The sequence below is a fragment of the Hoplias malabaricus genome, chromosome 18, assembly GCF_029633855.1.
Source record: "Hoplias malabaricus isolate fHopMal1 chromosome 18, fHopMal1.hap1, whole genome shotgun sequence".
In the NCBI taxonomy this organism is placed as follows: domain Eukaryota; kingdom Metazoa; phylum Chordata; class Actinopteri; order Characiformes; family Erythrinidae; genus Hoplias; species Hoplias malabaricus.
This window is the reverse complement of record NC_089817.1, coordinates 18651968-18772245: the sequence shown is the minus strand read 5'-3', so window position 1 is coordinate 18772245 and position 120278 is coordinate 18651968. Positions and strand designations below refer to the sequence as shown.

Below are 120278 nucleotides of genomic sequence, written 5' to 3'. Positions count from 1 at the left end.
CATAATCATAGTACAACACCTGATTATGTCACTCACTATGTGTCATTTAAAAGTAAAGACCCTTTGTGTTGTCCCATCTCTGTAAATTTAATTCCAAATGTATATAATTATTAAAAGGAAACCAATTGTTTGCACAGAATAATTTCACTTCATAATGATAGTACAACAACTGATTATGTCACTCACTTAATATCAAGTCATTCTGATGTGTCATTTCAAAATAAAGGCCCTTTGTGTTGTCCCATCTCTGTAATTTTAATTCCAAATTCATATAATTAATAAAAGAAGACAAAAAATGTAAAATGTTCTATTAGTATGCAGTTTAAGCAAAAACGGGCTATATGTTTAAATATTAGGAAAGGGGAAATTCTATGAGAGCTATTCAACAATGTTCATATGCGTGATATTCGGCACACGCGGCGTCCCAAAGCCAAATAACACGCTTTGCTGCAGTTGAGTCGTGAACAACGTCAGTGCACTGAGTTGTCACTAAACAAACCCATTAGCCAATGGGAAGGCAACACTGAGAAAACCCGCCCACGCGAGAGGTTTGTGCCAAAAATGCTTGCAAAACCCAGCCCCCGAGTACATATCTCTGCAGGCCGGAGGCCCGCAAGTGGGCGGAAACCAGCAAGCGGCAGGGGCGTACGCAGCAAGTGGGTAGAAACCAGCAAGTGGGGGATCTAGATGTTTTGTGGGAATGCGCATGTAGGAAATGCAGCCTTTGTGATTTGAAAAAAGGGCATAATTTATCTCCAACAGAACTAGGTACCCTCTACTAGTTATAGTTTAAAACATTAGGTTTCAGTGAAAACGAAATACATAGCACTTCTGATATTTTAATTAGATATTTTTGGTAATCTGATTATGGGGTGAACTGCAAACTTATGAAATCCATTAGGTCTCTCATGTCTACAATCATTATTTTAATTTGATTACAGAATTATAGGACTGTATTATTTGTTTTTTACTCAGCACAGTATTGGATTATAATCAGTTTAAATGTGTAAACCCTTAAGTAACACTTATGGCCCACTATTCAAATAAATATTTAAAGCAGCTCCTTTCCATTAATGGACATGGGAGAAATGGTGCTAATAATTTGCAAATAATCATAATATTCAGCAAACCTACCAGGAGCACTCAGTCATAGTGGGTGTATATGACAATAGAGTCAGTGCAGCTAGAAGTGAGGTGAACTTAATAAGATGGAAATTCACTGTAATGTAGTTATTGTTTAATTAATTCCAAGATAGTGGTGCAACCTTTCAGGAAATTTGACTCAATTAAGAATATAAACAGACATTCAGAGAAGTTCACTGTACTTCATCAAGTTCCTTTGCGTGGTTTTAAATGATTCTTTATAGAAGTATGTCCTTGTTATAGAGTATTATGTATTACTCTTTGCGTTCAGATGATCACATATGCTTTGATTTTGCATCAGAACCAGGTCCTGAAACCCGCTACTCACAAAATTAGTTGAATCAAGTTTGTTTGAACAGGTGGAATAGGATCAGAATTGGATAACACTGGCTTAGACTGTCAGAAAACCTCCCTTTATTATTACCTGGATTGTGCATGTGAATTTGTAGAAGGACTATCATTCATTCATTCATTGTCTGAAACTGCTTATCTAATTCAACTCCTCACAGACTGTCACATGGAGTGTGGCTCAAACCCACAACCTGGAGCTGTGTGACTGCAACACTACCTGCCGCACTACCGTGCCGCCCAAAGGGCTATCAATTTATTTTTATATAGTTAATTTATTCAGTTTAATTTATTTCAGAAATACACCATATGTACACATCTTTGAGGACAAATTTGTAATGAATGTATTCTAAGTTGCTCCCATTACTAACAAAGATGTGCAGACGTGCACACACTGCCTTTCTAATCCCTGTAGAGAAACACTGACAATAGAACTGGATTCTCTGGAGTAGAGAAACATGAACCTAATGCCAGGTGAGGAATATATAACACTCCAGCACTGAGCTGTGCTGATGAACCCATATGTACTGTCATGTCTGTTAGGAAGTGAGTAGTATCAAATCAAATCAAATTTATTTATATAGCGCTTTTCACAACTGATGTTGTCACAAAGCAGCTTCACAGAATTCCAGTAAGACAAGATTTGACATGAAATGTAAAGACAAATGTAAAACCCTCAAGTGAGCAAGCCAGGGGCGACAGTGGCAAGGAAAAACTCCCCCAGCTGAGGAAGAAACCTTGGGAGGAACCAAGGCTCACAAGGGGTGACCCATCCTCCTCTGGTCAATCTACTGGTGATAATAGTTAGTAGTCCGTGAGAACTTCAGTGTAGGGACAGCTTCAAGGCACTTGGTGGTTGCTGGAGCGTGGGCAGCTGGTCTGAAGCGTGGAGGAGGATCTCGACAGTCATCCATCAGTGTCCAGACAGTCAGGTGGGCAGTCATTTACTCGGAAAGATGTAAAGGGATGGAATTAGTTTTGAACTGTTTTGTGTTTGTAAAGTAGAAAATATGAAAATTTCCAGAGTGTGGCTAATGACTCCGGCAGATCTGACTATGACAGCTTTAACTAAAAGGAGAGAACCAGGAGGACACACAGACACAGGAGCATCCTGAAACACTGGCATCCCTCCGCTCCACCGTCAACAAACCTGAGTGATCGCGAGAAGCGGCGGGACGACAGCACCAGCGTCTCAGTTTACTATAATTCCCTGAGTAGTAGCCTATATGTAAGTAAACATTATCATTCTCAGTACATGTGGTCTCAGTTAAATGGTTATTCTCTTTATTTATTGCAGGAATTTCACATATTAATCCAACCACAAACAAGTCTGTAAATCACATAACGCTGAAAATGTACTCCATATAATGTACTCAATGTTTGCAAGGTATAATATTAACACTGAAAACAAAAGAGTTATTACATGGTCACCAGGCACACAGCTGTACTACAAAATACACAATGATCTAACACAACGTCCCAAGGAACTCACTGACATTCTCTTAAACTTCCAAACAATGCTCAAACAGAGCAATTTGAGCTGCATTAGTTACGGAAATGTGTTAGAAGAAAGAAAATAACTAGGATACCTATTTTGTGCAGGGCATTTTACACAAAGCAGGACAAAGCAGGTTTCTAAAAGTATCAAACTATACACACTGTCTGAACTGTGGTGTATAAGCTGCCCTGCAGTCTAGTATCTGTGCCTTAAAAATTGAGGTGAGGGGCCAGCTACAGTCCAGTTTACATGCCTTAAAAATTCTGCGGTGAGGGGCATGGCGTAACCACAAACATCGCATTGACCCTGAGACACTGCTCATCAACACAAGCTTTTAGAAACAGCTCCATATCAGCCCTGTTTTTAAAAACAGCCTCTGGTTCTTTAGCCTCTGGGTCGTCTTCAGAGCCTTTACGACAACTACATATCTCGAAGCCAGCGACGTGCTTGAGTCATGCTTAAAATGTTCTTCTGCGCTCACTTGGAGCTGTACGGCCCACTTGGAGTCGTACCACACACTTGGAGCTGTACCACCCACTTGGAGCTGCCTCCGGCCTGCAGAGATACCCTTCTCAAACTCAGGGACGCACATAACTCAAAGTGCTCGCACACAGAACTCGTGCAGCCGCACACAAAACTGACAGAGCATAAGCAGAACTCAGAGTTCATGCACAAACGTCATGGAGCACAAACGTCAGAGCTGGATATTTTGTTTGCAAGTTATAAGTTTTATGTTTGAGATTTTTTTTTTTTTTTGTGCGATTCTTTTTGGCTCAAATCTGATTCCATAGGAGGGGCGCCAGTCCTTTGCAGGGCGAATGTCAATATTATACAAATAATTTTATTTTTTAATGCATTATAAATTGGAGTTGGTTATGGCGACCTTTACAGCGACATTTATAATAGACAGCTATTGACACTACCATGTAGCTGACTTTCTACACTGTATCCTCGTGTTTTCCTGCTCTGCTCACTTTTTGTCTCAGGGTTATTAACTAACAATATTCATTTAGCTCAGGTGGGAAAACCAAACTAGAGCAGTAAGGATTTCTCTGTTTAAAAAATTAAGCTTGTGCAGTTGTAGAAGAGCTGAATATTCCTCATGGATACTGTTAAAGTTATCTGGCTAAATGAGTAATCCTGTTTTGTTAAATACCCACAGGGCTTGGAGTTATGTAAAATTAGTGACATATATTTTGGCTGTTAAAAGTTAATACTGACTGTGTGTTGACCAGTAAAACATCAGAGAATTCTTGAACTACAAGCTATTTATTTAACATTGTTAAATTGTTTATATAACATATTTTACAAGCCAATCTAAGAAATAAGGAATAGGTATAATAATAGGTATTTTCCTTAAAATTACACCTTCAAAAACACAGTGACGTTGCTACTACAGGCTCTGTACTAATTATTGATTGCAGCAACGCCTGGTATGGACCTGCTCATTGAAGGATGAAAGGGGCCAAAAAAGTATCCAAAGCATCCTATGGACTGCAGTCAACAAAGGGCTGCTGTATGGTCAGTGAAGTTGAGAAAATCGACAGAAATATTGTGGTCATAATATTGTCATATGACTGTGTATTCTAATATGTAATAGAAACAGCTCTGGCTGACACTGTATCAAAATTAATCTACTGGGACAGATGAAAACAATATCTCAAACAAAAAATCTATTACAAATATTCAGTACCAAAATTTTCTTTAAAATATATTTGGGACCAACACAGCATGTTCTAATAAAAATATATGTGTAACCAGAATTCCAGCACTCGCAATTTTCCCATCTGGAATGGGAAAGATAATTTAGTCTTTCAGAATATTAATCCTTAACAAATTCCAAAGTCTCCTGCCCTTCACTGCATCAAAGGATATTTCTGTATAACAGATAACAATCTAAAGGTTTTGGCACAGAGTATTAATGTAGATTAATGGGACCCCCCTGAATTTTTTTTTTTTTGGTCTAGGCTTGCTGTTTTTGCTGTAATCAATATTTTGAAATTTACCTGCCAAACATATTTTCTCTGATGTGCAGGCAGTTTCAATAAGTAAAAAAGAGAAGACAAAAAAATGGAATTAAAATAGTTAATCTACATGCCAGAATTAAGCAGGGGTGCCTTTTCATGCAGATGGACTGCCTTAAAAAGCACCCCATCATAACTCTCTTTCTGTACACACAAATAAGGTTTGTTTTTGTCAGTACACCTATAGGATCAATGTAAAATACCTGTATAAGTTTCATGGTTATAACAGTAATGTAGCCAGAATTAGGAGGGGGTGCCTTTTCAGGCAGGTGGACTGCCTTAAAAAGCACCCCATCATAACTTTTTTTCTGTACACACAAATATGGTTTGTTTTTGTCAGTACACCTATAGGATCAATGTAAAATACCTGTATAAGTTTCATGGTTATAACAGTAATGTAGCCAGAATTAAGAGGGGGTGCCTTTTCAGGCAGGTGGACTGCCTTAAAAAGCATCCCCCTCTAACTCTCTTTCTGTACACACAAATATGGTTTGTTTTTGTCAGTACACCTATGGGATCAATGTAAAATACCTGTATAAGTTTCATGGCAAAAACAGAAATGTAGCCAGAATTAAAATTGGGTACATTTCTTTCTAATTCAACTATTAATATTGCAGTAATGTTCAGGCAGTGGCAGCATGTGTATATTTTCATGGATATAACATTTAGCAAGTACAGTAATGAAGTGGTAATTTTATTTACAATTCGCTGCTTTTGTCCTATATTCCTATTTATTTCCAGTGTTTAAATATTCCATAAAAATTGCGACAGGATATGTAGGAGTTTCATTGTGGTCAGAAAATGAACGTACACGTTTGTTTTAGAATAAGTCGAAGCTGACTTCAGAAAAAGCAGTGGTGCATGTAGATTATATCATTTTATTATTTACAAGCGACCTTTTCTTTTTAACATCTAAATATCTAGAGTGTTTCTACTGGGGAAAAGGCGATTTATTTTTATTTTGACGGAAATGAACATGATATTTTGCCCGTTTTGTCATAAAACGCCGATTAACCTCCCTTAGGACTAAATATACCGGGGATGCATCTCGCGGCGGGGGTGCTGAATTCGGCACAACACCGGCACAGGAGCCTCTGTGACATACTTCCGGTATTAGTGTGACGGGACAAGGGGACAGCAGAGTAACATCTCGGCTACAGCTGGCTCTCCCAGGTCGTAACATCTACTATGTAGTTATAACTACTTTTTTATTTTGGTGGTGCAATGAACACTGTAGGAAACCTGAATGATTGCATTTTTTCCCTTTTTTGTTTGGACCATATTAATATTAAAGACGTATTCTAACATAAAAATGTGATTTTTTTATGTTGTAGAACTCAAAACACCTTTAATATGAAGCAGATGAAATCACTTTGGAACACATAAATTAAAGTCAAGCTTAACAAATATTACAAGAACAAATTGTAAAAATTGTACAATTGAAAGAATAAAAGAGAAAACATTCATATAAAACACTTTTTTGTACAGATTTTTTGATTATATGATCTTGCAGCTTCGTATTTAATGTTCATAAATCTTTTGCTTTGTCCTGATTTGTGTATTTGTGATAGACTACACCCAGTGTGGTGAAGAAGTTTCCCATAAACAGCACAAGAAATGTAGACGCACACATAAGAACCTGTGAAAAAGAAAAATAACAATAAAACCTCTTTCTATTAATGGTCAATAAAGAAACAATCAGTCAGTGACTCGTGTTCACATTATAAAATGAACTTTAATTCTGTACTAAACCCATTTTTAAAATGGTCTTATGCAATAGGGGATCAACTCCATGGAATATAAATTAAATAATTCAGGGACCAAAAAAATTATTTCCTTATTCATTGCACACCAGTTGCGGTTTATCAAAACAATGTAAAATATTAAATATCACTTTCACAAATGTTATTAATTTTTGGTGACATTACTTCTTTAAATGAACATTATTTCAAGCAATATAAATCCAAACATCATGTGCTTGATGTAACACTGTTATTGTTTTCATCTGTATATCCACTTGCTCACCTGCCACTCTTTCCATTCTGGCAGCTGGGCCATTTGGAAAAGTGTGATTCCGTTGTAAAGTTGCCAGAACTACAAGTGAACATAACAGAATATTAAAACTCATAAACTTTAAAAAAAAAAAAGTATTTTATTTATATAACACAGTGACAGAGGGTAATTTCAAGACTGTTCAAGCCAAAGGTGAATATGAGTATATTTAGAACAAAAGGAAATATGCTCAATTTTATACGCATGTAGTGTTTAACTCTCCATTTGGCTCATAAGGAATGTTCCTAAAGTTAACTTGAGATCAACACTTTTTTTTCTTAGTTCACTGGTCTAATGTAATACCAAGATTCACCCTTACATACCAATTAAAATGTATATTAAAAAGTGTGATGACTTCAACAGACTTAAAATTTGTTATGAATAGACATTACATTACAATGTAACACTCAATAGAACCACAACTCTTTTTCTTCATCCCCAAAATGCTCAGCTAGATAGTATGGCCAAAATATTAAGCCCTGCTCTTTAAAATGTCTTTGAAATAAAAGTTATTTAAAAAGCTGTGTGCAATACTAATATTCTCAGTCAATCTGAAGAACCAATTTATGATTTCAAGAACCCTTTAATCATGTACAGCACCAGTAAAATGTTTGGACATGCCCACTAAGGGAGGATTTCCTTTTTTCTGGGCCATTTTCCACATATTGTGAATGTACAGTACCAGTAAAAAAAGTTTGAACATATTCTCATTTAATGGTTTTTCTTTGTTTTTAAATTTTCTAGTAATATTAGTACAGTGGAACCTCTACCTACAAACTTGATCCGTTCCGTGACCCGGTTCGTAAGTAGAAAAGTTCGTTTCTCGAGTCAATTTTCCCCATGTAAAATAATGGAAAAGCAATTAATGCATTCCAGCCCAACCTGAAAGTCACCCTTTTTGCACTGATATATGTTTACAAAACTCTCAAATTAGTAAAAAAAAAAAAAAATACATGTAGCATTACTAAAAATAAAAAAGAAATACAGTGGTAACAGTAATAAAAAAGAAATAAAAAAGTTTTAAGTGGTTACACATCGCTACCTTGAAGACGTGAAGACTGGTTGGAGGAGTAACACAGGCACTGGCTGTATGACAGGAGGTGGGGGGTGGGTGGAATTACGGCGAGTAGGTGGGTGAATGTGGGGAGACGAAGCGTAGATACGGCTTAACTTAGCACGAATTTCGATGTCTGCTATTTACACTAATGCTAAATTGCTAAAGCTACAATTTGCTAATCTTAAAAGCTCACTCAAGTCTGGGCGCGCTGGGAGACTCGCCTATTGGTGTCAGTGGCCATTTCCAGCCGCCGGCTTGGCGGAGGCTCGGGTTCCTTACTAGAATCGTGGTTCGTTGGTGGAGGCAAAAAATATTCAAATGCCCGGTTCATATCTTGGAACGTTCGTTAGTATAGGCATTCGTTAGTAGAGGTTCCACTGTATTTTATTTTGACTGGTAATGTAAAAGTTTCTTTATAGAAGCATTTTCATTACTAAAGAACTCTTTTAAGTGTATAGAGTATTCAAATTCATAAAGTGAGTCAACATAGAGTGAAACTTGCATTTTCTGTGGTATATTTCTGTCACACTGGTTACTGCTGTGGTAGTAAACAGCTATGTCCTGTCTGCTCTTCTGCTGTGACTGATAGCAGTTCACATTAGCATGTTGTAGCTTTAAGGTATTGTTAGTCAGCATTAGTCAGGATCACTTTATCTGGTTCAAATACTCTCTGCCATGATAACCCTCCTGTACATGGAACACAGATTATGAATTGAGTACTACAATGTTAAAATGACTTAAAATGCCTATCCCTACATGTGACTGACACTCAATACTTACTTGTTCAGGAGAATATCAGCCAACTCTGCATCTGTCTTGTGGTCCTGCTGGGCTCTAAGCTATCTCAAGCTTTCAAATGCACCATCTCTAATCAAGGAGCTTTTTAAGATACTGAGGCTTTTTAGGTCCAGTACTATTTAACATTATCTCTTTTTGCTTGCCAGCTTCCATGAGTGCTGCACTCTGTGTTTGTCTGCTATTGTGTTTCCTACCTGGCAACCTGGGGTAAGGAAAGAGTACTGGAAATTGGGCAGTGGGTGGTCTCCCAGGCCAAAGCACAAACAGAGTTCCACTTTGGAACTGACACTCCTCAAAGAAAAGCATTCTGGCTGTAGCATTGCAGTCAGAGATAACATGCTTAAATTTAGCATGTTTCCTTAACCTGACACACCCTCGTCAATGTAAATATATCATAGAATTAATACAGATTTTTCCATTGTGCTCCAGTAACAGCCGTTCAACTCTTCTGGTAATTCTGGAAAACATTACTGTCAGGATGTGCCATCATTCAGCCATGAGAGCATCTTGAATTATTAAGTCTTGATCACAAACACCACTTCAATTCATCATATCCTAAATGTATGCTGGGGGTCTCTATACACCTCCAGTGTGTGCTTGGAATTAGATCGTCTAGACTCATGTGCAGTTGCTCTAGGCTTCTCCACAAAGGGCATCCATAGCCTAATAGTTAAGACAATTGGCATGGGAACTGGAAAGCTGCTGGTTCGATCCCCATGTCCAGCAAGAAACTGGGAGTAGGGCTAGTGAAAGAACAGCACCATCTTCCTCCTTGCCATTGAACAAAAATCTCTAATTTTAAAGAGTGTGTACATACATCTGGATACATGGTGTAGCTTAGACACTTTCCCTGATATTGTGTTTGAATCTAGTCAACACTATTAATGGCATGTAGCTAAATGCATTTTTAACCACAGGTGAACTTTCATTTTTAATTTACGATGACTTCATTTATTAAGCATAACAAGAAGGACAAAACATTGTGATACTCACATGGCCAAAGAAAAGAAAAGGCAACAGAAAAGTCAGCCCCCTCCACATCCAGGACTGAAAACCCTCTGAGGACAAACCGTGGTCATATTTTGTCAGTGCAAAACAATGATCTTTGACAATGTAGTTTATCACTAACAATACTGTTATTTCTACTGTTTACATGGCATGTCTATTATCAACTGAGATTTATTGTAGCAGTAAGAAACAAAAACATTCATAATAACTGTTTCTCACCAACTGTGAGGTCCATGTTGTGTCTCTCTCCCAGAGCACGAAGCCGGTAAAGACAACCACTCTGGTAGTAGTACTGAAGAAACTGGACAAAATCTGGATAAAAGGTGTCAAAAACATGTACAGGGTCAATCAAAATTATTCAAAACCCATTGCAAATTTGGTTTATTAGCAAAAAAGTACAAACTTTCAGATGTTTGACAAAAAACAAGCAGACAAGAAAAACTTCTATAGCATAATATAAATAATATCTCAAAATCCAATACAAAATGCCACTTTTTTGACTACTGCACAAAAAGTTTTTTTCTCTTTTATAAGAGAACAAATGTGAAATCAAATGTTGTCTCAAGTATACCTCATGCAACTAATCAAGGGCTTCATTAATTACATAGATTTAAAAAAAGGAGTTTTTTAACTGTAACCTTTGATTGCATATAAGAAATATGAATCATTGCACACCACAAAAAAAGCTAAAGTATAAAAAGACAGCAAAGACTGAATGTTCCTAGAGATACGAGTGGTAGCCGAGCAGAGGCAGGTTTCAAAAACTCTTGAGTGACTGCAAAAACCTGCAGCATAATTTGGTGGCAGCATACACTGTGATTTCACTTTGAACAGTTGGTCTCCATGCTCAAACTCCAAGATTAAAAATGTTCTGATCCAAAAGCACAAGAATTTTCAGCAACAATATGTTCAAAACCATATGAATAAGCCACAAATGTTTTGAGTTTTTGACTGAAAAATGAAACTGGAAGTTTTCAGGGTTATGAATCTGGATCAGTGGTTTGTTTTGAGGAGGAAGAAAGAAGCATATTTTGAAAAGAACATCCTGCTAAAAGTTAAGCATTGCAGTGGTTCACTGGAAATCTGCAGCCTGTGGAGGGCATGATGGATTCAATAGCCCTGTCCCAAAACCTAGTGAGCTGCCTAGGTAGGCACTGACACTGTAGACAGCTGTTTAAGTGGACAGTGATCTGACAGAGGTCTGTCTTCATACGGCAGATGCGCTATGCGCTGCGCTGTGGCTTGTTCCCACGCCAGTGGCGAGAGACACCTCAGAGTTTCAGCGTGGTGGATTCTAATCTTCCCGTTTTTATCACAATTTTAATTATTTTTTATCTTAATTTCATATTGATTCTATATATTATTCTGATTCTCTTAAACTTTGTTTTAGGTCATTGTGAACTCTTTCAGAGTTGTTTGTCTATTTTCTACCAGTGTATCATCAGTTTATAACCTTGATGCTTGGGGGAAAGATTGTTCATGGAACAATTGAGGGTGATAACATTTTGTGTATCATTTTGTGTCAGTTTTTCCAACTGACAGTGGGAGAGAGTAACCAAGTCACGACTAAGAAACATCTTGTCACCACACCTATCTCTGTGGATGCCTCGCTTCCTCCCTCACTTCACGCCACATTACCACTTAAGTCTGTGACTTACTCTGGGGGCTTCAATTCCCATGGTTCAGCGGGCAGTCACATGACTCCATCAACCAATGGGAACCCTTTGGTGTGCTCCAGGTCACCTTAGTTTTGAATCACAGCTGTTTTATATCTATACATAATTATTCAGTTAGTATTGTTACGCTGCGCTGTGTATGTGTGTGTTTTCTCTCTCTCTCACTATCTCTGTAAATTTATAGGTTCTGCAATCTGTTCCAGTCTATGTTTGTTCACCCGTCTAGAGTTCATTCCATGTTCCAGTTCGTGTGTTTGTTCACCGTCCAGAGTCCGGTCCACCATCCAGTCCACCATCCAGTCCATGTGTTGTGTCTGTCACCATTTCCGTCTACGTCATCCCGGCGGGAATCATAAATACGTCTCTGTGTACACTGTTAGGAAGCTTTGTTTTGTGCTGTGATTTGTATTGTGTATCTTGAATTCTGTTTGCCTGGTTTTGACTTTGATCCATTCCTATTTCGACTACGAGTTTGTGTTTGCCCCTTTTTGATTAACTGATGCTAGATCTATCTTTTGTAAATTATTGTAACACTGTGTATATATTTCACCAGAGTAGGGTTGGCTGCCGTTTGTTTTGGGAGTGGGTTTTGTGTGTGTTTTTGTGGATAGACAGGGAGGAAGGTAAGGTGTTGTCTTTTGTTTCCTTTTGTTTACACTTAGGTAAGTTAGAGTTGTTTGTGGGTCAGTTAGGAGGGGTGTTTGTTTGTTGTTTTTGTCGGCTAAAGGCCATCCTGAAGTTCACTGGTGTTTGGTTTCATTGTACATATCACATTTACAATATAAACCAGGCTTTGGCATTTCCCATTTGCGAAGTATTGCTAACCGTTCTGTTACATGCTGAGCGTATCTTGTTTGTGAATCTCATGTATGACCCATTCTTACGTTTCTCTTGACTCTGTCATTTGGATTCGGACTGCTAGTGTTTGGTGCTTTGTGTTTCTGACCTCTGCCTGTTCATTACAATTCTCTAGACTTCCCCTTTTGGTTGTGACTGCTCTCTTCTTACGATGTGTTTTGTACTTTAACTTCTGTGAAGTAAACCTGTTCCTGCTGAAAACCCACAAACGTCTATTCTGTTTACATATCCTGACACATCTATTTAAACTTTTCCATCTCAACTTCCAAATTGAAACTTCCTTACTCTCTTCATACGCACATGACTCTGTATAAATCATTCTTTACAACCTCAACCAACACCTCAAGCCAACACAGCTGAAAGCTTATGGATTTTGTTAACGAACCTAATTGGCAATGGGGGTTGAATAAGTTTGCTTGCAACTGCATTTTCAGAGATATTCTGCAAACGTTTGATTGTGCATTAGAAACAGACTAGAATATAGTTCTCTTACTTATATACATGGAGTAGGACAGGAACTGATTCCTAAACATCTGGTAGAGTTCTCCTTCAGGCCTAGAAAACACAGGAAAGCAACTGATTAACAAACTCAGTTAAAAGCATTAATTAATGATACTAAAATACTATGTTTGCTGACATAAAAGTCATGGCTGAAAATGTCATCAATTGTTTCATAGTTTTAGAAATGAAAAAAATGGGCTAGAAATGCACTACAAAACGTACAGTCCTGCAAATAGGTGATTACACTAAATGTGTTATCAACAAATTGCTACTTTATTATGTCTACATTTTTGTCTTTGATTTTTCACAATCTCTATAAAAGAACAGATACTGTCCTTACCAAGTCAGCATTACCCCAGAGAGGAAAGTTGAGACATAATGTTGAAACACCCACCACCCTTTGATCCTGAAACAACATGCAATGGCTTATAACTATATTGTACAGAGGTCAAGATTACAGAATAGAAAACTAAATGTTATAACTGCTTCACAGTTCAGGCAAATGTAACTTTTCATGCCTACTTCATACAGTTTATGACATTTAAAAAGCAAAAACATCAAAATGTATCTTCGGCATACAAAGAGAAAGCTATGAGTAATACAAAATAATAAGCAACAATAATGAAGCAAATATCCTATATTTAACCTTATGCTATCTTAATAACATTCTTATTACTCACTTTGAGCCATTATTAATGAGGATGCTCTCCCTTATCGTCAAGGTGCAGTAATACCAAACTAACAGGAAATTGAAAAGTGCATCTACCACTCTGCCAAAGAAAAAAACCTTAAATTAACTTTGTACATAATGAACAAGATACAACTAATAGTGTTTATAATGGAATAAAACTGTAAAAAACACAGGATACATATAAAACTATATGAAAAAGCATATATCTCATTAATACCCTGCAGACGGGACTGATTATACCTGTAACTGACTATGAACCGGCATGTGAAGGAGAAAAGTAGAAGTATCACAGTGAGGTAGAGCTTAAATTTCTCATACTCATCTTTGTAGGCAAATCTGAAAACAAATATGTTCACAATATTGGTTCAGTCATTCCTTAAAATAAATCACTAAATTCACACAATTCTACATGGTTTACATCTGATACTTACTTTGACTGTTTGTTAAGCAGTGTAACATTCACATTTCCAAGAACTAGGCTGAGATATAACCTAGAACAAAGAATGAGAGAAAGCGTTATTCAGTATCAAAGAATTTGCCAAGGGGAGTATTAATCAAAACACGATTTCTGACTTTACCCAGAATATTTAAACACAATGTCAAGTTTGTTTAATATTAAAAGAATTGAAGAACACTGGGCTTAAAATATGTAACAAATTTGGAAACCCCACTTTGTGGAACAGTCCTCAAAGCTCACATTCCCTATTTAAATGATGTTTTTTTAAATACAGCTCATTGCTAGTACAGAAACTAGAGTTTAAAAAAAATTGACACACATACATCTGCCTTGCATAAGCACAGCTGACAGTCCATCAACACTGTGTATGCTATGTTATGTATACCCATTTTTCTTTGGAAGGAAAGACTCCATCTCAAAAAAAACATTTGGCCTTTCTTTGATGGATTCCTGGATCCTTTCTATTGTGTTTAGATTCTCTGGGCTCCCATTCCGTCTGCATCTAAACAACAACAACAACAGCAACAATAATATTAATATATGTTTTTCACATACACGTGTGTCTGACATGCCCAGAAATCAAGAGTTTAAGGTTTCAAGTGGTACAAAAAGTATTGTGCCAACACTCAACTCCTCAAGTGAATCAGAAAGGTCCTTCAGCTTTTTCTTCTGTCGTGAAATAGATGCTGAACAACTACCCTGCAGTTTTGAAACTTCCTCTAGTTTTTGTTTGTATAGACGATGTGTCTCCTTAAAGGAAGAAACAGTTTAAAATAAAGTTACCACACACTGACAAATCAATATGTACTAAGATTATTTAGGCTAGTTGAGACTTATGAGAATATTTAATCTAAATGAAAAGGACAGAGATAATGTCTTATACGTTACATATTGTTATTATATTATTATTCGCTTTCTAAAGAAAACCTGCATCTTAACCATAGTAACTTTATAGGGGGCGGGGGAAAATGTTGCAGTGGTCACAAGTTACTGTAAAAAGGTTTTAAAAGTAATTCTGGAGCACTTCTATTGGTCCATTCATCTTCTTCTTTTTCACACAACGTGAAAGTCAGCCATTATATTAATATGATGAAGTAAGCCAAATATCGACAAAAATAGAGATACATGTTTTCTTTGGACAATAATGCATTATAACACTGCTGTTACTAATATTGTTCATCTAAGCTTTGTTACACGGCTAATCAACAAGCACCATTTTGAACCATTCAGAACTAGTTAGCATGTTAGCACGAGATGTACTAACAGACTAAATGACTATCAAAAACTAACAGATATTATGCTAAAATTTCGTAAACATTTCACCTCATTTGAACCAACTTTATCATATATATTTGGTAAATGAGACAGATATTTTAACACCGGTCACTGTATTCGGCTAGCCAGCCCACAAACTAAGGCGGAGTCTCGAATGCCTCCCTGCTCCTTAAAAAGTGCACTAAGTCACAATTCTCTGAATTTAAATTCTGCCTTGAACAAACAGATAGTGTCCCGTGTAGAATTGCTCTCACGTATCTGCACCTAAAAAGGCTTTCCGTAAGATATAATGCTTTGTTTGGGTGCAGTGTTTTATCCCTGTAAGGTGCACTCTGTAGGGCGTACGTACGTAGCTATGTATTTGAGACACGGACTGAAGCGATGATCATACAAGTAACAGTAGTGTTTAAACCCGAGTTCTTACCAGAACCTGTTGATAGTCCTTCTCCAGATCTTCCCATTCCTGTAAACACTCGCTCGCAGAAGTGGGAGCGAACATCATAGCCTCTCCCTCTCTATGTTATTGTGTGAATTTAAGAAATAACGGTCCTCTCGCTTCCTCCTTGTATTGTGTATTGTGACATGAAGTAAGAAGCGGTGCCAGCCTCCACTTGGAAAAGCTTGGTCAAGCCAGCCCCCACTTAGATTTGGTGGAACGTCGTATTCTGAACATTACGGTAATAGCGTGCAGAGGAACAAATTTCTAAATAAAAGCCAAAAGTCAATGACAGGAAATGTATGTAATAATAAATAATTTTCTAAACAAATAATAAATGGATAAACAACAAATATTTGCTATTTTGTGGAAATGATGAAGATTTTAGGACATGACTCTCAAGTCACTCTGATGTGCCATTTAAAAAAAAGGCCCTTTGTGTAGTCCTATGTCTGTAAATTTATTTCCAAATTTAAATAATTATTAAAAAGAAACCTTTAGTTTGCACAGAACAATTTCACTTCATAATCATAGTACAACACCTGATTATGTCACTCAATTAATATAAAGTCATTCTGATGTGTCATTTCAAAATAAAGGCCCTTTGAATTGTCCCATTTCTGTAAATTTAATTTCAAATGTAAATAATTATTAAAAAGAAACCTTTAGTTTGCACAGAACAATTTCACTTCATAATCATAGTACCACACCTGATTATGTCACTCAATTAATATGAAGTCATTCTGATGTATCATTCCAAAATAAAGGCCCTTTGAATTGTCCCATGTCTGTAAAATTAATTTCAAATTTAAATAATTATTAAAAGGAAACCTTTAGTTTGCACAGAACAATTTGACTTCATAATCATAGTACAACACCTGATTATGTCACTCACTTCATATGAAGTCATTCTGATGTGTCATTTCAAAATAAAAGCTCTTTGAATTGTCCCATTTCTGTAAATTTATTTCCAAAATTTAGATCATTATTAAAAAGAAACCTTTAGATTGCACAGAACAATTTCACTTCATAGTCATAGTACAACAACTGATTATGTCACTCATGTAATATGAAGTCATTCTGATGTGTCATTTCATAATAAAGGCCCTTTGAATTGTCCCATTTCTGTAAATTTATTTCCAAATTTAAATAATTATTAAAAGGAAACCTTTAGTTTGCACAGAACAATTTCACTTCATAATCATAGTACAACACCTGATTATGTTGCTCATTAAATATCAAGTCATTCTGATGTGTCATTTCAAAATAAAAGCTTTTTGAATTGTCCCATTTCTGTAAATTTAATTTCAAATGTAAATAATTATTAAAAAGAAACCTTTAGTTTGCACAGAACAATTTCACTTCATAATCATAGTACCACACCTGATTATGTCACTCAATTAATATGAAGTCATTCTGATGTATCATTCCAAAATAAAGGCCCTTTGAATTGTCCCATGTCTGTAAAATTAATTTCAAATTTAAATAATTATTAAAAGGAAACCTTTAGTTTGCACAGAACAATTTCACTTCATAATCATAGTACAACACCTGATTATGTCCCTCATTAAATATAAAGTCATTCTGATGTGTCATTTCAAAATAAAAGCTCTTTGAATTGTCCCATTTCTGTAAATTTAATTTCAAATGTAAATAATTATTAAAAAGAAACCTTTAGTTTGCACAGAACAACTTCACTTCATAATCATAGTACCACACCTGATTATGTCACTCACTTCATATGAAGTCATTCTGATGTGTCATTTCAAAATAAAAGCCCATTGAATTGTCCCATATCTGTAAATTTAATTCCACATTTAAATAATTATTAAAAGGAAACCTTTAGTTTGCACAGAACAATTTCACTTCATAATCATAGTACCACACCTGATTATGTCACTCACTTCATATGAAGTCATTCTGATGTGTCATTTCAAAATAAAAGCTCTTTGAATTGTCCCATTTCTGTAAATTTAATTCCAAAATTTAGATCATTATTAAAAAGAAACCTTTAGTTTGCACAGAACAATTTCACTTCATAGTCATAGTACAACACCTGATTATGTCACTCATGTAATATGAAGTCATTCTGATGTGTCATTTCAAAATTAAGGCCCTTTGAATTGTCCCATTTCTGTAAATTAATTTCCAAATTTAAATAATTATTAAAAAGAAACCTTTAGTTTGCACAGAAAAATTTCACTTCATAATCATAGTACCACATCTGATTATGTCACTCACTGAATATCAAGTCACTCTGATGTGTCATTTCATAATAAAGGCCCTTTGAATTGTCCCATTTCTGTAAATTTATTTCCAAATTTAAATAATTATTAAAAGGAAACCTTTAGTTTGCACAGAACAATTTCACTTCATAATCATAGTACTACACCTGATTATGTCACTCATGTAATATGAAGTCATTCTGATGTGTCATTTCATAATAAAGGCCCTTTGAATTGTCCCATTTCTGTAAATTTATTTCCAAATTTAAATAATTATTAAAAAGAAACCTTTAGTTTGCACAGAACAATTTCACTTCATAATCATAGTACCACACCTGATTATGTCACTCATGTAATATGAAGTCATTCTGATGTGTCATTTCAAAATAAAGGCCCTTTGAATTGTCCCATTTCTGTAAATATATTTCCAAATTTAAATAATTATTAAAAGGAAACCTTTAGTTTGCACAGATTAATTTCACTTCATAATCATAGTACCACACCTGATTATGTCACTCACTTCATATGAAGTCATTCTGATGTGTCATTTTAAAATAAAAGCTCTTTGAATTGTCCAATTTCTGTAAATTTAATTCCAAATTTATATCATTATTAAATGTGAACCATTAGTTTGCACAGAACAATTTCACTTCATAATCATAGTACCACACCTGATTATGTCACTCACTGAATATGAAGTCATTCTGGTGTGCCATTTTAAAAATGAACTATTGTAAATGATCACATTTCAGCTATATTCACTCCGGATGTTGGAATTGTTATTAAAAGGAATCCTCCAGTTTGCACACACCACTTTCCTTTATAATGAAAGTACACCCCCTAAATATATGTCTCTCACTTAATATCAAGTCATTCTTGTGTGCCATTTCAGATTAGGACCACTGTAATCAATCAGATTTAAATTATATTCACTGTAGATGTTGAGATTGTTAATAAAAGGAATCCTCCAGTTTGTAAACACTACTTTCACTTCATAATGATAGTACAGCACATGCAAGCATCAATCATTTAATGTCATACTATTGTAGTGTGTCTAATTTGTTCATCCACTCATTACATCCAGATCACATTACTGATATAATGCACGACGCGGTTCCTCAGCGCCTTCAAGAGTAGTCGACTCATGTACCGAGTGATTACTCCAGTGTGAATCGAAGGAACTGGCGTTAGAAGCGTGCTGGAGTCACCCCTTCGCTGGTGGATTACCCCTTCAGGTCCGGGGAATTTTTTTGGGGGGGGTTAAGGGTGGGGGCTGTTAGCCTCCGACTTCAGGACAAGGGAAGTGAGGCTAACAGGGGCGCACCTCTGGGGGATCCATGGTTAAAGAAATCCCTCAAGAGTTCGCCCATCAGACCCCCTAAACCCTTAACAGTTCCAGTACAGGATGTCGTTGCAGGGCCCCCTGCCTCCGTGGCGTCGTCGCAGGGCCCCCTGCCTCCGTGGACGTCGTCGCAGGGCCCCCTGTCTCCGTGGACGTCGTCGCAGGGCCTCCTGCCTCCGTGGACGTCGTCGCAGGGCCTCCTGCCTCCGTGGACGTCGTCGCAGGCCCTCCTGTCTCTGTGGACGTCGTCGCAGGGCCTCTTGTCTCCATGGACGTCGTCGCAGGGCCCTCTGCTCTCAAGGACGTCGCTGCACTCCCTCCTGATCTCCAGGAGAAGCTTGCAAGCCTCTTGGCACGTCTGGAGGTCTCCATGAAGGCGGCACCCGCCGCTCCTGTCTCCGTGAAGGCGGCACCAGCCGCTCCTGTCTCTGTGAAGGCGGCACCAGCCGCTCCTGTCTCCGTGAAGGTGGCACCAGCCGCTCCTGGACCCGTGACTGTGGCTCCGGCCGCTTCTGCACCCGTGACTGTGGCTCCGGCCGCTTCTGCACCCGTGACTGTGGCTCCGGCCGCTTCTCCACCCGTGACTATGGCTCTGGTCGCTTCAGGTCCTGTCCCCATAATCGTTTGTATGTAGTATTTAAGTTCCCTTGTGTCACTTCCTGTTATCGGTCATTTGTTTTGCTCTTTCCCAGTCAAGTCATGTCGTTTTGTTTTGTGTTGTTAACTTCCTAGTCAAGACGTTTCGTTTAGTTTCCCAGTCATGTTGTTTCTTCCTTTTTCATAGTCATATGGTGTTGTTTCTCTCCCACTTCAAGTCAGGTTGTTTTTGTTTCCTAGTCGTTTCATTTTGATTCCAAAGTCATGTCGGTTTGTGTAATTCTCATTTGTAGTCATGTCATTTTTTTTTTCTCCCCAAGCCTTGTCATTTCTTTCCTCTAAGTATTGTTGTTTCGCCTCCAGTGTATCTGTGTCTTGTTTCTTAGTTTGGTCTGTCTCTGTTGTTTTCCTCAATTCATTTCATATGTCTAGTTGTTTCCGTAGTTGCCAGTCTTTGTTTTGTTGTATCTTTTGTTTCATTAAAATTACTGTGTTTTAGCAAGTGCGTCTGCCTCCTGCAGAAGCGGCCGGAGCCACAGTCACGGGTCCAGGAGCGGCTGGTGCCGCCTTCACAGAGACAGGAGCGGCTGGTGCCGCCTTCACGGAGACAGGAGCGACGGGTGCCGCCTTCATGGAGACCTCCAGACGTGCCAAGAGGCTTGCAAGCTTCTCCTGGAGATCAGGAGGGAGTGCAGCGACGTCCTTGGGAGCAGAGGGCCCTGCGACGACGTCCACGGAGACAAGAGGCCCTGCGACGATGTCCACTGAGACAGGAGGCCCTGCGATGACGTCCACGGAGGCAGGAGGCCCTGCGACGACGTCCACGGAGGCAGGGGGCCCTGCGACGACGTCCACGGAGGCAGGGGGCCCTGCGACGACGTCCACGGAGGCAGGGGGCCCTGCGATGACGCCACGGAGGCAGGGGGCCCTGCGACGATGCCACGGAGGCAGGGGGCCCTGCAACGACGTCCACGGAGGCAAGGGGCCCTGCAACGACGTCCTGTATTGGAACTGTTAAGGGTTTAGGGGTCTGATGGGCGAACTCTTGAGGGATTTCTTTAACCATGGATCCCCCAGAGGTGCGCCCCTGTTAGCCTCACTTCCCTTGTCCTGAAGTTGGAGGCTAACACCCTTAACCCCCCCCCAAAAAAATTCCCCGGACCTGAAGGGGTAATCCACCAGCGAGGGGGTGACTCCAGCACGCTTCTAACGCCAGTTCCTTCGATTCACACTGGAGTAATCATTCGGTACATGAGTCGACTACTCTTGAAGGCGCTGAGGAACCGCGTCGTGCATTATATCAGTAATGTGATCTGGATGTAATGAGTGGATGAACAAATTAGACACACTACAATAGTATGACATTAAATGATTGATGCTTGCATGTGCTGTACTATCATTATGAAGTGAAAGTATTGTTTACAAACTGGAGAATTCCTTTTATTAACAATCTCAACATCTACAGTGAATATAATTTAAATCTGATTGATTACAGTGGTCCTAATCTGAAATGGCACACAAGAATGACTTGATATTAAGTGAGAGACATATATTTAGGGGGTGTACTTTCATTATAAAGTGATAGTGGTGTGTGCAAACTGGAGGATTCCTTTTAATAACAATTCCAACATCCGGAGTGAATATAGCTGAAATGTGATCATTTACAATAGTTCTTTTTTAAAATGGCACACCAGAATGACTTCATATTCAGTGAGTGACATAATCAGGTGTGGTACTATGATTATGAAGTGAAATTGTTCTGTGCAAACTAATGGTTCACATTTAATAATGATATAAATTTGGAATTAAATTTACAGAAATGGGACAATTCAAAGAGCTTTTATTTTGAAATGACACATCAGAATGACTTCATATGAAGTGAGTGACATAATCAGGTGTGGTACTATGATTATGAAGTGAAATTGTTCTGTGCAAACTAAAGGTTTCTTTTTAATAATTATTTACATTTGAAATTAAATTTACAGAAATGGGACAATTCAAAGGGCCTTTATTTTGAAATGACACATCAGAATGACTTTATATTAATTGAGTGACATAATCAGGTGTTGTACTATGATTATGAAGTGAAATTGTTCTGTGCAAACTAAAGGTTTCTTTTTAATAATTATTTAAATTTGGAAATAAATTTACAGACATAGGACTACACAAAGGGCCTTTTTTTAAAATGGCACATCAGAGTGACTTGAGAGTCATGTCCTAAAATCTTCATCATTTCCACAAAATAGCAAATATTTGTTGTTTATCCATTTATTATTTGTTTAGAAAATTATTTATTATTACATACATTTCCTGTCATTGACTTTTGGCTTTTATTTAGAAATTTGTTCCTCTGCACGCTATTACCGTAATGTTCAGAATACGACGTTCCACCAAATCTAAGTGGGGGCTGGCTTGACCAAGCTTTTCCAAGTGGAGGCTGGCTTGACTTCAGTAGCTTACTGCAGAGGCGTTTCTCTGGAATGTCACGCAGCATCCGAGAGACATCGTCAAGTACCAGCCTTCGCTGCGTCACACGTTCAGAATTTCCACAGCGTGTTATAAACATTTTAAAAAAGTCAATTGTGGACAGTCGTATGGGCTAAATTAATCTGGCCTACTAAGAATCTTTGCTTTGTGCAGTCACCCAGAAAGTGAAAGGGCCCACCTCCAAAAGTGTTTTTGTTAGGGTTGGGGGTGTTTAATGTTTAAAATTTTCTTGAACCTAATTTTGGTCAGTCTGCAGTATATTCCTATCACTATTTAAATGCCCGTTCTGGCCATTGATTAAATTCCTAAATGTATTTGTGCCATAGCAAATCTGGGTAAGGGCAACAGCTCTAATCATATAAATAATAATAATAATTGACACGAATCTCATGTCAATGGTGATCCATGCTTGTTGGATTGAGTACCCTGCAATTAATGTGGATGTACACATGAATTGATGCCTACCATGATGAAAATTCATACCTCTTTTACTGCCCAAACCTAACTCTTAAATTAGCTCTAAGCTCCAAACATTTAGAAATTACAGCACAGAGGATAACCTCTTCTCAAACAAAGCCAGAGGTATGGGGTTTGGGTGAGCAGGGAAATCAACAATAGACTTCAAGGAAAGACTTGAATAGATTTGCACTGTACTATTTTCAAAAGATAATACATTAATTAGATTTATAAGGACATTGGGAACAAGCAATATGGCAAAAAAAATTACATGACACAAAGACATAATTCAAAATGTTTTTATTTGAAAAGACAAAATGTAACATTATCTACAATGCCTTAAAATGTATTTATAACCCTGAAACATTTTCACATTTTTTCACATTACACACGTAAAATGTATTTTATTGAGATGTTATGTGATAGATCAACATAGAGTAGCAAGTAATTGTGAAGTGAAAAGAAAGTTATACATTCATACATTGTCTGTAGCCGCTTATCCACTTCAGGGTCATGGTAGGAAACACACCCACACATTCACACAAATCTATGGAAACTTTTTTTAAAGTAGCCAATAAACCACCTATACAGGCGTGTGTTTTTGGACGGTGGGAGGAAACTGGAGCACACAGAGGAAACCCACGAGGACACAGGGAGAACACACAAAATTACTCACAGACATTCACCCAGAGTGAATGTCTGTGAATGCCTCAGATGATTGTTAGAGAACATTAGTGATCAAACATCCATCCATCCATTATCTGTAACCGCTTATCCAATTTAGGGTTGCGGGGGGTCCAGAGCCTACCTGGAATCATCGGGCGCAAGGCGGGAATACACCCTGGAGGGGATGCCAGTCCTTCACAGGGCAACACAGACATACACACATTCACTCACACACTCACACCTACGGACACTTTCGAGTCGCCAATCCACCTGCAACGTGTGTTTTTGGACTGTGGGAGGAAACCGGAGCACCCAGAGGAAACCCACGTGGACACGGGGAGAACACACCAACTCCTCACAGACAGTCACCCGGAGCGGGAACCGAACTCACAACCTCCAGGCCCCTGGAGCTGTGTGACTGCGACACTACCTGCTGCGCCACCGTGCCGCCCCTAGTGATCAAACAGCATCATGAAAACCAAGGAACACAACAGACAGGGATAAAGGAGAAATTATGGATAAGCAGGTTATATTAACATCTCATGACTATTAACATCTCATGAAGCACTGTTCAATCCATCATCTGAAAATGGAAGGAGTATGGCACAACTTCAAACCTACCAAGACAAGGCCATCCACCTAAACTGACAGCAGGGAGAGTACTAATCAGAGGAGTCAAGAGGTCATTGGTCAATCTAAAGGAACTGCAGAGATCCACAGCTCAGGTGGGAGAATCTGTCCAGGGGATAGCTATTATTTGGAAGAGTGGCAAGAAGAAAGACATTTTCAAAAGTCCAGTTTGCCACAAGCCATATAGGGGACATAGCAAATATGTGGAAGACATTGCTCTGGTTAGACGAGACCAAAGTTAAACGTTTTGGCCTAAATGCAAAACGTTATGCGTGGTGGAAAACCCTGCACCTATCATCACCCTAAGCACACCATCCCAACCATGAAACATGGTGATGACAGCATCATGCTGTAGCGATGCTTTTCTTCAGCAGGTACAGGGAAGCTGGTCTGAGTTTACGGGAAGATGGATGGAGCTAAATACAGGGCAATACTGGAGGAACATCTGTTAGAGGCAGCAGACAACTTGAGACTGGGGTAGAGACATACCTTCCAGAAGGACAACAACCCTAAACATACAGCCTGAGCTACAATGGAATGGTTTAGAGTAAAGCATATTCATGTGTTAGAATGGCGAAGACAAATTCCAGACCTAAATCTTAACAGAATCTGTGGAAAGACATGAAAATTGCTGTTCACAGACGCTCTCCATCCAATCTGACTCAGCGTGAGCTATTTTGCAAAAATGAATGGGCAAAAGTTTCAGCCTCTAGGTGTACAAAGCTGGTAAGATGTACTCCAAAAGACTTGCAGCTGGAATTGCAGTGAAAGTTGGTCCTACAAATTATTGACTCAGGGGGGCTGAATACAATGTATCATTTTCTTTTCACTTCACAATTACTAGCTGATTTGTGTTGGTCTATAACATAAAATCCCAATAAAATAATGTTAAAATAACGTTAAAACATGGAAATGTTCAATGTGAAAAAATACTGTTTCAAGGCACTGAACACATTAAACCTGCTTCGAACACACAAACAGACTAGCAAATGGCAAGGAAACATCTGAATTTTATAAAAAGTGTTTTTTGATTTCATTAGTGATCTTTACTTTTAACTCAATTACTCATCACCCAAACAACAAATTTGAGTTACATTGAAATTTATGCCAGATGTTCTTATTCAGAGCAACTTACAATTTTAGTTATGTTAAAAATGAAAATAATGTAGCATTAAGAGCTTTGCTCATAAAATCATGTTGATATGGCAAAGTGTTCCTGTCCAAACTTCAGAGAAAAAGACAATACCTAATCTGCAGTTACCTACAGAAGCCAAGTGTGAATGCTAATCCTTATTTATAACCCATTTAATTATATTTAATATGCAAAGATTCTTTCTACACTGGGTTAAACTAGCACTCAAATAACAATGGAGCTTCTCATCTTTAACTCTGTTCTATTTATTCTACAATTATTAAAAATATCACAAATAAAATATGCATTATATTATAATATTTGTCACCAAAACTCAAAACCATTTATCTCTGAAAACATGTAGATTTAAATCATATAGATTGTTTTAATTTACAATAGGTATCTGGGCTCTAAATTGTCAGTAATTGTCTTCCCCAGAACACAATGCTCCCAGGTCGAGAGTTGCTGCACAAAACCACGATTGGGCCTCATGTTAGCTTTACATTTTTGGACATGGTCCCATGCATCCTAAATATGAATCACAAGGAAGGACATTCATGTTAGCACTGGTGATGTAACAGTTGATGACAAAAGAGATGAGGATGCATGTGCAAAGTTTTATTTCACAAACTAAGCTAAGACTAGAACAAAACAGAAATTAAAACAACCACTAAAGCTCTCCATAGACAAAGACAATGCTGAACACAAGCACAAAATAATATAGGGGATATAAACACATACAAGACCTATGAATGATAGGTGAGCACATTAAACACCAAGGAAACAAAGTACAAACAGGTGACATTTGAGATTAAGGAAGGGGCAGGGCAAAAGGTGAACCAACGAATGAACTGAAAACACAAGGAAGCATCTGAAGGGTGGAGTCAGAAAAAAACACACATAACATATACAAAAACAAAGAACAGATAGTGACAGCTAACAATAGATAAAGGAATTTTATCCTTCATCTTGAATCTTGCATTTTAAATAATGAATTGTGCTTAATATAAAGTTTTAAAAATGTAAACCTGAATTTTAAAAAAATTGCATTTTTTTTTCATTATTTGGACAATGAAAACATGGTGGCTTAGAGAAAATTATGAAATATTATTAGAAATGCTGTTATCTTTCAGATCTTTCATTGAGATCACAAAATAAGTTGCTGTCACATTCCCATTGTGGCTTTCTGTCTCATTTCCGTTTTGAGAAGTTGAATTCTGTCACAGTATTGGCTCAATGAGCCAGAAAGTCACATTCCAACTTGAAGAAAGAGGCATGAAAAAACAACAGTAAATATATGGTGTTACCTTCAATGTGTATTGTAGGTGGTACATAAGGAAGGTCATGGCCATTGCACTGCAGCGACTAACACCATGAGTTGAGAAAATGAATGCAGCAGATCCAGCATTAAGATGAGAAGCTGGGATATAAAACACACACCATATCCTCAAACAAAATTAGGGGTGGATTTTGTGTAAAAAAAAAAAAAAAAAAAAAAAAAAAGCATAATGGCTTCATACATACCCAAGAATATACAGACTCTCTCAAAATAATCAGATAAATCAGCATCCATAGAATCATCCACTAGGATATGCAGGACTGTGAAGTTCTTCTCCTCTAACCTAGATTGTAAAACATTTTATTTTAACCTGTTTCAAAACTTAGAAAAAGCTTAACAGACACTTAAAAAAGGAAGAGAAGATGAACTCACATTTTACTACTGATTTCTTTAGAAACGTTGACCAGTGAAGTCAGTTTCAGGTCTTTGAGGATCTGAGCATTTGTTGCTTGTCTGAAATCACCCATATAGAGCTGGCAAGGCAAGATTTCCACTGGATAGGTCTTCAGGCTCTCCAGCTCCTGAGAGAGGGAGGCAGTTAATAGTAAAATTACAAAAGTACTTATTTAGGTATATACACAAACAAGGTGCTAACATACAGGTGCATCTCAGTAAATTAGAATATCAACAAAAAATAAATTTATTTCAGTAATTCAATTCAAAAAGGGAATATCATATAATATATAAATTAATTACACCGCGACCCTGAAATGGAAAAGCGGAAAAGAAGATGGGATTATGATAAATTAATTACAAACAGAATGTTCTATTTCAAGTTTTTATTTATTTTAATGTTGATGATTATGGCTTACAGCCAATGAAAACCCAAAAGTCATCATCTCAGAAAATTAGAATAATCAAACCAAAACACCTGCAAATGTTTCCTAAGCCTTTATAATGGTCCCTTAGTCTGGTTCAGTAGGCTACACCATCATGGGGAAGACTGCCGACTTGACAGATGTCCCGAAGACAGTCAATGACACCCTCCTGCTGTATCCAAGCATATTAATGGAAAGTTGAGTGGAAGGAAAAAGGTGCACAAGCAACAGGGATAACAGCAGCCTTGAAAGTATTGTCAAGAAAAGGCCGCTCTAAAATTTGGAGGAGATTAAACAAGGAGTGGACTGCTGCTGGACTGTGCATCAACAGTACAGCAACTTAAAACCCATAGAGAACAGAGAATATTTTCAAGAGGAAGACACCAGACCCAACATTGCAGACAAGTTGAAGGCCACTATCAAAGCAACCTGGGCCTCCATAACACCTCAGCAGTGCTACAGGCTGATCGCCTCCATGCCACGCCACATAAATGCAGTAATTCATGCAAAAGGAGCCCCAACCAAGTATTAAGTGCATATACTGTACATACTTTTCCACAGCCCAACAATTCTGTATTAAAAATTATTTTTAAACTGGTCATATATAATATTCTAATTGTCTGACATAATGACTTTTGGGTTTTCATTGGCTGTAAGCCATAATCATCAACATTAAAAGAAATAAACACTTGAAAATGATCACTCTGTTTGTAATGAATCTATATAATATGAGTTTTACTTTTTGAATTGAATTACTGAAATAATTAATTTTGATGACATTTTAATTTGTTGAGATGCACCTGTATCTTACATGCAAGAACTCGAACAAATAGTATACATTTACTCTGATTGTGTACATAATCTTCTGAGTTCTGAAGAAAGGGTAGATTGCAGAAATCCTCTCATAACCCCATGTAAGTATTTGAACTGGATATTGACTTTCTTTGCAGAAGCTATCAGCACAGTCTATGGCTGGTCCTGTGGAAGCATAATGCTTTAAATATAGTCCAGCAATTATGCAATTACTTGCTCATAGACTAGAATCTGGGTTTACCAGAACAGTTTTAGCATAATACTGACCAGAATCTAGTAGGGAACTGGTATTGCTGTCATATACAATGATATATCTGAAGCTCTCAATTTCCATATCAGGGGGGCTGATGAATTTTCCTTGTGAATCCTAAATGTAAATGCAGAATATCAATTAAAAGAGCAGTTAGTCATGCTTATTCTTCATGTCATAAAATATATTATACAGACAGTTTCCGGACTGGATTTTCAGAGGTTCTGAACAAAATATATTTTAAACATGGAGGCACCATGAAAGGGAGCTGATCTATGGAGCATAAAGTGGTTAATTCTTGGATTTTAGTGCTATTTGATTCTACATCTTATATGAACTCCTATTTAGAGAAAAAGATCAAATGCAATAATCATTTTCATTAATTGTTTAGCTACATTTCCGTGTTAAATGTGACTTGCTCTTTGAACAAAATATGAATAACAGGCATACAGCATGCATTTGAAATGTTTTCTCTCAAAATAAAAACTGAGAACATAAAACATACCCACTTAGCATTTCTGGCAGTTATGATGTGACTGCAGAAATATGGTTCTTCAGGACGTGCATCTGAAAAAAATCCCATACAAAAGAGTTTACTTCATGCAACATGCAACTAAAGCTATTTCAATATGTTAGAAAAGTATATCAATTGCAAATGCATTCAATCTCAGAAAAAAACATATGGTGCAGGTACATGGTTGTTATTTAAGGTACAAACAGTTTAAATGTACATATAAAGGTACAACAATTGTTTTAGAGTCCAGTTGTGTTCCCTAAAGGTACATGCAATTCTCACTACTCCGGTAAAGTTGGTTTCATATTCACATATTCAGATTTCTTTCTTCAATAGCTCTCAAACGGTGCATGCAAATGACTTAATACTTGCAAAGTATTGTTTTTGGGATGCAAGACAAGCAACTACAACTCAGTTTATGTCAGAAATGTTTGCCATTTAAAAAACACGAAATAAATTGTTTTCTATGGGCTGCCGCCATCTCCGCGAGAGCTAAGGGACCGTTTACAAACTACACTACACAGTAAAAACGAAGGTGACGAACCTCACACATGATGTATACTACATCTGTTATTTTGGTAAATTTAACCATTGCTGGCCCGTGGTGATGAGTTTTTGAAAATAAATTTCAATAGCTTTTGAACCTTTGATGATATTGTTTCAAAACAAGTTTTATTTGAACAAGTGCCACCCACATGACATACTACACCTGTTATTTTGGTAAATTTAACCCTTACTGGCTTGTGGTGATACATTTTTCATTATAAATTTCAATAGCTTTTGAACCTTTGGTGATATTGTTTCAAAACTAATTGTATTTGATTAAATGCAACCCACATACCAAAATAACAGGTGTAGTATCTTCAATTTAACCATTACTGGCCCATGGTGATACATTTTTCATTACAAATTTCAATAGCTTTTGAACCTTTGATGATATGGTTTCTAAACAAGTTTTATTTGAACAAGTGCAACCCACATGACATACTACACCTCTTATTTTGGTCAATTTAACCATTACTGGCCCGTGGTGATACATTTTTCATTATAAATTTCAATAGCTTTTGAACCTTTGGTGATATTGTTTCAATACAAGTTGTATTTGATCAAGTGCCACCCACATGACATACTACACCTCTTATTTTGGCAAATTTAACTATTGCTGGCCTGTGGTGATACATGTTTCATTACAAATTTCAATAGGTTTTAAACCTTTGATGATATTGTTTCTAAACAAGTTGTATTTGATAAAGTGCAACCCACATGACATACTACACCTTTTATTTTGGTCAATTTAACCATTGCTGGCCCATGGTGATGGGTTTTTGAAAATAAATTTCAATAGCTATTTAACCTTTTATGATATTGTTTCTAAACCAGTTGTATTTGAACAAGTGCCACCCACATGACATACTACACCTCTTATATTGGTCAATTTAACAATTAATGGCCCATGATGATGCATTTTTGAGAATACATTTCAATAGCTTTTGAATGTTTAATGAAATTGCTCAAAAAGAACATGTAAAAAAAGAACATTTAGAGAAAGCTGGAGCAGACATTCCCAGAAACAGAGACTACCTTATGTAATGCATAACATGAGATGTGTTGCTACTTGTCTTGGACAATGTCCTAGATCCACAATGGCCCTTTACAGACAAACAGTCTCTGTTTCTGGGAATGTCTGCTCCAGCTTTCTTTAAATGTATCCTGTGGATACACCAACGTTTTGCATACACCTACTGTATGTACACCTCTGGCAAAAGTTATGTCTCTCATGAGTCAGACAACTTAATTTTTTCATTGAAAGTAATTTTTTTGGATTATAACTATTGCTGTTGTTTTGTGTGTATATACTTACATTCTGCAAAATATTGACAGTTGGTCGATAAAAATATTTTAAAACCTGTTAAAAAAGCTGCTCAAATTATTGCCTACCCCACCATTACTTCATTCAAACAGCTACATGTTCTTTTTGACCAATTTCATTAAACATTCAAAAGCTATTGAAATGTATTCTCAAAAATGCATCATCATGGGCCATTAATTGTTAAATTGACCAAAATAAGAGGTGTAGTATGTCATGTGGGTGGCACTTGTTCAAATACAACTGGTTTAGAAACAATATCATAAAAGGTTAAAAAGCTATTGAATTTTATTTTCAAAAACCCATCACCATGGGCCAGCAATGGTTAAATTGACCAAAATAAGAGGTGTAGTATGTCATGTGGGTTGCACTTTATCAAATACAACTTGTTTAGAAACAATATCATCAAAGGTTCAAAACCTATTGAAATTTGTAATGAAACATGTATCACCACAGGCCAGCAATGGTTAAATTTGCCCAAATAAGAGGTGTAGTATGTCATGTGGGTTGCACTTTATCAAATACAACTGGTTTAGAAACAATATCATAAAACCTTCAAAAGCTATTGAAATTTTTAATGAAAAATGTATCACCACGGGCCAGCAATGGTTAAAGTTGCCAAAATAAGAGGTGTAGTACATCATGTGGGTAGCACTTGATCAAATACAACTGGTTTAGAAAAAATATCATAAAAGGTTCAAAAGCTATTGAAATTTGTAATGATAAATGTATCACCACGGGCCAGCAATGGTTAAATTTGCCAAAATAACAGGTGTAGTATGTCATGTGGGTGTCACTTGATCAAATACAACTTGTTTAGAAACAATATCATCAAAGGTTCAAAAGCTATTGAAATTTGTAATGAAAAATGTATCACCACGGGCCAGCAATGGTTAAATTTGCCAAAATAAGAGTTGTAGTATGTCATGTGGGTGGCACTTGATCAAATACAACTGGTTTTGAAACAATATCATAAAACCTTCAAAAGCTATTTAAATTAATAATGAAAAATGTATCACCACGGGCCAGCAATGGTAAAATTTGCCAAAATAAGAGGTGTAGTATGTCATGTGGGTGGCACTTGATCAAATACAACTTGTTTAGAAACAATATCATGAAAGGTTCAAAAGCTATTGAAATTTGTAATGAAAAATGTATCACCACGGGCCAGCAATGGTTAAATTTGCCAAAATAAGAGGTGTAGTATGTCATGTGGGTGGCACTTGATCAAATACAACTTGTTTTGAAACAATATCATCAAAGGTTCAAAAGCTATTGAAATTTATAATGAAAAATGTATCACCACGGGCCAGTAAGGGTTAAATTTGCCAAAATAACAGGTGTAGTATGTCATGTGGGTGGCACTTGATCAAATACAATTAGTTTTGAAACAATATCATCAAAGGTTCAAAAGCTATTGAAATTTATAATGATAAATGTATCACCACGGGCCAGTAAGGGTTAAATTGACCAAAATAACAGGTGTAGTACGTCATGTGGGTGGCACTTGATCAAATACAATTTGTTTAGAAACCATATCATCAAAGGTTCAAAAGCTATTGAAATTTATGATGAAATATTTATCACCACGGGCCAGTAAGGATTAAATTTACCAAAATAACAGGTGTAGTACGTCATGTGGGTGGCACTTGATCAAATAAAACTTGTTTTGAAACAATATCATCAAAGGTTTAAAAGCTATTGAAATTTATAATGATAAATGTATCACCACGGGCCAGTAAGGGTTAAATTTACCAAAATAAGAGATGTAGTACGTCATGTGGGTGGCACTTGATCAAATAAAACTTGTTTTGAAACAATATCATCAAAGGTTCAAAAGCTATTGAACTTTATAATGATAAATGTATCACCACGGGCCAGTAAGGGTTAAATTTACCAAAATAAGAGGTGTAGTACGTCATGTGGGTGGCACTTGATCAAATAAAAATTGTTTTGAAACAATATCATCAAAGGTTCAAAAGCTATTGAAATTTATAATGAAAAATGTATCACCACGGGCCAGCAATGGTTAAATTTGCCAAAATAAGAGGTGTAGTACGTCATGTGGGTGGCATTTTATCAAATACAACTTGTTTTGAAAAAATATCATCAAAGGTTCAAAAGCTATTGAAATTTATAATGAAAAATGTATCACCACGGGCCAGTAAGGGTTAAATTTACCAAAATAACAGGTGTAGTATGTCATGTGGGTGGCACTTGATCAAATACAATTAGTTTTGAAACAATATCATCAAAGGTTCAAAAGCTATTGAAATTTATAATGAGAAATGTATCACCACGGGCCAGCAATGGTTAAATTTACCAAAATAAGAGGTGTAGTACGTCATGTGGGTGGCACTTGATCAAATAAAACTTGTTTTGAAACAATATCATAAAAGGTTCAAAAGCTATTGAAATTTGTAATGAAAAATGTATCACCACGGGCCAGAAATAGTTAAATTTGCCAAAATAACAGGTGTAGTACGTCATGTGGGTGGCACTTGATCAAATAAAACTTGTTTTGAAACAATATCATAAAAGGTTCAAAAGCTATTGAAATTTATAATGAGAAATGTATCACCACGGGCCAGCAATGGTTAAATTTACCAAAATAAGAGGTGTAGTACGTCATGTGGGTGGCACTTGATCAAATAAAACTTGTTTTGAAACAATATCATAAAAGGTTCAAAAGCTATTGAAATTTATAATGAGAAATGTATCACCACGGGCCAGCAATGGTTAAATTTACCAAAATAAGAGGTGTAGTACGTCATGTGGGTTGCACTTGATCAAATACAACTTGTTTAGAAACAATATCATCAAAGGTTCAAAATCTATTGAAATTTATAATGAAAAATTTATCACCACACGCCAGCAATGGTTAAATTTGACAAAATAAGAGGTGTAGTATGTCATGTGGGTGGCACTTTATCAAATATAATTTGTTTAAAAACAATATCATCAAAGGTTCAAAAGCTATTGAAATTTATAATGAAAAATGTATCACCACGGGCCAGTAATGGTTAAATTTATCAAGGTAGGAGATGGAACATACATCAGTGAGGTTCGTCACCTTCGTTTTTACTGTGTAGTGTAGTTTGTAAACGGTCCCTTAACTCTCGCGGAGATGGCGGCTTCCCATAGAAAACAATATATTTCGTGTTTTTTAAATGGCAAACATTTCTGACATAAACTGAGTTGTTGACTGATGGCAGCATAAGCAGTAAGCACTGATATTGCCATCTTTTATTTCAGACACTGAAATATCGCCATATAGCGAAGCAATACATTTGGACAATTAAGTATTTAAACACGTGTTTTGGATAAGTCAGCTCTATATGTTCTAAATATTACCTTAAAATAAGTTGACAGAAGGAATCAAGGGTCATAATAAAACAGATCCTGTTATAATTCCTGGCCCACTTCCAGTAAGCCTAGAGTGGCCCAAGAAGTGCTTTCTGTCTGACACAGAGAGGCAAATTTCATGTACTATGTAATGTAATCATTCTATGAGGCAAGTAAGCAATAAAAATGAGGGATGTGGGCAAAGATAAATAGGTTTCTGGGATGGGTGGGGGTGGTTAAGTGAGATTTTTGTGAATGGAGGATTTGAATCGATTCTCTTCATACCTGTAACTCGTATTCGACTCGAACATTATCACCATCATAGTTTACTCCGTTGCTACAGTAACAGTAAAGGACGTATGGGTTGGCTGATCGAGCCCTCTGGGCGGACACAGAGCTGTCGACCGCCGAAGTTGTAGCGTTAGTAACCAATTAGAGAGACGCAATCAGTCACCTGAGTGTAAAACGGCCACTGATTGGCTGAAGGATGTTTCCGAAGTGTTTTTGAAAATGTGGTGAAAGAAAATAGAACGATGGCTGGATTCGGGGTAAGAATTGAGTTTACTTTTCTGTATAATGAAAAAAGAAACAGCAGAAGTTTGCTTTCAATATTCCCCCCAAAAATTCTCACATATTGAAAAGTAATTTGTCAGCGTAGTCTTCCTTACTATCCGATGAGCCTTCTGAACTAAACTTACTAAATAATTGATGATTGTGTCTGCGGGCTGTGCACAGTACAGAAGGAATCAGGCGGAAGTTATGACAAAATATGTTTCGTTTATTTTCAACGTAAATTAATAATTTCGTAATTCAATGCAAATATTTAATTGATGCACTGCTTGTGCAAAATGACCGAGTATTGCACGTGTATTGAAACACAGAGAATAAACAGAATCGTCCAGAAGCGCCGGAAAAAGAATGGCAGCAGTCGGCGATGGGCCATAAAGAACAAGAAGACATTGACTCCAACATCTGTTGGTCAGGCAGGTCCATCAGGCGTACAGTGGTGAGTAGAGTTTAACATCAGCAAAACAAAAAATCAGACAGAAGAATAACTAGCATATATTCACTGTCAGCAAAAACCTCTAAACCATGATTCTGCACAAGGAAATACCCTTTTATGTTTTAGTGTAAGTTAATGAAATGCCATTTATTTAGGAACATTAATCAACACATGGCTTTTAATTTTTTTTGACACATTGATAATCGCTGTTAATGGTTGCTAATTATATTTAAAGAAAATAAAGACGCAATAAAGATGCAAGATGATGCTCAGATAGAGATAAAAATAAGGCTGTGTCATTAAAAAATCATTCTGCATTCCTCACTGCACTGGGACTTTATTCAACACCAGATATCATAAACAATTATTAATTCTCACTTCTCTTATTTAAGACTTATTATATATAAGACCTGTAAGCAGAGCAGCCCAGAGTTAAATTAAACTCCAAAATGTGAAATAGTGATCAAAAAACTGATTGGCTATGACTAAAATGTTAACATACAGAATTCTAACTTTAAAGCCATCCCATTGTACACAATGAAGTGTACATAGCTTTAAAATCAATGTCACACAGACCCAGCGTGACCATGACCAGAATGTATCAGTTACAGATGTTAAATAAATAAATGTTTCATTGATTAACTCCCACACACAGAAATACAGGAACATAGTTGGTGTATAGTTTTGTGTGTTTGACTGGCGTAGCAGTTCATTTCTACAGATTCTGTATAAAATGTATGTATAGCATGTACATACGTTACTGGGCTTTTTTTTACTTATGGAAGAGGTGTTGAGAATCCATGTCAGGTCCAGCTAGGTGAACTTCAAGGAAAATGGTGCTTGTTTCAATTTTCACAGAGGGTCCATTGATATTAAGTGGAGAGTGAATAGACTGAACTCTCCTGAAGTCGACAAAAATCTCCTTTGTTTTGTACGCATTCTGAGGCAATTTGTTGACTTTGTACATGTTAGGCACTGCTCCTCCTTTCTGTACACTGATTTTTTGTTCCAGCTGATGAGACTGACCAAAGTCATGTTGTCAGTGAACATGATGTTGTGATTTGAACCCACAGTGTGAACAGCTAAGGACTGAGTACAGAACCCTGTGGGGTCCTGGTACTCAGAGTGGTGATGCTGGAGGTGCTGCTCTCCATCCAGACTCTCTGAGGTCCTCCAGATCCAGTTACAGAAGGAGGTGTTCAGGCCTAGTATTCTCAGCTTGTCAGTCAGGTGCTAAACTGACGTTTATGAACAGCATTCTGGGTTAGGCGGTATAGTACCAGATAAATGTTTTTAAAATGTGGACGGGATCTCAAAATGAGGGCAGTATTTATGACTTGTGTGTGTGTTGTGTCAAATTTTTTGTTCTGTGTCTTTAAGAACATAGCAAAATAATTTTATGCATTTAAGTGAGACACAGGGAGGAGGCGCTGTAGGAACTCATTGACTGGAGATGTGACGGTGGAGAAAAACAAGCCCAGTAGCCCAACACAGTTGTGAGTTTAGTGCTGAGCTTGGGTTAAGAGAGGAAGAAGGATGAAAAATACTCAGAAGACCCTTCACTCGACTTGTGCTCAGTGGTATTATCCTATAAGGTGTGTTTTGAGTCTCAGTTCACTGGACAATTATTTGCTGTGGTGTACTAAACCAAGTGCCTTTTAGCTGGCCAGCTCTGTTTATAAACAGTGTAAAACCATCTCAGTTCGCTTATGCCATGTTCCAGTGATTTCGGAAACTGGGAAATACCATTTTTCCAACTTTTAAAATGGACCCAAATGGCACACAAAGTCATATCTACCACTGGTAAACTCTGGATTCTAGATGATAGACGAGTTTACAAGATGTGATATATATCGCAAACTTGTAACTCTTCCCATGGAGAAAATGACAAATATGCGTCTGCAGTGTTTTCTGTGAATAAAAGTCAAATATGATCAGATTTGTTATTATTCAAAAGGCATTTAGTTTTTATTTAATGATAAATCACTTTTTGGGGGCATGTTGTGTACAGTGGGTGGCTCTTCAGCCAAGCACCCAAACAGATATAAGGCTCAGCGCAGCTCAACAGGGCATCACCCACCCCCACTCTTACTTTCCTTTTTATTTTATTTTATATTTGAATCAATTAATTTATAAATAATTTATGCAGAAATATAACTAAAATAGCAATTATATTCTGTATATTGTCACTTTCCTATGAAAGAAATATATCACTGGAATTTCATCACTGTGTGGCTTCCAGACCACGTCCAAAAACAGGGGTGGAACTTGCATTCCAAAATTCAGGCAAATACAGCTAAAACTCACAAATGCTTATGAAAATTCATGTGGTTGATTCCTATAGAGGCTGGAAGATATGATAACATGGTGCAACTGCATGCCTAGAAGGCACTATAACAACTAAAAGAATGTCACACAACACAGGACTGTCCAATTGACATGACAATTGACATTGGTATGCAGTTACTGAGTGATGTCCTGAATCAGATTCTATGACGATAATGTCATAGTCGAAAAAACATGACTGCCATCGGCCAGTTCAATTTTAGCAGCTGTTTAACAACCATAACAAGGTCCAATCATGAAACATGAATGGTAAATCAATGGGGGTACCTTCTAAGTACATAAATATTTAGTTATGATAGGCACTAGGGTTTGCAATTCACATTTTCAAATGGATCAAATGAAATATTTCTGCAAAAGATAAGTGTATAAGCAAGCAGTTTGATTCACTGTATACTCTGCACAGTGTCTCACAACTTCGCAATTGCATGTTTTGTCAAACATCTCATAGTATTTTCTCAATGCTTAATTGTGTGATAATGATTCTTTTTTGATCCAGTCCACGAAAAATTAGTCTTGTTGCAATCTGGAGGTAAATAATTATCAAAAAATCATTGACATGTAGGCACACTGTGATCACAACATATTAATGAATCGAAATAAGCGTAGCTTTATACATTCTGTCAGACGTAACTTAAACAGTAAAGCCCAATAGAAACAAACTTGAAAGACATACGTAGGGCCTTACTGTGAAGCAGCAAATCCAATATGACCAAAATGCACCCACAGGGGACACATTGTTTGCATTTCTAAGCAGAATGCCTATAACTTTTCAGCAGCCAACACAATAATTATTAAATCTCTTGCGGTCAAATAAAATATTACATTAATGTGACAGTAGTAAGGACACCCAGATGGTGCTACATCATTAATTTTTATTTTATATGTAAGATAATGGTTGATCTCTTACTAGTCAATTATCCTTTTGACATGCTTATGAAAAAGTTACATTTTGAAAAATAATATATTACTTTTTATTTTAATTTACAACATTTGAACAGAGAAGCTGTCGTTACCAATGGAACACTCCACAATTATTACTTAATAATATTTTTACCAGGGCGGCACGGTGGCGCAGCAGGTAGTGTCACAGTCACACAGCTCCAGGGAACTGGAGTTGGTGGGTTTGATTCCCGCTCTGTGCGACTGTGAGGAGTGTGGTGTGTTCTCCCTGTGTCTGCGTGGGTTTCCTCCGGGTGACTGTCTGTGAGGAGTGTGGTGTATTCTCCCTGTGTCTGTGCGGGTTTCCTCCGGGTGACTGTCTGTGAGGAGTGTGGTGTGTTCTCCCTGTGTCCACATGGGTTTCCTCCAGATGCTCTGGTTTCCTCCCACAGTCCAAAAACACACGTTGGTAGGTGGATTGGCGACTCAAAAGTGTCCGTAGGGGTGTGTGTGTGTGTGTGTGTTGCCCTGTGAAGGACTGGCGCCCCCTCCAGGGTGTATTCCTGCCTTGTGCCCAATGATTCCAGGTAGGCTCTGGACCCACTGTGACCCTGAACTGGATAAGGGTTACAGACAATAAATGAATGAATATTTTTAGCATGACTTCTGTTGAAAGATGAGTAGGTAAAAGTTGCTTTTTTGGAACTACACATTTTTTATTGGACCGCAATGATATTAGAGTACAACAAAAGCCAAGAACAGTTATTTCAGTGCTGAATGTGAAGTGACAGATTTTTAATTTTTTTGTCTTTTTTTTGTTGTTTTTTTCTGCTTATCTCTGCATACAGCAAAGTGAATTCAAATGACTCAAGCAAAATAGTGCCTTTCGCTGAAACCAAAGAAAATGATGGTGATCTGCTGTCAACAAGACGCAGAGGCTGGTTTAATGCCGTTGGAAGGACTTTGGTACAGTGCCAGCACATAATCAGTCAGGTAACAATAAACAAGCAGGTGCCAAGACACAAAAACCACAATGTTTTTAAATACATTATATAATAATAATACATTCCTCATTGTCTTATTTTCAAGGTCTGGGGTGGACTTTGGAATGGTTTTGTTTTCCTGAAAACGTATTCACAGAGATTAGAGAGTCTTCACCAGAAAGTGGAAGACCTTCAACAGGAATTACGTCTGATGCATGAAAATGTACTGATTCATAGACTCTGAGTGGTTGTGGGTTATTTGTGTTGTGATTTTGGATATTGTAATACACAAACTCATACTGTATTTTTTTATGTGTTATTTTAAGATGACTAAAGGGCACAAAAATTACTGCTGCCACTGTGTAACCTCAAGTGGTGGATCCATCAAAGAATATCTTCAGCAGAGCTCTGTTGATCCCTTAACTACTCTTTCTCCTCCACCACCACCTCTGCCCCCTCCTCCTCCTCCCCCCCCTCCCCCTCCACCACCACCATCCAAGAGGACTCCACAGAAACTGTCTCTAATTCCCTCCAAAAAAAACGTTCTCTCTGCATTGCAGGTAGTATCCCTCAACCCAAAGGTTGTCTTCTTTCAATTTATATTTCAAAACTGGTTTTGTACCCTCATTTAAGGTGTTGCTGTTGTGTTTCACAAAATATGATCAGCACAATTTACACATTTCCTACATTCTAATATCCTTCATACTAATGCCCATAACAAGAAGACTGTGGTCCTGTAATAGGGATCCGTTAAAGCCTACCATCATTTGGAGGTTACATTTTCAGATTAAGTCGTGTGTTTGTCTGTTATCCTTTAATGTAGTTAATATGACAGTTGATAAATTGTTTGCTATTGAAAAAGAATTTTAAACCTTTATATTATTTATTCTCTGCTGTACCCGTTTAGAAGAAAATAGAGCAACGTGTAGCTGTGACACTCCAGGACCTACAAGCGGTGCAGTTGAGAAAAGTACACATCAACCGTAAAGTCCAGGTAAATAAGCATTCCTGTTTTGTTTTTGTTGTCATTCCATACAATATGTAAGAGAGTATGAGAGTGACAGCATACATTTGCAGGTCTCTCCTGGGCAGAGAAAAATGCCCTTAGTCACATTGACAGATCTGCAGAAAGTCCGTTTGAAACGCACACAGTGCAGTCTCCCATCACCACTGAGGCCTAGACTTACCAAGTAAGTAGACCATTATCATTTAAAACACGTTGAGACGAATCTGCAGAGAAACTAATTGAAAAATGGATTTCTGTCTGTCCAGTATAGTTCTAGAGAATTGGAGAGTCTTTGCCAAGGTTTACCATGACATTTTTGTTGGTATTCCATTTGTAATTTTATGAACCTGTAATTCATCAGGAGAGTTGTCAGTCAAGAATGAGGCAATCCTTTCTTTGTCTCTCTGTACAGGACACCATTCAAAAGCCCCACGAAGATACGTGTTCAACTAAAAAAAGTTAATGTTGACCGGTAATTACATCTGCATTTAAGGAATTATGAGAACTAAAAACATACATAATTGTGAATGAGAGCTTTACAGACATTTTTTTTTCTCAGTACTCCAGGTGGCACACCACAGTGCAATAAAGAGAATGTAGAGGACATATTCATAAGTGCAATTAAAGGTCAAGCTTTGCAAAACAAGCCCCAGGTCTGAATATTGCACTGTGAGTTTATTGAAAGTACAAGATGAGCAAACTATTGTTTGCTGACATTAACTGTTTGTGTTTTCATTTATACAGATTACTTTGCCTGCAGTATCTTAACCACTGAACCCTGGGAGAGTGACATGAGGAAACTGACCATGTGAATGTTTCATTTGTCATCATGCAGTATATAAAAGTAACTTGAAAATGAATCAATCTCACAAAGCCAGTATTAATCCAAAAATATTTCATTTAATTTGTATCTTTGTGTTACATATTGGAGTTTGCACAGTGTTCTAGATCATCACATTTATCCTGTTATGGACCCTATCCAAGACTTGTAATAATGTTTACATTATTAAATATCATTCAGAATATTGTCTAAAACCACTTGTTTCTCACAACTTTGGACCTAAATATGACATTTTATGTGGTTGTAAGATATTCCCTTAAATAAATGTATTATTAAATACTAAACATTTGCTTATTTTTGATGATACATAACATTAGTGAGGTCAGATATTGATGAATAATTTGCCACATATACCACTCCAACTCCTCAAACACATACTGGGTGCAGCAGGTCCCTCAAGAGAATACAGATCCACTGCATTACAGTCCATGACTGAGGTTCTATGATTAAGCCCATGTTACTAGACTGCATTAGACCCAATTTATTAGGGCAATTTTGTCATGCCCCACTAAAATTACAGCTGTAAAAAGTCCACTTAATTCCAGATTGCTGACCAAAAATATGGGACATGCTGGACAAATTTAAAACAGGCACCAACATTTTTCCAATATCTTAATCAACTCATCCTTGCAGTCAGAGAAAGTTTATAAAAAAATTTGCGTGGAGTAATGTACATTCATAAATATATTAATGGTCAGCAACACAGCAGACAATGTAAATATAGCTCATAGCTGTAGATATGTTTTTATCATTCATTCATTGTCTGTTATCACTTATCCTCTTGAGGGTTGTGGTGGGTCTTTAGCCTACATGGAACAAGTAGTGTCACAATTCAAGGGAAATGGGATTGTGGATTTGACCCTGCTATGGGTGACCAAGAGGAGTTTGGTGTATTCTTCCCGGTCCGTGTGGGTTTCCTCCGGGTGCTCCAGGTCCAAAAACACATTGGTATATGGCTATTCAAATGTGTCCATAGGTGTGTGTGTTTGTAGCCCTCTGAAGGACTGGCACTGCCTACAGGATGTGTTACTGCCTCGTGGCCAGTGTTTCCGGGTAGGCTCTGGACCCACTGCTTTTATTATCCTCTCAGCTTGATTGCATCTTTTTTTTTTTTTTTTTTTTTGGTGCACCTATGGGTGACATTATTATAATAATTAACTGTAAAAAAAAATATATATATATATATATATACACATATACATTCAATAAAAATAACAGCTGTAAACCATAATTACACAATTATATTACTTTTTTTATTATTATTATTTTGAACTTCTATATTTGAAGTAAGCTATTCCGCACAGGAATCGGAAGATGACGTCGGTGTGACGTTGGCGGATGTTGGACTCTGCTGTTTTGTTTGAGATTGGAGGTGATGGCGGCTATGCGGCTGAGCACTGAGTTATTCTCTCAGTTACTGCAGGACGCCGGCTGTAAAGATGAAGGAGTGTGTGTGCTAGGCGTGTTCGGGAAGAGCGCTCTGCCGGCCACCTCCGCTAAGGAGTCCCTCATTAACGTCCTGGCCGATAAACATGTGTTCGCTCTGTTCGGCGCGGAGGACTGCGGGGGGACTGAGGGTGCAGGGGGCTCCATTAAAATGTATTACAGCCAGGAGAGCAGGGTCCTGTATCTGTTGCTCTCCTCCGTATTCGACAACCGCCAGCTGCTGTGTGCCTGCGAGGCTCTAACCGCGGGCCTCGGCCACTCTGAGTCCCACGACTTCTGGAAGAGTGCAGAAAAGGAGCACTGTCTCCAGTTACTTTTCCTCTTCTCCCTGTGCCATGTTCTGCTCCTGGTCCACCCCACCTGCTCCTTTGATGTCACGTATGACCGCTTGTTTCGAGCTCTGGATGCCCTGCGCCAAAAAGCCCTGCCCCTGCTGCGAGGGGCAATAAAAGACTGCCCAGTGTCCAAGGAGTGGAAGATGAACTGTAGACCATGTCCCCCTCGTCTTCTGTTTGTGTTCCAGATGAACGGGGCACTGCGGGTTAACAGTCTAAGTGGAAACGGCAATGATGGCCAAGGGGGAGACAAGCCGAAGAAACACTCCCCGAGGAGGCGCCTCCAACACGCCCTGGAGGATCAGATCTATCGCATTTTTCGTAAAAGCAGAGTCCTCACGAACCAGAGCAGCAACTGTCTCTTCACTGTACCAGCCAACCAGGCTTTTGTGTATGTGGTCCCAGGTCCAGAGGAAGACCCCATCAGTTCCCTGCTCGGCCATCTGCGGACAAACTGTGCCTTGAGGGAAAACGATGCTGGAACACCTGCACCTGAGCCCAGGCGGTACCAGCAAATGCGCCACTCCAACCGCCAGCCCTCCTTCAATGTGGAAAATAGTAGTCTCTCTTCCTTAGGGGGTCAGCTTGTGGACTGCACCTTGAAGGAGTTCCTGTGGCAGCATGTAGAGCTTGTCTTGAGCAAGAAAGGCTTTGATGACAGTGTGGGACGGAATCCACAGCCGTCTCACTTTGAACTGCCCACTTACTCTAAATGGGCTCACGTTGCCCACATGCTGTACCAAGTCATGATAGAGAACAGTGAAGGTGAGATGGCAGAGCTTTCCCTCAAAGTGCAGGGTCAGCTTAAAGTACTTGAAGGTTTTCTGGATGCAGATGCCAAATTTTCAGAAAACAGGTGCCAGAAAGCCCTGCCACTGGCTCACAGTGCATACCAATCAAATCTCCCCCATAACTACACAACCACAGTACATAAGAACCAGCTGGCTCAAGCTCTTAGGGTCTACAGTCAGCACGCCAGAGGTGTGGCCTTCCAGCGATATGCCTTACAGCTCCATGAAGACTGTTACAAGTTCTGGAGTAATGGACATCAGCTCTGTGAAGAGCGCAGCCTCACAGACCAGCACTGTGTGCACAAATTTCATCTCCTGCCTAAGCCAGGTAATCACTACTGCAGTGAGCTTCAGAGGGAATTTTGCACATTTCTGAACATTTCAGCTTAATTCTGTCAGAGTGATCAGGGATGTGCTATCATTGCAATACTGAAAGCAGTTTGAAATAGCAGTTTTTTCACAGTTGTCTTGCAGGTTTTATGGGGTGATATTTAAATGGCAACACTTCGATGTAGGTGATTTGTAGATGGCTATTTAACATATATATAAGCCTTTAATGGCACGTGAAACATCTGTAAAGCCTTATTTCAACAAACTGCACAATAAGCCTTGTTATTGTATGCTAAATTTGTCCAAAGTGTTTTCTTTTGATGGCTGTTATGCATTTTGACACTCTGTACCATCAATTGATTTAAAAATATATACATATGGCAAACACTTTCAGTTAAGGTCAACAAAGTTCTTCACCAATTTTTTATGGCGTATCTGCTTTTTCAATACACAAGCTAGCATGTTTTCTTGGGATTTGGAAACTGGGCTGGCAATATTCTTTATTGTGGATATGCACTGATTCAGATCTTTACGTTTATATAAGGAGTTATCAGAAACAGCTGAAAGGTCTAGTCAGTGGTTGTGGAAAAGGAGAGCACATATTACTTGGGGAAATGCACTGCAGAGAGGCTAATGTGATTATCGGTGATGTAGCATGTAAAGTTCACCGTGCAACTGGTGGCGCTGAGCATGCATTAACAGTGCCAGTGGGGCTAGGTACAGCCTTAGTCACCAAGGAGTCCAGGGTGGATTTACGGTTATTGATGGTAAAGGGTAAGGTAGGATTGTATAGCTGGCATGGAGGGTGGTGGGTCCAGGACACCAGACTTCACTTTTGAGCCTTCTGGAGGTGTTGTGGGCTTAATTCAGCAAAACACCAATAAGAGAAGGTGCCTACCTGATGTGAAGAGCTAGTGGTACGGTGGGTGGTTTGGGTACTCATGGGCCAGGCCCAATAAGTAATCGTTGTTAAGGATAGCTGGTTGCTGATCGGATCATAAATGGCCACAGCAACCTTAGTGTTGAGGTGTAGGATTCAACAGGAATTTGGTGGCTGGAGGTAGGAAGAGAGTGTGGTGGGCCCTATGTGAAGCTCTAATGGATTGGCATAGGATATTTTACATCTTATCTTGTGTATGATTGTTATAATGCACACATGGTATTTTTAAGCAAATACATTTTAATTAAACAGAATTATGAAATCTCTGACACATGAAAATATTAGGTCACATACCACCACTGATATAAGTAGCAAAGTTTGAGAGCCATTGCTCTAGAATATAAGAGAAGGCTCAAATTCCTCAAACAGTATCGCCAGAGGGCTGGATGGTCACATACATGCAGTAGTGGTTTTTGCACCAGGATTTCCCTGAATATCCAGAAACTTTTCATCACATTATTAAATGAAAGTGTTTAAAGAACTAAATCCTAATACGAAATAAGGTTATATAATGATTGATATATAAGTTTTCACTTTTGTATGCCCATCTCCTAACATTTTATTTTCATTTTTAGGATGCCCCCAGCTCTGGAAATTGGAACTGTATATTCATATATGGGTTTTTGCTATTTTAAAAATATTGTAAAATAACTTGTCAGTAGAATTACCCTTTATGAGTTAAAAAATAAAATAAGTTGTACATTAAACAAAATCTCTTAAGATTATCCAGTATACTCCACTGACTGACTTTAGCTGAAATATCCAGTGTACTACCAGTTATTTCACATATATTTGTGCAGTAGTTATTATAAGACTAATATTGTATTTTAACACTGTTAAATATTAAATATTAAATTCTAAATATGAATGTATAATATAAATTATACACGATGCGACTTTATTTATGCAGGTGAGAAGCTTGACATGGACCACAATCCTCCTATTCTCTATCATAACAGCAGAGGGCGCTCTACAAGTTCCTGTAACTGTGGAAGGAAGCAAGCCCCTCGTGAAGACCCTTTTGATATTCAGGCTGCCAACTATGACTTCTATCAGGTTGGTATACATTATTAGAAAGTGACTCTATTAGATCCTTCCAACAATACCCCAACAAAGCTTTTAATAGGCTTTTAATTAAAGAAAACAAATGCCCATATGTCTTGTTTCACTTGTATGGTACTCTGAAGTCACAAATTATTTTACATAGACTTTTCCAAACTTTCAAATTTGCAACAGACTCTTTAAAACTGATAAACCGTGATTCAGCTGGTTACTTATAAATATTTTGTATAATTTGCACAGTAAGATGATAAGGTTAATGTGTGTATAGTGAAAGGAAGTTTCAGTCTTCCATATGAGGCTTTTTGGTATATAAGTTTAGGTTAAGGTTAATCATTTTATTTCTCAGTAATATGCATTGTTTTGGTATGTTAACATGCAAGACTACTACAATATTATGGAGTTAACTAGTGCTGTTCTGTTGTTTGATGTGAAGTTCTTTGTTTGAAGTTCTTTTAAACAGAAACAGCAGAAATTGTTTGGTGTTTTCTGTTGTGTTCATTCTGCTCCCTGACACAGGTGAGATATTGTCTCTCCCGACTCAGGATTCACAAATCTGTATGTACATGTTTGCAAATTGGGACACGTGAAATCCTTGCTTTATTTCTTTGCAACAATAATCTTTTTTATTTGTAAATTACGTTGTATGTGTTAGAAAGTTGTGTTTTGTATTTGTTGCAAATAGTATTCTATTTACAGAATATGTTGTTTATTTGCTACATTTTGGCACTACATTAAGTCCATACAATAGGTTTATTAGAACAGGTGTATAAATGTCTTCCTTCAATGTAAAAAAAAAAAAGAAAAAAAAAAGACAATATCATATTTGCAAGATTTTCTTACAACACAATGACATTACTTTTTAACTTCCACACTGTCATTCAGATGCTTGAGGAGAAGTGCTGTGGTAAGCTGGAAAGGATAAACTTCCCTGTGTTTCAAGCGAGCACACCAGACCCAGCCCCTGCATGCGAAGAGGCGAGCAGATCCACAGAAGTGGCTACATCTGCGGAGGGAGAACGTCTCAAAGAGAAAGAAACTGTTACCCATACACCAGGAGACAGCACTGGTCTGAGCCTGGCCTTGAGCTTGGGACAGTCCACAGATAGCCTCGGCCCCTACGGCGATGGTGCAGAGGGCCATGAGAAGAGGCCGAGTGTGGACAGACAGGCTTCCACTGTGGAGTATCTCCCTGGCATGCTCCACTCTGGCTGCCCCAAGGGACTGCTGCCCAAATTCTCTAGCTGGTCTCTGGTCAAACTGGGTTCAGCTAAATCTTACAACAGCATCACAGGCTTAGAGCAGCCTGGTTTTCTTCCTGGTTCAGCTTTTCTCTTGCCGTGGGATGTGGTCATTCGAAGCCGCTCAGAGGATGATCCAGGTTCTATTGAGGCACTGGATGGTGGACCCTCATCGTGGCCAGCACCCAACAAAGCACCAGCTGGGAAACGGGGCTGTGGCAGTGGATTAGGACGTGGTCGTAGGCGAGATGATGTTGCACGAGCCTATGTAGGATTTGAGTATGAGGACAGTAGGGGCCGCCGTTTTCTTAGCTCTGGACCAGATAAAGTAGTAAAAGTTCTCGGACAAGGAGGGGCAAAAGAGCCAGCTACTCGTGCTCTGAACTCGGACATGCCTCTTTACATCCTGTCTCCTGCCCAAGGCAGAGGAATAAAGCCTCATTATGCTCAGCTGGCTCGTCTGTACATAGTGGTACCCGATGCCCCAATTGAGATTACACTTAGCCCGCAGGTAATGTGGATCACCATAAGTTGTTTTATTTGTTATATACAGCCTCATTAGGTAGACTTAATTGTAGGTGCACTTTTAGGTTATATAATTACTGGCTGAATCTAATAGGTTCAGTGCTTGCTGGGTATTGAAATAATTTTCTCACTTCCCCTCCTACCTTTTCTTCAGTACAAAAGCTGGCTCTTTTAGAACACGAGAACTTACAGATAATTAATGAATATTTGTATAGATTTTCTCTTGACTTTAAAAAGTTTTTCAGACTTACGTAACTCATTTGTTCACTTAATGTTTCCCTAATGACATCACACAATAACTCTTTCTGACACCTTTGGTTTGTATAACTTAGGCTTTTTTTCCATTCAGTCAATCACTTCTTGTTTTATATTTTTTATATTTCTTTTATATTTTTTCCTATATATATTCCTTCTTTCTGTTTTTCAGATATGTCTAGTATATATCTAATGTGTTTTCTTGGATTAAGGATATTAACAGATAGATTTTTACTAACTTCCAACCTGGAATTAAAATGGATTATTTGAGGATTTACATCATTTCATTTACAGAACATGCCTACAACTTTGAACATTTGATTATCTTTTTATTATGAAGCAAACAACAAATAGGACAAAATAACAGAAAACTAAAATGTGCATAATTATTCAATCCCAGTAAAGTCAGTACTTAGTAGAGCCACCTTTTATGGCAATTACAGCTGCAAGTTGTTTTATGAGCTTGCCCCTGGGATTTTTGCCAATTCCTCAAGGCAAAACTGCTCTAGCTCCTTCAAGTTTGATGGTTTCAAACTAGTGAATAGCAATCTTCAAGTCTGACCACAGATTCTCAGTTGGATTAAGGTCTGGTCCAATACATTTACACATTTCTTCTTAAACCACTCTAGTGTTGCTTTAGCAGTATGTATTGGGTCATTGTCCTATTGGAACGTGAACCTCCGTCCCAGTCTCAAATCACTGACAGATCAAGAATATCCCTGTATTTAGCGCCATCCGTCTTCCCCCTCAACTCGGACCAGTTTCCCAATCCCTGTTGCTGATGGGATGTGTTGGTTTTGCGCCAGACATAACATTTCCCTTGGTGACCGAAATGTTAAATTTTGGGCGCATCTGACCAGGGCACCTTCCTCCAAACATTTGGAGTATCTTCCACATGCCGTTTGGCAAACTCATATTGAGCTTTCAGATTTTTGTCTAGGCTTATGTGAATACATGTGCACATGCCAGTTTTTTTATTTCCAAAAGCTATATATAAACATAGCACAAAAAGTAGGGAAATTTGTGTTTGGTAGATTATTTTTTTCTTGTAACAATGCTTCTTGGCAATAAATCTTGTACCGTTGGAAAGGCTGTTAATTTCCCTTTTAAATGGTGCCACATTTCTAAGGAACATGCATTTGTGGGATGAACAGTAGAGCTGAGTATGTGGGTTGCACCCATGAAAAATTTGTCTCTGACATCCCCCATTATATGAAAACTGGCCTTCAGTTCGGAGATGGTACCTGGGCTCACTCCATATAATGCTGCAACTTAGTTTTCAGAACACTAGCTTTAAGTTGCCCTATCGCACAGGCCCTATACCGATCAGTCAAATGTGGCATGCCGATTCTTGGAGCAGACACCTACTGACTACTGAAGCATGGCCCATGCTCACAGGTTCTGCCAATCAGGGGGTACCAGAAGCTCAAAACAAGTGTCAATAGCAACAGCAAAATAAGCTGTTTGGCATTGGCAGGGAAGATTTGGCAAGTTTTTCATGGGCACAACCCACATATTCAGCTCTACTGCTCATCCCACAAATATATCATTATAGTATATCACCCATACAGAATTACATACAATTCAGATTTTTTTATTATTATTATTAAATACAGATTGTAGGTATTTAGGAAAGGAAAGGCTGTGTGTGTGTGTGTGTGTGTGAGAGAGAGAGAGAGAGAGAGAGAGAGAGAGAGAGAGAGAGAGAGATTAATTTCTTTATTTATTTTTTGTTTCGTTTTTTGTGTTTCCAGGTTCAGCCGGGTTCCCCACCCTGTCCTATTTTTCATCCTGAGCAAGCAGATGTTGTGCTGCCCCCTGATGGACTTTGGGTGTTACGATTCCCATTTGCTTACGTGACAGACCGCGGACCATGCTATCCCCCAAAGGAGAATCAACCACTGGCAAGCTTCAGGGTCCTGAAAGGCATCTTGCGTGCTAATGCTGCTAATTCAACTCCACAATGACCCTAACAAATACAGCAGTGAACTCTACAGCCTAAAGCTCTTGTCTCCTTGAAATACCCTGTTGCTTGTTGCTTACTCTTTCTATTTCATGCTTGGTTTGATTATGATTTAGAAAAAATAAAAATGAATAATTCTGTCAGGTGGTTTATTATTTTACAGATAAAATGTTTCCATTTTACAGTGTTATCAATGTTACAGAACGATAATAATTTCACTTAATATGCATATATGTATTCAAAAATTAGTAAAGAACTTGACTCATACCCAGTGAACATTTAGCCGTTGATTCAACGTTGAAATAACGTAATGACTGCCGTCTAATCAACATTCTCTTAAGGTTGAAAATGAAAGTTGAAAAGACGACTATTAAACGTATTTTGGACGTCCATTGACGTTATTAATTGGTCCCGAAATAAATTACTTGTATAACACGCATTTTGGACGTTCATTGACGTTTAAAATATGTCATTGACAGACAGACTACTTTTAGACCTATTTTTTAACATTCAGTCACGTTCCTTGTTTACTGGGTATCTTACATTTTTACATATCTTACAACAGTCATTATTTTCAAGTGAGACATTTGCAGTCTATTTCTTAGAAGTCATTTGTTTATTACGGTTTTAAGACTTATACGTACCTCTGTTCTTGCGTTCTGTGCTGTACTGTGCATCAATCAAAAAGCAGTTCAGGTTAGAGGTGGGCAATACCGGGAGTTTTGGTATCGATCCGATACCGAGTAAATACAGGGCCAGTATCGCCGATATTGATACCGATACGGAATGTCTTCGCCATATGCAGCTGTAGAAGCAAAAGACGGGAGCGGGGGTGGGTGACGAAGGGTAGGGGGAGGCTGCTACTCGCAGCTTCACGGGTTGAATCACTCCCCTAATGGCAGGAGACGGTGGACCATGGCTGGTCCACTGAATTTTCTGGGCGGACCACCGGTAATTTCACAGAATTTTAGATAAAAAGTTGCATTTTAGCACTTTTCCATTCACAGTCCCATTTACTAATTTTTCCTTCATTAGGTTATTTTGTTATTCTTTTTATATTATATAAGAAAAAATAATAATCCAGCACGGTGTCAACATTTTCGGCATAATCATTTTATATTTGGCATACAATCTCTCATAGATGTTGGTAATATTTGTATTAGTTTGTTTTCCAGAATAAAAGTCTGAATTTAAAATCTCTTTGAGGACACTAAAAATTGTGTGTGTGTGAAATGCCCTGTGCTGGACTGGCTCCCTGTCCATGTGAACTTTCCTGAGTTGGACACATTGATTCCAGGTAAACTCCATACCCACAGCGACCCTGAACAACATAAACTTAATTTTATGGTTACGAAAAATTAAGTAGCCTTATAAGAGTTATTCTTCAAGAATTTCAAACAGGGATCTAAAGGTGAAAATACTGCCTGGATCTGTGTATTAAAGTATTTTATCTGGGTACTCCGCGAACTTCAAGTGTGAAGTTCCGAGTGGAGCTGATATAGTAGCTAAATTATACTAATAATTAAACACTTCCAACCATAACGCTCATTGAACTCCTGAGTCGGAAACAAACAAGCCGGATGTGTAGTACACCTAATTAGTCACATAGCTAATTTCTACACCCAAGTGGATTGAAAACTAACTGGAGAATTGGCTACAGTTTTGGCTGAACATTAATGGCATATTCGATATAAAATGCTCTGTTTTATTTTATAAGCCGATAATTTGTAATTCAAATAGAGCACTACACAGGGGTATGGATTTGTTTGAGATGAGGCCGCTATGTGGTTTGGTTTCTCTCTCGGATTGTGTACGCGCAGAGATTGGTTAGCGCGTAGCTCAGTTTGGCCAATCAGCTTATTGTTGCCAGGTTGTCATGTTGTTGTGATTGGCGGTCTCGCCTGTTAGTAGGGACGGAGGTGGGACAACTGCGCTCTGAGTATTTACAGTGTGTGCGCGTTGTGCTGTGGACGTGCGGGAGAAACTGCGAGGTGCTGAAAAGTTCGTTGACGAACATGAAACAAACGACGAACGTATGATTTTATTCTTCTACAAGAGAGAAGACGATCAGACTATAAGGTCTTTTTCATTCAAAGGTAAATCCAGCGATAACCCGGTCCTCTGTACATTTGTACACGCTGATCGTTTAAAATCGTAATGATTTGCGTAGCTACTTTGGGTCACGTTTATCCAAAAGTATATTTTCTGAGTGAGTGTATGGTAATATTATTTGTGATTGGAGTGGCAGCGAATATGAGTGTCCACTACGGTGTTAAATTAGAATCTGCTTCAGCTGATTGAATAAATAAATACACGACTAAAATTGCTTTGACGAGGACGTGCGATGCCCGATTATATATTGCCTCCAGTCAGAGAACCAAGCTGCAGGAACATGTGCGAACAAGACTGATCTGTTTGCACTGGAACAGCCTGTATCTCCCCGCGGTCTGTCTATCCCCCGTTGGGTTGCCTGTGCATCTCTAGTGTTTTCTGGAAAATAAGCCATATTACCACTTCACGCTGACATAAGTTTAATTTTTGAACAAAGTATCGACTGTTGTGGGCCAAGATCCTAATTTTTGCAATACAACGTAAATGGATCCCAGATGGTTTCCTATTGGAAAAAGAGTCATCGCTTACAGTACTGCTGTCTTAAATGTGTCTGAAATGAGTAGATAATTTTCCTGATATTAATTTCTTGTGAATTACTGAAGTCATGGGATTGAAAACCCAGTTATGTCCAAATGCTTTCTCAGTTATAATAAAACAACGTCTTAGACATTGTAAACATTACTATTTAATATCCTAACTTTTTTTCTGCCAGGTTTTTGTTAGTACACGGTGGTGCAGCAGGTAGTGTTGCACTCACACAGTTCCAGGGACCTGGAGGTTGTGGGTTCGATTCCTGCTCCGGGTGACTGTCTGTGAGGAGTGTGGTGTGTTCTCCCTGTGTCTGCGTGGGTTTCCTCAGGGTGACTGTCTGTGAGGAGTGTGGTGTGTTCTCTCTGTGTCTGCGTGGGTTTCCTCCTGGTGACTGTCTGTGAGGGGTGTGGTGTGTTCTCGCTGTGTCTGCGTGGGTTTCCTCCGGGTGATTGTCTGTGAGGAGTGTGGTGTGTTCTCCCTGTGTCTGCGTGGGTTTCCTCCGGGTGACTGTCTGTAAGGAGTGTGGTGTGTTCTCCCTGTTTCTGCGTGGGTTTCCTCCAGGTGACTGTCTGTGAGGAGTGTGGTGTGATCTCCCTGTGTCTGCGTGGGTTTCCTCCGGGTGACTGTCTGTGAGGAGTGTGGTGTGTTCTCCCTGTGTCTGCGTGGGTTTCCTCTGGGTGACTGTCTGTGAGGAGTGTGGTGTGTTCTCCCTGTGTCCGCGTGGGTTTCCTCCGGGTGACTGTCTGTGAGGAGTGTGGTGTGTTCTCCCTGTGTCCGCGTGGCTTTATTAAGGTAGCTAGCTTGTGAAATAGCTAATTTACATGGTAATGACAGGATCAGCCTTTAAAGACACCCACCAGTGAAAATGAATTTTTAACATCATTAGACATGGCAGTAAGCATCATGGTTGTAAAAATACATTCTCTGTAAACAAGAATAGCATACAGGATCCTTATGAAAGTACTACACTAGAGCCACTTCCATACACAATTAATATCACCAATACTTAAAATTTAGAATTATATTGTTTACAACTTTTAATCATGCAGACATTTGTTAAAACCATTGGCGATCTCCTACATAGCTGGTTTGGGGAACTCTTGTTATTCCTGTCTCTTATTGCTCCAGTAAATATTCTGGCCCTGTAACAGACCTTGGATTCCAGTCTACTTACCCACACATTCTATGTGTTGGGATTATTGGTTTTCATGGCCTTTCTGAACCACTGTAGGAATGGGCAACATTTGTCACTATGTTGCAACACACAAGTAAATTTCAACATGTAATAATTCCTAATTATGCTATTTTCTATTGGAGTTTTTTATTTGTTTGTTTGTATTTTTAAGTAGAGATAATATCTTTAATGTACTTATATATTTATCACGGTAGCAAAATATAATGATAAAGCCTAAGGTCACATAGCCCACCTATAAGCTGGAGCTGAGATTGTTGTGATGTATGAGAAGGCCCCAGGTGCTCAGTTGGTCAGGCCATCTGGACAGCTGACTGCAGGCTTTTATATGTAGTCAGTGCCCTGGCGGCTCCTAACCCTGGCCTATACGTAGTTCAGTTCAACCTGATGGCTGTGGCCCACACACCAACTGTGACCTGCTTTTTCCTTCATCTGTTGGAAGCATCCCTCCCTTTTCTAATATCTTTCATTCACAAACATCTCTAATATTTCTTAACAAGGCATCAAACTGAAAAAATGGTAAAGAAACTGGTATCTAGACTTTAATATAGATTTTCACCTGAAGGATACTGTATTTTTTTTTGTGGCTTGAAGAGGTGCTCTGATTACCTCCCATGGTCCAGAAGCACACGTTGGTAGGTGGATTGGCAACTCAAAAGTGTCCGGAAGTGTGGGTGTGTGTGTGTGTGGCGTCCCCTCCAGGGTGTGTTCCTATCTTGCGCCCAATGATTCTAGGTAGGTTCTGGACCCACTGTGACCCTGAACTGGATGAACGATTACAGACAATAAATGAATGAATAATGAAGACATAAACCAAATAATTCAGAGTGGTTTGCATTACAAATTGAATTTTATATCCAACCCTGCCTTCATGAATGTTACTGAGGTACAAAAAAAAAATCCATACTAATCATGCAAACACATTTTGTTTGTTGGAACCTTGTGTTTAAGCAACCCTCTGGTCTCTATGTAGTTTTGCGTAGTCCTTGATCTGATGGTCATGGTGGTAGGTTGTTTAAGGCTGTTGTATTTAAAAGGACAACAAAAAAGATTTAGTATTAGGTGAAGACTTTTTTTTGGTTTGCATAAACACCATATATATGGTGCCTGCAGGTAGGAAGAGAGTGGGTTGGGCCCTATGTGAAACAGTAATGGATTGGCATAGGATATTTGACATCTTATCCTTTGTATGATTATAACTACTTATCTTTTTTAACTTGTACAGTGTCCTTGGGTCTCTTGAAAGGCGCTTTCAAATAAAATTTATTATTATTATTATTATTATTATTATTATCTAGATTACCTAGTGACAACCGTGAACAGAACAGCTGACAGCAGGGGAAAGACAGCAGCTTGGAGAGACAGCTGACATAGGGGAATAGACCCTTGTGGGTCATGGTGTGATCAACAATGTGAATGCAACCAACAAATGCTACAATGAGACGTATAGATTCAAGGAAAGAAAAGGTGCTTGGATGAGGGTGTACAGGGGCCCCACACTGAACAATACTGGTTACGGGGTTGTTCAAATCAGTTGGCTGAAGTCCGGCAATGGGTTACTCACCACAGTTCGCAGGATATGATATCAACATCTCTGCTACTACTGAGGAGAACACCTGCACAAGTGTACAGGAAGGTGGAGAGCTGGAGAGGGTGAAACAAAAGAGAAAGGATTTGGGCAAAGAATAAAGGTAAAATGGCCAGCTGCAGTTTGAAGAGTTGGTGTAAATAAATAAATGATGATTTTAAATTCTACTGAATAGCTTTTAATCATTTTTTTATATTCTGTTTTAATTCTAGTTTGTTTTTATTTTATTTTCCTTTTTAAATTCTACTGTAATCTTTCTGTATCGCGCTGTAAAGCACTTTGAATTGCCATTGTGTACGAAAGATGCTCTATAAATAAACTTGCCTTGCCTTGCCATGATAATTGCTAGTTTGAAGCAGATATGAAATTGAGTGGGGAAGTTTTTTATGAATACGGAATGGCAAAGTTTGGTACGTTGAAGAAGAAGCAAGCGCAACAAGACAAGACAGCAAGCAGGAATAGATGAACTAATTCAGGAGTTAAGGGCTCTCAGAAAGCAGTGGAGGCAAGTAGGGAAACCGGAAAGAAATGATATTAAGGTACTACAGAAAAAGCTTAAGGATAGGCTGGCAGTGTTAAGAAAAGCAGAGAACTTGAGGAGAAGAAGGGATATGCTAGGTCAGCGTTCTTTAAGAATAATATTAATTTTGTGAAGACCTTATTTGGTAAAGAGAAATCTGAGAGTTGGAAAGAGGGAATTAGAGGAGCATTTCAATGTTGTGTATACAACTAGAGTTGCTTCGTTACTGTAAGATACATGAAAAAAGTAATTACGTTTTTCGAATTTGGGCAACGTTTACTTTAACTCCAGTATATTTCAATGTCAAATATCTTACTTTTTACATCACTACATTATGAAAATCTGCTGTTACTTTTGCTTTATGTGCGAATAAACTATAACGTGTGAACATATTACCTGTTCTGCATCTCTCCTTGCGACACACAACAGCAAAATTGCAAGGTGACTAATACTGTCGCCACCCTAAAACAAAAATAAAAATGTTTCTCTGCCAATAATACCAAAGGCATATTTTTTTGTTTGTTTTTAATCAACTGTATGTGTGTGAATTTGAGACTGTAATCACTTTCAGTTAACTATCAGAACCGTTATGAGTAGTTAAAATTATCTGTACCTTTTAGTATATGGCTATTTACTCATGTACAGTGGAACCTCTACCTACTGTAGTGGAGTATGGATCCAGATCAAGAAAAGAAAAAATTAAAACTCTTGACTCTTCATTCTGTTTTGTATAGAGAAGACGGAACCTGCATTCCACAGTGTGTGTGTGTTGAAAGACTACGCACGCCCACACACACGCACACACCTATATCTGATATCGAAGGCTATGCAGTTTAATCCAAGTTTAATTTTACGATTTTCACTCAGTTTCAGCGGTGGCCCTTATTCTGGCCAAAACAAGCTTCACCTGCTTTGATCAGTCGTAAAATTAAACTTGGATTGGGCTACAAACAACGAACACAAATGAAAAAAAAATTACTGACAATTAATCGACCGTTTACTCTTTTAGTTTCTGTATTGCAATGCTAACTGACACAAGGTGTCCCCTGCTAGTTCGCATTAAGGTCTGTCTTCTTTTAAGAGTCTTTGGAAGAGTGGGCTTTTTCAGCGGAGAGAGAAAACAAGGAGTGAAAGCGAGAGTAAGCGAGAAAAGGGCGTAAGGGAACTCCCTTTTTCATAGGTGGCGCGGTCACACCCATTTGGTTCCTGATTGGTTCCTGGGTTTGGGGAGTCCACGTGACCGTCTCCAGTTCCAGAGAAAGAAAAATATAACATTTTCTGGGCGAATACATAAACTCAATGAATAAAAATACTTTATACATACTTGAATATAGCATAATGAGTATACTGGAGTATTTTTTATCGAGTATATTATCAACTATTCTAGATGTTAGAGATTAATTCATTTTTCTAAATTGACACAGGAATTTTTCCTCGTGATTTAAACAGTAATTCATATCACTCCGTTAGTTAGTAGACAGTCGCCTGAGAATAACAGAGGATAACATTAGTAACACATTGCATAATACATGCTGTTTGTCTGGTTTGAAAAGTGTTCTGCTTAGCCTTCGATATCAGATATAGGTGTGTCCGTGAGTTTGCGTGTGTGTGGGGGTGCGTAGTCTTTCAACACGCACACACTCTGTGGAATGCAGGTCCCGTCTTCTCCTCCATACAAAACAGAATGGAGAGTCAGAGTCTTAATTTTTCATTTCTTGATCTGGATCCATACTCCACTACACTACGAACTCGATCCATTCCATGACCCAGTTCGTAAGTGGAAAAGTTTATTTCTCGAGTCAATTTTCCCCATTTTAAATAATGGAAAAGCAATTAATGTGTTCCAGCCCACCCCGAAAGTCACCCTTTTTGCTTTTTTGTTATATGTTTACAAAACTCTCAAATTAGTAAAAAAAATACATGTAGCATTACTAAAAATAAAAAAGAAATACAGTGGTAACAGTAATAAAAAAGAAATAAAAAAGTTTTAAGTGGTTACACATCGCTACCTTGAAGACGTGACGACTGGCTGGAGGAGTAACACAGGCACTGGCTGTATGACAGGAGGTGGGGGGTGGGTGGAATAATGGAGAGTAGGCGAGTGAATGTGGGGAGACGAAGCGTAGATACGGCTTAACTTCGAATTTCGATGTCTGCTGTTTACACTAATGCTAAATTGCTAAAACTACAATTTGCTAATCTTAAAAGCTCACTCAAGTCTGGGCGCGCTGGGAGACTCGCCTGTTGGGGTCAGTGGCCATTTCCAGCCGCCGGCTATGTAGGTTTCACAAATCACTCACCGAGGGTGAGAGTCAGTTGGAGATTTATTAAATACAATAAAGAAGTTAGGTAAGAACCAGAAAAAATATTCCAAAGCCCCAAAATCAGTACAGTGAGATAAACAAATCCAAAAGACAAAAACGAGTAAAAAGTCTGAAAAACTTGTTCATCCGACTGTGGACCAATCACAGTTGTTGTGGTCTGCGTAGATGTGGCATGTTTCTGGAGAGGTCCGCATCAAGCTGTGCTGCCTACGGTATAGGTTCGACTCAGAAGCATAAATTGGGCTTAATACTCAGGAGACAGCGACCTGTGTTAGATTGGAGGGACAGCACCTTGGGTGTATTTAATAGTGGATAACAATTGATTGTCATTATTTTAAATGACTGGGGAATCAAGAGTGATACTGGAGTCACCTACAATATTTTAAGTACATGGTTTGTGTACTTTGTCCACCAATGGTGGAGCAGCAAATGGAGGTTACCTAATGGTGTGCCGTATTGGGGGTATAAGTATGCACCTGAGGTCTTGAAGTTTTTGTGAACGTTGGTGATCTTTGTTTCGAAAAAAGAGATCATTCCAAAAGAATGGAGTATAGCAGGTGGTATGCTTATGCCTAAGGAGAAATATGCTGTGGGTATAGAACCGTTTTGGCTCATAAGTGTTCTTAATGTGGAAGGTAAGATCCTCTTTAGTGTGATAGCACAAAGCATCAGTACAAAAGGCAGGGGTTTCTGGCTTTGCAGGATGTTTGGAACATAGCAGCATGACCTGGCATCAGATTCATCCAGCAACGAAAATGGGTAGGGATTTATATAGTTTTTATATAATAATATTTTTGCAACATGTTATTATATAAGAAGTCTCAGCCACAGATGTTCTGCCCACAAGCTGACAGAGAGCCTGATACTTTCAGTGCACTAAAATGGCCTCTCAGGATTCTGACGGTTGGATTCTAATTAGATTTCTTTACATCAGCATATGCCCTTCCGTGTATCGTTTTGTACTGGCTCTGGTATTGGTATGAAATGAATCACTTCCTTATACACGTCGTACCAAAATAGCAGACATGTGATTGGTCTTTTTGTATGTCAGTCAGATTTCTTTTCCTACAGAACATAAAGGTGAACTTAGTAAGTGAGATCTTTTAATTATAGACCTGTTTTGGGCTTGTTTGCAAAGTTAAACATAGCAAGATTTTATCACAGGACAGTAATATCCCTAGTGATCTGCAGATGCTGTATATCTCTGCCTCTTCTGTCAGCCATTCACTAACATTTGGCACTTTAGCATGCTGTGTATAGGTCCTCAAAGCATTTTAATAATTATTTTTGCCCCCATTTGCACCATTGTTGGAACTGAACAAAAGCAAGTATGTCCTGCATGTAAAATATTTTTGAATACAATTTGAATATGAGCCTAATCTTATGAGAGTGTGCAGCTGTATCAAATAGCTGAGCTTTTAAGCAGCAAATGGACTCAATGATAGTTAATTATGCTCAAGAGCCCAATTTCAGGCAGCTGCTCAAACAAATCATAACACACAGACTGCCGTCTGGAATGGTTTAATGCTTGCCTCTTCCTGAACCCCTGTGGCTCTGCCATGGGCCAAGGTCAAATTCATGTCAACAGAAGGAAAGCTGTTTTCCCATAGTAGCCATACTGATAGAATATGGTGTGTTGTATTCTAATTTTAGTCCTGACTATGTTGTACTGAATTTATGATGTCAGCAGTCCCATGCTGATAGTGATGACTATTGTTGGGACATTGCAATGTTTTGTTTTTTGGGTGATAATTGCTTCAGTCTACGGATAGATATTTTTGAATCTATGTCTGTCTAGTGATGTCACACAACACACTAAGGACTCTGCTCTACATTCTGGGCTTTTTTGGGTGACATGTTTATGGTGTTTTTTAAATTTGGCTATGTAATGTAGGAGTATAACTAGACTTTTCTCCATAACTCCAGTAACAGTAATGGGTTGTGTTTTTCTTGGAAAGCTTTACATTAAATATTGGAATATTTCTGAGATTAATTTTCACATAGTGAACATCATCAAATAATGTAGTTAGGTAGTTATGTAGTTTACTCTTTTGTATATTTATGTTAACCTGAGATAAAACGGAACCTACATTCTTCCAACTAGTTCTTGTAGCTTGCAGCTTGAGTGCCACAGCACACATTACTGGCAAAGATCCAGGTCCTTCTAGACAAGGCTATGTTTTATAGCAGCCTGCCCCACTGCCCCCCTGTCCGTCTTAGTTTACTGTCTGTCTTCCTGCCCCTGTGTCTGTTGTACTGGTTTTATCACTGCCCTCATCTCTTCAATCTTATTTTGCATCTCTCATTCTACTTATTGTACAATTTGTCTCAATGCCACCCACTGTCAAAATCATAAGACCTTACAGTGAGTATTCACTCCACATAAATGTTTTCTTTTGTGTGTGTTTATGAAGGAACAGGCATCCAGGTCCTAAATGAAAGATGCAATCACTCTGCCTGTGTTCCATTCAGCTGCACTGTCATTGTGATATAAACCTTCTAAACAACATTGTAAAAGTTTTAGTAGTATGGCTTTTATTTTGGATTCTGGCATTGGTCCCATCCCAGTAAACATTTAGCCGTTGAGTCTACATTGAAATAACGTAATGACTGCCGTCTAATCAAAGTTCTCTTAAGGTTGAAAATGAAAGTTGAAAAGACGTCCAAACACAGACATTGAAAAAACGACTATTAGATGTATTTTGGACGTCCATTGACATTATTAATTGGTCCCAAAATAAATTACTTGTATAAAACGCGTTTTGGACGTCCACTGACGTTATCGATTGGTCACCACTTGATAACCAACTTATTAAGATGGATTTTGGACATCCTTTGACGTTTAAAATATGTCCTTGATGGACAGACTTTTAGACCTGTTTTGAATGTCCAGGGACGTTCCTTGTTTACTGGGATCCGAGACTTTAGTATGGAAACTAAAAAATATTAGAGGTGGAAGGAAATAGTTATCATGAAAAATAACTTCATGCTAAGCTGTTCTGAGCATATTTTAAATATTATCATATTTAGTCAGTTCAGAGACCCTCGCCGATACCAGGATTTATTCAGAAGTACATCATCACATTAATCAACAATTACCTCCTGTGTGTTTCATTGAAGAATTTCTACCTTGAAGAAGAATTGAATAATACAGGGAGGGCCATTTATATGGATACACCTTAATAAAATGGGAATGGTTGGTGATATTAACTTCCTGTTTGTGGCACATTAGTATATGGGAGGGGTAAAACTTTTCAAGATGGGTGGTGACCATGGTGGCCATTTTGAAGTCAGACATTTTGGATCCAACTTTTTTTTCAATATGAAGGGGGTCATGTGACATATTCTGTCATATCACATGCTGTGTTCACAGGGCCATTACAACAAAATTCCACAGTAAAATTTCTTCATCTTCAGGATATCAGTAGTCTGTGTCTTCAGTGAGCCTTTCAGATTTTTGAGACACTTTGAAAATAAAGAGATAATATCCACAGAAGGAAGCTAAACGTGTAGTTTTTCCACAGTATGGAAGTTGTGTTCGTATTTCACCATCTAGCAGCGACAGAATGCAACTAGTGCAGCATTTAAGGTGAAACAGAAACTCCTAATGAATCGATTGAAGAGCAGTTATATTCAGATGCAAAAAAAAAAAAAAAACAGTGCTACAAATACTTCCATACCTTTTCCTATGATTACTTGTGTGTTAATTATGTCTCTTTGTCTACGGTGTGCAGGTGTGCCCTCTCCTCTCTAAACTCCACCACGGCCCTCACCTGTGTGCTCCACTGTTTTCCTTGTGAGCCGTCGTGGGCTGAGCGGCCCTTTCTCCTGCGCTCCCGTGCTGTCTCTCCTGCCACACTCACCATGACGCGCTCCAAAACCTTCCAAGCCTATTTACCCAACTGCCATCGCACCTACAGCTGTATTCACTGCAGAGCCCACCTTGCCAACCACGATGAGCTGATCTCTAAGGTCAGTAAAAATACTATTTCTGTAAAGAGGTTGTGTGTGTGTGTAAAACTAATAATATAACTTGTAGATATGGTTATTAGTAATGAAAATAATTGGTCGTTTTTTGAAAGAGAATTTACAGACCTCCTGGCTACAACTGACTGATGGCACTGGCATCAATGCCCAAGAGAGTGTACCTGCACTCAGCTTCTCTGAAGGGGCTCCACCATTACTCTGCAAGATTATATAATGCAGGCATCTGTTAGCTCTCCTCCAAACATATTGAGTTTGTTTCCCCAAATATAGAGAGGCAGTGAAGCCATTTTGTGACCAAGTTTAGCTTATTTTGAGGCTAACAAATAAAGTGCATTTACTTCAGCATCAATTGCATGCAGGTCAGTGTGTATATTGAGTCCTACTCTACAAAATAATGTGATAATAATAGTGAGGGCTCCTTTTGGGGTATTAATTAGATATGATAATATGTGTTGATTGAGACACTGCTACCTTGCTGACAAATCACATAAGAAACATTACCACTGTGAGAGCTGGGCTAAGTTTGTTTCAGAGACATGTAAATGCTGTAAATGCATAAAATGATTTTAAAGTGACAATGGACCCATTTTTTAAAATGTCCAATCAGCAGTACCAATCAGTCACTGGACCACAGAGTTCAAATCTAGAGAAGCCTAGTTATAAAATAATAATTGTTAAGACTTTCACTCAGATTTATTCACTTACATTTAAAAATGTGCTTCACAAGTGGTGCTGTTCAGTGCTGTGTGTTTTTTGTTTGCTGTGTTAGCCTCATAACTCCTGTGCAACAGAGTTCTTGCATCATGACGGATTTGGCTCATATTGTGTTCCTATTTGAAATGAACCACACAAGTTGTGGAGTTGTGGAGGTTGTCGGTTCAAGTCTGCGTGGGTTTCCTCCGGGTGACTGTCTGTGAGGAGTGTGGTGTGTTCTCCCTGTGTCTGCGTGAGTTTCCTACGGGTGACTGTCTGTGAGGAGTGTGGTGTGTTCTCCCTGTGTCTGCGTGGGTTTCCTCAGGAGCTGGTGTGTTCTCCCTGTGTCTGCGTGGGTTTCCTCCGGGTGACTGTCTGTGAGGAGTGTGGTGTGTTCTCTCTCTGTCTGTGTGGGTTTCCTCCGGGTGATTGTCTGTGAGGAGTGTGGTGTGTTCTCCCTGTGTCTGCATGGGTTTCCTCCGGGTGACTGTCTGTGAGGAGCTGGTGTGTTCTCCCTGTGTCTGTGTGGGTTTCCTCCGGGTGACTGTCTGTGAGGAGTGTGGTGTGTTCTCCCTGTGTCCGCGTGGGTTTCCTCCGGGTGCTCCGGTTTCCTCCCTTGGTCCGAAAACACACGTTGATAGGCGGATTGGCTACTCAAAAGTGTCCATAGGTGTGACTGGGTGAGTGAATGTGTGTGTTGCCCTGTGAAGGACTGGCACACCCTCCAGGGTGTATTCCTGCCTTGCGCCCAATGATTCCATTGGACACAAAGTGACCTTGAACAGGATAAGCGGTTACAGATAATGAATGAATGAATGAATGTTTGTTTGGGTTTTTTGGGACACACACAGGTCTGCTTTAAAAGCAATGCTGCTCTTAGAATTATCAGAGTGGGCTTTATGATTATTTACCTGTAATCAGGCGTGGGCAGTTAAAGTCTGTTTTTAGCTTTGCATAGGTCTTATTTATGTGTCCTGGTTGTTCTGATTGGGTGGTTTAATTCTTGCTTGTCCAAGTGAATGTCCAATATTGCATTTTACAGATGACTTGTAATGTTGGTGAAGATCTGAGTCTTATTGGCATATGTGGGTTGAGCTGATTCCTCAAAATTATCAGCCTATGTCTGTATGATACGGTGTGTGTAAGTGAGCTGCTCATCTAAGCGTGTGAGTGGGAGCAGTATGTGGGTCAGTGTAGCACACTGGTATTCTCTGACGTTTGTGACACACATGCAGGGATCAGAGGGATCGGAACGTTGTTAGGATTTTTTTTTTGTGGGTTGCAGCAGTAATCAGTCATCTGTCATTACCAGAGCAGAATGAGCCACACCAATCAGGCCTGTTTTGACTTTACTATCCAGAAAACATATAACAGCCAGTCTTTAACAATACTGTAGCAAGTTGTTTTAAATATATTGCAAGGCATATTATTACAATCATATTTTATTTAACGTTATAGCTAACCATTGATGTTTTTATTTATATGTGAGATAATGAATTCAGGCCCCCTCCAGGGTGTATTCCCGCCTTGCGCCCAATGATTCCAGGTAGGCTCTGGACCCCCGCGACCCTGAATTGGATAAGCGGTTACAGATAATAAATGAATGAATGAATAATGAATTCAGATCAAATTGTTGTTTTTTTTTCTTTGAAATTATCAAGGAACCTACAATATATTTTTATCACATGCATCATATATATATTTCACATATTGTCAAGCTTTAACATATCACAATATGGGAATCTTACAGTTAGTCACTATCATCATAGTCATAGTTTGTGAGGATGTTATTGAGATACATATAAATTGCTTTCAACACAGACATTTGACTGTGTGCCTACTAGCCCTGAAGTGATATGCGCAGGTGCTGTGGGATATAATAATAATAATAATAATAATAATAATAATAATAATAAAGAATAGCTCCTAGCTCCCCAACACAGTGTTCAACTGATCCCAGCCAATAAAGAGCCACCCTGGAGATCTGTTGATCTGAGCCCATATGGACAGGCAGCTTTGGTGGCTACCATAATCACTGGCTTGCCTTAAGTTCACATCCTCTCTGCAAAACCCCATCTGTCCAGGCTTTCAATGGAGCGATAAAGAGAGTGTTTTTCAATAAGGGCCACTTAAATCGTGTGCACATTTACAACACTGACAAAGCAGCTTCTTACTTTTCTCAAGTATCATTTTATGACATGTTTAAGCTCATTTGCTTCCTCCTTTGTCATTGACTTTATTGCGCGAATCCTGCAGACTAGACAAAAGCTCTCCCAGGCAACCAGTTCAGTATTTTCTTTTCTCTTTACCTTTGCAGTCATTTCAAGGGAGTCAAGGCAAAGCATACCTATTCAACTCTGTGTAAGTTTCTTGCTCTGTGTCATTTTAGTCAAATTTGTTGTCAGATTAATAAGCCATAGATCATTTGTTCCATACAAGCAAATGGAAGATTGAGATTTAACTTTCTTTTTGGGACATGAGCTTTCTCAAACCAATCTTGTGATTTAAATCACTAACATCTACGCCCTTCTCTTGCCTTCTCTCTTAGAGTAAACGTGGGCTGTGGGCCGGCAGAAGAGAGGGTGCTCTTGACGGGTCTTCATGCAGTGGCTGACATCTACTGTGAAAATTGCAAAACCACATTGGGCTGGAAATATGTGAGTTCCAGATAATATACCAGCTTCACATATTCACAACTTCCCTGGCACACATCTCAACAACGGATGTTTAGAAACACATGCTTGTTTGTCACCTTGCTTATCTAAGTAGAGCCACACTGGAGCAGACATAATGTAAAGAATGTGGTTGCTGACATTTTATACCTAGGAAAAATCAATGCTTATAAAATGATTGCTTTTAAAGTTTATATGACAAGTGCTATTTAAAAACCTAGAAACTGTCCGGTAAAAAATGCTGAAGAGCAATAAAAGTCTCTATCTATCAGGTTCATATGGATCATGTTGTGTTTACAGTATTGATTAATTAATTAATCATAATTTTGAGTGCACCACAAAGCATTTACACATATATTTATATTTATTGTTGCAGAATTATTTCGTTGTGTCCAGTTTTACAGATGAATAGAGGATGTTAGCAGAATTAGCCTTGTGACTTAAGTCATAATCGTTGAGAAACCACTGCTACATATAAAAAAGCACCTTCTCTGGCTGGACAAAATAATTAATTTACAAGCATTTTAAAATGGCATATAGTGAGCAGCTCTTGGTGTGGAGGTTAAAATTAAGTTCAACCAGTGCTGTCCTGCCCTGTTTGGCTCTGTGCGTGAGCATAATATCAATCAGCTTAGCTGCTTTGAGCTAAGGTCAGACAGACTGCGTAGTCCTTGTACTTGTAATACATGGCGTGATACCCATGCCAATTGAGTGTTGTTGTTGTGTTTATGTTTGTTTGGTTTTTTTTTCGCCATTGGTACCATCTGTGGGCAGATATTAATAGCCTCTAAGAGCCTGATTCAGAGTTGTTGTCAATATATGAAAGAACAACTCTGTGATTTTGAGACTTTAACTTTTGCAGAATTGTAACACTGAAAAATTAATGTGGCTTTGTGTATAAATTTTGATATGCACAAACAAATTTAACCAGAGAAGTATTTTATAGCTTAAGAACCATCTCTTTAATCTCTTATCTTACAGAAACAGACCCTTTTCTCACCGTAGAAATTTTGCACAACCGAATCCCCATATTTATCTAACTTTCCCCCTGCTTATATTCTGCATTGTCCACTAAATAAGCATAAATTTAATAAAGAAAACATTCTCATACACAGACATTTACTTTGCCATAATTAACTGCTGTTACAACAAAACCACATCTCAAATAAACATTGGTGACAGATCTATGTTAACAGCTAAATAACTAATTCCGGTTTTTGTTTACACAATTAAAAATAAATCTGCTGAAATAGGTTTTTGAACAATGCCTTCGAACAACCATTTTTGTTTCTATGACGAAACATTTTTGCTAATATTTTAAATGGGTAATGGACCTTATGATCAAGTGATAGATTTTTAAACCATGGCATTGCTCAAAGACCCCTTTGTAGGACCTTTTTATTTTTGAGAGTGTATGTTTATGAGCAAACTCAAGTCAGCAGTCTCCAATGACATGAAATTTAAACCAAAATTACACATGTGTAAAGCACAATTTATTGGAGCTTATTTTAGCTCTCGTTTATTAAACATGTTATTTAACTTTTCAGTCACCCCACTTTTGTTTTTGTAGCATTTTTCTTAGTGCAAGAGCAAAGAGATACTAGGCAAGCCTAGTTTATTAGGACTGCCATTAGCCATATAGCCATTGTCACAGAGGGTTTTCTGGCATTTCAAAAACAGGAAAGCCCAAAATACATACCTTTTTCATTGGAAGGTCTGGAGAAGCTTTGGTGCATCATATCAATGTCTTTGCTTACAATAATAACAAGTAGTAAACGATAAACTTAGCTTATTACTTGTGTTTGAACATTTCTAAAACCAAGCACCTTAACATTTTATCATCCAATAGTTTATACTTGATAAAGGAACAGGGCATCTCTGGAACTAGATATTTATTACTGACTGACATAAAGCTGTGCAGATGGAATTTACTCATCAGAATGTCAGTAACAGTAAGATGTGTCCATGTATTTGTGTCATTATAGGGACAGACAAGACAACTTTCTGTTTGTCAAATATATAGTAGAAAACAAAAGTCTGGGTCACAGAAAGATTCTCCAAACATAAAGAAGAGACTATCGTATTAATATTATTATTCAGTAAAACACCGAGCTGCTCACTCTCTCAACACTGACCCCTTGAACAGTTGAACGCGCATTTTTTTAGGTCCCAAAAAGAGTACTTGTCCAGGGAAAAGAGGACCTCTGGTCACCGCCACTGTTTCAAATTTAGTTCACGAATTGGAATATGAAATATGACTGAACTAATAACAGACAGTGTAGTGGCACCACCTTAAATTCTCTCTGTGAAATTTGGCTGAAATAACCGTTCCTACTATTCCTATTGTTGCTCTGCATACCCTGGAGTTACCTTCAGTGGTCAGGAATCCTACAGGATCAAAGCATGGTTATTGTAGGACAATTATTCCTCCAGAGACACCGACACATTAATGAGTGTTACGTTGGTTAAAAACCACAGTAAAACAGTGTGGAAAAAATTGAGATTTTGGCCCATCCCTACATCGAGGGCAAAAGGACAGGGCCTCAAGATCTTGGAATGACAGCAACAATATTGCCACTGTTTAAAGGTGGTTGATTGGCAAGTACAGGGGTACATCTGCACTGATTAGCTGGTTAAAGCTCAACATGTATGAATATATTGCTACAACTGTGTGACATTACCCAAACACCACATTCCACTCAATTTAAAACACAGAAACCTGCTCGACACCAACTTATGTAGAGCCAATAGACCCAATCCTGCTTCGTTTCAACCTTTGAAAGGTTATGCCTAAAACCACATTAACAACCACCATATCTCTCTCTCTCTCTCTCTCTAGGAGCATGCCTTTGAGAGCAGTCAGAAGTACAAGGAGGGCAAATTCATCATTGAGCTTGCCCACATGATCAAAGACAACGGCTGGGACTGACCCCACTCTTGTCCTGCTGTAGAGACTTTTGGAAAGGAACATATGGCATATGAAAAGCCAATAGATTTCACCCTGGAATACTCCCTCAACCCAATATATACCTAGATTCTGGACGGTGTGAAATTCAGTGCTCTCCTCCTTTGTGTGAGAGTGAGTGTGTGAGAGTGCATATATGAGCCTGCATTTGATTGTTAGAGAGTTTGCATTATTGTAACAGAATAAGGCGGTTTCTACTCTAGATGCATTCATGAGCATATCCTGTACATTCAAATAGCATGTTCATGCTTGCATAAAGACAATAAGAGCAAATTCTTGGAATGTCAGAAGCTTCCACGGACCCCCAGACAGTTTCCCCAATGGCTGGACCAATGGAGAACAGGGAAACCACAAATATATTTAGTGCAGTACCTTACAGCATGAGTGATTGTTGACCATTTTACACACGCCAGTGCACCTTAAAACTGCTGGCTTGTCCATCAAAATAATCATCTTGTCTATTTAATTTTTTATTTCTGAATCCCTTTTTGATTAACTGTTTGCACATGATTTATTTATATGCATATTTATTGATTCTTGGTTGGAGTTCTTCTGTGGTTTAGTGAGGATGTTTACCCTGTGTTAAAACTGTAGCAGACAGCAGTGGTTCAGAGCCATTTATATAGTAGTGATATTTGAGGATTTTTGTTCTCTCGTTCTCTCAACTTTATTATTCAGATTATGCTGTGCTTTTGCGTCTGATTGTTCTATGTGAGGGTCAGTTATACAAAGGACTTAATTTTCCCCTCAGTTATCGTGTCTCTAATATGTGCTGGTGCGCAAAAGGGCATGCTATCTTCGTTTATGTAGTCAACTATAAAGGAAAGGTCTTTCAAACCCATCCTTGTTCTGCATCGGTGGCATACTGTCAGTTGCCATAGACATTAATTTTGATAGTTTCCTGTGCTTATTACAAGAAAGAAGTGCTCAAAGACAAAGGCATGTAATAGAAGCCACTGGGCAGTAGCTGAAATGTTCCATTAGCTTCTACTATGTTTTTAGCTGACAAGTTATGGTAACTAGCAGGTTAAAAATGCTGGATTTTTTTTCTTTAATGTTGAACAGGTGTCTAATCATTATGGATTGAGGCTTTTCAAAAGCCTGTGATGTCCTGTGAAGAGCAAATCAGTATGATTTACAATGGAATCTCCCCTTCATCAAGACAGAAAGTAATTTATTTTCCAATACAAAACACAGCATATTAGAGTCATACAAGCTGTTACTTGGGGAATAAACCCCATCAACATAACCAAAGACTTCTCAACACTACACTAATCAAACTGTGTTCTTTGTTCAGCTTAAGTTGTGTTTTTGTGAGCATAGTCCCATGTTATTATATGTTTTGTGTGTGTTTTTTTCTTGTTGATCAAAGTCACTTTACTTTGACGTAATTGCTTTGAATGTATGTATATGTATCACTTGATTATGTATTAGCTCATTTATTCATTCATTCATTATCTGTAACCGCTTATCCAATTCAGGGTCGCGGTTAGCTCATTTAGTGTATATTTATTATCTGGTTATTATTAATTGTTGATTATTTTAGCACTCAATCTTGTGAGTTGAACCCAGGGTGGGAGCTGTCATAATTCAACTTTTTTACTTGTTGAAAACAATAATTTTAGTATAATTTCTTGAGAAATAAAGTGTATAGGAGATTGAATCAGTAGGTTTAAATCTGATCTCAATAAAGTTCATTTTAAGAATGTCTGTATGATTGTTTCTAATGATGGGTCATTGTGCCCCTGAAAAATGCAACTGTGCATATTTTATACAAAAAAATAAAGCTAGTGCAGCAGTAAAATTAGATGATAATGGTTTAAATGTATGACGTAAGACTTACCTTTTGCATTTCTCTGAAATGTAAAAATATCTCCACACATCCAAAATACACTATTAGAAGTAAGCTGCATTTCTGTAATCTCCTGTTACTTCCAAAGAGCTGGTATTTAGACTCCCCAGTCTAGAAAAACATTTTCCACGTCTGTTTTAATTATTTTTTTGTTTGTTTCCGGAAATTTTTTTGTTTTTTTGTTTTTGGAAATATTTAATTTTCTTTCATTTGCTCTCCATAAGCCCTAGTGATAGATATAACTGTAATAACTGTTTTGCTTTAACAAAAAATAATTGACAGACTAGTACTCTATATCTGTATAAGCTTAGTGTTTATAATTGTACTACTATGGTAGATTCAGTTTATGGAACAAAGCACAGCACAGTTAGGCCCCAGGGTCTATGTGTTTTGGTGGAACTGGAGATGTGTGTGTGTGTGTGTATTGAGTGGGGGCAGAGCAACCAGGCAACAGAAGCAGATGGTAGGCAGGCTCTCCTAACCATGGTGCCAGAGGCGAATATGAATGACTAAATATTGCTTTCTTTTCCTTGTAGAGCTGATACCATGGTACTATGGTTTCATTCACTTTCAAATAGGGAACAAAATCAGGTTTTAAAATCAAGGAGTTGTTTTGTTTATATATATATATATATATATATATATATATATATAAAATAAGTCTTTATAGAAGCAAATATGCTAAAGTCTAGCAATTGAAGGAAATGGTGAGAGGCTTTCCTCTCTCACTTACTCTCTCCCCTGTCCACATGATGTATGCTAAACTTCCCTTTGGTCAAGCCAATAGTTTCTAAAAATAATAAAGACATCTCAGATAGACTGGTTAGGGGATGTGTTTTGAACTTACCCCAGCTCCCTGCACCCTTCCCCTCAAAAAAGGGAAGATCGAAGCCAAGAGAATTTAAAGGGACCATGGGTCCACTGAGGCCCAAAAGCCATGCAGATGGAGGGGTGAGGCAGCTAAAAAAATGAAGAGACGTGCCCAACTGTGCGGAAAGCCGGTTGTGGATTGAACCAGATGTCCTGGATGTTTATCCCCCTGGTAGAGGGAGTCGGGGGCGGGCAAGATATAACAGTGTTGGACCCTGTAGCATTTCTGGAGGTAATGTACTCTTCCAGTGGGCAAAAAGAAAAGAGTGCATTCTAGGAAACTCCTGTTAAGAGGGGCACGAGCCCCTGGAGGTCCTGGGCCGGGATGTGTGACCCATGCGTGGGGCAAGCGAGAACTGTCAGGCTCTTGTGGTGGAAAAATAATATTTTTTAAATTTAAGTAAGTAAGTTGACCAGTGGGGGCGTTTGTCTGGGAAGGATGATAGTGGGCAGTGATTCCATTGGAAGTGTGGTTCCAAGCGTAAGGCCCAATCTGAAGCTCCGGGGAGGGTGTGGGGAGGTCCCCTAGAAGTCCAACTCCATGAATAAGGCTAAGGCCCTGGAGGGGGGAGGGCAGTGGTGTCTGGTGCCCGGGTCTCATGAAAGCCTGGGTCTGGTATGGATGTAGGAGCCCCGGAGGTGGGGGGTCCCTGGAAGTGTGGCTCCAAGTGTAAGGCTAAATTTTGACCCAAAGCTCCAGGGAGGGTGGGTGTCCCTTGGAAGTCTACATTAAAGGATAAGGTTAAGTCCTGATCTAAGGCCCCAGAGGTGGAAGGGGAGGCCTGTAGGTCTGGTGCTAGCTCCAGGACGAGAAGCTTAGGGCAAGCTAGGGTTAGGGTTTCCTCTGGAAATGAGGGTCTCCAGGGAGAGTGAACCCCCCAAAGAGGTCAACAAACTCCAGGGAGGCAAGTATGTAAGCCGGGCTCTCCTTTAAAAATTTATTTTGTTGTATTTTCATCGCAAATACAGTCTGATGAACGAAAGTACCTTTGAGCCAGGATTTTTTGGTTGAATAAAAAAAGGTCAGGAATAGCAGTGGTCTCTGAAATTGAAGACATTTTGGTTTTGCCTCCTAACACTTAAGGTGGAACCACTAAATCCACCTTAACCACAGTTCTAGACCCACATTACCGAAGTGGCACCTGGGACCCTAAGGTAATGTTTTCCCCTAACTTTCCCTAACTCTTAACTTACCCCACATGACCAAAGTGGAATCCGTTCCAAATAGGGAACCATTGTCCCATTAAGGTGGAACTATGAGTTAGGAGTTAGGGGTTAGGGGAAAACATTACCTTAGTGGAACCACATTACCAAAGTAATGTGTCACCAAATCAACATATGCGGTCCGAGGGAGCCGCGACCTTCTCGTGGCCTGAACCCCGTGAGCATGTGACCCCAGAAAGCACTCGGTGTCAAAGCCTGGGTCCTACTCCTTCGATTGATCATTGGGGTCATAACCCTCTACCCTTAGGCCCAGGGTCACCAAATCGACTTATGCGGTTCGTGGGAGCGCATCGTTCTCATGGTCCGAACCCCATGACCCTGTGACCTTCCTAAGTGTCCTTTGACCCTCAAAAGCATTTAAGCCTTAGGCAATCATCCCTACTACTCTGTACTTCCTATGTGATTTGTCAGCAAGGTAGCGGTGTCTCAATCAACACATATTATCATATCTAATTAATACTCCAAAAGGAGCCCTCACTATTTTTAGCGCATTATTTTGTAGAGTAGGACTCAATATACACACTGACCTGCATGCAATTGATGCTGAAGTAAGTGCACTTTATTTCTTAGCCAAAATGTCACAAAATGACTTCACTGCCTCTCTATATTTGGGGAAACAAACTCAATATGTTTGGAGGAGAGCTCCAACTGTTACACTGGCTAACAGATGCCTGCATTATATAGTCTTGCAGAGTAATGGTGAGCCCCTTCAGAGAAGCTGAGTGCAGGTACACTCTCTTGGTTTTAGCCAGGAAGTCTGTAAATTCTCTTTCAAAAAACGACCAATTATTTTCATTACTAATAACTGTATCTACAAGTTATATATTCACACACACACACACACAACCAGTTTACAGAAATAGTATTTTTACTGACCTTAGAGATCAGCTCATCATGGTTGGCAAGGTGGGCTCTACAGTGAATACAGCTGTAGGTGCGATGGCAATTGGGCAAATAGGCCTGGAAGGTTTTGGAGCGCATCATGGTGGGTTTGGCAGGAGAGGCAGCACAGGAGCGCAGGAGAAAGGGCCGCTCACCCCACGATGGCTCACGAGGAAAACAGTGGAGCACACAGGTGAGGGCTGTGGTGGAGTTTAGAGAGGAGAGAGCACACCTGCACACCGTAGACAAAGAGACATAATTAACACACAGTTAATCATATGAAAAAGCCCACTGCTGAACCCCAGACACACAACAAATGCACATCTGCTGCCAAAGTATTGCACTGGCAATAGAAAACTAAAACAAATACTGAAAATAAACTAAAAATGATAAGATTAATATTAAAAACAACTACCGTATTTTCCGCATATAAGGCGCACCGGATTATAAGGAGCACCTTCATTGAATGACCTATTTTAAAACTTTGTCCATATATAAGGCGCACCGGATTATAAGGCGCATACAATAGACGCTACAGTAGAGGCTGGGGGTTACGTTATGCATCAATTAGATGGAGCTGCGCTAAAGGGAATGTCAACAAAACAGTCAGATAGGTCAGTTCAACTTTATTAATAGATTACAACCCAGCGCAGTTTAAGGTAAAACATGTAGTGCAATGTTAATATACCCCACATCGTGGGGGGGGGGCTTTTCCTCGATTCAAAAATAATAATAATCACAATATAGTAACACTCGAAATAGTGCAAAGCGATAACAATATATCAATAACTCAACGTTGCTCAAACGTTAAAATCACATAACACACAAAATAAACACGTAAAGCTCACTTTACTAAGTTATTCCTCTATTCCCGTGTTCTTCTGCGTGACTGATCGCCTTGAGTTTAAACTCTGCGTCATATGCGTGTCTCTTAATAGGAGCCATTTTGGGGTCTTTACATAAAAAACAAATGGAAATGAAATATATATACCGGTATATATCCAGCATGCAACGCGCACGGAAGAAAATGAAGTAGGCGGCTGCTTACCGTAGTTGCGAGACCTGGCTCAATATTGTTCCATATATAAGGCGCACTGTCGGCTTTAGAGATAATTTGAGTTTTTTAGGTGCGCCTTATAGTGCGGAAAATACAGTAATACTCATTCATTCATCATCTGTAACCGATTATAATTTACATGTCAGCAAGAACAGCATACAAAGATTTTATGGGTTTATAAAAAGTGTGTTTGTGTGTATATATATATATATATATATATATATATATATATATATATATATATATATATATATATATATATACATACATATATATACACACACACACACACACACATATATATATATATATACACACACACATATACCTTAATAAATGGATACACCTTAATAAAATGGGAATGGTTGGTGATATTAACTTTTGTGGCACATAAATATAAAACTTTTCAAGATTGGTGGTGACCATGGTGGCCATTTTGGATCCAACTTTTGTTTTTTCAGTGGGAAGAGGGCCATGTGACAAATCAAACTTATTGGGAATTTCACAAGAAAAACAATAAATCACAAAGCAGTAGGGACGGTTGCCTAAGGCTTAAATGCTTTTGAGGGTCAAAAGTTACTTAGGAAGGTCACAGGGACACGGGGTTCAGGCCACAAGAAGGTTGTGCTCCCACGAACCGCATTTGCCAATTTGGTGACCCTGGGCCTAAAGGTTGAGAGGTTACGACCCCAAAGGTCATTAGAATTAGCCATTTCACCTTAAGATTTAGGATTTAGGGGAATCGATTACCTTAGCGGAACCAAACGGAATCTAACATTACCTAAGTGTCCTGATTCCACTAAGGTAATGTTTTCCCTAACTCCTAACCCGGTTCACATTACGAAAGTGGAATTAGGGGGATACGTCTGATTTAAGGTGGAAAGGTTTTAGGAGTGAGTCTGTGGTTAACGTGCAGAGAGGTATATCAGGTTGGTCTCCCCTGCTCTGGTACAGTCCTATCAGGGGGAAAATGGAATGAAGTGTTGTTTTTTAATTTTTCTGAAATTCTGATTTTCATTCATTTTCTGTAACTGCTTATCCAATTCAGGGTCCAGAGCCTACCTGGAATCATTGGGCACAAGGCGGGAATACACCCTGGAGGGGTCGCCAGTCCTTCACAGGGCAACACAGACACACACACACACATTCACTCACACCTACGGACACTTTTGAGTCACCAATCCACCTACCAACATGTACTTTTGGACTGTGGGAGGAAACCCACGCGGACACAGGGAGAACACACCAACTCCTCACAGACAGTCACCTGGAGCAGGAATCGAACCCACAACCTCCAGGTCCCTGGAGCTGTGTGACTGCGACACTACCTGCTGCGCCATCGTGCCATCCAAATTCTGATTTTGAACAACAGAAATTAAAAAATCGATAATTGTAATAATGAAACCCATTCTTTTCTAAATATACCAAATGAAAAAATGAAAAAAAAAAAAAAAAAAAAAAAAAAGTCTTAAACCCAATTTCCTATATTTGTATTTAGCCTCAAACAATCCATAATTTGAACAGATAAACGTTACATGGACCAAATCCCATTTTTTTCTTACTATACTAAATTTTAAAAAAATGAAAAAAATGAAGTTTTAAACCCACTTTTCTATATTTGTATTTAGCCTCAAACCATCAGGGAATTGAACTGATAGATTTTACATAGACTCACCTGGAGGGATTTTAAGTAATTATTTTTATTCATTTATATTTTCATTTACTGCTTTGTTAAGTGTTAATTACAGCCTGAGCTGCAAAGTGTTTAGCATAGGGCAAATTTTTCTTAGTCATCTAGGACATTTCTTTACAAATGTCCCAGTGTTTTCAGGTGTACTATGGTTTGTTGTAGAATTTGGACAGAAATCACTTAGCATTGTATTTAGCTTTTGGATGAAGTGTGTGTGTGCATTGGTTTCAGATTATACAGATTCATTCACCAGCGCTTTCATCCCAACCTCTGGTCTGTGTTTGTGTATGTCTCTACAAGCGCACAGCACATTGCCAATGTGTGTGCGCGCTTGTGCATTTGAGTGTAAGACAATAATAAAGCAGGGTTATTCTGAGTCTGATTGCAGAATTCTAGAAGCTTCTGTGAAATCAATAAGAAAAGGGAATGACCAAATATTTGTGCGTCTAAAGTTTCACAGACACATCTAATACTTACTAAATTTCTGCTATTGTAGGTATACACAGTAGAGTCTTTCATTCGATTTTGAATATACATCATGTGACATCTTCATAGAAAAGCATGTAAAAAAGTTGTGCCCAAGTTCGTCATGCCTTTTGCCAACTGTCCTCTAGAAGTTTATAAATCCCTCAGTTAAATTCTACTCAGAAAAAAAAATAAATTGAAAAAAAAAAGTAATATTTTTTCACTCTATGTATCTCACTGCTACACTGTTAGAAAAACAGTGACATTATTGTCACAAAAGGTACTAGTTAAAACAGTTTAATATACCTTTAAAAGGTACAACAGTGTTTTTAAAGTCCAGTTATGTGTATGTGTACATTTTCATTATAGAACTGTGTAAAATGGAAGAACATAATACATTTCCTGGAGATGAAATAGTACAGTTAGGTTCCCTGACTTAAGGTACCATATCTGTACCCTTGAGGGTAGGACCACAGTAAAAGTTTTTCTGAGAGTGTAGAACCACTACATGCCAACTCACTCACCTGGTTTTGTTAGAAAATACAAACAAAATACTGAAGGCTTAAACTTTTACCTTTGTCGTGGTCTGGTTGTACCTTGCCCAGAGCTAATCAGCAACAGAAACTTTTCTATTCAAATCTGTAAAGCAATGGAAGTGCTTATTTGCTCTGTGCCTGTGCAGCTTGCCCAAAAGTAATTATCCACATCACAATCATCTGATCAGCCTTATCCAAGTGTAGTGCTCCTACACCAAGTTATAATGCATCTACTCTCTTGGTCAAATGACCCGTTAGAGCATCATGGGCTCACTAGGTTTATGTTAGATGGCTATTAATACTTTTAACACTTATTTATGGAAATGTGCCTAGTTTAGAGCTCTTAAATATATACAGACGGTGACTCCAATTACTAAATGGGTTTTAATCATACTGTCAGAAACGCGGGGCGAACTGACGGAGCGGAGGCACACGCTAAAGCACAGAAACTTTTATTTATCAATAATAACAAAACAAAAAGACTTTAACTAAAAGACAAGAAACGAGGAGCCAAGCAGGCTAAATGGGACACGAGGAGCTAATCAGTGCAAACGGGACAGACAGACTAAAGAACGAAACGACAGGAAATGAAATGACAACGTGGAAACCAATAACGGAGAAACTTACAGAGACAGACTAGATAACACGACTGACATGACAAAGTATAAAGAACAAATGACCAACAAACAAGAAGTGCAGGAAGGGGACTTAAATACAAGACACTTACGAGACGCACCTGAGACAGATAACAAGGGGGCAGGGTAACAGATGACAGACGAGGAGGCGGAACAAAGGCGGAGACTAGAACATAAACAAACATAGCCATGTGCTGAGAAAGAGCACATGACCGGGGAAAACAGACATGACGAGGGTGTGACAGATGCCCCCCCCCCACGAACGCGCAACTCCCGGGGCGCATACACCCAAGGGAGACAGGACTCAGGACAGGACAGGAACAGACACAGGAGCTGGGGACACGACAGGACCGAATATCTGAGACGGGACATGACAGGTGACTGACAAAGGGGGGCAACAAGAGACTGGAACGGACTGGACATGACAGGAGTGGACACATGAGACTTGACAAGAGACTGGGGTTGCACATTAGACAGGAACTGTGACAAGACAGGGGACTGAACAGGTTTGGGGACAGAAGACTGGACATGGACAGGTGACAGGACATGGGACTGGAGTGGGGACAAGACATGTGACTGAACATTGGACAGATACGGGGACTGAACATGAGACTGGACAGATGACAGGACTGGGTGCTGGGAATGGACGGGAGCAGAGACTGGTGACGAGACAGGGGACAAGACACTGGACAGGATAGGAACAGAAACGTTAGACTGGACAGGGGTATGTGACTGGACAGAAAACAGGACAGGTGGCATGACACTAGACTGCAACGGGGACTGGACTGAGACGGGACAGAGGGTTGAAACAGGGACTGGACAGGACTAACAGGGGACTGGACATGAGACAAGACAGAGGGTTGAAACAGGGACTGGACCGGAGACGGGACTTGAGACTGGACAGGGGTTTGAAACAGACTGGACAGGGCTGACAGGGGACGGGACAGGACTCACAGGAGACTGGACTGGACTTGGCAGGGGAACAGGGACCAAGACATTCAAGGGGACATACACGAATACAGTGACTGGGACAGAGACAAAGGCAGACACAGGCACAGGGACAAGGACAGAGACAGGAGCCAAGACAGGGACAGACAGGGGAACCAATATAACAGGGGGGTGCCCAGGACTGGCAAATGTCTGTGGGGCTTTCTGAGGAACCAGCCTGGGCACAGTTCTGGGGATCGGCCCCGTAGTCCTAGGGACCGTCCCTCGGACATGACCAGGAGCGGCCGGAGCCACAGTCACAGGTGGCGAAACGGCCGTAGCCACAGTCACGGGGACAGGAGGCCCTGCGACGACGTCCACGGAGGCAGGGGAACCTGCGACGACGTCCACGGAGGCAGGGGAACCTGCAACGACGTCCACGGAGGCAGGGGAACCTGCGACGACGTCCACGGAGGCATGAGAGGCGGGCGTCGCACTCACGAAGACAGGAGAGGCGCGCGCCGCGCTCACGAAAACAGGCGCAGCAGGAGGCGCCGCGTTCACAAGGACAGGAGCGGCCGTTGGCGCCGCGTTCATGAATACAGGAGCGACTGGAGGCACCGCTTTTACGAGGACAGGGGTTTGTGCTGCTCGCCGGGCTCGCGCTGGAGCTGTAGAAGGTTTTGGGGTTTCACAGGCGCACACATTGGATCCCTCAGTGGTGCGCCCCTGTTAGCCCCACCTCCGTCGTCCTGAGGTTGGAGGCTAACAGCCCCTACCCTTAACCTCCCCCCAAAAATTTCCCCGGACCTGAGGGGATAATCCTCCAGCGAGGGGGAGACTCCAGCCCGCTTTTTCCGCCGACTCCTTCGACTCGCACTGGCGCAATCACTCTGTCCATAATTCGGCTCTTCCGAAGTCCTAGACGCTACAATAGCCCGAATTATGGACGTTTGGACTTCTCCTAGCCTCCGAAAATACTTATCTGTGCTAGCTGCGTCCTTTTGGTTGGTCATTCTGTCAGGAACGCGGGGCGGACTGACGGAGCGGACGCACACGCTAAAGCACAGATAAACTTTTATTTACAAATAATAACAAAACAAAGAGACTTTAACTAAAAGACAAGAAACGGGGAGCCAAGCAGGCTAAACGGGACACGAGGAGCTAATCAGGGCAAATGGGACAGACAGACTAAAGAACGAAACGACAGGAAATGAAACGACAACGTGGAAACCAATAACGGAGAAACTTACAGAGCCAGACTAGATAAAACGACTGACATGACAAAGTACAAAGAACAAATGACCAACAAACAGGAAGTGCAGGAAGGGGACTTAAATACAAGACACTGACGAGACACACCTGAGACAGATAACAAGGGGGCAGGGTAACAGATGACAGACGAGGAGGCGGAACAAAGGCGGAGACTAGAACATAAACAAACATAGCCATGTGCTGAGAAAGAGCACATGACCGGGGAAAACATGACAAGACGAGATGAGGGCGTGACACATACTAGTCCCCTTTCTCCAGATACAATACACAAACAAACAACTCAAAGACAGAATAGGATGTAAATGGATTGGATTTAATACACCCCAGACTAATAGATATGGATTCTGAATGAAAATAAAACATGGAATTTGCATACAATATGTATATGTTTTATCAAGATCTATTCTAATCTATTAATGTTTTGAAATCATGACCAATAATGTAAAAATAATTTTAAATTACCTTTTAGCGCTAGAAAAAAAAACTTAAATTAACCTACCAATCTTTATAATAAACCTAGTTACTATAGACTCAAATAAACATAGCACAAAAAGTAAGGAAATATGTGTTTGGCAGATTATTTCATTTATATACCATTAGAAAGTCTGTTAATTTCCATTTTAAATGGTGCCACATTTGTAAGAAACATACATTTGTGGGATAAGCAGTAGAACTGAGTATGTGGGTTGTGCATTTGGGAGTGGAGACTATGGAATGGCCTGCCAGCAATCCTGACCTCAACCCCACTGAACACTTGTGGGATAAGCTCGGATGTGATGTTTGTTCCAGAGTGACCACAACCACATTGGCTGACTTGCAACAAATGCTGGTTGAAGAATGGGATGCCATCCCACAGCAGTGTGTGACCAGGCTGGTGACCATCATGAAAAGGAGGTGCCAAGCTGTTGTGGCTGTGTTTGGTTCTTCCACACGCTACTGAGGCTCCTGTTTGTTAAATGAATAAATTGTTAAATTGCCAATATGTCTTGTTTCTTCAAACTTCAATCATCCAGTCACCAAACACTAAACAAGTCAATGGCAGAATAAGCTGTGTGGCATTGGCAGAGTGGATTTGGCAAATTTTTCATGGGCTCAACCGACATACTCAGCTCTATTGTTCATCCCAAAAATGCATGTTCCTTACAAATTTGGCACCATTTAAAAGGAAATTAACAGGCTTTCCAACAGTATAATAATAGATTCATTGCCAAGAAGCATTGTTACAACAAAGAAATAATCTACCAAACACAAATTTCCTTACTTTTTGTGCTATGCTTAGTAAGACATCCTTTAACCTTAAGATATGAGCTGAGTGTCTTAATGAGAGCTTATGGTGTCCCACTGTGGCTGATAAAAGTTATTTTATGACTATATGGTCTTTTTAATAAAAAAGAAAAAAAGTTGCACCAACTGAAGTCCAAAATGCTTGGTGCTCACATGACTCATGCAGGCTCCAAATAGTTCCAGGAAGCTCTAGGTGGCCAATTTAAATGCACAGAATTAGGGACAGAAATTGTGCATTTTTGTCATTAGTCTTTAATAAATGCATTGATTTACAATATTTCTACAGCACATCACGTGTGTGTGATTATATATTTGCTTAAAAGACAAAAGAAAAAAAATCACAGCTATTTCAGGATTAGTGTGTAAATCTGGTGTTATTGCCTTGTATGTACACTGTAAAAAATGTCTGTGAATTTTACGGTGGAAAACTGTAAAACCATGACAGTAAATGACTGTAAACTCTAAAAAGGTTTAAAACAGTTTCTGTAACAGTGAAATACCGTAAATACTTTTATCAGCCAAAATACATTTTTTTGACATCTTTTTACTGTAAAATATACATTATTTTACTGTTAAACACACAAACCATTAGGGGTGGTACAAGTGTCCAAGGACTGGGAGAAGCTGAGAGTCATTAGGGAGCTCCCAGCATGCTTTGCTTCTCCATATTTTCTGAGATTTTCTGAGTTTCTTTGTTAATGTCTTTGAGACTTACTGATTTTGGGTTGCATTGGGGTGATCACTGTGTGTGTTTGTGTTTCTGTGCATATTATGTCGAGTGTGTTGGTCAGGAAAGTTCACCATCAGCCTGTGTTTACAGTACATTTCTGTTAAAAACAGATATACACTGTAAAAAAACATGGTATTTACATAAAAATAACAAAGAAACATTGTTTTGCTATAAAATTAACATGTAAATTGTGTGACAAATTAGAGAAAGGAGACTGGGATATAGCCAGATAGCCAGTGTGGCACCCAGATACCGAACATTTCTTCAGTCCTTTCAGCAATATCTCCTTTTAAGGGCTGAATACAGGATGCAGTTTGGCTATATCTATATATGGTTATATCTCAGTCTCCTTTCTCTAATTTATCACACAATTTACATGTTAATTTTATAGCAAAACAATGTTTCTTTGTTATTTTAATGTAAATACCATGTTTTTTACAGGGTATATCTGTTTTTTAACAGAAATGTACTGTTAACAAAACAGTCCTTAAATGTAAAATTTATGATTGCCAAAAATGTGACCATATATTTTACGGTGAAATTCTGGCAACCACGGCTGCCAGTATTTTACCGTAAATTTTACGGATTTTTTTACAGTGTAAATTTTAGACTATATTATCTCAGTTACAGGCATATTTCTGTTGTTGCATTAAATATGTTAATTATAATTAGTGCTTTTTGAACTTGTACTTTAGTCAGTATGAAATGTGTTCGATAAGTTAGAGGAAGGTGAAGATGTTCATAAATCAGTTTAGATTAGTTTTCTAAAACATCATGGTGGTTTCAGTAACCCTGTATGGACCTAATCTTAAAGATTAATGTAAAAACTATGATATCAGATTAGATGGAACACATAAAAATATTTTACCGTGCACTTATTACAATAAAGAAAAAAAAATACTTACAGAATTTTTTATATGGCTCTTTAAATTCAGTAGGGTGAAGCGCCATTATATTATTAAAGAATACAACAACAAATAAAATGTTAACTAATGTTCAAACACCTACACATTTCACGCAAAGAAAACACCATTGAGAAGATATTTATTATTTATTTATAAAAAAGAATGTGCAAGATGTTCTTTCTTTAAGTCTCAGACATCACTCTAGAATAATTTTTATCAAATTTACCAATGAAATAAATCATGAAATGACATTAAAAGGAGGTAATTTCCAGGCTATTAGTTGACATGCTTATACTGCTATAGTCTGCTAGCATGATTTAACACACTTGTTAAATGGATATACAGTGGCTTGCAAAAGTATTCATACCCCTTGAATTTTTTCACATTTTGTCACCTTACTACCACAAATTTAAATGTATTTTAACCAAATAAAAATCTGAAAAGTGTGACATGCAAAAGTATTCAGCCCTCCTATATCAATACTTTGTAGAGCCACCTTTCAGTGCAGTTACAGCTGCAAGTCTTTTGGGATATGTCCCTACCAGCTTTACGCACCTAGAAACTATTGCACATTCTTCTTTGCAAAATAGCTCAAGCTCAGCCAGGTTGGATGGAGAGCTTCTGTGAACAGCAATTTTCATGTCTTGCCACAAATGCTCAATGTGATTTAGGTCAGGACTTTGACTGGGCCATTCTAACATATATTATTTGATCTAAACTGTAGATCTGGCTGTATGTTTAGCGTCATTGTCTTACTGGAAGGTGAATCTCTATGGAATCAGATTTGTGCCAAAAAGAATCGCACAAAAAAAAATCATATCAAACGTAAAACTTATAATTTTCAAACAAAATATCCAGCGCTGACCTTTGTGCTCCATGGTTTTAGTGCGTGAGCTCTGAGTTCTGCGCGTGCATTCTGAGTTTTGTGCGGGAGCTCTCTGAGTTTTGTGCGCCTGATACCTGATTGTGATGTGTCGGTCGCAAACAAACCGGTTCAAAGAGCTGGCTCTTGTAAGTGAACGATGAGAGCCGGTTCCCGTCTAAGACCGAGCCATTTTTTTCTAAGGCTTGTCATTCAACAAATCAGAGAACAAGCAAGCCACAGAGGACACTGCAAGAAGAGTTCCCTCAAAGGATGTAATGCTGGAAGTACGGTTTTATATTATTGTAGCAACATCAGTACCCTCTGAAAGAATCGTTCCAAAAACTGGGCAGACAATAACAGAGAGAAGAAACCGGATCAACCCCTCCAAGCTGAGACACTTGGTTTTCCTGAATGCCGATCTGCCTTCCAAAAAATAGTTGAAGAAAATGTTAAATCAGTTAAATGTTTGTTGACAGATGTGGTTGTTTTAATCACTACAGTTGAATGCTGCTGTTTTGCACTTTGCAGAGTTTTTGTTTATTTTATTACCCAGAAATAGATGATTATTTAATTTAATAAGCTATTTTGCCCTTCCTGGATCAGGGCCTTGTTGTGGCGGAAGGGCTTGTGTGGTCTCATGACCTCCAGGGCTATGTCGTCGGGAGCTGTTAGCTCCCAGTAGGGTCTCCCATGGCGAACAGGTCTGGAGTGAAGATCCAGACAAACATGATCCAAAAGCATTCCTATGAGTACACCCATTAAAATTCAGTGTACCCTGCCTGGGAAAGGGTTACCGGGACCTACCCCTGGAGCCAGGCCTGGGGGTAGTGTCCGACGGCGAGCGCCTGGTGGCCGGGCAGCCCACGTAACCCAGCCGGGCTCAGCCCAAAATGGCAACGTGGGAGGATCATGTGGGCTCACCACCCGCAAGATCCAGAGTAGGCGTGCGGTGCAATGCCCATCGGGTACAGAGCAGGGGCGAAGGGGCCCCTGGTGTCGTGGAACTTGTCAGCGGAAACTGGTTCTTGGTACGTGGAACATAACCTCACTGGGGGGGAAAGAGCCAGAGCTTGTGCGTGAGGTTGAGAGATACCAGCTAGATATAGTTGGGCTCACCTCTACACACAGTGTAGGCTCTGGAACCAAACTCCTCGATAGGGGTTGGTCTCTCTCCTACTCAGGAGTTGCACAGGGTGAGAGGCGCTGGGCGGGTGTGGGGATACTCACAAGTCCCCGGCTGGCGCCTGTACAGCTGGAGTTTGTCCCAGTAAACGAGAGGGTCGCCTCAATGCGGCTCCGGCTTGCAGAGAGGAAAACTTTGACTGTTGTGTGTGCGTATGCACCGAACAGCAGCTCAGAGTATTCGGCCTTCTTGGAGGCAGTGACTGGAGTTCTAGAGGGGATTCCATGCACTGACTCTATTGTTTTACTGGGGGACTTCAATGCTCACGTTGGCAATGACTGGGAAACCTGGAGAGGAGTGATTGGGAGGAACGGACTGCCTGATCTAAACCCGAGTGGTGTGATGTTGTTGGACTTCTGTGCTCGCCATGGTTTGTCCATAACGAACACCATGTTCGTACATAAGATTGCTCATAAGTGTACTTGGTACCAGAGCACTCTGGGCCAAAGGTCAATGATCGACTTTGTGGTTGTGTCTTCTGACCTGAGGCCAAATGTTTTGGACACTCGGGTAAAGAGGGGGGCTGAGCTATCAACCGATCACCATCTGGTGGTGAGTTGGATCCGATGTCGGGGAAAGCTGCCGGACAGACCTGGTAAACCCAAACGTTGAAAAAACTGGCAGATGACTCTGTCCGGATGGATTTCAACTCTCACCTCCAAGAGAACTTCTCACATGTTCCGGAGGAGGTAGGGGGAATGGAGTCTGAATGGACACTGTTTCGGACCTCCATCGTGGAAGCGGCTGCATGTAGCTGTGGTAAAAAGCTTGTCGGTGCCTGTTATGGCGGCAACCCAAGAACCCGTTGGTGGACACCGGGGATGAGGGAAGCTGTCAAGCAGAAGAAGGAGGCTTTTCGAGATTGGCTAGCTTGGGGAACTTCCGATTCTGCGGATGGGTACCGGCAGGCGAAAATGGCTGCAGCTGTGGCTGTTGCTGAAGCAAAATCCAGAGCATGGGAGGAGTTTGGAGAGGCCATGGAGAATGATTTCTGGGCGGCCTCAAAGAGGTTCTGGAAAACACTCCGACAGCTCAGGGGGGGGAGGGGGGACACTGTCCAAGCTGTGCTCAGCAAGGATGGTGAAACTCTGAACTCGACTGAGCGTATTGTTGGGCGTTGGAAGGAGCACTTTGAGGAACTCCTTAACCCGAGAGACATGCCTCCTGTGCAGGAGGTAGGGCCAGAAGTGTCTGGGGGGTCAGATTCCATTTCCTTGGCTGAAGTCACTGAGGTGGTGAAAAAGCTTCGCAGTGGCAAAGCTCCAGGAGTGGATGAGATTACTGAAGGCACTCGATACTGTGGGGCTGTCTTGGATGATACACCTATACAATATCGCATGGCCCTCGGGAACGGTGCCTTTGGATTGGCAAACCGGGGTGGTGGTTCCTATTTTCAAAAAAGGGGACCGGATAAAATGTGCCAATTATCGTGGCATTACACTTCTTAGCCTCCCGGGGAAAGTCTATGCCAAAGTGCTGGAAAGGAGAATCCATCCGATAGTCGAACCTAGGATTTTGGTGGAACAATGTGGATTTCGTCCTGGCCGTGGAACTATGGACCAACTCTTTACTTTTGCACAGATGATTGAGGGGGCGTGGGAATTTGCTACTCCACTCTACACATGCTTTGTGGATTTGGAGAAAGCATATGATCGTGTTCCCCGAGAGATTCTGTGGGAGGTGCCAGGAGTATGGGGTGCCAGGGTCGCTCTGGCGAGCCGTACGGTCCTTGTACTCTCAGAGTTTGAGTTGTGTTTGCATCCTTGGTAGTAAGTCAGGCTTTTTCAGTGTGGGCATTGGACTCCGTCAGGGCTGTGCCTTATCTCCACTCCTGTTTCTGATATTCATGGACAGGGTGGCGCGGCGTAGCCTGGGGCAGGAGGGATTCCGTCGAGGAGCTCAGGAGGTGGCATCTCTGCTTTTTGCAGACGATGTTGTTCTTCTGGCTTCTTCGCACGGAGGCCTCCAGCGTTCACTTGAGCAGTTTGCAGCCGAGTGTGAAGTGGTCGGTATGCGGATCAGCACCTCCAAGTCTGAGGCCATGGTTATCTCCCGGAAACAGATGGCATGCTCCCCTCAGGTAAGGGGTGAGAACCTGTCTCAATTGAAGGAGTTCAAGTATCTCGGGTTCTTGTTCACAAGTGATGGGAAGAGGGATGGTGAGATTGACCGTAGGATAGGTGCAGCATCTGCAGTAATGCGGTCACTGTACCGCACCGTTGTAGTGAAGAGAGAGCTGAGCCATAAAGCAAAGCTCTCAATTTACCGGTCAGTCTACGTTCCCACTCTCACCTATGGTCATGAGCTCTGGGTAATGACCGAAAGAACAAGAGCGCGGATACAAGCGGCCGAAATGAGCTTTTTCCGACGGGTCGCTGGGCGTACTCTCCGTGATCGGGTGAGGAACTCAGTGACTAGGGAGGAGCTCGGAGTAGAGTCGCTGCTCCTTTGCATTGAGAGAAGTCAGTTGAGGTTGTTTGGGCATTTGATCAGGATGCCCCCTGGACGCCTCCCACTGGAGGTATACCAGGCACGTCCAACTGGAAGGAGGCCCCGGTGTAGACCCAGGACATGCTGGAGGGATTATATCTCCCAGCTGTACTGGGAACGCCTTGGGATCCCCCAGGAGGAATTGGTGGATGCTGCAAGGGACAGAGACGTCTGGGCTTCTTTGCTCGCCGTGTTGCCACCGCGACCCTGAAATGGAGAAGCGGAAAAGAAAATGTATGTATGTATGTAAGCTATTTTGTAATACCTACCTTTTGGGTTCCATTGGCTATATTTCAGAGTTTACAAGTGATTTTTATTAAGGTGTTTAAATAAAAATCCAGTTATTTATACAACTGAATGTGAGTGCAATCAGTGAGTTATTTCAAGACAGCCATATAAACAATTGGCCTTTGCAACACTATTTATTATTTTTAATATTGAACAATAATATTTTGTCCATATAGTCATGTAAAATGTAGGTAATATTGTTCTGTACCAGTTGAAATAAGTGGTAAAACAAAGAGCCATTTAGGAGCTGTAAGAGCCGGCTCCCCAAAAAGAGCCGAAATTCCCATCACTAATCCCTGAGTTTTGCGAGCAGTTTTGGCACAAAGCTCTCGCATGGGCGGGACTTCTCAGGGGTGCCTTCCCATTGGCTGAGTTTTTGAGCGACGACTCGACTTGTTCATGACTCTGAGTGCAGGAAGCGTGTGTATTCGGCTTTGGGATTCTGCTATTGCAGAATATAACGCATTTACGCGCTGAATAGCTCTGATATAATTTCCTCTTTCATAATATTTAAACAGATTTGACTTCTTGTTTATAAATATTAGTATTAATAATCATTGTTATTATTAATAATACATTATGGTTAATAATGATGAATGATTTATTAATTATTCACATTTCCTCTCAAAATCCAAAAATGACAGTGGAATTTGCAGAAGTTTGATACAACTTTGTAGTCATTAAAGGAGCAGGAACACTCTTGTCTGTGATGTTTCTCTTTTCTCTGAGACCTCCTGTAACAAAATGCACATATGGCATTTGTTAAAAACTCATTAACTGTGATCTTCAAAATAAAATTTGAGCATTTAAACCGTCTAACAGTGACTACGGGGAAAGGGAAGACCCTCTATGTTAGTACACGATAGGTTTCTGAACAGAAAATCAAGCACTCATAAATAATATTTTACAAATAACGAATAAACGCTCAATTATTCTGTTTCACGCTGAGTAAACAGACAACGGTGTGCATTTACCTCAGATCAGTATCTGGTAACGAGAGACAAACATGTTTGTATTCACAGTAAAATCTTTAATGTTTTGTTTTAGACAGAACATTACCTCAATATCTACATTGATTGTCGGAGTTTGCAGGTATTTCATAGATTTTAAACAGTAAAGTACAAAGAGAATTCGTGTTTGTGTAAAATTACTCACAATGTTGAAATCTTTCCTGTCACTCCACTACTGAGCTGCAATGAATGCCTTGGGCACTGAGTTGTCACTCAAAAACTCATTAGCCAATGGGAAGGCACCCCTGAGAAGTCCCGCCCACACGAGAGCTTTGTGCCAAAACGGGTCGCAAAACTCAAGGATCAGGCGCACAAAACTCAGAGAGCTCCCGCACAAAATTCATGCAGCTGGCGCACAAAACTCAGAGAGCACGCACAGAACTCAGAGCTCACGCACTAAAACCATGGAGCACAAAGGTCAGAGCTGGATATTTTGTTTGAAAATGATACGTTTTACGTATTTTTTTTGTGCGATTCTTTTTGGCACAAATCTGATTCCATAAAGGGCGGCACGGTGGTGCAGCAGGTAATGTCGCAGTCACACAGCTCCAGGGGCCTGGAGGTTGTGGGTTCGATTCCCGCTCCGGGTGACTGTCTGTGAGGAGTTGGTGCGTTCTCCCTGTGTCCGCGTGGGTTTCCTCCAGGTGCTCCGGTTTCCTCCCACAGTCCGAAAACACACGTTGCAGGTGGATTGGCAACTCAAAAGTGTCTGTAGGTGTGAGTGAGTGAATGTGTGTGTGTCTGTGTTGCCCTGTGAAGGACTGGCGCCCCCTCCAGGGTGTATTCCCACCTTGCGCCCAATGATTCCAGGTAGGCTCTGGACCCACCACAACCCTGAATTGGATAAGCGGTTACAGATAATGAATGAATGATTCCATAAATCTCTTTCCCAGTCTGAAGTCTTTTGGAGCCTCCAACAGGTTTTCTTCCAGGATTGCCCTGTATTGATGCCATTCATCTTCCCATCAACTCTGACCAGCTTCGCTGTCCCTGCTGAAGAAAAGAATTCCAACAGCATTCTGCTGCCACCACCATATTTCACAGCGGGGATGGTGTGTTGAGGGTGACAAGTATTACTTTTCCACCACACATAGCGCTTTGCATTTAGGCTAAAAAGCTACACTTTGGTCTCATCTTTCCAGAGCACATCGCTCCACATTTTTGTTATATCCCCTACATGGCTTGTAGCAAACTACAAATGGCTATTCTTAAGTCTTTCTTTCAAAAATGCTTTTCTTCTTGCCACTCTTCCATAAAGGCCAAATTTGTGGAGTGGTTGACTTATAGATGTCCTGTAGACAGATTCTCCCATCTGAGTTGTGGATATCTGCAGCTCCTCCAGAGTGACCATGGGCCTCTTGGCTGCTTCTCTGACCAATGCTCTCCTTGATCAATCTGTCAGTTTAGGTTTTGGTTCTGTCAGTTCTGTCTTGGTAGGTTTGTAGTTGTAGAATACTTTTTCCATTTTTGGGTGATGGATTGAACTTCACACTTTGCATGTCACACTTTTCCGATTTTTATTTGCCTAAAACCATTTATCATTTTTGTTCCACTTCACAATCATGTGAACTGTAACTAAACTATTGAGATCTTGTCTAAATGATATGCGGTTGGTGGGTACTACCTTTTCTTTCACCTGTGTAAGTGTGTAGTGCATAAGCGCAGAGCCACGCTGTTCAGTCAGTCAGTCAGTCGGTAGACAGACACAATGGCAGAACATAAACAGAGTCATGGGTGGAGTTATTTCAGCCCTGTCTCTCTTCAGTCTCTGGTGGAGTCCTTTGGTGCTGCAGGTAGGTACTATCCAGGTACAGAGGGAGAAAATGTGGAGCTTTAAGCGGCACTGAGTGTTGCTGTTAAATATGTTCAAATTAATAAATATGGTTATGAAATGTATGTGATGGGAAAATGCATATTAACACCAATGAGTAATGTTGATAATGATAAGCCAATATATTCAGTAAGTAATTGTACTAAGTTTTGATTAAATATTACTTATAAGGTTATTAGAGACATAGAACATATTGTGCTTGTGACCTTAAAGGACCCAAGAGAAACTGTTGGAGGAGGGAATGTGCTGAACATCGCACTTCTGGGATTAGATTAGAGAGGTAAGTTCTCTAGATAGATTAGAGAAGTCCAATAAATATGTTGAAGAACATCCTGAACTTGACCTTCAATCATTTTGCTGACAGGAGTAAAATAGAAGATGACAGATACACGCATAGCATAAGATGCCAGTTTAGGAGTGTCTGGGTTTATGCAATGAGACATGATGTAATAACTGAACGGTACACATGACACTTGGTGTACGTGCTGAAGGGGAACATGACACTTGGGTGTACGTGTGACACATAAGATTTTATATTTATATGTATAATTGTTTTGTGTGGTGGAAGTGGGTTTTAGAAAATGTTTTATTGGGATATGTTTGCCTGATATGTTTCCTTTTGAGCAGAGCATGAGTTAGTATTCCCTAATTCAGCCACTAGGGGAGCGCTTGAGACAGGAGATAAAGCAATAGCGGTTGGTTTTTCTCATCAGAAGGGAAACAGCCAGCTTGCAAGTAACATTGATTCCTGTCCATGTTTTCACCTGTTGTATACAGGTTAGTAAGTCATATGCTCGCAAAATAATTTTGAAAACATTGAGCGTACATGTTGAACATCAGTTTTGTCGAATTAGTACCCTAAATGGCATTTAAGTATGAAAGTTTTGTTAATCATGATGCTAGATGCTGGTGCTAACAAAATCAAAACTACTCATGCTTTGGGTTTTCTTTTGTGTAAGTGTGGGTTCCTTAGTACCCTGTTGTATATAATTTGTCTTCTTTGAGACTTTATCTCAGCACACTGATGGAAGTACTAGCTAAGGGTATGTGCCAAATTAGAGCTGAGCTGGTGAGGTGTTGTGAATGTTTTGCTATGGTAGGGATGGTTCTGTGAAGTAAATCTGTGGTTACTTAAGGTTTTCATGTTTATTTTGTTGTGATAAAAACTGTTTAAGCTTTTGCATATAAATACAGGCTGTGAAGTACATATAAGTATGTATGTATACATGTACAAATTTAATTTCAATTCATAAAAAGGGTGAATTAAAGCAGATATCCATGCACAAATATTTGGTGAATGTTTGAGTCACATGATATAGAAACTTAGTTTTGTCTCTTCAAATAGTATTTAATGGAAGATGATGTTCTAAGAGATGTATTTAAGAATATTGCTTATTGATTTATTGAAGAATGTTTTTTTGATGAGAAATTGATGAAAATAAAGAATGGAAACAGCCAGCCTGCAAGTAAGACAGAAACAGTGTTTTCACCTGTTTTATACAGGTTTATGTATACAGGGACCTTTCCAGGGAGGGACCTGTAACAATATTTGGAGGCACCCCTGTGATCAACTGACATCTGTTAGTGTTGATCCATAAATTTACAAACCCAAACTGAAGAGCTACAGTCCCAGAGTAGTGAATGCATAGTGTTCAGCTAAAGCAGCAGATGTTACCAGAGAATGAGGGAATCCTAGCTGAAGGGGTGAAACACAGCAGATCCAAAGGTGCTGGACAACGGTGAAAGATGGATGGTGACGATAGGCAAAGTAGAAATGATGGAGAACGAAAGAGGCTGACTTGGAAGATTAAGAAGAGTCTTCACAGGCTGACTGCAGATGAACTCTTTCAAGTTGCAGAGAACATTACACCAGTATCTGACCTTGATTTTTTTTTTTTTGATTTTTGATGAGTAGAGTTGTTACGATTACATATCTGCTTACACACATTGTGAAACATTGCTGGAATTAGAGGATGAGGGACTGTCTCAGCTTTGTTATTTGGAAGATATCATTGAGGATCTTGTAGTGAGATGAGCTGTAACTTTAAAGAATCAACCCAGTGTTTTAGAGAGTGAAGTTAATGTATTAACTCCTTCTCACACTAGAGAACTGACTCAATCTGAAATGACACAGCACACAGTAGTCAACTCTCCTCCGGGTGATCTAGTTGACCCACAGATGCATTTATATCAGAGCTTAATGGCAGAATATGATGCTTTGGGTAAGAAATTAGCTGAGCTCAAAACATTATCAGACACGCCACCTGTGAAACCTAGGCTTACTTCAGTAATCCCACCACGTACAGATATTCTTATGCCCAATCAGTCAATGCACTCAGCACAACATGACCCTATCCAAAATTCTAACACAAACCACTCAACATCACCTAAGCCTGAAGGTTTTGTCTCTTTAAGGGACTTGCCCTTTTTACATCACAGCCTGAGCAAGCAGATTGATGAGGGGTTTCGAACCAACCATACAGAGAGTGAGGTAATTCAGGGAATTCTCAGAATCATCAAACCAGGGCAGTTTAAAGATATGCTCATTAACAAAGTTGACCTCTCAGTGATAGAGCTTAAAAGCTTCCTGCACTCACACTTAAGTGAAAGAAGTGGCAGTGAATTATTCCAGGAGCTAATGAGTACTAAACAGAATGAACACGAAAGCCCACAGCAGTTTTTGTACAGGATGATAGGGTTAAAGCAAAGAGTTTCGCTGTCATCAAGACACAATTCCACTGACACTGAGTATGAGCCACACACTGTTCAGAATGTGTTTCTCAGAACAGTCTCTCAGGGCCTTCACCCCAAGTATAGTGATATCCAAAAGGAGCTTAAGCCACTTCTGAGTATGGCGTGCCTGATGATACACCTCTGAAGTTAGTGGACCAGATATCTAGTGAGGAGAGTGAGAGACAGAGAAGACTAGGTTATTGTTCTCGTCAAAAGATAACACATGCACACAGTGCTTATCTTGAATCAGACAATGAAGCCGGTAAATCTGCAGCAGGCAAAGCAAAAACAAAGAGTAAAACAGAACAGGAGCTGAGTGATAAGGTGGAAGTGCTGACGAAAGCTGTTGAGTCTCTTCTCCATGAAAAGTCAATTGAATCTGCATCTCAAAGAATGCCAAACAAGTTCAATTTCAACCGCCCAACGAGGCCCCGTAGTTGCCCAAAGTGTATGGAGCAAGGAGTAAGCCCATGTCAACATTGGCGGCATTTCAACGTAGTATGGAAAGCATGCTTCGGTCACTCAGAGACGAATGTTGCATTCCATACTTGGATAATATTTTGTGTTATGCACAGACATTTGAGGAGCATTTTGAGGGACTCAGGAAAATTCTCAGGGCTCTCCAGTGTCACGGTGTCAAGCTTAGACCAACCAAGTGTGAGTTCTTTAAAAAAGAAGTCAGATATGTGGGCCGCTTGGTTTCAGCTAATGGTGTATGAATTGACCCTGCAGATCTGGAAGCTGTACATGCTCTAAAGGATAAAACACCTGTAACGGTAGGGGATGTAAGGAGCATTGTTGGATTTTTGAGCTATTACCAATCATACATCCAAGATTTTTCACGAATCGCCAAACATATTTATGAACTGCTTCAGGTGAGCAAACACCCAGAACAGTTGCAAACAAGGGTACAGATAGGAAGGGGTACGTAGCTGTCTTCTCAATCACCAGTGCAGTGGACATCAGGACATCAGTAGATTCTATGTCGGCTGATTGATGTACTGACGACCCCACCAGTTCTTGCCTATCCTGATTTTGAGCTTCCTTTTGTACTTCATACAGATGCATCTGACAAAGCTCCGGGTGATTGGATATGGCTCAAGAACTCTTACACCCGCTGAGAGAAACTACAGGCTTCACTCCGGGAAGCTTGAGTTTCTCGCCCTCAAATGAGCAGTTTGTGAGAAATTTCGTGACTACTTGTTCTATGCTTCGCATTTCACCATTTACACAGACAACAACCCCTTAACATATGTTACGAGTACTGCAAAACTTAATGCAACAGCTCATCATTGGATTAGAGAGTTGCCTGGCTTCTGCTTTGACGTTCGTTACCGGCCTGGCAAGGTTAATGCGGATGCAGACACTCTCTCTCGGTACCCACTGGACATTGATTGCTATGTCACAGAGTGTACTGAAGAGCTCCCCAGGGAAGTTGTCAGTGCTACATGGGAAGGCAGTCATGGAAGAGAAACCCAAGATGTGGCCTGGATTGCTGCTATGACCCTGAACCAAGCTGACCAACTAGAGCCTAATATTAGGCTGTTTCTGTACCCGTTTGGAAGCTGTTTTGATCGCTCGGGTTTTCCTGTTTACTCGTTTCCATTGTTATTTCTATATTTATATCTGTTTTTATAACCTACTAACCATCCATAGATCTATCTTTTAGATTGTCTCCGCAGGAATATTCATTACAGAGGCACTAAAACTGCCACCGGACCCTGGAGTAACGTTCTTGGTGTAAGTTACTAAAATTCACTAAAAGCGGTAAGTACCTGCAATTCCATGGCTACTACTGGCTGTTTTGCCTGCTCAGTGTGTGGTATGTTTAGTTTAACGCCATTTTCCACCTCTAGCGATAAATATAGTGGTTGTATTTGTAGTAAGTGTCAGCTAGTTAGCTCTCTGGTGGATAAAGTGGACCAGCTAGAAGTGCGCATCCGGAGCTTATTATTGTTGAGGGATAAACAGCGAGATTCAGTGTTAGCAACTCCGGGTGCCTTAGGGAGAGTTAGCACCCCCACGACTCCGGCGTTAGAGCCCTCACAGCGGGGTGAATGGGTGACGTCTCGGCGTCATAGCCGGAAAGCTAAGGCTGATGCTAACGCTGAGGCCAAAGCTAGCCCACCGGGACACCACGCTCCTCCGATTCGCGTGTCAAACAGGTTTGCCCTGCTCAGCGAAGCACCCGCTGAGGAGCCTGTTAAGAGTGCTCTGGTTATAGGAGACTCTATTGTTCGGCACGTGAAATTAGCTACTCCTTTAGGGGCGCCGGCAGTAACAGTTAGCTGTTTATCGGGAGCCAGAGCACCGGATATTAGTGGCAACCTTAGACTGTTAGCTAATAGGAGATATTCGAGGGTAGTCATTCATGTAGGGGCCAATGATATTCGTCTGCGGCAGTCTGAGGTAACTAAGGGTAATATTAGAGAGGTAATTAAACTGGCCCAGACGATGTCCGATGCCGTAATCTGCTCTGGCCCCATACCAATGCGGCGTGGCGACGAAGCTTACAGCAGACTTTGGGCGTTAAACTGCTGGATGTCCAAGTGGTGTTCCGAAAATCAAGTGGGCTTTATAGACAATTGGTTACGTTTTGAGGGCAAGCCTGGTCTTATAGGTAGGGATGGTATCCACCCCACGCGGGAGGGTGCTGCCTTACTTTCTTGCAGCATAGCACATAGTCTTTTAGTTAGTCAGCAGAGTAGTGTAGATAGCTGCTGACAATCCAGAGCCGGGACCAGGCCGCAGACAGACAGGCTAAACCGACCGTCTGCGAACTGTCTTGAGACGTCACCCAGGTTCAACTGTATTGAGACTGTGTCTTTCCCCCGAACTAAATGTAAAAGTAGAAAAACAAAATCGGCCTGTTTCAGCAACCTAATCAATATTAAATCATACACAACACCTAGCAGCAACACCTCAGAACTAAAATTTGGGTTACTCAACATAAGATCACTAAACTCAAAAGCACTCATCGTAAATGATATTATAAGTGATCATAAATTCAATGTTTTCTGTCTCACGGAAACGTGGGTTAAACCAAATGAATATTTAGCACTAAATGAAGCCACCCCCCTAGGCTATAATTATGCACATAGCCCAAGAATATCAGGCAAAAGAGGTGGAGTATGTGTAATTTACCAAAATACCCTAGAAATTAGTCTTAAACAATGTGACACCTTCTCTTCTTTTGAGGTTCTCTCCACTATTATTACAAATCCAGTCACAAAAAAGGATGCATTTTTATTATGCAACATTTACAGACCACCAGGGCCTTACTTAGAATTTCTGAAAGAATTCAGCGATTTTGCTACAAACCTAGCGGTGTGCAATCATAAAGTTATAATTGTAGGAGATTTCAATATCCATTTTGAGAAGGAAAGTGACCCACTAAAAAAGGCATTTACCTCAATCTTAGACTCGATTGGTATTACTCAAAATGTAACAGGGCCTACACACTACTGCAGCCACACTTTAGACTTAGTTCTGACACTAGGTCTTAACATTGACAAAATTAATATCTTACCGCAATCCTCAGCAATCTCCGATCATTACTTAATTTCATATGAGCTACGTTTTATCCATAATATATGTAAGAATCCTCGCTATTCTACAAGGCGTATAATAAAACCATCTACCGCCCTACAATTTATAGAAAACCTACCAGAACTATCGACCCCAGTTCCAACTCCATCAGACCCAATGGACCTAGATGTACTAACTGATTACCTAGAAAATACCTGTCGATCTACTTTAGAAAAGGTAGCACCACTTAAACATAAAAGTATAAGACAGAAAAAGCTCGCACCATGGTATAACGATAAGACCCGTACTTTAAAACAAACATTACGAAAACTAGAGTGGAAATGGCGATCAACCAAGCTTGAAGTGTTCCATTCTGCCTGGAAGGACAGCCTTATAGAGTATAGAAATGCCCTCACTAAAGCTCGCTCAGCATATCTGGCCTCGCTGATCTCCCATAATAAAAATAATCCGAGAGCACTGTTTAGTGTGTTTTCTAGAATTACAAAAAATCAAGCAGGTTCTGAACAACTAATTCCAGCAACTCTCACCAGTAAAGATTTGATGGACTTTTTTAATAATAAAATTGAGAATATTAGACAACAAACTCTAGCCACAGGATCAAATCCATCCTGGCTGCCACCTGATGTGAATGAAATAAGACATAATATAACTGTAAAAGAAAGACTTGAAACCTTTTGCCCACTCCCACAATTAGAACTAGAGAAGATTATCACCTCCGCAAACTGTACAACTTGCACACTTGATGCAATTCCCACAAAGTTGCTCAAAGAAGTACTACCAGCTATTATTGATCCTCTTTTAACTATAGTAAACTCATCCCTTAGTCTGGGCCATGTACCCAAAGCTTTTAAACTAGCAGTTATTAAACCTATGATCAAGAAACCAAATCTTGATGCTAGTACACTGTCTAATTACAGGCCTATTTCTAATTTGCCATTTCTGTCTAAGATCTTAGAAAAAGCTGTGGCCCAACAACTTAGTTCATATCTACATAAGAATCATATATATGAAAAATTCCAATCTGGATTCAGGCAACATCATAGTACAGAGACAGCTCTAGTCAAGATAACAAATGATCTTCTTCTTGCCTCTGATCAAGACCACGTATCCCTGTTGGTGCTTCTTGACCTAAGCGCAGCCTTCGATACAATAGACCACAATATTCTCATAGAAAGGTTAGAAAACATGGTTGGAATCACAGGGACAGCCCTATTATGGTTTAAATCTTACTTAACGGAACGTTATCAATTCGTAAAAGTAAACAATCTAAATTCAAATTATTCTAAAGTAAGATTTGGAATTCCACAAGGCTCTATTTTAGGACCATTATTATTTACATTATACATGTTACCGCTAGGCACAGTTATAAGAAACCATGACATTAACTTTCACTGTTACGCAGACGACACACAATTGTATATTTCAGCCAAGCCCGATGACAAACACAGATTAAAGAAAATAGAGGACTGTGTAAAAGACGTGAAAGGCTGGATGTTGCATAATTTCCTCCTCCTAAACAGCAACAAAACAGAGGTCCTGCTTTTGGGTCCAAAAGTGACAAGAAATAAATTATCAGACTTAATTTTAAATCTAGCTAACTTTCCAGTTAAACCTGGTTCAGCAGCAAAAAATCTTGGTGTCATAATTGACCCGGATTTATCATTTGATCAACACATAGGTAGTATCACTAGGACAGCTTTTTTACATCTTCGCAATATTGCTAAGATTAGAAATGCCTTATCCCTCCAGGACGCAGAAACATTAGTACATGCCTTTATTACTTCAAGGCTTGACTACTGTAACGCACTACTGTCAGGATGCACCAGCAGCAATTTAAGAAAACTTCAACTAGTTCAAAATGCTGCAGCTAGGGTCCTCACTAAAACTAGAAAATTTGAACATATCAGCCCAGTTTTATCATCACTTCATTGGCTGCCTGTTAAATTCCGTATTGACTACAAAATTTTGTTATTAACATATAAAGCTCTACATGGGCTTGCTCCTAAATATCTTCAAGATACAATTTCCTATTATGAGCCCCCACGTTCACTCAGATCACAGAATACTGGATTTTTAAATGTTCCCAGAATTCAGAAGGCCTCAGCTGGGGGAAGAGCCTTTTCTTATAAAGCCCCCCAACTCTGGAATGATCTTCCAGAAAATGTTCGGGACTCAGACACAGTCGCAATCTTCAAATGTAGGCTAAAAACTCATTTGTTTAGTTTATCATTTGGTAGCTAATGCTCCCCCATAGATAAAGGCGGCAGATCCAGGGGGTCCATGGACACAGGGAATTATAGTAAACTGAGATGCTGGTGCTGTCGTCCCGCCGCTTCTCGCGATCACTCAGGTTTGTTGACGGTGGAGCGGAGGGATGCCAGTGTTTCAGGATGCTCCCGTGTCTGTGTGTCCTCCTGGTTCTCTCCTTTTAGTTAATGCTGTCATAGTCAGATCTGCCGGAGTCATTAGCCACACTCTGGAAATTTTCATATTTTCTACTTTACAAACACAAAACAGTTCAAAACTAATTCCATCCCTTTACATCTTTCCGAGTAAACGACTGCCCACCTGTCTGTCTGGACACTGATGGATGACTGTCGAGATCCTCCTCCACGCTTCAGACCAGCTGCCCACGCTCCAGCAACCATCAAGTGCCTTGAAGCTGTCCCTACACTGAAGTTCTCATGGACTACTAACTATCATCACCAGTAGATTGACCAGAGGAGGATGGGTCACCCCTTGTGAGCCTTGGTTCCTCCCAAGGTTTCTTCCTCAGCTGGGGGAGTTTTTCCTTGCCACTGTCGCCCCTGGCTTGCTCACTTGAGGGTTTTACATTTGTCTTTACATTTCATGTCAAATCTTGTCTTACTGGAATTCTGTGAAGCTGCTTTGTGACAACATCAGTTGTGAAAAGCACTATATAAATAAATTTGATTATTAAATGGGCTATGCCTGCAATCGACCCATCTGAGCTGCAGGAAGCTCAGAGAAAATACTCATCAATAGGTGAGATAATAAAGTTAAAAGAATCAGCTGTTGTACTCACAAATGAGATGAGACGGTGTGCAAGTGGGGCAGTCAGGAAATTGATGCATGAGTGGGGAAGACTCCAGATGGACAATGGCCTTCTATATCGGAAAACAGTTGGAAGGCAACAACTGGTTTTACCTGCCAGGTACAAGTCTTTGGTTCTCCAACATTTACATGAGGATATGGGACATATTGGCACAGAGAGAGTTCTAAGCCTGGCTAGAGAACCATTTTACCGACAATGCCGGTGCATAAAACAGAAAAAGCCTGTGGTGCATGTATGGGCGCACATGACAAGCATAACCACTAACTCACCTCTGGAGCTTGTTTCCATTGATTACCTTCACTTAGAGTTGACCACTTTACTAGGTATGCTCAGGCTTATAAGACTCGTAACAGATCTGGAAAGACGGCAGCAGAAAATATTTTTAATGACTACATACCAAGATTTGGGTTTCCGGCCAAGCTTAATCATGACCAAGGTCGTGAATTTGAGAATGACCTTTTTTGGACCTTGCAGCAATTGAGTGGAGTAGGGCATTCGAGAACTACCCCATATCACCCTCAACAGAGCGATTTAATCGCAATATTCTGCAGATGTTGAGGACCCAGGAGGAAAAAGAGAAGGGATGGTGGAGTGAGTACCTCCCCCAAATTGTGCATGCCTACAATTGCACACGTCATGAAGCAACAAATCATTCTCCTTTTTATTTGCTTTTCGGCCAACACCCACGTTTGCCAGTTGATTTGTTGTTTGGTTTGAGAAGTGAAGAAGAGGCTAAGACACCCCGGGGCTATGCAGAGAAATGGGCTGAACGCATGGCAGAGGCTTACCGGATCGCTGCGGGTCAGAGGAGATATACAACGACCAGGAGACTGTGTCCTTGTATGGAACTTAAGCCAGAGAGGTGGCCCAAGTTGAGGTCCTATTGGGAACAGGCAATTTATGTGGTGCAAGACCAGATTAGTGGTCTTGGAGACTGATAGGTCCAAGTCACGTGTTCTGCACAGGAACTTGTTACATTTGGTTAATGGCCTACCTGTTGACATATCACCCACAAGAACCAAATCAGTTGCACCAAAGTCACAAGGGACTCAAAAGCACTCAAGTGTTAGGAACTGTGCAAGCCAGAGACAACAGAGTGAATCTGATTCGGAAGATGATAACCCTTCCACATACTACTGGCTAAGATATCCTGTTAGAGAGGGACCCATACCAAGTGTTGTACCCACTGGTGGGCCCCCAACAAGTCAAATTCCTCCTGAACCCCAGACTGAGATGGTCTATAGAGAACCTATTAGAGAGAGAGAACATCAAGACAGATGATTGTTTGGAGAGAGAGAACCTGTTTGTGAAACAGACCTTATGAAAGACAGAGAGAACATCAGAGGGAGAGAAACTTGGAGAGAAGGACTAGAAAATGACCTTGAGGAGATAACACATGTTCAAATGAGAGAGTCTGGTGTGTCCATGAGTCAACCAAATGTAAATGAGGGTGAAAGTGGAGTACTTAGTCCAGGAGCTCATGTACAGCATGGACCTCCCATGACACCTAGTACTGAAAACCCAGTGACTTCATGCAGAAGGTCTGTTCATGAGAGACAGCCAGCTAGATATTTAACTTATGACACATTATGCCAGCCATCATTTCAGACGCACAGCTCTGTAAACACTGTTAATGTTTCCCAGCCACCACACCTCCCAGACCCAAGGTATCAGTATTACTCTGGGGTTATTCCAACATGCCATGGTATCTCACTCTACATGGTACACCCTAACACTTGTCGGCTACACTACATTCCAATTTACATCTAAATATATTTAAAAAAACAAGAAAAAAGGAGAAGAAGAAGAAGAAGAAATCACTAGTTACGTGGGTAAAAATGTCAGGAGACAATTTCTTTTTGTTGGCGAGTATGTGACACATAAGATTTTGTGTTTATATGTATAATTGTTTTGTGTGGTGGAAGTGTGTTTTAGAAAATGTTTTATTGGGATATGTTTGCCTGATATGTTTCCTTTTGAGCAGAGCATGAGTTAGTATTCCCTAATTCAGCCACTAGGGGGGGTGCTTGAGACAGGAGGTAAAGCAATAGCGGTTGGTTTTTCTCACCAGAAGGGAAACAGCCAGCCTGCAAGTAAGACAGAAACTGATTCCTGTCCGTGTTTTCACCTGTTTTTTACAGGTTAGCAAGTCGTACGCTCAATGTTTTCAGAATTATTTTCCGAGCATATATGTTGAACATCAGTTTTGTCGAATTGGTACCCTAAATGGCATTTAATTTAAGTATGAAAGTTTTGTTAATCATGATGCTAGATGCTGGTGCTAACAAAATCAAAACTACTCATGCTCTGGGTTTTCTTTTGTGTAAGTGTGGGTTCCTTAGTACCCTGTTGTATATAATTTGTCTTCCTTGAGACTTTATCTCAGCACACTGATGGAAGTACTAGCTAAGAGTATGTGCCAAATTAGAGCTGAGCTGGTGAGGTGTTGTGAATGTTTTGCTATGGTAGGGATGGTTCTGTGAAGTAAATCTGTGGTTACTTAAGGTTTTCATGTTTATTGTGTTGTGATAAAAACTGTTTAAGCTTTTGCATAAAAATACAGGCTGTAAAGTACATATGTATGTATAAATGTACCAATTTTATTTCAATTCATAAAAAGAGTGAAGAAACCTCGGGTGAATTATAGCAGATATCCATGCACAAATATTTGGTGAATGTTTGAGTCACATGATATAGAAACTTAGTTTCGTCTCTTCAAGTTGTATTTAACCACTTATAGGGATAAGCTAAAAAAAACACAACCAAGCATTATTAAGAAAAAAGTGATAAACAGACTTGATCTCTATGAACATAGTGGACAGATGATTTAAACGAGCTACAACAAGTTACGTTTCCTGACTTGATCCATGGTTCCACAATTTTATATCCAAGTTTGAAAACCGAAAAAAAAAATGCACTCCATTTGTGATAGGGTTTCCACTTGAGTCATGACAGTTAATAACACAAAAACCTTTCACCAAATTACACTGCATTTTAAGCTGGTGTGTCATCTGATCCTGCTGACCACAGTGTATTAGGTAAACTACTCAGAACCTTTCCCATGTTGGGGTGATCAACATCTTCCCTTCCATGGTGTCTAGCTAAGATGTCATGAGTCAATGTAACGGTGTCAGAGCAGCAGCCCTTAATATGATAAATTTTACTAGACGGCGAGTAGATCACGTTAGGCAGTTGAGTCTGAACCCAGTCCGTGGTCTCCACAGCTTTCTTAATCATGGGGCCCAATTGCTTAGCTGTATGTTTGGGGTGTAATTCTAATGAGATATGCGGTACAGATGTCTCAGACATTTTAAACCATTTATACTGGTCCAGTGAGAGTGTAACTAGTGATGCCACCCCCTCAGGCCCCACATAAATACCGTTGGACTCAATGGTCCATTCAGTATTCATTAGTTCTGATTCAAACAAGTCAAAGTATGCTAAATCCCCTCCTGTGTCATAAAACAAGGTGACATGGGGCGGATCAGGGGGTGGTGCATAGGGCTCCAGTGACATGATCCAGGGCTTCCAAAGGTTGAAAAAAGTCAATAACTGGCTACTGGATTCCTGTATCAGTCCCCAGTAGATGTCCACCGATTCAGGCTGATATCAGGCTTGTGGCTGGTGTAACTGTGAAGGGTGTTGTTGGGGATGTGACTGGTTCTGCCTGTGACAGTCCATGGCCCAGTGATCAATTGCTCCACACTGGTAACATCTAGAACAGGGGTCTCAAACCAAATTTACGGAGGGCCATGTGGGTGCAGGTGTTCTTTCCAACCACACACACTACTGAAAGTCAAGATCTATTCATTAGATCCAATGATTAAAAACAGGTGGAATGAGGTGTGGCTTCTCCGTGGTTGGAAAGAAAACCTGCACCCACACGGCCCTCCGTGGATCTGGTTTGACACCCCTGATCTAGAAGGTTAAACAAGACAGCCAAACAAGAAAGAAAGACACACACACACAAACAAGAAACACCTGGGACAGATAACGAGGGGGCAGGAACACAAAGGAGGCACAAGAGGAGCCAAGGTGGAGACAAGGAAGACAAGAACAAAACAAACAAAAAAAAAAACATGTTCTTATAAATACATGACAGACAAAGGAAAGAATGATACACAGATTGCAGGAAAGCACTAGACGGGGCTATACATGACATTACCTGAATAAATATAGGCTTGTTTGCCTATGTGAGATTATCTCAGTGAAACACATATTATTACTCCAAGCTGAACTGAATAGCTGAATGCAGCTATTTGTTGAAACATCCATTTATTTCGTTACATATTGTTATGGCAATTGTCAAAGTGTCACCAGGAAAGATGATCTGTCACGCCCTTGTCTTGCCTTGTCTGTCTTCCCCGCCATGTGCTCTCTTAGCACATAGCTCTGTTTGCTATTGTCTATGTCTCCGCTCATGTCCCGCCTTTGTTCCTCCTCCTCGTCCGTGTCTCATTTGTAGTCCTGCCCCCTCATTATTAGTCTCAGGTGTCCTTGTGTGTATATAATTCCCTTTGTCTCTGTATGTTTGTCAGTCATTGGTTTCACTTCATAGTCATGTTGTTTTTTGTTCCAATTCCTAGTCATGTTGTTTCTCTTCTATGGTTGCCTTGTCATGTTACTCAGTCCGATCTGTCTGTCTCTGTCGTTTCCTATGTCATGTTACTCAGTTTAGTCAGTCTGTCTCCGCAGGTTTCTGTTGTTGTTTCGCTCCCTAGTCTGTTTGTCTCGTCTGTCCCTCGCTTCTGTTTGCTCTCTTCTTGTTTCCTTTGTCATTGTTTCTCATTTCCGTTGTCATGTTGTTTCCAAGTCTCTGTCTCTCTGCTGATCCTCGTTTAGGTTTGTTCTCTGTTTAGCTCTCTCTGTTTAAGACTCTGTTTAACTCTGTCCAGTGTTAGTCTGTTTAGCTCTCTAGTCTGTCTGTCCCGTTTGCTCTAGCTCCCCGTGTTCTAGTTTGGTTTGTTTAGTTCCCTTTGTCTAAGTCTGTCAGCTCCATGTATCTTTCTGTTAAAGTGTCTGTCTCTATCTGTTTTGTTATTTCTTTTGTTTAAAATAAAGTTTGCTGTGTTTTTGCGAGTGCTTCTGCCCCCGCAGTCCTGACACGATCGATGCTCAGAGGAATCAAAGGAATAAAGACAGAGTCAAGAATTCTCTCCAATCTCTAGTTAATTTGAAATTTTGATGCAGTCACGTATGTTACAGGTCCCTCCCTGGAAAGGTCGCTGTATACATAAACCTGTATAAAACAGGTGAAAACATGGACAGGAGTCAGTTTCTGTCTTACTTGCAGGCTGGCTGTTTCCCTTCTTTATTTTCATCAATTTCTCATCAAAAAAACATTCTTCAATAAATCAATAAGCAATATTCTTAAATACATCTTTTAGAACATCCTCTTCCATTAAAAGTGGTTCTCAAACTTCTTAGACCAAGTACCACTTATTATCAAATCAAAGCCCCCAAGTACCACCTATGAATTACTAAACGTATTGGAGCACAAACAGATAATTGGGCCTAAACAGAATGTTTTAAACACAATCATACATTTATAAGAAAATATTATATTTTATATTATTTTTATATTATACTTTATAAGAAAATAAAAATTTTGGGGGGAAAAAGCATTTAGAAAGAAACAACCTGAAGTGCTCTCCCTGCTATTGCTCTGTTCTGCTGTCGACCGAGTGTGGCTGTCATCCTCACTGTTGCCCTGCTGTGTGCGCCAGCCCAGTGGGGCCCTGTCTATGCTGCTGCTTTGCTGCGCATGGGGGCTGAGTTGGTCTGCTGTCTCTGCTACATGCCGACTGAATAACTATTTACCGCCACCGTTCTTCTGATTCTTCATCTTAACTAAGTGTGATTGCTCCTTCTGTTGCTGCCTTACTTTGCTAATTCTCTCTCTCATCTCTGATAATGCAGAAACTGCTCTGGCCCTGTTACTGTCTGTACCAGTCCTTCCTGGTGTTATTCGTTTTCAGTTTGAAGAATTAAAATGTTCTTATTGGACCGTTCCCAAAGTAATTAAAATTTAGAAGATCTCCAAAAGATCCAAAATACACCCCCTCTCCTGAGGGAGGCGTGCTCGTTCCGGAAGCGTTACAAAAACCAGTCGAGTGAAGTTCAAAGCAAACCAAAGTATTTATTTTAATACTGGTACCAGGAGAACTAATACATAAGAAACGCAACCTAGTGCCCTTCCACGCAAAGTTCTGACCTTCCCATCTGACTCCACAGTTTTTATACCCCAAATGACGAATACCCTGCTGGCAAGGCGTTTCTGGCTGATTAACATATATTAATATGCATAATTAGACATGTTAGTACTCAGGTTTCTGCGTGCATATTTCCCATGCACCTATGACCCCAAAACACTCATCCTGCCCTTCTGACTCTGTAGGTTTTATTACCCACATTCCTTTTCTGTCACCAAGATTATGAGGGGTCAGTGATGGACTTTAAGGTCACTGAGGTGCCCTAAAGTTCAACTCCCCCTTTTGGCTAACAGTTGTAATTTATGCTAAAAGCCTGAGTGCAGATCTGTTAAAGATCTAAGAAATTAGAAAGGTGTAAACACTGAGTCAGCATGTCAGTTAGTGTGCAGATTCTAAACTGTTTAAATGCATGGTTAAAATACTGGTTAATCATTCATATGAATACAAGGTTTCATACAATGAATATGTAATTATACTTTCTAATTTTAACTAATCATCATTTAAGGATATTTGTCCACTAATACAAAGTAATAAAATTATTTTTCACAACAATTCCCCCTTTTGACCTGTCCAACTGACAGGTCAATACATTTAAATAAATGATAAGCAATTAATGTTAAATTGGTCTGCCTAGGTCACCCCCGGTTTGGCGAGTTACTTAGGTAGAGCGTGATGGCAGATTGTGGTGGTAGCGGGCAATTACACCACTCCTGTTAGGAGTGGACACCTCTGTCCTACCACTCACTCTCTGGACTAAGAGATTACAATGAGCCCTATATGTGTATGTGTTAAAGTGTATTCTTCATCCGTTGGTAGGGATCTGCGCTGGGGGCAAGGATAGACTTTCCTTGTCGTGCCCCTGCCTCAGGGGATTATTCTGCCCCTATGTTGGTTGAGGCTGCTTGATCAGCCCCTTCTGAGGTGTTGTTTTCCTTCAGTGAATGTTTGATGTTAGGTGTCGGTGCGGCTCTGCACTGTGTGAGGTGGTACCACTATAAGCCTTTACCCTTCAGCCGGACTGCACAACTGGTTCTCTCCGTCACCTGGTAGGGTCCTGTCCAGCGAGGTTCGTACCACTTCCGCTTGATAACCTTCAGGAGGACCCAGGGTGAGACTGTCACTTCTGGATCCTTCTCCTCCGTTTCTTCTCTTTCTCTCCTTTCCTGCACCTGTATAGAGAAATCTTTACAAACAGCTTTTAGTTCTTCATATAGCTGTCGGTACTCTGCTTGAGGTAGTTTCTGGGGGGACGCAAGCGCACTGGAGGGGCCTTGAAAAGGGATGCCCCTCCCTAATTCAAAAGTAGTAAATCCTATAGTTCTATTTACTGAACTACAGACACTAATTAAAGCAATTGGAAGGGCATCAAGCCAATTCATGCCCGTGGCCAGTTTGATTTTTGCTAATTTAGATTTCAAATTTTAATTCATCCTCTCCACCTGACCTTGTGAGGCAGGATGATACACACAACCATAGCTATGGCGCAGCCCCAACGACTGCTCCACCCACTGCAGTGTTTTACTCGTGAAATGACTCCCGCTATCTGAAAAAATATAAAAAATAAAAAAATTTCCTAGGAAACTCATAGTTCGAAATCCAACAATTAATCAGAAACTTACAGACTCATTTTACATCTTCCCTCAGAGTGGGGAGTGCCTCTACCCACCCCGAGAATCTATCTACTACGACCAGGAGATATCTATATCTCCTAATGGGGTCAATCATATCTGTGTAATCCATTTGAATCTCATATCCATGAGAATCTGGCAATGGAAACCTTCCTGGAGCTAGTTTAAATGCTTTTGTTACGTTCTGAGTGTTACAAATCTGACATTTAGTGATGTAATCAACCACTAATGCTGACATGTATGGGTGCCACCATTGTTTTTAATTTTCCAGTGTTTTGTTGTTTTCCTATATGTGCCACTTCTAATGCTGAAATTACTGCTAGCAGTTCTGCCTTCTGCGCCGATGGGTTTTGTTTCACTTCGTCTGCAATAACTGTCTGAAACTCTTGTGTTTCCCCCTTCGCTTCCTGAACTACTGCGTATCCTGCTCTGACTTCACCTGTATCTGCCCTGTACCCACACCCATCCGTCCATAAATTCCATGACCCTGGAATGGGTGTGGCTTGTAAGTCTGGTCTTACTTTTCCTTGCCTTTCCACCTGTTCCTCGCACTCATGTGGTGGACCTTCCAACATCCCATCTGCCATATTAACTCCTTCGTGTGTAGGTGATGTTGGGTGCAGTCAATGCTTTGTGAATGCGTCTCTGTCTCAATGTAGTGAGTATGAACATCTGTGAGTTTATATACGCTACTACTCCATGTGTGGTTAGAATGCGCAATGGATATCCTGCTACCAAATGTGCTGTTTTCTGAACTAATTTAGTCAGTCCTGCTACATGTCTTGTGCACTGTGGTTGTCTCCTCTCTATAAGGTCCAATGGGACACTTAAATACATTAACACTGCTCTACCTTCCCCCTTTTTCTGAAACAGTACACCATTAATCACAGTGTCTGTTTCAGAAACATCCATGTAAAAAAATAATGAATAGTCAGGTCTGGCTAAGGAAACTGCAACGGATAAGGCTTGTTTAACGTCTATAAACGCCTGTTCAGACTCCACCGTCCAATTTAGCTTACCAGACAAATTTCTCATCCCTAGAGATTTCACCATGTCCCTAAAAGGTTATGTTCGTCCGACACAGTAATGTATTGTCTGCTGTAACCAGTCAGTTCTAAAAATGCTAACATGTCCTTACACAGTCTCTAGTTTTTTTTTTTTTTTTATATTGGGCAATCCAAATTGGTTGTGTAATATTCATACAAAAATAGTCAAATGTCTGATTAGTCTATCATACATCATCTGGTCCTGTGGACCACAATGTGTCAGGTAGTGATGCTAATAATACCTCCATCTGTAGATAATCACAGTCCTCACAACCATGGTGTCTAGGCAGCATTTAATGGTGCAATGTGACTAAGATTGGTGAGTTATCAGTGATGTGATATGTCTGTGTGAACTGCGAAAACATGAGACCAAGCAGCTGTGTCCTGACCCAATCCGTGGCCTCATTTGCTCTTTTTACCATAGGGCCCAACTGCTTGGCCTTGTGTCTCTTGATCAAGAGCTAGTGAAATGTGTGGTGCCGCCGTGTCAGACAGTTTGTACCAACAATGTTGTTGTGGTGCTAGTGAAACAGGAGATGCCACCCCTTCAAGACCCACATAAATCCCTGTGGTGTCAACCGACCACTGTGTACCCTCTAATTCTGTTTGAAAATATTCATAATAAGTTAAATCTCCCCCTACATCATAAAACAGAGTGACATGGAATGGGTCGGGCGGAGGAACGTAGGGTGCCATGGCTGTAATCCAAGTCGACCAGTGGTGGAACAAGGCAATGAGTCGTAGTGACCGGTCCGTCTGTCCAGTCACTAAAGCCCAGGAAATGTCTATCGACTCATCCTGTTGAGGTCTCATCAGGTACATACCGTCAGTGTACCCCACCACTGCCACAGTTTTGTGTCCGTCCAACCACATAAGTGTGATCCCATCTGGTTGGCATAAAATAGCGCTCATCAGATGTGCAGGTAATACTTTATTGATGGCTGACCATGTGACTCCTCTTGTCTACCAGAAAAAAGATTTCGGAGGCCCCCACAGTTAATGACAGCATGGGTTCTGCCCTGGCCCTGCTGTCCTAGTGCTCCTCATGGCCCCGTCAATGTCCACCCCACGGCTCCATGCTGTATTGGCCAGCAGGAAGATGTGATGGCTCCGGTTTTGGTGCCGCCTGTGGTTGTGGTGCCTGTCGTGGATAGCTGGTGTCAGTAGACAGTGGTGCCCTACATTGTGCTGCCCAGTGGTCCAAAGCTCCACATCTTAGACATGCCGCTGTCCGACGGCGGGCCCTGCCCCTCCTCCCACCATTACCACGCCCCCTGCCCCATGAGTAGGGCCGATATGAGAAATATGGACTTGGTCCATAATTATACGGTGGGTTTTGTGGTGGCCCTGATTGAGTAGGCATATATGTGTTTTTGTTCATAAATGTTAGTGGTGATTGCATATGTGGCAGTGCAGTCATAGGCATCATGGTGTCAGACTTTGTTTGCTTTTTATTATTATTTATAGATTTCCTGGCTTCTGCTAGTTGAACAGTCAGTAGGTCTCTTTGTAACTTAAGTATCTCCTTGTCTTTATTATCTAATTTTTCCTTATGATTGTTCATATAGAAAAGATCATAGTTAGTTTGAGTAAATGTCTCAGCCTTTTTCTCTATTTCAGCTGCTTCCATGGAAGTAGTTGATCTTTTAATACTATTTCTAAAATCCCCAAGTGCTACAGTCACGCCACCTGTCAGACTGTCCAGCTTTCTAATCCAGGCAGCCGCTCCACTACATAAAGGCAGAAGCTGATCGACCAAAGTTTGTGCATCAGTCAGCGATAATGGTACATATTTATATGTTCCTGTACTAGTGGCCACTAATGGAAGCATAGTGTCGACGTTAGTGTCAGTCGTATATCTGTCAGGCGGGTGTCGGGGTCTGGTGCTCCGTCTCAAAATGTCCGTTTTGTCTGAGGTGTGCATGTCGCATTCTAAAGTCTGTTTTTTTAAGTCCAATTGTCTCTGTTCTTCTAGTATGAGTTTTTCCATGGCACGCAATGTTTTGTTCAAATCAGTAATCCGTCTACCACCAAGTCGTCCATTCGCACTGTCCTCATCATCTGCTATATGTCCGTCATCCTGATCATAGTCAGCCGTTGTGACATGGCCGTCTAAATCTGCTTTAATCCTAATTTTTTGTTTATTTTTACGTGGCATCGAGTTCTTAAATGGTGTTGTTAGTGTTTGTTTATCGACAAGGCGCAGATTATCCTGTTCTACATGCTTTCCCGTGTCATCAATAATGTCATAACGGTCGGTATTAATATCCGTATGTGTATTTAAAATTGACTCATGTGGCTTTCGCAATTGGAATGGGTCGTCTGTGTGTGCATTTGTTTGTTTGTCACTTTGAACTGGCTGCTCACAAGCAAAATCCCGACCTCTTGTGTCTGTCTGTACGCTCACTTTGCCGGAATCAACACTGAAAACAGGGAGGATATTATCAACTGGTGGGACATTATCAACTGGTGTGACGTGACCTATGTTATATGGGGGAGGCGGAGCTGTAGGAGCTGTAGGCTCCTCCCCCTTGTGTTTCATATACTCAATGTCCACTTCCGTGTTCACGGCAGTGAGTTAAACGGCGTTTGAGTGTGACTGACCTGTTGTTTTCAAAGTAAGAGCTGCGGAATGAGACTGAGGAATGCCATTTTAAAATTTAGAAGCTCCGCAATGTCTATTTTAGCTATTTTTAAACTTGCGTTTGCCTTAGGTCTTTGGAAAAGGCTAGCCTTACTAACCTCTGCTTCAGCCTGACATAATCTTTCCTCCAGCTCTCTTTTCAACTGATTAATACCGGTGATTAAAGAAGTTTTCTCTCCTGTGTGTATTTTTAGCCCATGTTTCAAATCTCTGTAGCACACTTTTGTGCACATTAACCCGCTTTTCCAAATGTATTTCTCCCAGTTTTAATCCCTCAGTAATAATTTCAATTTGTTGTACAAACGGTTTCCATTCCCAATTCCCCACGCCGTAAATGGCGTTTAATTCATTATGTAAGTCTCTAGGAGTAGCCATAATGTCTGTAAGAAGCTGATTAAAAAATTTGACCTTACCTGAAATGGTCTTCGTTCTAGTTCACCCTTTAATTGCAAATCAATTATCACCGTTAGGTTTCATCACAATTCAGAGTGAAATAAAACAGTTTCCCAACACCCACGCAAATCGCCCACGCAGCCGCCGCTGCTCTCAGCACAGTCCGCCTCAGTTTATATAAAAGAAAAAGTCCAAAGTTTTACAGTCAAGTTTACAAACTTAGCCAATAAAAGCAGAACCACCTCAACCTTGTGAAGAATTTCACAGGTTGATATAAAACATAAGTTCGTCTTCAAACACAGTATTGAATATAAAAGCAAATCAAGCCTAATTTACATGAAGTATGAAACCGACCCACGGAGAGAGAAAAAAAACTTATTAGTCAGAAGGAAATAACACGCCAGTATATGAAACAAAATTTGTAGGAAACGAAAAAGCAAGAAAAGCAGGACTAAGATCTCACAACACAGAATTAAACCAACGACTATATTTTAGGAAGCAAACAAATTTCCAGAGACACTCAACAGTTCTCAAGCCACAGTAAAATCACAAGATATATTATAACAAGCGAAAACAAACTTTTGAGAACTACTGGAATAGCAAGCAGGTTACAAAATATGTTATGATGAACGAAAAAATTGAAACCGAGGCAGAAAATAAATTTTTAGACGAACTACCATAGTTAAAAAATACTAACTAAACGGGAAAAATAAGATTCTTAGGACAATAAGCAGTAAATAAAATACCAAATATATTTTATCTACCACCAGCCTAAATTAACAATATCAAAGAAACCAGATTCAAAATTAGAGCAAGTGTTCAATTAACAATTTTCCCTTTAATTCCCATGTTTAAACCTTACAATTACCTCAATATATCCTATTAATAACTCAGCTTTACACCTTGCTCTCCTTTAACCTATTCTCAACCTCTAAAAACGTCTTTCTGGAGCTCATTGTCTATATTTTCTTAATGTATAGTCTCCAAGAAAGCTCATTTAATTTACTTTATATATTTTACTTTAAAACGTCTTCCGTTCAGGCTCATTGTCATAAATAAACAAACCCCTCATTTTATTGAGGTTCATATTCTTTAAATAACTGTCCTTGAACGAAGCTCATAAATTTATACCATTACAAATTTCTTTCCCTATTAATTTCTAAATCTCTCTTTCTGACACTTTCCGTTCTTTTTAAACACACTCTCTCACTGACACTCTAAAAACAGAGATGTCCTTTCCCCCCTTTTCTCTAAACACACTCACATAAAATTTATGGCTCTTTACAGCCCATGGAGGGTTTTCCACACACACACACTCAAAAACAACCGCAGAAGAAAAGGGGGTTGATCAGTCCCCCACTTTCTCCATTTTCTCCCAAAAAAATTCTTTCAGCTGACACACACACACACACATACACATACACAGCAAGACACTCCTCTATCGCCCTCTAGCGAGCAGAGACATACACAACAGTCATGCAAATAGCCCAAAAAATAACACAGCCTCTTAGAACATAGAACACACTAATACACAATCAGGTTGCATTAAAATACACTTCAAACCGTGGCGGGAACAACTTCCGCTCTTATTAATACACTTCAAAGGGAACCACCCCTTTCGGACGGCCTTCCCGACCGGGCAATTAACTGGACACCTCGTCAGGTTCCAGTGGAGGACGCCACCACTCAGTTTGAAGATGGGAACCAATCATCCATCTATTCCATATTAAATTCCATTATAAATTCCATGATGGGCACAACATCCATCTAAACCATTATAAATTCCATTTTTAATTCCATAACCAAGCAACCCCAAATGTATAAACCAATAACAAATTATAAAAACATATTTAAAATAAATAGATTTGCTCATTACCTCACTCCAGACCGCCTTCAGACCTCCGCACCACTCTGATTTAGAATTTCCAATATGCAGAATTTGAATAAAACAGGGTCTGCTCACCCACCTCAATAAATTGCGGCCGCGAGTGGAAAGGAGTCCGAAGTCGGTCTTGTTCTCACACTTCCGCACGTCCGGGGTCACCAATTGAAGAATTAAAATGTTCTTATTGGACCGTTCCCAAAGTAATTAAAATTTAGAAGATCTCCAAAAGATCCAAAATACACCCCCTCTCCTGAGGGAGGCGTGCTCGTTCCGGAAGCGTTACAAAAACCAGTCGAGTGAAGTTTAAAGCAAACCAAAGTATTTATTTTAATACTGGTACCAGGAGAACTAATACATAAGAAACGCAACCTAGTGCCCTTCCACGCAAAGTTCTGACCTTCCCATCTGACTCCACAGTTTTTATACCCCAAATGACGAATACCCTGCTGGCAAGGCGTTTCTGGCTGATTAACATATATTAATATGCATAATTAGACATGTTAGTACTCAGGTTTCTGCGTGCATGTTTCCCATGCATCTATGACCCCAAAACACTCATCCTGCCCTTCTGACTCTGTAGGTTTTATTACCCACATTCCTTTTCTGTCACCAAGATTATGAGGGGTCAGTGATGGACTTTAAGGTCACTGAGGTGCCCTAAAGTTCAACTCCCCCTTTTGGCTAACAGTTGTAATTTATGCTAAAAGCCTGAGTGCAGATCTGTTAAAGATCTAAGAAATTAGAAAGGTGTAAACACTGAGTCAGCATGTCACTTAGTGTGCAGATTCTAAACTGTTTAAATGCATGGTTAAAATACTGGTTAATCATTCATATGAATACAAGGTTTCATACAATGAATATGTAATTATACTTTCTAATTTTAACTAATCATCATTTAAGGATATTTGTCCACTAATACAAAGTAATAAAATTATTTTTCACAAAAAGTTCTGCCCACAGCCCACATTAAATCCACATTACTTGACCTACAGTGCAGCTGAACTGAAGAAATGCAATTTTAATCTTTATCGCATCTCTAAAGCTGCTGCTCCAGTAAAGCTGGCATACTGACTCAATGCTGCTATGTTCACCGGGGTTCCAGACAGTTCCTAATCTTACTAATGTTTTCTCACTTCTTGACTGTTTTCAATTCATACAACATACATTTTCCCACACATGACAAAGGGCATACTCTTGACCTAGTCTGTTCATCTTACTTACCTATTTTAGATCTCTGTCCTTATCACTTTCCATTATCTGATCACAGGTTTATTCTCTGTACAGTTCACATGGCTGTCCCTTGTTGCTCCAATCAATATTTTCTACAGTAAGACACATTCTGTTGATCATCTTATTCTTAACCACTCTATTGCCAGTACTTTTCCTTTTTCACCCTTTTCTCCATGCCACACTGCTAAATTCTGCACTCTGAGTCCCTTAATACACTAGTCTTTGTGAAATCTAGAATGGTGACATTTTCTTCTTCTCCCTGGTACAATAATGAATTACACACTATGAAGCAGACTGGCCGTGAACTGGAGAGATTCTGCAATTCATGCTGAGGTCTATAAGCAGCACCTAGCTGCCTACAGAGATGCCTTACATGATGCCAAATCATCCTCTTTGTCCAGCCTTATTTACAGTGCTAATATAAATACTCACCTCCCAAACAGTCACTAAACTACTTAAACCTCACAAACTATTTAAACCTCTAAATGAAATCAAAAACTACAACAAGTTCACTAGACCCTCTTCCTTCATATTTAAGTAAAGGCTGTAACTCTGCCCTGGTTCCTCATCTCACAACTCTTATTAATCAGTCACTGTGTACTGGTTGGGTTCCATCTACCTACAAAATCGCTGCACTACTCACTCACTACACAAAACATCTGGTCTGGCTTTAGTTAACTTCTGGCCTATCTCTAATTTTCCTTTTCTGGCCAAAGTCCTCGAACATACTGTTGCTAGTCAACTTCAAAACTATCTTGAAACTCACAATCTCTCTGACACATTCCAGTCCAGATTCCATCCCTTAAAAAAATATTGAATGATCTTAGCTGTGGGTTCTGGCTCTCTCTGTATCTTTTTACTATTAGATCCAAGTGCAAAATTTGACAAAGTAAGTCATCCTTCTATCCAGGCCGCAGGAGCTGGGTGTTGGTGGTTCCGCCCTGGACTGGTTCACATGTCTAACTAACAGAAAACAATCCATTAACCTTTCTGTTCACACTTCTTATTTTCTCCTGTTACTCAAGGGGTACCTCAAGGATCAGTCCTTGGGCCCTTCCTTTTCTTTGTATACATGCTTCCCTTTGGACATATCTTGTGTCAGTTTAATCTAATCTTACTTAATCTATTTAAAAACTCACTTCTTAACCACTTTGAAACCTGTTTCAGAAATCAGGAAATGGATGAATCTCTATTGCTCATGTTAAAAAGTGACAAGACTGAACTCTTGTTAATCAGTTCCAAATCAATTCTCAAAAAAGTAGGTTCCCTTTTTCTCTATATAGATAACTCAAGAGTATCTCCTTCTTACCTGGTTTGTAATCTGGGTATCATCCTCGACTCTTTCACTTAGTGCTCACATCAGTTCTACAATCAAAACATCATATTTTCATCTACGTAATATTGCCAGAATCAGGCGATTTCTTTCTCAATCTGTCACTGAAATCCTTATTCATGCCTTCATCTCCATCTGTTTGGACCTCTGTTTGCAACTTTCTTCTCTTTGGCATCAGCTCTTCCTCTGTCCACAGACTTCAGATTGTTTTAAACTCTGCTTCACACCTTCTCACTCCCACTGTCTCACAACATAATTGATTGAGATATTTAGCTTTATTTAAAACATAAACACATTCCTTATTAATGTATGAGATGGGATCAAAGGCGCGAATGGACCTGGAAATGGCAAAATTTCACACTTAACAAGTGGATTGAGAGGCTACATGATCCGCCACCGGTGTGTAAGAAAAAAAAAAAATTCTGGTCCATTGACGCAACTCTCTCTACCGCTCTGAGCCTGGCCACACTTCCCAATCAATATAATGAATTGTATACAAACACGGACTGAATTCTCGTTTCTGTCTTCGTATGTTCAAACTGAAAATGTATAAATGACCCTTTTTTCCAGTTTCTCCCATTTTCCATTCAGTCCAAGAATCAAACTGAAGGTCCGTGTACTTTTTGGTCATTATTTTTCATTTTAAAAACAGATATTAAAAACGGATGATTATTTCATTTCATACTCGATACATATAATGTTACAACAAACAATATTTCAATATTTTTTTTTGTTTGAAATAAAAACATAAATTCTCTAAGAACAAAAAAACTGAAAACTCTTATTTTTCTCAAACTGAAATTTAATGCCATCATCAAGGCAACTCAAGGCACACATATACATAATGCTCTCTTAGATTTTTTTTTTTTTAATTAACGCTTGCTCTTGTAAGTTAACTTTTTTCAGAGCTGTTAGTTACCAGAATGGCTTTAGAACCACACTCTGAAGTAATTGTACACATTGCAGAGAGATGATTTCCAGTATATAATTTCACCCGATAAGACCACATTTTATGAGCACATATGTGCAATAGGTAAACATTTCATAATAATTACAATGGCAATTGTAATAATGTTCATCCAGAAGAGATATCTTAAGCCCAATTATTCCTGCAAATTTCAGTTTTGTGTGATGAAGGGATTTAGAAAAATTTGGCCCATGGCCTTTTCCTAGTAGAGGTTGTTTCTTAATCCGAGAATGGCCAGGTTAAAACCATTAGACAAGCAGACGGCCAGTACCATCTGCCCACAGTTAATAAGAGTACAAAGCCAATGAGCACTTAAAACAAGGCCTTAATATAGTCTGAGTAGAAAAAATGTTCCATCCTACCCCTAGCACACACACTCACTAATTAGGAGGGCACTGGAAATGGTTAATGAAAATGAGTTTGTGGAGGTTTTGAATCACACACCTGCCCCTTAACCTATAAAACACCTGTATTCATACTCTCTTGGGTTCTTTAAATAATCATGCAGATGCTTGGCTCTGTTGCAAATAAGCAATCAGAAAATAGCCAGGCTTTTTTCTAAATTGCTACATTGTGTCCCTACTTCAGTGCTTCATTACACCGTACTGATTAATTTCTAGGTTCTGCAGTTTGTTCCAGTCCATGTTTTTGTTCATCTGTCCAGAGTTCATACTACAGTACATGTATTCTGTCTGTCACTGTTTCCTGTATGTCACCTCCCTGGGAATCATAAAGATGCCAGTGTGAATGCTACTAGCCAGCCATTTTTGTGCTCTGTGTTTTTTTGTGACTGTTGTTAATATTGGATTCTGTGTTTCCCACTTTGACGACAAGTTTGTTTGCCCCCTTTGGTTTCCGACGCTTTGTGATGGCAAAACAAGGCTTCTTGAACCAAAGGTCTTTTCCAGCCCAAAGGTTCACCAAAAGGGAAAGGGACAAATATTTATTATTTTATTAATTCATTCATTCATTCATTCATTCATTGTCTGAAACTGCTTATTCAATTCCGGGGTAGCAGTGGGTCCGGAGCTTACCTGGAATCACTGGGCACAAGGCACGAACACACCCTGGAGGGGGGACCAGTCTTTCACAGGGCGACACACATTCACACCTATGGACACTTTTGAGTTGCCAATCCACCTACCAGCATGTGTCTTTGGAGCACATGGAGGAAACACACCAAACTCCTCACAGTCAGTCACCTGGAGTGGGAGGGACAAATATAACTTACTGATTCTTATTCTAAAAAGAAGCTTTTTAACTTGTGTTGGGGTAGGCAATTCCTTTTCTTTCATACATTCTCCCCAGTCTTAGAGAATACAATTTCATGTAAAATCTACTGATACTGGAAAATATGCTCTGCTCTGAAAAGTTTGATCCTGGCAGTAAGTAATGACAGAGCTGTTTATGTATTTTCTTGACCTTCAGTAAAGTTAACATGTACTTCAAAAGATTATGACGACCATGACACCAGCAAGAGTTTTTATCTGCACCTGTATTATCTGTTATCAGTTTCACATCTGATATGTCCTCTAAATTAGGACTACACATTAAATTCTGTCTAAGCACTTTTTTGAGTTGCTCTGGATAAGAGTGTCTGCTAAATGCTGTAAATGTAAGAGTTACGTACTTAAGTTAAGTTTGTATAAATATTCAATTAATTGTTATTTTGTATAGTTAAATATGTCTTCTGCATTTGACACATGGCAGTGTGAACAGAGTACACACACATGCACACAAATGCACATGTGGGAAATGGATGCACGCTGCTTTGAATGTGTTTACTGCCCCATTTCCAGCACATAGGGAGCAGTTGGGATTAGGTGGCACACACACACTCCTCCAACCACAGTTATCTTGCTGGTTCCTGGGTACTGAACCAGCAAACTGTCGCCAGCCTGCTGCCCTAATCTTTAGGTCACAGAGGAATTTTATTATTTTTAAGGTTATAAGAATTTTTTGACAATCATAAGTATTAGTAATTATTGTTATTATTATTTGATTAATTGATTACATCAGTACAAAAAGCAGGGGGTTCTGGATTTGCAGGATGTTTGGAACATAGCAGCATGATCTGGCATCAGACAGCAAAGAAAGAGGGTAGAGAGCAACATGTCATTTTCCTGGATTTACTGAATACATTTGGCTCAGTGCCACATAAAATTATGTGGAAAGCATTTGAATTTTTTTCAGGTGTCAGATAAGGTTACTAGGCTTGTTAAAGCATATTTTGAGGACATTCAGTTTTGCTTTTGTACAGGGGAATTTGCTACATCATGGCAGTGGTTAGAAATGGGTATAATGGCTGAAATGTACAATTTCACCATTAGCATTTACAATGGTAATGAAGGTAGTAATTGGGATCTCTAAGCGGGTCATATGCGGGGAGAGGTTACATGATGGTACTCAGCTTCCCTCAATTAGGGCTTACATGGACGACATGATGACCCTGACAACTACTGTGTCTTGCACACGGCGGCTGCTGGGGAACTTAAATGATAATCTAAGGCTTACTGGGCTGAAAGATAAATCGAGCAAGTCTAGAAGTCTGTCAATTGTCAAAGGAAAACTTGTACAGGAAAATTTTTGTGTGGAAGGAGAAATGATACCTACAGTACTTGAGAGACCAGTGAAGAGTTTAGGTAGAGGGTATAGTGCAAACTAAATGATACTGAACAAGCTGTGGGAATGAAGTCTGAATTGGTGAAGGCTATTTATAGCATTGATAGTTCATGTCAGCTAGGGAAGTTGAA

At 39.7% G+C, this 120278-nt stretch overlaps 5 protein-coding genes across 8 annotated transcripts; 3 read left to right on the top strand and 2 right to left on the bottom strand.

Annotated features, from left to right (window-relative positions):
* Nucleotides 1–2057: 2057 nt before the first annotated feature.
* Nucleotides 2058–16021, bottom strand: tmem120aa (transmembrane protein 120Aa). Of its 3 annotated transcripts, none has more exons than XM_066651038.1 (12): nucleotides 15811–16021; nucleotides 14743–14861; nucleotides 14497–14613; nucleotides 14086–14145; nucleotides 13895–13990; nucleotides 13644–13733; nucleotides 13304–13369; nucleotides 12956–13017; nucleotides 10148–10240; nucleotides 9914–9978; nucleotides 7039–7107; nucleotides 2058–6652 (listed from the first exon to the last, which is right to left on the bottom strand). In XM_066651038.1, the coding sequence occupies exons 1-12, from the start codon at nucleotides 15886–15888 to the stop codon at nucleotides 6542–6544; spliced, it is 1026 nt and encodes a 341-aa protein (XP_066507135.1). In that variant the 5' UTR covers nucleotides 15889–16021; the 3' UTR covers nucleotides 2058–6541. The 3 variants fall into 3 exon arrangements, with proteins under 3 accessions (XP_066507135.1, XP_066507136.1, XP_066507138.1); XM_066651039.1 differs by lacking the exon at nucleotides 15811–16021 and adding an exon at nucleotides 15435–15551; XM_066651041.1 differs by lacking the exon at nucleotides 14743–14861 and having other exon boundaries at nucleotides 15811–15951.
* Nucleotides 16022–26099: 10078 nt separating this feature from the next.
* styxl1 (serine/threonine/tyrosine interacting-like 1) lies at nucleotides 26100–34720 on the bottom strand. Its single transcript, XM_066651483.1, has 8 exons — nucleotides 34589–34720; nucleotides 29083–29144; nucleotides 28595–28694; nucleotides 28359–28492; nucleotides 27069–27217; nucleotides 26882–26979; nucleotides 26665–26777; nucleotides 26100–26228 (listed from the first exon to the last, which is right to left on the bottom strand). Exons 3-8 carry the CDS (start codon nucleotides 28659–28661, stop codon nucleotides 26169–26171), a joined length of 621 nt encoding a protein of 206 aa, XP_066507580.1. The 5' UTR covers nucleotides 28662–28694; nucleotides 29083–29144; nucleotides 34589–34720; the 3' UTR covers nucleotides 26100–26168.
* On the top strand, nucleotides 34712–41610 carry prr11 (proline rich 11). Of its 2 annotated transcripts, XM_066651480.1 has the most exons (10): nucleotides 34712–34851; nucleotides 35185–35309; nucleotides 39380–39524; nucleotides 39621–39737; nucleotides 39841–40074; nucleotides 40422–40508; nucleotides 40592–40704; nucleotides 40933–40992; nucleotides 41080–41173; nucleotides 41265–41610. In XM_066651480.1, the coding sequence occupies exons 1-10, from the start codon at nucleotides 34837–34839 to the stop codon at nucleotides 41286–41288; spliced, it is 1014 nt and encodes a 337-aa protein (XP_066507577.1). In that variant the 5' UTR covers nucleotides 34712–34836; the 3' UTR covers nucleotides 41289–41610. The 2 variants fall into 2 exon arrangements, with proteins under 2 accessions (XP_066507577.1, XP_066507578.1); XM_066651481.1 differs by lacking the exons at nucleotides 34712–34851; nucleotides 35185–35309 and adding an exon at nucleotides 36686–36901.
* A 1076-nt stretch (nucleotides 41611–42686) lies between these two features.
* Nucleotides 42687–51359, top strand: smg8 (SMG8 nonsense mediated mRNA decay factor). The gene is made up of 4 exons (XM_066651558.1): nucleotides 42687–44261; nucleotides 46114–46259; nucleotides 47148–48014; nucleotides 50038–51359. The coding sequence occupies exons 1-4, from the start codon at nucleotides 42737–42739 to the stop codon at nucleotides 50248–50250; spliced, it is 2751 nt and encodes a 916-aa protein (XP_066507655.1). The 5' UTR covers nucleotides 42687–42736; the 3' UTR covers nucleotides 50251–51359.
* An 818-nt stretch (nucleotides 51360–52177) lies between these two features.
* ypel2a (yippee-like 2a) lies at nucleotides 52178–70410 on the top strand. Its single transcript, XM_066651157.1, has 5 exons — nucleotides 52178–52342; nucleotides 62248–62485; nucleotides 65511–65554; nucleotides 65742–65850; nucleotides 68705–70410. Exons 2-5 carry the CDS (start codon nucleotides 62378–62380, stop codon nucleotides 68792–68794), a joined length of 351 nt encoding a protein of 116 aa, XP_066507254.1. The 5' UTR covers nucleotides 52178–52342; nucleotides 62248–62377; the 3' UTR covers nucleotides 68795–70410.
* Nucleotides 70411–120278: the final 49868 nt, after the last annotated feature.

What these genes read in the sequence shown, in the direction of transcription:
- smg8 (XM_066651558.1), top strand. Translation starts at nt 42,737, where the DNA reads ATGGCGGCTATGCGGCTGAGCACTGAGTTATTCTCTCAGTTACTGCAG. An exon ending in CCAACTATGACTTCTATCAG is followed by an intron (nt 46,260 to 47,147) that starts GTTGGTATACAT and finishes ACTGTCATTCAG; the next exon opens with ATGCTTGAGGAGAAGTGCTG. An exon ending in AGATTACACTTAGCCCGCAG is followed by an intron (nt 48,015 to 50,037) that starts GTAATGTGGATC and finishes TTGTGTTTCCAG; the next exon opens with GTTCAGCCGGGTTCCCCACC.
- tmem120aa (XM_066651038.1), bottom strand. Translation starts at nt 15,888, where the DNA reads ATGATGTTCGCTCCCACTTCTGCGAGCGAGTGTTTACAGGAATGGGAA. An exon ending in CAACATGGACCTCACAGTTG is followed by an intron (nt 9,979 to 10,147) that starts GTGAGAAACAGT and finishes GTTTGTCCTCAG; the next exon opens with AGGGTTTTCAGTCCTGGATG. An exon ending in CTTTTCTTTTCTTTGGCCAT is followed by an intron (nt 7,108 to 9,913) that starts GTGAGTATCACA and finishes GTTCACTTGTAG; the next exon opens with TTCTGGCAACTTTACAACGG.
- prr11 (XM_066651480.1), top strand. An exon ending in ACATCAACCGTAAAGTCCAG is followed by an intron (nt 40,509 to 40,591) that starts GTAAATAAGCAT and finishes ATACATTTGCAG; the next exon opens with GTCTCTCCTGGGCAGAGAAA. An exon ending in AAAAAAGTTAATGTTGACCG is followed by an intron (nt 40,993 to 41,079) that starts GTAATTACATCT and finishes TTTTTTTCTCAG; the next exon opens with TACTCCAGGTGGCACACCAC.
- styxl1 (XM_066651483.1), bottom strand. Translation starts at nt 28,661, where the DNA reads ATGGAAATTGAGAGCTTCAGATATATCATTGTATATGACAGCAATACC. An exon ending in AGATTATGTACACAATCAGA is followed by an intron (nt 27,218 to 28,358) that starts GTAAATGTATAC and finishes TCCCTCTCTCAG; the next exon opens with GAGCTGGAGAGCCTGAAGAC. An exon ending in AAAGAAATCAGTAGTAAAAT is followed by an intron (nt 26,980 to 27,068) that starts GTGAGTTCATCT and finishes TTTACAATCTAG; the next exon opens with GTTAGAGGAGAAGAACTTCA.
- ypel2a (XM_066651157.1), top strand. Translation starts at nt 62,378, where the DNA reads ATGACGCGCTCCAAAACCTTCCAAGCCTATTTACCCAACTGCCATCGC. An exon ending in GCATACCTATTCAACTCTGT is followed by an intron (nt 65,555 to 65,741) that starts GTAAGTTTCTTG and finishes CTTCTCTCTTAG; the next exon opens with AGTAAACGTGGGCTGTGGGC. An exon ending in CCACATTGGGCTGGAAATAT is followed by an intron (nt 65,851 to 68,704) that starts GTGAGTTCCAGA and finishes CTCTCTCTCTAG; the next exon opens with GAGCATGCCTTTGAGAGCAG.